The sequence below is a fragment of the Lontra canadensis genome, unplaced genomic scaffold (assembly GCF_010015895.1).
Source record: "Lontra canadensis isolate GAN:19392208 unplaced genomic scaffold, GSC_riverotter_1.0 scaffold148, whole genome shotgun sequence".
NCBI classification, from domain to species: Eukaryota; Metazoa; Chordata; class Mammalia; order Carnivora; family Mustelidae; genus Lontra; species Lontra canadensis.
In genome coordinates, this window is record NW_022631142.1 from 288,629 (window position 1) to 407,532 (window position 118,904).

The 118,904-nt window shown below is 43.3% G+C and overlaps 2 protein-coding genes across 13 annotated transcripts; one reads left to right on the forward strand and one right to left on the reverse strand.

The window, feature by feature from the left end:
• The first annotated feature begins 15,438 nt into the window (after positions 1–15,438).
• On the forward strand, positions 15,439–55,983 carry RNF11 (ring finger protein 11). The gene is made up of 3 exons (XM_032844101.1): positions 15,439–16,056; positions 52,281–52,450; positions 53,739–55,983. Exons 1-3 carry the CDS (start codon positions 15,934–15,936, stop codon positions 53,908–53,910), a joined length of 465 nt encoding a protein of 154 aa, XP_032699992.1. The 5' UTR covers positions 15,439–15,933; the 3' UTR covers positions 53,911–55,983.
• A 6,546-nt stretch (positions 55,984–62,529) lies between these two features.
• Positions 62,530–111,085, reverse strand: TTC39A (tetratricopeptide repeat domain 39A). Of its 12 annotated transcripts, none has more exons than XM_032844133.1 (18): positions 110,991–111,085; positions 92,291–92,395; positions 85,378–85,509; positions 84,394–84,470; positions 83,043–83,110; positions 81,259–81,323; positions 79,183–79,282; positions 77,840–77,905; positions 75,957–76,065; positions 75,353–75,420; positions 75,206–75,265; positions 74,184–74,345; positions 69,410–69,501; positions 67,299–67,419; positions 65,276–65,387; positions 64,776–64,890; positions 63,557–63,673; positions 62,530–62,979 (listed from the first exon to the last, which is right to left on the reverse strand). In XM_032844133.1, exons 1-18 carry the CDS (start codon positions 111,041–111,043, stop codon positions 62,856–62,858), a joined length of 1,746 nt encoding a protein of 581 aa, XP_032700024.1. In that variant the 5' UTR covers positions 111,044–111,085; the 3' UTR covers positions 62,530–62,855. The 12 variants fall into 12 exon arrangements, with proteins under 12 accessions (XP_032700024.1, XP_032700035.1, XP_032700028.1 ...); XM_032844144.1 differs by lacking the exon at positions 110,991–111,085 and adding an exon at positions 100,365–100,384 and having other exon boundaries at positions 62,856–62,979; XM_032844137.1 differs by lacking the exon at positions 110,991–111,085 and adding an exon at positions 99,592–99,719 and having other exon boundaries at positions 62,856–62,979.
• Positions 111,086–118,904: the final 7,819 nt, after the last annotated feature.

A 118,904-nucleotide genomic window follows, 5' to 3' on the forward strand; every position in this document is an offset into this window, starting at 1 on the left:
GAGGTAGAAATAATGCAAATAGCTGTAGATGGGAAGGCCAGGAAAACACCAAAGTATTCAAACTCTTTTTACATGTGTGTCTTTTAATGGCCTTAGTGTGTTTGATTTGCCTGCCCTGTGTGGACCACTGAATTATAAACAGAGTTCCTGACTTTTCAAATTAAGAAAATAAGCTTTTTATCCAAGCCTCTCCAAGCAAAACACAAGCCACATTTAATCAACTTTCAAAATTATGCCCAGTAGGAACTAGCTATTAGCTATGAAAACGAGCACTAACCTACATATTGCTCATTTCCCTGTCCCCTATCTCCACTACCACCATCCTACCTCAGGATGAGATAGGATGTGACTACTTTCCTGATTCCTTTCTCTATGCCTCCAGTCTCTTCTATTCAATCCATTTCCCCTTGTAACCAGATTGTTCTTTCTAAAATATAGACCTAATTGTAGTACTCCTTTGATTAAAAAATTAAAAAAATAAAATAAAAAAGAAAGAAAAACTTAAATGCCTCCCCATACCCTAGAGGATTAAGTCCTTTGTCTAGCATCTCAGGCTTTCCATTACGTGGCCCCAGACTACATTTCTAGCACCCTCACCTACCGTACTTCTCTCATTCTCCCTCCACTTCCTACTACACACACACAGTGTTCTTTCTCTAAATTTCAGCTTCCCTGAAATGGTATTCTTAGAACATAGGGAACTTTCATGCCAACAAACATTTGCATCAAGTATTTGCATTTGCTTCTTTCTCTTAAATGCTCTTTGGCCCACAAATCTCCTTATCTTAAAACCCAGTTTAAATGTTCCTGCTGATGATTAAAAGCGTGATTCTGGCCCACCAGGATCCAATCCAGGTTTACAGAATGTGAGATTTGAGAAAGTTACCTAAACTCTCTTTGCTTTAAAATAATAGTAGAAAGTAATAGTACGTACTTCACAGGGTTGTTGTGAGACATAAATAATACATGGAAAACACTTAGAACAATGCCAGGCATGTAGTTAGAGCTCAATGAATGTTAGCTCTGCTTTAAAATAACAATAATAAATAAATACATAAATACATAAATAAATAAATGGGGGCACCTCATGACTCAGTCCTGTAAGCAACTGACCCTTGATTTCGGCTCGGGCCAAGATCCCACCAGCACGAGATGGAGCCCCGAGTTTGGCTCTGTGCTCAGCATGGGGTCTGCTTGAGATTCTCTCTCTCTGCCCCCCCACCTCTCTCTCAAAATAAATAAATAAAATCTATTAAAAAAAGAAATAGAAATACATACATAGATACATAAATAAGATGTCATCTTTTCTGAGAGGCTTTACTCATTTCTCTAAGAATAATTAATCATTTCTTCTATTTCACCCAAGGAAAATTAATCATATACAATTCATACTGCTTATGACATTCACTTTCACATCTCTCCGATTTTATATAATTTCAAAGAATATGTTCAAAGTGATTTTTTTTCCTTTTTTCCTCTTTTTTTTTTCAAAGATTTTCTTTATTTATTTGACAGAGAGAGATCACAAGTAGACAGAGAGGCAGGCAGAGAGAGAGGGAAGCAGGCTCCCTGCTGAGCAGAGAGCCCGATGCGGGACTCGATCCCAGGACCCCGAGATCATGACCTGAGCCGAAGGCAGCGGCTTAACCCACTGAGCCACCCAGGCGCCCCTCAAAGTGATTTTTTTAAAAATTAGAGTTATATTCCTTTCTGAAGTCTTTGAAAATATAGTTTCAGAGTTATTAGACATGGATTCCAACCCTAGATCAGCCACCTACTAATTATGTAGTCTTGGACAGGTAACAAAACTTTGATTTCTATGTCAATGAAAAAAGAGATAATGCATTTATCTTACTGAGGATTCAGTGATAATTTTCCTTTCAAGGTCTCCTAGGGTCTGCAGATAAAGCCTAAAACACATAGCCAGGCATGAAAGTCTCTTTACCATCTGGCCCTATCTTTCCAGCTTTCTCTCCCCCATTCTCCCTTGTACTTGCTACTTCAACGATTCTGAAATGCTTGCAATTTCCTAAGCTGTCCAGGTTTTTGAGTTTTAGCACATGCTGTTCATCTGTCTGGTTCCTTCCTTCACTTCTACTTATTCCATTCTTTTTCATCCTTCAAAACTCATTAAAATACTTACTGAGTACCTAAATATATGTAGTCTATATTCCTCTGGTCATTTAACAAATGTCTAAACACCATCTGGAATAGTCCAACCACCTTTAGCTGCGTCGAACTGAAAATCAGAAACTTTAAGGCCTTTTGAGTTCACCAACTGAGTGCAACACTGCCCAAGCTGAAGAAATAGTTCTAGAGAGAAAAGATTGACCCAAAGTCATGGAGATCTCAGTTACCTATTGTTGTGTAACAAACTATCCCAAAGTTTGTTGGCTTAGATCAACAAACATTTCATTATTTCCTATAATTGTGAATCAAGAATCTAGTCAGTACTAGGTTGGTTGCTTCTTTGCTCCACAAGGAGTCAACTGGGGTCACTCAAAGGTATTCATTTGGCTTCACTTACATGCCTCAAGTCTTGGCAGGAATGGCTAGAAAGCTGGCTTCATTTGGGCCCCTCTTACCCTGCAGACAATCTCAGTGTGATCTCTCCAGCAGGGAACATGGTGGCTCAGGGCTCAAAGAGACCATGTTCCCTGGATACAGGAAGTGGAAGTTAACAATCTCTTAAGACCTGGACTTGGAAATCAGCACAGTGTCATTTCTACAGTATTCTATTGCTCAAAACAATCTAAAGCCCACCCAGATTTTGGAGGAGAAGACGTAAGGACAACAGTAAGAGGATCAAAGAATTTACAACCATCTTTAATCTGTCACCATCTGCCCTCTGACCACAAATTATTTACATTCTTCCCACAGGCAAAATGCATTCACCTCCTCAAAGGACCCGCCCCTCCAAACAGCCCATTACATTACAGCATCAGACTCGGGATTAAGGTCTATGAGCTCATTATCCGAGTGAGCTCCAGGTGTGGATGAAGCGCCTCAGATGTAATTCCTCAGTTGTAGCTTCTTGAGCGTTTTGCCTTTCAACCTGAAGATCTCTAAACTAAAGAGATAAGTTACCTTCCCCTTACACACACAACTACAGTAGTGACAGGCATAAAATAACTGTAATGGACACTCCAGTTCAAAAGAAGGTGGTGGTAGCAGTGGGTGGGGGAATGGAAGCACATGGCAGTCACTGGTGTATTCAGAAATCTAACCTGGCACATGTTGCCAGTTCCTTAAAGCCTAGTTCTGCTCCCTGGGAATAAGAATGTCTGTGACTTTTGGTTTTTCCCTCTGAGTCATCCCTCTTTTTTCCATAACAAATAGCCCATTTTTGTAGTTGAATAGTTTTCTCAGCCTGTTCTCTGCCCACAGCAGATTGGGAGTCCAAAGATCTCTTTTCATTTTGTGTTGTCGCTGTCAGTTTCAGGCCAAGCTAATGTAATCCTTTGAAAATTCAGGGAGTTTCCTGTGTATCAAAGTATACTCTACTCCATTATCCACAGAACACACCCACATATCTCTTTCAGAGAGCCTTTCTTGACCTTGCGTGCTCTGTGATGTTTCTGTGGAATGACACACTTAAGACTCTGAGAAAACCTATTATTTAGCATTGAGGGGCAATGAGGCACAGCATTAAGATTCTTGGAAGTAATTTTTTTACCCCAGGAATAATTTATAAAGGATCTATAAGATACAGCCTTAAATCTTTATGAGGTCTTAACAAAAGATTTTACAGGGATGCCTGGGTGGCTCAGTCAGTTAAGCATCTGCCTCGAGGTCAGGTCATGATCCGGTGATCCTGTGATGGAGGCCTGCATTGGGCTCTCTGCTCAGCAGGGAGCCTGCTTCTCCCTCTCCCCCCGCCCCCGCCCTGCTTGTCCTCTCTCTCTCTGTCAAATAAATAAATTAAAAAAAAAAAAAAAAGATTTTACAGTTGCACCCTTGGTTTGTTTTTACACTGTGACCTTATTTTGCTGGCAGCCCCTTGGATTTGACCTGTAACAAGAGGCCATTTATTCCTTGGACATCTTTTTCCTGGAAACAGGCTAGAAATACTACCCTGGGTCCTTCTTTAGTTTACCTCTCTTTTCTCATATTTTATCATAGATAGCTAGAAAAAGCTAGTCAATGCTTTATACTTTTTACTTGGCAAATTCCCAGTCAGATCCTCAAGTTCATTAGGTATCTTTCTATTTTACATGTTACTATAAATGACCATTTGCCAAAACTACTTCCCACTTCCAAACACAATTTCTTGACTATTCTGCAGTCTTCACCAACAGTCTTCTCCAGCCCATTCCAGATTTCATTAACAGATTCCTCAAGGCCTTTCAAATCTATACCCATTGCCTAGTCTCAGAGTCAATATCCAATGTCTTAGGTTTTTTGTTATAGAAATATCCCATTTCCAGGTATCAGCTTCTGTTCTGGTTATCAGTTTTGGATTTAATAGCTTTAAAAAAAATCATTATGTATCTTAATTTTGTGAGTTAATATTTGGCATAAGCTTGGATAAACAATTGATTCTTCTTCTCCACATGGAGTTAAATGGGGTCAGTGGATGGTATTCAGCTAGTGGTTTGGCTAGTCTGGAGGATCCTAGACAGCTTCACTCACATGACTAAGGCATTAGCAGGGACAACTAGAAGACTGGATTCAGCTAAGGCTCCCTCACATATAAGCTGGGCTTAGCCAGGCCCTTCTCTCTGCATGTAGTCTTAAAACCTGTCCGTGATGTCCCTCCAGAAGGATGTCAAACATCTTACCTGACACCCAAAAGCTCCAAGGGGTGATTTCCAAGGGATAGGAAATGAATACTTCCAGTTTTTTAAGTCCCAGACTTAGAAACTGACTGTCATTTCTGCCATATTTTATTAGTTTAAACAGTACCAGACAGAGTCTCTACTCAGATTCAGGAGGAAAGGACACAGACCCCATCTCTTAATAGGAGGAGCACCAAAGTATCTGTGGCCATATTTAATCTGCCACATAAAAAAAATTAACATTAAATCCAAAAATTGAACCCAGATCTTCTGCCTCAGGTGCAGGCATGTGTCCTTATCACATTCATTGATTCATTGATTCATGATTCAACAAACGTTTTTGGAATAGCCCTGTTTGCTAGCCATCATGTTAGATGCTAAGACTGGACATAAATATATATATGTGTGTATATATATTATATGTGGACATAAATATATATATGGACATATATATGGACACACACACACACATATATATATATATATAAAATCTAGGATAGCCCACAGTCTAATAAAGTCAGTAGATATGTTCACAGATCATGCTACATGCTAATAGAGAAGTATGCCAAATGCTGGGAGAACACAAAAGAAGGAAGAAATATCTCCACTGAGGAAGAAGGTGTATCAGGAGTTCTTCCTAAAAAATGACTGAAGAACTGAGTTTTAAAGCTGAAGATAATTTGCTGAGGAGACAATGAAAGACTGTCTAGGCATGGGCCAAGGAGAGACAGGGTTAGAGAGCATGGTATGTTTGGGAAATATTGAGTTCACATGGTATTGCAGAGGATGTGAAAAATATAAACCACTCAGAAATTATTTAATGTCTTTTCCTAAGGCAATCAGAGAGATATAAGGAGAAAGTGATTGAAGACTTCAACATAATGTTTTCCCAATGATGAGTCCAAGAGTTGTAACTCCAAAGCTTTTCTTTCTATATTCCCATATGCAAGCCTCCCACCCCTACTTCTTTAATCATGGCAGTAGGCTTAGCAGAAAGTAGGTCATTTAGTGTTCTATATTTACATCCAGCATATAAATTTATTTCAGCATGTGTGCAAGTCTGGGTAGCAGACTGTATGTGATGAATACTAATCACATGTCTTTTCATGTGGTTATTTGAAAACTACACATTGAGCCGACACTACTACTTGCTTAAAGTAGAGATTGATGTGGTACAACTAAGAGGTTATTTTACTTGGCATCAGACTCCAGCACACTAAGTCAGTGGCCCATTCCACTACCTATCCTCTGTGATGCCTTTGTGAAAAATCAGAAAAAAAGTACATCTTCTGGGCAGATACAGACCTACACCAAGTTTCAGTGGCTCAGAAAGTAGAGTAAGGTCTGAATTTTAGTTGTCACTTGTTTCCTGGCTTCAGCAGCTTTGTGACATGTACAAGATGTGAAACTATGTTCTGGCCTTGCCTGATTGTTAGTGTTCTATTGTTAAATTCAGAACAGAACCTGTAGACACAGACCACAAGAGCTAGTTCTTATTTCCTTCTCCCTACATCCCTTGATTCTAATGTATCATGTGACTTACTATTCAAATACTAAGCAATCATCCTCCTCTGTGCTTATTTTCCTCTCTGAAAGCTCCAAGGACTATTCCTTCCCACTCTGGAATATATAGCTCCATTTGTCTGGAATAAGTTTGGCAAGTATAATATCCTATCTATACTTTCATCTGCCTCAGGAAGAGAATTTTTGAAGGTTTTGTTGTTGTTTTTCATAGCACAAACCATTTTGAAACACTAATACCAGGAATAAAGGGAAAGAGAAAGAGGAAACATTGCCTACAACCTTGTCTCCTATCAGAATATCATTCCATTTCTTCACATTACCTTGGTGACCATTGTCTTCAAGTTCCTAAATTCCAAACTCTGTCAACACGTATGCCATTTTTTCATTGTTTTAATGAGAGAAAATATTTTATTTTCTGTCTTTTTTTACTAAATGGTATTTCCCAAGAACTTTTCATGCTTCATTTATGCATATGTTCAACAAATATTTACATATTTCCTATAATTTGCCAGGCTCTATTTTAGATGCTGAGGATTCAGTAGTGAAAATGACAAAGACTTTACTCTATGGTCTTAATTCTAGTGTTCATACAATGAACAATACATACATACTAAAATATCAGGTGCTATACAGAAAAACAAAGTAAGGCAAGGTACTAGAGAAAAATGTTGTAGAGAATGACAATTTTAGAGAATACCTCTTGAAGTGAGTATATGATTATTTAATCATTTTCCTATGGTCAAATATTTAGATTATTGTTTCTGAGATTGTCCTTCAGTAAATACATATATGTTAGCTCCTGGTTTTTAATGTAAAGATATTGTAATCACCATAATTTATTTTTTAGAGGGCAAAATGTTACCAAGAAAGAGTTCTGGAAAGATGGCAAAGTAAGAAGTACCAAGATTCTGTCTCTCCACCTAGACAACAACTGCACAGCAGAATCTGTCTCATATAACTATGTATTTGGAACTCTAGAGTCTATTGACACCTTACTTACAACTTCCAGGGGAAGACCTGGAAGATAAATTGTGGTGAATTTCAATCAGTTTTAACTCAGCGCAGTAGCAGCTATATCCACCCTCCTCTCCCAGTGGCAGGCTGCTATGCACAAGTTCCTTGAGTAGCTTGACCACAGCTGGTACAAGCCAGGGTGAGCAAAAAGGAACCTGTCCTCCAAATATTAGAGAACTGTGCTCTGATTGCTGTTTGCTGCTTCTGATCACAGAGGTACAAAGAGGTGGGCAGCCATTATTGTTGCCCCTTCCAGTTGTTGCAAGCCCTTCCCCCTCTGACTAGTGACTTCCAGGGAGTTTAAAGTGTTGGTGCCCCTTTTTTTGCTGCCCCTTCATTTTTCTCTTTTCCCTTTGAGAGAATTGAAAGGAAAAATAGACAATTTTACATGGTTGAAGACTTCATTACCTACTCATAATAAAGAATAGGACAGCCATTTCAGAAGATGATAAAGAAGGAAATAACAGAAGTTAAGTAAGAAAATAAAGGACTTACCACAATAAACCAACTCCATCTAACGAACATACACAGAACACTCTACCTAACAACAATAGCATACACATTCTTCTTAAGTGCATATGGGACATTTTTTAGGGTAGATCATATATTAGGCCACAAATTAAGTCTTGATTGATTTAAAAATATAAATATTATGCAAAGTATCTTCTATGGGATGAAATTAGAAATAAATAACAGAAGGAAAACTAGAAAGTTCACAAAATTGTGCCTATTAAAAACATACTTTTTAAACAAACAATAGTTTAAAGAAGAAATCACAAAGGAAATTAAGAAATACTTTGAGATGACTGACAAACAAAAACACAACATACCAAGACTTACGGAACTCAGCAAAAGCAATGTTAAGGGGGAAAGTTATAGCTATATACACATTAAAAAACAAGAAAGATCTCAAATCAATAATCTAACATTGCAATTTAAGGAACAAGAAAAAGAACTAAACCCAAAGCTAACAGAAAAAAAGAAATAATACAGACCACAGATAAATGAAATAGAGAATACAAAAACAATAGAAAAATAATCAATGAAACCAGATGATCAACAAAATTGACAAAAATCTCACTAGATGACTAAGGAAAAATAAAGAAGACTCAAATTATTAATATCAGAAACAAATGTGAAAACATAACTACTGATTCTACAGAAAGAACAAGGATTATGAGAGTATTATTAGTAACTGTATATCAATAAATTGAATAATCTAGATGAAATGGGCAAATTACTAGAAAAAAAACTTACCAAGATTAAATCATGAAGAAACAGAAAATCTATAGATTTTCTGAATAGAACTATAGATTTATAGAATAGAACTATAACTAGTAAGGAGATTAAACTCACAATAAATTATCTCCCTAGAAAGAAAGCCCTGGGCCTGCCTGATGGTTTCACTGGTTAATTCTACCAAACATTAAAGAACAAATGCCAATCCTTCTCAAACTTTTACAAAAAACTGAAGAGGAGGTAACAATTCTAACTCATTCTGTAAGGCCAGCATTACCCTGATACCAAAGCCAGAAAAAGACATTACAAGTAAACTATAGGCCAATATGCCTTAGGAACATTGATGCAAAAATCCGCAACAAAATACCAACAAACCAAATTCAGCAGTATAAAGGGTTATGCACCACAATCAAGTGCAGTTTATCCCTAGAATGTAGGATTTTTTCAATATGCAAAAAGCAGTCAATGTGGTATATCACATTAACTGAATGAAGGAAAAAAACCCACATGATCATCTCAACTGATACAGAAAAAAGCATTTGACAAAATTCAACAAACCTTCATGATAAAAACATTCTGAAAACTAGGAATAGTAGGAAATGACCTCAACATAATAAAAGCCACATATGAAAAACCGACAGCAAATATCATATTCAATGGTAAAAGACTGAAAGCTTTTCCTTGAAAATAAGGAAAAGGTATGGATGCCCACTTTCACCACTTCTATTCAACATAGTACTGGAAGATCTATCCAGAGCAATTAGGCAGAAAAAAGAAAGATATCCAAATTGGAAAAGATGAGGTAAAATTATTTCTTTTTATTTTTAAGATTTTATTTATTTATTTGACAGAGATCACAAGTAGGCAGAGAAGCAGGCAGAGAGAGAGGAGGATGCAGGCTCCCTGCTGAGCAGACAGCCCGATGTGGGGCTTGATCTCATGATCCTGGGATCATGACCCGAGCCAAAGGCAGAGGCTTTAACCCACTGAGCCACCCAAGTGCCCCATTAAAAGTCTTATGCTCTACCGACTGAGCTAGCCAGGCATCCCTAAAGTAAAATTATTTCTATCTGCTGATGATCTTATACATAAAAAAATCCTAAAGATCACACACACACACACACACACACACACACACACAGACACCCTATTAGAACTAATTAATAAACTCAGCTATGTAGCAAAAAACAAAGTCAATACAAAAATCAGTTGCATTTTTACATACAGTTGACCCTTGAACATGGGTTTGAACTGAATGAGTCCATTTATATACATGGATTTTTTTTACAGTACAGAACTATCAGTATTTATTTTCTTTCTTATGATTTTCTTAATAATATTTTATTTTCTCTAGCTTACTTTACTGTAAAAATATAGTACATGTTACTCTCAGTAAACTAGGAATAGAGGGGAATTTCCTCAGATTGATAAAAACTATCTATAAAGAAACCCCACAGCTAGCATCATACCAAATGGTGAGAAATTCAAAGCTTTTCACTAAAATAAGGAACAAGGTAAGGATGTCCCCTCTCACCACTGCTTTTTAATATCATACTGGGAGACTCTGATAATACAATAAAACAAGAAAAGTAATCAAAGATATGTAGACTGAGAAGGAAGAAATAAGTCTGATTTTGTTCATAGACGACATGATCATTTATATTAAAAAATCCAAAAGAATGAACCAGAGAACTCTTGGAACTAGTAAGTGATTATAGCAAGTGAAAGGTCCCCCAATGATAGGTTCATGATGAAAGGAGCAAGACTGATACAAAGTGAAAGTCAAGCAAATCTTTATTTTGCGCCAAGCATCGAGAATCAAACCGACAATTCGGGGCCACCTCTTACAGAGAGGGCGTTCCCTCCCAGCCTCATAGACTAACTTTTATAGAGCAAAGGCCATGTGGTTGAGCCTGGCCACACACAGGTGGCGAATGAGATTGTAACACACAGAGAAAGCTGCACAATCATGCTAGGTCACACACGGGTGGCCAATTGAATTACAATTCACCCCATAGTAGCTATTTGAGCGAGCCTATCACCTTGGTCAGAATTGGTGCCCCAAAGGGCCCACACTCCTTGGTAGCTAGGGACACAGTATGACCGCCCCACTGATTGGATGTCTCCACCGGGCCCGACTCATCCCTGCATTCGGGCTCTGTTATCTCCACCTGACCTGACCCGCCCTTGTATTTGGGCTCTGTTATCAGACCATATTTTACTGGCTTCCCGGACTTGCTATTAAGTAAGTTCCCCTGGGTGGGGGGTGCAGGATCAGTTTAAGTTTTACTGCATAAACAGCAAAATCACTGTTTAACGGGATGAAATCACTCTGGCTAAATAGGCCCTTAAAGCAAGATTGCAGAATACAAGACTAATATACAAAAGTCAATTGCTTTCCTATACACTAACAACAAACGGGGAATTTGGAAGTCAAACTGAAATGTGTACATTAGCAACTCCTCAAAATGAAATAATTATGTATAAAACTAACAAAATATGTAAAAGACCTATTTGAGGAAAACTACAAAATTCTGATGAATGAAATCAAATAAGAACTAAATAAATGGAGAGATAGTCCATGTACATGAATAGGAAGACTCAGTATTGTTAAGGTGTCAGTTCTTTCTAACTTGATCTATAGATTCAATGCAATCTCAAACAAAATCCTGTTATTTTATTGATATCAACATCTGATTCTCCATTTTTATGGGGAGGGAAAAGTTTCAGAATAACCAATAGATTATTGAAGAAGGACTGATGCTACCCTACTTCAAGGCTTACTACAAGGGTATAGTAGTCAAGACAGTATGGTGTTAGCAAAAGAATGGACCAATAGATCAACAGAACAGCATAGAGAGCCCAGATAGTCCCACACAAATATAGACAATTGATCTTTAACAAAGGAGCAAGGACAAGTAATACAATGGGGAGAAGATAGTCTTTTCAACAAATGTTCTAGAATGGCTACACACCCATGTCCAAAAAAATGAACCTAGACACAAACCTTACACCCTTTACAAAAATGAACTCAAAATAGATCACATTTAAATGTAAAATGTGGGTGCCTGGGTAGCTCAGTGGGTTAAGCCTCTGCCTTTGGCTCGGGTCATGATCTCAGGGTCCTGGAATCGAGTCCCGTTGGGCTCTCTGCTCAGCAGAGAGCCTGCTTCCCTCTCTCTCTCTGCCTGCCTCTATGCCTACTTGTGATCTATCTCTGTGTGTCAAATAAATAAATCTTTAAAAAAATGTAAAATGCAAATATATAAAACCCCTAGAAGACAGCATAGAAGAAAATTTACATGACATTAAGTTTTGCAATGTCTTTTTAGATACAATGCATAGCAGAATACATGAAAGAAAATAGATAAGCTGAATTTCATTAAATTTAAACATTTCTGCTCTATGAAAGACAGTGTCAAGAGAATGAAAAAGACAAGCCATAGACTTGAAGGAAATGTTGCAAAAGACACATCTGAGAAAGGACTCTTCTCTAAGATATATAAAGACCTCTTAAAACGCTATATGGTTCCAACTATATGACATTTTGAAAAAAGTAAAACTATGGAGAAAGTAAAGAATCAGTGATTTCTAGGGGCAAGAGAGGGATGAATAGGTGGAGCACAGATTTTTGAGGTTGGTGAAACTGTTCTTTATGATGCTATAATGGTGAATACACATCATTATCAATTTGTCCCAACCCATAGAATGTGCAACAGCAAAAGTGAACCTTAACATAAGCAAGGATTTTAGTGTTAGTCATGGGTCATTGTAGGCTCACCAGTTGTAACAAATGTACCATTCTGGTGTAGGGTGTTGATAATGGGGGAGACTATGCATGTGTAGGGGCAGGCTGTATATAGTAAATCTTTGTACCTTCTGCTCAATATTGATATGAATCTAAAACTTGTCTAAAAAGTAAATCTATTTTTTAAAAAATATCTAGCTCAGTGAAGATACCAGACTATCATATCTCCTCTGCATTAGAGCTCCTGCTGTCAGAGAAAAGCAGAGGCAGACAGAAAATAAAAGTAGTGAAGGCAAATTTTATTCAGGACCTGTTGCAATAGGGGAAGGGCAACCTCACTATAGAACTGGACTCTATCTGAATACAAAAAGGATGAGTGTGGATTTATGGGTATGGAACAAGATGGGATCAGTGGATAGAAAATTACTAAGACGAAACATCAAGGCTAAGGGGAATTCTGGCTAAACCTCTTTGATAGGATTTTTGCTGAAGGTGGGCTAAAGTTATCCAATACAAGTGTGGGGTTAAAAAACTGATGCAGATTTTTGCTAATACTGGAATAAGTAGGCCAAGGACAGAACTCAAGTTTAGGGCCTTGAGGACTTTAGAGGAGCCTGACTAGAGTTTGGTCAAGGAGCATCTTTGTCACTGCAATAGCCCTGGTTATTACTTTTCTTTTTTTAAAGATTTGATTTATTTATTTGACAGATGGAGATCACAAGTAGGCAGAGAGGTGGGCAGAGAGAGAGGGGGAAGCAGGCTCCCTGCTGAGCAGAGCCTGATGCAGGGCTCGATCCCAGGACCCTGAGATCATGACCTGAGCCGAAGGCAGCGGCGTAACCCACTGAGCCACCCAGGCACCCCATCCATTCCCTTGTTTTTACATATTGAGAAATACCAGGATGAAAAAGTTGTAGTCCTTTCTCATACCTAACAATGGCAACTGGTATATGATTCAAATCCCGATTTTAGCCCTGATTAACCATGTGAATCTATATTTCTACTCTTGCAAAATGGTATTACAATATACACCTTTCTGGGCTCTTACATGTCTGGCTCAGGCTAACAAATGTCACTTATGACTACATATTTGAAATTGTGTCAAAATATTCATATGTAATACATAGTGACATATAATACAATAATAGATCCCATTTATTTTTTATTGTTACATATATTCTAACTAAGTGAAATCAAGGACAGCTAAATGAAAGTGGTTTTTAAGGAGGATCTTAAAGGATGGCATAATAGAGCAGAAGGAAACAGCATGGCAGAAGGTCAGAGGTGAACAAGCATAGTGAAAACTGAGGGCATAGAAAGTAGTGTAAAGATGGCTGGAGTTGGAGTCAACTGGCTGGAGTTGGAGTCAACTCACATGGAGTTGGAATGTAGGATGCCTGATTGGAGTTGGAGTCATACGAACATAAAGATAGGACCAAATGGTGCAAGGCCTTAATGCCAAGCTAAATTTCTGAACAACAAGTCTATGAATATTCTCTGGTTACATTTTTCATGGCAGTAGTTGGAGAATGGATTGATGGTGCAGAAGCAAAGGCTTCATTAAGAAGTTATTGTGAGAGTTCAGAGGAGACCAGGAAAATGGCAAGGATGGGGGAGAGGAAGAGGCAAATGCTGAAATTTTTCTCCCAGGGAATCCAATGATTTTACTTTTCAAGCTAGAGAATTAAGTAATGATTTGGGGGGACATATGAAAGATTCTAATACAAACATGGCATTAGTGATCCCATATGTAGGTGGGAGCTATTAATGGGAAGGAAGGTTAAGTCTTGCGGAAGAGAGAATGCAGCAAAAAGTTATATTTAATATGGGATATGAGTACATTTATGTAAGTAATTTTGTAGAATAGGGACTCCAAAGTTAAAGTACTCATGCCCATACCAGTTTAATGGAGTCTTACCTCCAAAAATCATTTCTGATCCTCACCCAAATGGTCCAATCACTCTCCTTAGTGTTCTCTAAAAACCTCTGGGGGGAGGGAGGGGAGGAACTCATCTCTTACTTGTCTTCCCAGCTGGACTATGGGCTCCATCAGAGACAAGCTAGATCTGGTAAACCAGTTTCCCTAGTGCCTAGCATAGGGTCTTGTGAGGGGAGAAAAATAATCAGTAAATGGTGAATAAAAGAAAGAGAGTCCAGACCCACTTCTTGTCTTCTGGGAGCATTCTCATCTTTCTTGTTTCCTTCCTTTGCATATATTGCTTCTTGGGCTCTTTGTTCATTCAACCAAGAGATCCTAGTCTACCTTAGGCAATGTGTCAGGCCATGCACAGAGGAGGGACAGATGATTCAGCTTGATCAGGTTGTGACAGAAAAAATCTCAGGGACTAAGAGCACAGAGAAGGTGGCTTACCCAGACTGGAGGGTTTGGGGAAACGAAGATGAGTTTAGGAAGGACACGTGGGAATAATGGTTAGCCTGATGCGAGGTAGAAGGTCCAGAGTGAAGGAGAATTGAGCTAAGGTCAGAAAAACAATATGGGTAAAGGCCTCAGCCAGTGGGAACAGTCTTCTTAGATAACCAAAAGTACTTTATTTAGTTGGCCTGGAGTTCAGAATATTTGAGGGGACAATGGTGCTAATGAGTTAGGGGAAATAGTCAGAGTTGTAAACCATATAAGAATACTTAGTCATAGCAGTCATAACAGTTTTGGGAAGCCATTGAAGGTTTTAAATGGAGGATTCGATTTATATTTTAAAAAAGATTATTCACCTGTGCAAATAGTGGATTGATTCGTTAGTGAGCTTGGGTGTTTTTCTGAAAGAATAAAGGGGGAAAAGCCATTTAACATTTTACCCAAGGGAGTGACACATTCAGAAAAGGGTTTATAAATAGATCACTTGGCAGAAGGCGGTGAGAAGACTGTCAGAACGGTGCACAGGTAAGAGCAGAGACAAGCGGGGAGAGAGAGAGAAGTGGAAGTGAGGAGGCACGGGAGACTGGAGAGGGATTTCTGAGACAGGTACCGTGCCAACTGTCAGAGAGAGAAGCAGAAACTGACGCGGCCCCAGGAACAGCTGCCGGAGGCCGGGAGGGGGGCGCGGCCGCGTAGCCGGAGCCGCCCACGGCTCCCGGCGCCGGGGGCGGGACCAGAGCACGCACGGCGGCGTGACGCAGGACCGCAGCTGGCCTCGTTCTGGCCGCCGCCGCCGCTTTGAGGCGGAGTAGGATGAGGCCCGGGCCGCGGCTCCGGCGTCGGCAGGGGCAGCAGCAGCTGAGGCAGCAGCTGAGGCAGCCGCGACGGCCGCGCCCCCCCCCCTCCTGACCTGGATTAGGCCCAGCAGCTCCGTGGCCGCCGCCGCCCCGCGGGGGGGCGGGGTGGGGAAGTGCTTCGTCTCCCCGCCCCCCCCCCCCCCATTGCCGCCTCGCAAGAGGCAACCGCCGCGACCCCAGCAGAGCCCGCGGCCCAGCCTTGAGCCCCCAAGTCCGGGGGCTGGCATGAGTGGCCCTTCGGTGGCACCGGGGGGCGGGAGAAACGCCGCCGCCTGAGCCCCGGCCTGCTGTCCGACCCCACCTCGCTGACCGAGGCTGACCGAGGCTGACCGCGGAGCGTGCGAACGACCCCGCCACTGCTTTCTTCTTCCCGCAGATCACACATTCTAGCCCCGGAAGATGGGGAACTGCCTCAAATCCCCCACTTCGGATGACATCTCCCTGCTTCACGAGTCTCAGTCCGACCGGGCTAGTTTTGGCGAAGGGACGGAGCCGGATCAGGAGCCGCCGCCGCCATATCAGGTAGGGGAGGGTGTGTGTTGGGAGGAGGGGGTGCGAGGAGTAGTGGCAGCTCCCGGCCGAGGTTGAGGGGGCTTCGGGGCTGTCACTGCTCCTGGCCTCTGCAGGGCCTGGCCTGGGGGGCGTCGACCCCCTTACAGCAGGAACTGAGGGTGATTGCTCCCCATTCCTAGAACAGGGGAGATCCTTCACCTCCCTTCAGAACGATGTGGGGATGGTATTCTGTCTTTGAGTTCTGGGATTCTAGTATGTGAACATATCCCCTTGGCCAGTGACTGGTGGTTCGCTTGTGGAATTTGGGAATGACATTTTTCTGCCTTTATGTCTAAATCGTGTAGTCTGAGCTGTGAGGTTTGGGGATGATTTCCTCATCGCGCCGCCAACTGGATTATGGGTTCTGGATAGGTGGTTGTCCCCCACCCCATATATATTGTCATTTATGATCATCCTCTCCTCCCTCCCTCCCTCTCCCTGTACCCCGTGTGTTTATGTTAATTGGATCTGGTAGGTGTTCATTTCTCCTACATGAGAAAAGATCTTCAAGTGGTGATTTTAGTCCCAGCGACATCAAGAGTTGTTTATATATATATATGTATGTATTAATTTTAATCCCTCCTCCTTTTGCTCCACCCCTATGACACACCTTTTTTTAAACGCGCTGATTCAATAAAACTTGAGTATCTTGAACTTCAGAAACCTTTAAACCTGACTTAAATGCCTTCTGTTACTCGTGGTTCTCCCTTTGTATCAAAGACTTGCTCCTAAACAATTTCATTGCTTTTTGTACTGCAGTCATGGGTCCCGTACATTTTTGCACAATTAATAAAAAGCTAAGACCTCTTGAACTCAAAACAGATATGAAGATGTTATAATCCATAATATATATAAAAACCTTTCCTTTACCTTTCAATTTTCAATGATACTGGTTAAAAACTTTTTTCCAGAGGGGCTTGGATAGTTAAGTGGCTTAATTATTTTCCTGAAGGGGGTTTAATTTTCTAACTGGGCAGTCTCCTTTGTTGTTTCATGTGGTGACATCATTATCTAGTGTTATTCTTTTCTCATTTCTTTGTAAACCAGTGTCTCATCACACCAGAAAAACCTGATCACATATGTTGGTTTTCTGAATAAAACCCTCAGGGTCCTTTCATACATACCAATAAAGTTCAGTCTTAACTGTGGCCTACAGAAGCCTCCATGATTTATCTTTCATATTCTGTATTCCAGGCCTACCAAATATACAAGTGTTCTCATATCTCTTTGCCTTTGCTCCAGCTGCTCCCTCTGCTAGGATCCCTACCCCCAAGGTCGGCCAGGTGAACATCTAATCCTCTTTAAAGACTCGGCTTTCCTATCACCTCTCTCCCAAATCTCTATATTCTTCTCCCTCCTGCTGTAAATCCATCATTCAGTTGTTTGTGTACCACCCCCCCCTTCCATAAGCTGCACATAGAACACTTGGGTGTTATGTATGTTTCATCATTAAGGCATTTCCTTCTTCCTCCAGTGTAAGCTGCTTTCTGGGATGGACCTGTGTCACCTGTTATGCTGTTATGTCCCCAGTATCTGGCTCATAGTAAATACTTGGTAACTTTTAGGATAAATGAAGACTATAAGCCCTTGAGAACAAGGACTATGTCCTCAATGCTTCATGAAATTATTGGCACTGAAATGTTGAATGAATTAGTGAATTTGAATTCAGTACCATGTGTTTTAAGTTTACACACCTGTTTATTCCAAAAATTGTCACAGGGGAAGTCTTTTCATCTTTCTGAATCTTTGAAGCAAGCAAATTGTTTATATTTCACTCTTCATTTCCCTCAAATATTATATGACAATATGCTTATTTCAGTTTCATGAGCACATTTTTTTAGAGGTATGATTTTTATTTCAAAACCTCCTTCCATGCTCCCTAATCCCTTTCCAGGCAAATTGAATATTTTAACTGCTCTTTTTCTGTTACCCTTATGATAATACAGTGTAAGGATAAGTAGAATTTTTGGGAATTGTATTTGCTTTTTCTAGAAGAACTAGATGATAACGAGAATTTTTTTGGTATCATGAAGGAACATTTTTTTGAAACATGTTTATTTGTGACAGTGGGAGTTTTTGTGGTTGCTCTTTCCTGAAGTGAATGACACAGATACTGATAAGCAAATTTGGTATCAATTGAAAGAAAATTTTTAAAATGGGAGCATTAAAAGAAAAAGCTTCATCTCCTCCCAAAGGAAATAAGATTTATCAAAATGATTAATTTAAATGATCTGAGAAACACCACGGGAATAATTTATATTTTCAGTGGACAGAAGTTAGCCCTTTTTTATTCAAAAAAGTATATAATTAAAAGAGCTACAGGAATAATAGCTTATTTCTTTAAAGAATAGTCTCAGCTGCGGTAGGATTTTTAAAAATTTCATAAAGGGAATAGCTGATTATAAAGGAACACACTAAGTATTTTTCTGTAGTGGGTTGTTAAAAGATGGCCTTTGTTTTTGTGTTGCATGATGTACAAATATGCCAAAAGCTCTATATAGTAAACTTCTAAGTTCTAGTTATTTCCTGTTAGCAGGTTCTGACAGATTTATTTTAACTTATGCTTAAAAAGTAAAATGCTGAGGGGCACCTGGGTGGCTCAGTGGGTTAAGGCCTCTGCCCTCGGCTCAGGTCATGATCTCAGGGTCCTGTGATCAAGCCCCACATAGGGCTCTGCTCAGCAGGGAGCCTGCATCCTCCTCTCTCTCTGCCTGCTTCTCTGCCTACTTGTGATCTCCGTCTGTCAAATAAATAAATAAAATCTAAAAAAAAAAAAAAAGAGTAAAACGCTGAGCCATTATGGTTAAAGTTTATAGGAAGTACCTGTTTCTTTCCTGTGTTTCGTCAGTATCCTCCTAACTGGTCTCAGTGTTTTCACCCTTGCCTTCCTTATAGTCTGTTCTTAACACAGCAGTCATTCTGGTAAAAGAGATCATGTCACTTAGCTCAGCCTTCTTTGGATCCTCATTTCATGTGGATCCTTATTTCATTCACAGTAAAAGCCAAATTCCTTAGTGTCCCATAAACCCTACATAATCTGTATACCCCTACACATAACCTCTCTTGACCCATCTCTTACTACTCTTCCCCTGCTGGCAACCCTTTTAGTCTCTCTGGCCTACTTGTTCCTAGGATACTCCAGGGCCTTTGCCCTGGTTGTTTTTATGCCTGGAATAGTCTTCCCCAGGTATTACCATGGCTGACTCCCTTACTTCCTTCAAGTCTACTCAAATGACACCTTCATAAACCCTTTGTGAACACCCTATTAAAAATTACAACCTGCCCTAACACCCTGGAATTCTCCCTTACCCTGTTCTATTTTTTTCCCCATGGCATTTATCAGTTTCTAACAGTCTTTTTACTTATTATGTTTATTGCTTATTATCTGTCTTCTCTTCGCCCACCAGGGTTCAGCTCCTTGAGGAAAGTTTTTTTTAATTGTTGAACAGTAACTTGCACACATTAGACACTCAGTTATTGGTTGAATGAATGGATTTCTTTTAAATGAATTAATATATTTGAGCCCAATGCAATTTAATGTTTTGTAAGAACTATGCATATTCCTAGTGCCTTCTTTCCTTTAGTATGGATCATTTTTAAGGAATCAATCCTAGAAATCAAATTTCAGTAATATTAATATAGGAATTGGTTTAAAGTAATTATAAAATAATTTAGTTTTTTTTTAAACTCTGTATATATAGTCTATAACAAAATGTTTATTTTATGAGAAAGTATTTGAATCTTTGCCTTAAAGAAATGGGAGGGAAGAGGTTAGAGCTTTTTTTGAATTATAAGGTAAAAACAAAGAAATTGGGCACACCCTCTACTCTGTCCTTCCTGAATGTTTGAAAAGAATAGGAAGGAAACCTGCCCATCAAGGGTGGTCTTAGAGGGAAGATAAACCACGAAAGGCTGGAGGATGAATGTCCATAAGAGGAAAGGCCAGTGGGTTACCCAGTGCTGAAAGAAATGTGTGAACAGGTTGAAGGACCTGAGTGGGGTACTGACACTCTTAAGTCCCACCTCTCCCATTTGTCATAGGCTATTTCAAGAATAGCACTTTGTTAAAAAGAGCTTAATATTCATTGAACAGCAACAAAAATCCACTTTATAGTATTTCTGTGTACTGTATCTGTTTATATAAATACAAAGATTGGAATTTCAAGTTTTGTAGTAACTATGTAGTTTGAGTTTTACTGATCTCTTCCTCCTGTCCTATACTTTGTGATTAATTCATTTGGGATTTTAAAATCAAAAGAAGATAAGTTAATACAGCAGTGAGTGCAGGTGTAGCTCTGGTTTTGGAGTCAGATGGATATGAGTTCAAATCCTGGTTGTCAGTTACATGAAAAATACGAAGAGTTTATCAGATTATGTTGTGTGTTGAGGAATTTCTTTCATGAATAACAAAACATTTTGGATATTTCAAATTGTGACTGAATAAAGGTTCAAGGTTTCCTATAGAACTCATTAAAAGTAACCTTTCTTTAAGTCTAGAATGTAATAAAATGCTTATTTTTAACTATTTAAAGCTGTAATAATAATAATACCTTGTTTTTTTTAATAACTATGAAAAATTTGAGTATATGAAGATTTTTTTATGTATTATGTTTTCTCTACCTTTTTGGTGGAAATTACTTCAATCCTTATTTTGCATATCTTCATCTTATTAAATTATTTAACTTAAAATTCCTTTGTGTGAAATTTTATCCCTCCCCTCTTTATGTTCTATCTTTTCATAAAGGTGCAGATCAGGTCCAGCCTTTTTAATAAAGCCTCCCCTGGCCATTTTTGTTATATTTTTGTTTGTAGTATTTATCTGGAAATCATATTGCATGATTAATTAGCTCTTAGTGCTTTAACAGTGATTATTTTTCCAGATTACAATTTCTTTAAAAATGAGAATGATGTGGGGGCCCTTGGGTGGCTCAGTCACCTGAGCATCCAGCTCTTGATTTCTGCTCAGGTCATGATCTCAGAATTGTGAGAGTGAGCCCCACTACAGGCTATGTGCTTGGTAGGGAGTCTGCTTGAGATTCCCTCCCTTTGCCCCTCCCCCCACTCTTGGGTGTGCACTTTCTCATAAATAAATGAGTCTTTTTAAAAAATGAGAATAATGTCTTAAAAAGATATTTTAAAAATCTCTCAGTTGAATGTAATGGCATCCTACACATTGTAGATCCTAGTGCCTAACTTAGAACTGTGCCTTCTCTCTCTTACAGTTAGCACCATGATTGAGGTCCTTATTACTTCTCATGGTAACCTAATTGATGTCTCCTCTCTTCCCCATTCATTTCATTCCTCAGTGCTTGATAAATCTCTCCAGATCAGATCCCTTTCCTCTTAATCCTTAATGATTCTTCATGACTTATTACTGAAGGTCTCTATATTAGCAATCAGAATCATGATCTGGCTACTTACATACTTTTACAGCTTTTTTGTAGTCTTGTATACAACTTATACGCTAGTCAAATATATTCTATATATGCCTTCTGCTCCAGCCTCCGCCTTTGTTCTTTGTTTACATTGCCCAGAGTTCTTTTCCCATAATTGTTTCCAGTATAGGTTCAGAGTTTCAAGGTCCAGCTTCTATGCCATGACTCCATTTCTGATTTCCCCCAATTTGAATAACATAGTAATCTGAACTCCTTTAGCACTTTGTTTACCATTCTTAGGACACTTTACCCTTCCTGTTTGATTTTATTTATAACAATGTCATATCTCCTCTGCTAGGCTCCAACTCTGATGATTCAGCTTTGCATTGCTAGAATTATGCTTTTCACATAGCAGGCACTCAAATAGAATAAATGTGAAAATCAGTTAATTGCATTTTTCTGTAAGAGTGTGAAATTCTATGGTTCTTCTTGCATCTATATAAATTGTCCCAGAATCGTGGGGATTTTTGCTTCTTTTTTGTTCTATTACTTCTTATTTATAAAGTACATGAGTTTTTTCATTTGAGTTTGGTTTGTGTTCTATAGTTCAGCTTGCCTTGTTTTTGTTTTTTCTTATTTGTCACCATTGTTGCAGGGGTTTTATTTATACCTGAAACCCAGTCTGGATATCCTTTAATTAAGGCTGATTCTTTGCCATTAAGAATGTATGTACCATTAAGAGTAGGACACTTTGTGTGTCAGTGTTTAATTCTAGAGCTAATTATAGGGTAACTTAAGAAGATAGGGGTAATGAGTTACTTGGTGCATAAGATCTGAGAAACTGACTTCCTTAAAATATTTTTTAGCTAATACTTTCTAGAAATCTCCGTATTTTATTATTAAACTTTGATCTATTAAAATCTTAATATAATACTTGGGTAGAATGAAATTTTTTTTTTTAAGATCTTATTTGGCTTCTAAATAGAAAAACTGTCACAAAATGACTAGTATAGGTTCTCTCTGACATTTTTCTTTAACTTGTGCCACTTTTTCTCTTTTGTCTTCTGTCTTTACTGTGTCTTAGCCAAGTTAAATTCTGTAAATGAGGAGGGGAATGAAAGATAATTGTAAATAAACGTTACAGGTTATATTTGTCATCTTGCCAGGAGCCATTTTTGAATATAATTGTCTTCTATGTATAACCTTCCTTCAAGCGAAGAGGATGATGTATTTCTGTCCTGTATTCAAATAGATTATTAAAAAATAGGCTGTAACAAGTAATTTATAGAAGTTGATTCCTTACCAGTAATAAATATTTATGATAATAGTATGCTCAGAATTCAGGATTTTTGCAATTGTGATATAAATGAAGTGTGGAGATACTAAGGACTTAAAGTTGAAATGTGAATGAAAGATATAAGGAAAAACTGGCTAATAGACAGCCAGAGTCTATGTTTTTGATGGCAAAAGAGATTGCTGCATGTAATTGAAAAGTAAAGTGATAAGGGAGAATTAAATATATTCGACTCTTGGATAATCTGCCTGACCTTTTGATTTTGATATTCAGTTTGGCTTTATGGTATGTTGCTTTTGAAGTCTTGAGTTCCTTATTTTAATGGATCAAGAATACTTTTTTTTTAAAGATTTTATTTATTTATTTGACAGACAGAGATCACAAGTAGGCAGAGAAGCCAGCAGAGAGAGGAGGAAGCAGGCTCCCTCCTGAGCAGAGAGGAGGAAGCAGGCTCCCTGCTGAGCAGAGAGCCGGATGCAGGGCTCGATCCCAGGACCCTGGGATCATGACCTGAGCCAAAGGCAGAAGCTTTACAGGACCCTGGGATCATGACCTGAGCCAAAGGCAGAAGCTTTAACCCACTGAGCCACCCCCCCCCCGCCTTTTTTTTAAGATTTTATCAAGTAGGCAGAGAGCCAGGCAGAGAGAGAGGGAGAAGCAGGCTCCCTGCTGAGCAGAGAGCCTGATGCAGGCCTTGATCCCAGGACCCTGAGAACATGACCTGAGCCGAAGGCAGAGGCTTAACCCACTGAGCCACCCAGGTGCACAAGAATACTTTTGAGTTCAGTTGGATATGAATGCACATATACCTATCCTATAATTATATAGCCAACCTGGAGTGTGCTCCCAGAGGCCAGTTGAGTAATTAATTATGTTGTAACTTAATCCAGAGAGCATACAGTAAATTAGCTAAGGTATATGAAAGTGTGGGAATGAAGAAAGCAATTCTCCAGATATATTTGTTACTTAACTTATTGAAAATTTTCTGAATTCTTATGAAACTGAATGGCTTTAAGAAGAGTGAAACTTTTATAACTGACATAGTAAGTTAAAATGACATGTAATTTTTTATGACTTTAATTATTATTTGTGGGGGGAAAAGCAGTTTATCATAAACTGAGTAAGTAAGGCTTTAGGATAGAAACCAGGATCCTCCATAACCATTTTCTTTGATCAATCAACAAGTTTATATTAGGCATCCAGGGGAAAGGAAAACAAGCCCTTTACCCCTAAGGAGCTACCATTTTAGTTAAGGGGATGAGATTAATGTATATGCATGAACTGTTTATTAGTTTGGTATGAAACGGTATATAATTAAGTATTAAATTGCTGTAGACTTTTGAAGTTGGGATCAATTTGTGACAGGGCAGTGAATCAGAGATTTACTTTTTAGCTTCTGAAGACTAAGTGAAGTCGTACATGAACATCAGTGTAAGAAAGGAATAAAAGCAAAAGAGCAAGGCCCTGATTAAACTGTGAGTGGGGGGGCTTAGATCCAAAATAGTAATCAGTAAGTGAACATGAATTTTGAGTTTTATAATCTTGTACATTGAAGTATAGTAATATATGTGTGTTTAAATAAACCTTACTGATTATGTACAATGAAGGGTATATCTTTAACACTATAACTAGAAGTAGCTTAACTGTGTAGCCCAGTGAACTTTTCTATATTATAATTACCATCAAGATATAGCCTATTTCCAACCCCCAAAGTCTTCCTCATATGTCCTTCAATAGTCAGTACCCTGTCCCCAAAGATGACCACTGTTCTGACCTTATCACCATACTTGTTTTGCCTTGTTTTGAACTTAAATAGTTCAACATTTTGTGAAATTCATTTATATTTATGTAGCAGTAGTTTGTTTTTCATTGCTGTACAGTATTCAATTGTATAGATACACATTTAACATTTTTTTTTCTAATTTTTCTAATGCAGTCTACTATTGATGTATACAGGCTTCTTTTAGCTTTTGGTTGTATAAATCTGCTTTGACCATTGCTTTTATGTACATATCATACACACTACTTATTTTGGGTACATGGTTTTTCCCCACAATATTTAATTACAGAAATTCTCAAAAATAAAGTGAAATTGACAGAATTTTTTGAACATCCATATTTCTGTGACTTAGATTCTATACATTTTGCTGTATTTGGTTTAACACCTTATCAGTCCATCATATTTGTTGATGTATTTGAAAATAAATTTGACAGTTTTCCAAAGTGATTCCAGCAGCGTATACTCCTATCAGCTATGTAGTTCTATTTGCTCTGCATCCATACTAACACCTAGTATTTCTACATCTATACTAACACTTCGCATTACAGTCTCTTTTATGTTAGACATTTTGATAAATGTTTAGAAGTCTTTCATTGTGGCTTGTTTTTTTTTTAAGATTTTATTTATTTGAGAGAGAGCACGAGTAGGGAGGAAAGGTAAAGAGAGAGGGAGAGGCAGGCTCCCTGCTGAGCAGGGAACCTGATGGGGAACCCAGTCTCAAGACCCTGGGATCGCAGCCTGAGCCTAAGGCAGACACTTTACCGACTGAGCCACCCAGGCGCCCTCATTGTGGTTTTAACTTGCATTTCCCTCATGGGAATGCATACCAATGTGCATACTAGTATATGGTCTTTTGTGACTGGCCTCTTTCACTTAGCACAATGTTTTCAGAATTCATCTGTGTTGTAGCATGTATTAGGACTTCATTCCTTTTTATTGTGAAATAGTCCATTGTCTAGTCTACCACATTTTGTTTAGCCATTGTTCAGTTAATGAACATTTGGGTTTCTGCTTTTTGGCTGTTAGAATGCTGCTAAGAACATTTGCATACAAGTTTTTATGTGGAGGTGTTTTCATTTCTCTTTGGTGTACACCTACTAGTGGAATTGCCATGTCATGTAATTCCATGTTTAACCTTTCGAGGAACTACCAAACCATTTCCAAATCACTTTCACCATTTTACACTCCCACCCCCAGTGCATAGGAGTTGCAATTTCTGTACATTGGTTGCCAAATCTTATTATCTTTTTTATTATAGCCATCTTAGTGGCTACAAAGTGGTATCTCATTGTGGTTTTGATTGCATTTCCTTAAAGACTAATAATGTTGAGCATCTTTTTATGTGCTTGTTGGCCATTTGTGTATCTTCTCTGGAGAGGTATCTATTCAAATCCTTTACCTATTTTTAATTGAGCTGTCTTTATTATTGAGTTGTAAGAGTTCTTTATATATTCTAGTCCCATGTAAGTATGACTTGCAAAAGTTTTCTCCCCTTTTGTGTTTTTTTGTTTGTTTTTTTACTTTTTCGGTGGTGTTATTTGAAGCACAGAAGTTATCTTATGAAGTCCAATTTATTCTTCTGTTGTTTTGAGTTTTTGATGTTGTGTCTAAAAAAAAGTTTTGCCTGATCCACAGTCACAAAGATTTACTCTTGTGTTTTATTTCTGGTTCTCACATTTTAGGTACAGATCCATTTTGAGTTAATTTTTTTTAAAGATTTTATTTATTTAGCTGACAGATCACAAGTAGGCAGAGAGGCAGGCAGAGAGAGAGGGGAAAGCAGGCTCCCTGCTGAGCAGAGAGCCCGATGCGATGTGGGGCTTGATCCCAGGACCCTGGAATCATGACCTGAGCTGAAGACAGAGGCTTAACCCACTGAGCCACCCAGGCGCCCCCATTTTGAGTTAATTTTTATGTAAGGCCCAAATTTATTCTTTTGCAAGTGACTATCCTATTGTTATAGCACCATTTGTTGAAAAGAACATTCTTTCCCCATTGTCTTGGCATTCCTGCCTGAAATCAATCATCCATTAATGCAAGGGTTTATTTCTGGACTCTTCAGTTATGTTCCATTGATTTTTATGTCTATCCTTAATGCTAGTACTACACTAATTCTGTAATAAGTTTTGAAATCAGTAGTGTGAATTTTCCAACTTTGTTCTTATTCAACATTGTTTTGACTATTCTTGGTCCCTTTTAATTCCATATGAATTTTAGAATCAGCTGTCATTTTCTGTAAATAAGCTAGTTGGGATTTTGATGTGACCACTTGAACCTTTTTTTTGTTTTTGTTTTTTAAATGAACTTACATCGAAACATCATTATCTTCCAAAGTTCATAGTTTGTATTAGGGTTTGCTCTTTGTGTACACTCTGAGTTTGAATAAAGTTATAATGAGATAGATCCACCATTATAGCATCATTCAGAATAGTTTCCCTGGCCTAAAAATCCTCTGCTTTACCTGTTCATTCCTCCCTCCTCCTAACCCCTGGAAACTACTGATTGTTTTATTGTCATCATAGATTTGACTTTTCCAGAATGTCATGTAATTGGAATCCTACAGCATAGGGCCTTTATAGATTGTCACCTTTCATTTAGTAACATGCAATTAAGGTTCTTCTGTGTCTACCCATGGTGTGATAGCTCATTTCTTTTTGGCACTGAATAGTATTCTGTGGTCTTGATATACCACAGTTTATTCTTTCACCCACTAAAGGACATCTTGGTTGCTTTCAAATTTGGATACTTATGAATAAAGCTGCCCTGAATATCCACTTGTAGGTTTTTGGGTGGACAGAAGTTTTCACCTCCTTGAGGTAAATACCATGGAACACAGTTGCTAGATCAGATGTGGTAAGAGTTTGTTTAGTTTTGGAGGAAACTGCCAAATTGTCTTAGAGTGCCTGTGCCACATTATATTCCCACCAGTGGTGAGTAAGATTTCTTGTTGCTCCCCATTTGATATTGTCAGTGTTTTGGATTTTCCCATTCTAATAGGTGTAGAGGGGTATGTTTTGTTGTTTTTAATTTGCAGTTCACAGCGCCTCTTGGTGTCATCCTCCTCCACTTTAGGTGGACAGGATGGCAAGAGGGAGATGAGGTTGCATATTTCCCTTCCTCCATGTATTAGGCTAAGGCATTTGGATTTGAGTATTTCCATTTGTTCAGATAGGTTAGGCTCTGGTAAAACCTCTGCAGGTTGGCTCTGGCAAAAGTTTCTCCTGAGTGCAGGCCTCCTTTTCCCTCCCCCTGTTAGAAGCATGGGCTGATTTTTCTCCTGATATATACTGTGAGGACCTGGTAGAGCTCTTGAAGATAGAAGTGGTGCTAGATAGAGGTGAAGATAGAGGTGGTGGTAGAGGTCTTGAAGATCGAGGTAGTGGCACTCAGTCTTAACTCAGTCTTGTCCACATTGAGCCTCCAGCTATCTGTCAGTTACAGTGCAGGTTTTCCTACCCCAGCACTGGTTCTGCTCATGGGTTTCTGCTCTGGTAAGTTTTGATTTTCTGTATCCACTTGTCTGATTTGTTGTTGTTGTTGGAGTGATGTGGCATTGGCAGTTTGTAAGCTCCTTACATGCCAGACCAGAACCTAGACTTTCTTAATTTTCATAATCTATGAAAGTGAATATTATTCCATCTTCTAGATAAGAAACAGCCCCAGCAACAGAGCCAGGCACCTGTGAGATTTGAGCTTTAGACAGTAGAGGTATTTGTACAGCATGGCAAAGGAACAGTGGAAGAATGAAAATGTAATAACACCAGATTTGGCTCAAAGGCAATCATAACATGGGAGTCCATTTCTAGTAAAGTTAACCTGTCTGGAGAATGGGATATTGGAATGAAGTGGCTTTAACAGTAATAGTTGAGGTAATGAGACTCATTTATAATGAAGTGAGTCTTCTAAAGATATTTTGTAAATCCTTTAAGGGTTGGTTTCATATAACACAACAGTGTTCTGCTAAATTGACAAAAATACCCCTGTGCTTAACATCTATTTTATCATTTGAGGATAAGCATCCCTGCCAACTCAGTGCAGTATTGAAGGTAGCTAAGTGTGTTTTGGTGTTTACATGTCTTTTCTATCAATTGGTGATTCCCCTTCCTGTCTAACCTTTCTCAACCAAATCAATGTAAGAAATGGCATATTCATCATCAATCGGCATTAAGGTACTAGCTCCTGTCTATTAGTTAAGGCTAATTGCAGTATAGTGTGGATGTATTTCATTTAGTGTTACCTCCACTAGTCATTTGTATCCTGGTTTTTGTTGTATTTTTTTATAAATCTTTTTTTAAAAGATTTTATTTGTTTTTTGACAGAGAGACAGCAAGAGAGGGAACACAAACAGGGGAAGTGAGAGAGGGAGAAGCAGGCTTCCTGCTAAGCAGGGAGCCTGATACCAGGCTCGATCCCAGGATCCTGAGATCCTGAGATCATGACCTGAGCCATCCAGGTGCCCCTATTGTGGTATTTTTTAAATATGGAAGTAATAGAAGTAGATTTGGAGCAAAGTGGCCTCTGAAGCTGTAGGAATGAAATAGTCTATTCAGGGTAATGGAAGAGCAAGTAGATTCACAAAACAGGTCTCTCAAAAGGAAAATAGGAGATGGGGTAGTAAAATCACACAGGGGAATGTAATGGATCCAATTGTAGAAGTATAATTGCAGTTAGATTTGTGATATTTACTAGTTTAAACAGGGATTTATTTTGGATAAGTTGGGGGTAGAAAACCTTCTAAAATAAATACATTATACAGTTTTAGCATTTTCATCAATACTTTTTGTTCTAGTATACTTACCAAAGGTAGTAACAGTGTCTTAATGAGACTAATTCTCAACTGGGTCCTTTTTCAAACTTCACAACTCTCCCTTTTCATTGTCACTCCTTCCCCATAAATCACTGAAATACTGACTTCTGAGCAGACTTTCATCTCATTTTATTGATTCAAAATAATTAGAAAGATTGGTTTATTATACTCCGGAAATAATAGAGGAGTGTCTCCAGAGTTGAATTATGTAGAACATTTGTTACTGGGTGAAGCCTATTCTAATTTTAATTCTTGCACCTGCTTATTATCATTTTTTCCCCTCATTTTCTTTTCCCACTATCAGATTGTTCTTCATCTGCTGTTAATGCATCTGCCCTTGCTGTGCCTCTCATTCTGCTTATTGAAAAACCAGATAATCAAGCTTGTCATAATATTTCCTAGCAGCTGCCAATAGAAAGATCCTAAATGCAGTACCTATGACTAAAACAGCATTTTTATTTGTGAATAAAATATTTGGGATTTGGATACGTGGTACCTTTTTTAAAATTTATTTTTAAGATTTCCTTGGCTCAAATTTGCTTAAATAAATCAGTGTTAGCATGAATTTCACATGCATATGAGAGTAGAAAAACTGAAACAAGAAGAAACCTTAAATATTGAGGTACTCATCAGTGTTTCGTTTTTCACATGTGCCCCTCCCTCTCTCTTCTTTCCACCTGTCTTTCATTATCTAGAATTTTCTCTCCCTAGATTGTATTTCTTAAAGTGCTTTTTATTTATCCCTTAAAAACATGCTTTAATTAGCTATGCCTTTTTATAAGCTCTAAATTCTTAAGCTCATTGTAATCTTTAAACTGATGAACACTTACCCTTAGGTTCCACAGAGCCCTATAAGGTCCTAGATAGAACTGCATTTTAAGATAACTGATTTCCTTGGTAATCTTCTGTATTTATTCAAAAACACTATCTGAGAAGTGGTCCATAACTTTCACCAGATTGTCAAAGTTTTCTGTGCCACAAAGACAGTTAAGAATCCCTGAGAGGCAGTCTCTGGTTGCAGGTCATGAGCTTGTATCACTGTTGCCAGAAACCACAAAGCCTTTGGGATTTGAGCCACAGAGTTCTGATATGTGTGTGGTACAGGAATTCGGTTAAATTTTGTTATTGCAACACTGTTAGGTAAATTATCAGACCTCATTTATGAAATGAGTCCATTTTAAAATAGCTGAAATTCTGAAATCTATTGAAAATTAACTTGAAGTATAATTTTTTAAGTCATGAATGAAAAATTTTAATATCACAAGGAAAATGGCAGCATCATAATTTCAAAACAATTGCCAAGATTATGGGCTTTTAACATTTCTTGGCACCTCAATAAAAAGTACATTTTATATCATGCTTCTGTTTATAAAAACAGAAACAAAGTTCATAAAACAGTGTTGACCCTTCAATATATTCTGTATACTTTATTTCATCTTCTAAAAAGTCCTTTGATCTCTAAAACTGATTTTATAACTCACAGTAGATTATGACTGTTTAGAAAACATTCCAAGATGTAAAGCCAAAAAGATAAGATTGTGAAATACATTAAAATATTTTGTATGTCTAGCATCTCTAACAAGATCTCTTAGGAATTCAAACATGGTCTGTTCGTAAAGCAGTATTTTAGAGAAGTGGGTACACGTTTGCACCCTGGATGTAGTCATTAAGCTCCTTGGTGCTTGATCCTTTACGTTTATTATCATTGTTAAGGATTTTGGACTTTATCATAAAGCAGTGGAAAGCTAGCCACTAAAGGATTTTAAATGGGGTTATGGGTCAGATGATTATGTAAATTAGATTTGTATTTGAAAGATCTCTGAAAACAAATAGGAAGAGGCTAGTAGACAAGGAAGACTAGTTAGGAAGCTCCTGTATTAGCTGATAATTATTGGGTAGGTTGTTGGCAATAGAGATGAAGAGTTATGAATGAATAGTGTTGATAGTTAAGAAAAAGCAATTTAGTAATGGATTATATGGAAAGAATGTAGCCAGGATATTAGGATATAGGAAGAGCAAGAACAGGATGTATTGGGAGAAGACTGGTTATAAAGGGCTATAGGAATAGGGCAGTAATGGAATGTGGAATTGAAGGAGATAAGTTTGTTTTAATGAGAAGGAATTGATAATATTTATAACCTGATGGGAAGGATCTAGTGAAAAAAGGTTGAATAGGGAAAGCAGCAAAAACCTATAGTGTAAGTTTCCAGAGAATGTGGAAGCATATAGAATCCACATAAAGATAGAAGAATTGGCCTACACAAAAGAAAACAATTATGTTTTTATGATTTAAATTTATAATTATAATTAAAATTATATTTTAATAATTAAATGCTCCATTCATTTAGTCAAATTCTGTTAGAGTATAGATGAAACATCTTATTTCTGTTTTGTAGCTGCTCAGTTCCATATCCTATAGGCGGCTAATGTTTTTTGTGGATCCAAGAGATTTTATACACATGCAAGCAAATACAGGAAAGGCTCCTGCCTGACCTCCCTTTACACAGCCTACTACATACACAATTCTGCCCCTTGCTTTTTTCCATCCTTGTCAGTGTATGAAAAGCTTTATTCTTCTTTTGGGCTGAATTAATTGTATGTAATGTATTTAACCAGTTCCCTATTTGGACATTTAGGTTGTTACTGTACTTTTTGATAGTACTTCTATTTTAACAAGATGGAACACTAACTGAAGGTAGGTACACACGTGGGCAGGGGTGTAAGTTTGACTCTGGGACATCTACGGGACCTCAGTGATTTGAGTACAGAATGAGGTGGTCTATTTTGGGACCAGCAAATAGAAATGGAATATTTAGGGTTAAAGAGCTGATGTGTGGAGATTTATATTTGGTCAAATGAGCAGGAATTCATTTAGGGAAATGTGATCCAGTCATGGAGGTGAGGAGTCACTGGACTAGAGTTGGAGACAACAGCCAGGAAAATTCCTGAAAAGTACATGTTTTGTCAATTGAAAATCACTTTCAGAAGTTAGCTTTAATAGAGAATTAGGACTACTATTGGTAGCTTCAAATGGGAACTCTCCATTCACTGTTAAATCGATCTAGCCCATCTAGAGGGTAAGAACTGTTTTGGGTTCTTAAAACTAAAAGCCGTTACTGCCTAATTTGCAAAGCATTTCAGTTTTCTACTGTTTTTCAGTTCTAGACTTGTAATTTTAATCTAGAATAGAAACATTGATTAAGCCTAAGTTATTATTTGTTTGCAAAGTGACTGAAGACACCTTTAAAGTGGTTATAATTTTTTCAGCAACTTCAGGGTATCTGTGATGTCACTGATACTGGTGGATACCAAATATAAGATAAAACATGAAACGGTACAAAGTCATAGGTATGATGCTAGAGGAGGATTGAAGTAGGAGAGGGAACTTGGTTAGTTGTTTCAGAGGGCTTCCTGAGTGTTCAGTTCTCAAATCAAGACTTCCCTTACTTCATTATTTAAATTTCCCCTCATATTACTTCAAATGTTTTTTCTCTTTCTATGGCAACCATCTTAAGCCCATGTTAATCCTTGCAGTGTCTGCAATCCAAATATTTAAGAACATTTGATGTCCCCTACTTTTGGAAATTTGAATGGATACGACAAGGTCACACACAGCTCTTTTGTAACACCAGACTGAACCAAATTTTCCTCACTTAACGGTACACAGCATATGTATGTACCTATCTCCAGTTAGTCTTTCTTGTTAAAATAGAGGTGCTATCAAAAGTACAAGTCTTGGGCTGCCTGGGTGGCTCAGTGGGTTAAAGCCTCTGCCTTCAGCTTGGGTCATGATCCCAGGGTTCTGGGATCAAGCCCCGCATCGGGCTCTCTGCTCAGTAGGGAGCCTGCTTCCTCCTTTCTTTCCTCTGCCTGCCTTTCTGCCTACTTGTGATCTCTGTCTGTCAAATAAATAAATAAAATCTTTAAAAAAAAAAAAAAGTAAAAAAAAAGTACAAGTCATTGTGAAACCAGAGAGGGAGGTAAGCTGTAAGAGACTCTTAATCTCAGAAAATAAACTGAGAGTTGCTGGAGTGGAGGGGGGTGTGAGAGGGATGGGGTGCCTGGGTGATGGATGTTGGGGAGGGTATGTGCTGTGAATTGTGTAGGACTGAAGAATCACAGACCTATACCCCTGAAACAACACATTATATGTTAATTTTAAAAAAGGAAAAAAATACAAGTCATTGGATTTCATTACATTCTAAACCAAGAGTGGTTTGTGAACTGAAAATATTTTGAAGTTTGTTAAACGATGCTTTTTCTTTTGCAGTTTTATACTTTAAGTGTAAAAAACAAAGTTAACTTCCACTGATTCATATACCTTTGCATCCCAAGATGCGTTGTTGAAACAAAATATTGTTTAGGTAATATTCATACTGTACATGCAAGGAACTCTCAAATATATATTTGACTGATTCACTATTTATATCTTAATAAAATGGGATTAATACATGCTACAGTGCAGATGAACCTTGAATACATTATTCTAAGTGAAAGAAGCCAGACCGAAAAAGGTCACATATTCTGTGATTCCATTTATGCTATATATAGAACAGTCAAGTCCATAGAAGTAGATGGTGGCCCTGTGGCAGGGGAGAAGGGGGAATGGGTGGTACTACCTAATGGGTACAGAGTTTTATTTGGGGGTGATTATAGTATTTTTGAAGTAGATAAAGGTAGTGGATCCACAACAGTGTTAATGTACTAAAGGTTACAGAATTGTTCTCTTTAAATTAATGGTTAATTTTATGTTATGTGAGTTCACCTCCATTTTTAAAAAATAGAATTAGACAACACTGTATATAAGTCATATTCTTAGCAGAATTAGATATACTTTATGAACTGTCTCTGTTTTACTTTCACTTTCTTTTCAGCTTAAAAATTGGATTTTTAAAAAAAATTTTTAATTTATTTAATCCCTACACCCAATATGGGTCTTGAACTCATGACCTCAAGATGAAGAGTTGCGTGCTGCCCTGACTGAACCAGCCAGGCACCCCTGTATTTTTTTATTTACTTTTTAAAATTTATCATTTTATTTAAATTTAAATTCACTTAATTAACATGATGTATTGGTTTCAGAGGTAGAGGTCAGTGATTCATCAGTCTTATATAATACCAAGTGTTCGTTACATTGCATGCCCTCCTTAATGTCTGTCACCCAGTTACCGCATCCCCTCACCTCCCTCCCCTTCAGCAACCCTCAGTTTGTTCCCTATGATTAAGAATCTCTTATAGTTTGTATCCCTCTCTAGTTTCGGCTTGATTTATTTTTCCTTCTCTTCCCCTATGATCCTGTTTTGTTTCTTAAATTCCACATATGAGTGAGATCATATGGTAATTGTCTTTCTCTGACTTCACTTAGCATAGTACCCTCTAGTTCCATCCATGTTGTTGCAAATGGCAAGATTTCATTTTGTGTGATGGCTGAGTAGTATTCCATTGTATATACATAACGCGCCTTTTTTTTTTTTTTTTAATTTTAAGATTTTATTCATTTGAGAGAGCGCAAGATCATGAGCAGGGGAATGGGTAGAGGGAGAAGCAGACTCCTCCCCACTGAGCAGGGAGCCTGTTGCAAGACTCAGTCCCAGGACCCTGGGATCATGACCTGAGCCAAAGGCAGACACTTAACCTACTCACCCACCCAGGCACCCATATACCACATCTTCTTTATCCACTCTTCATCTGTCGATAGATATCTGGGCTCTTTCCATAAGTTTGTCTGTTGTGGACATTGCTGCTATAAACATTGGAGTGCATGTGCTCCTTCAGATCACTACATTCGTATATTCGTAAATACCCAGTAGTGCGATTGCAGGGTGATAGGGTAGCTCTGTTTTCAACTTTTTGAGGAACCTCCACACTGTTTTCCAGAGTGGCTGCACCAGCGTGTATTCCCACCAACAGTGTAGGAGGGTTCCCCTTTCTCTGCATCCTCACCAATAACTTCTTTTCCTGATTTGTTAATTTTAGCCATTTTGACTGCTGTGAGGTGGTATCTCACTGTGGTTTTGATTTGTATTTCCCTGATGCCAAGGGATGTTGAGCATTTTTTCATGTTTTTTCGTGTTGGCGATTTGGATGTCTTCTTTGGAGAAATGTCTGTTCATGTCTTCTCATTTCTTGACTGGATTTGTTTTTTTGGATGTTGAGTTTGATAAGTTCTTTATAGATCCTAGATACTAAACCTTTATCTGATAAGATAATTGCATATATCTTCTCCAATTCGTAGATTGCCTTTTGGTTTTGTTGACTGTTTCTTTCCTTTGCTGTGCAAAAGCTTTTTATCTTGATGGATTTCCAACAGCTCATTTTTGCCTTTGTTTCCCTTATCTTTGGAGATGTGTCTAGCCAGGAGTTGCTGCAGCCACTACAAGAGAGATTGTTGCCTCTGTTCTTTTCTAGGATTTTGATGGATTCCCGTCTCACATTTAGGTCTTTCATCTATTTTGAGTCTATTTTTGTGTATGTTGTAAGGAAACAGTCCAGTTTCATTCTTCTGCATGTGGCTGTTCAATTTTCCAAACATCATTTGTTGAAGAGACTGTTGTTTTTTTTTTTTTTGCCCCATTGGACATTCTTTCCTGCTCTATCGAAGATTAGTTGATCATAGAGTTGAGAGTCCATTTCTGGGTTCTCTATTCTGTTCCATTGATCTATGTGTCTGTTTTTGTGCCAGTACCATACTGTCTTGATGACTACAGCTTTGTAATAGAGCTTGAAGTCTGGAATTGTGATGGCACCAGCTTTGGTTTTCTTTTTCAACATTCCTTTGGCTATTCAGGGTATTTTCTGGTTCATACAAATTTTAGGATTATTCCAGCTTTGTGAAAAAAGTTGATGGTATTTTGATAGGGATTGCATTGAATTTGTAGATTGCTCTAGGTGGTATTGACATTTTAACAATATTTGTTCTTCTAATCCATGAGCACGGAACGTTTTTCCATTTCTTTGGGTCTTCCTCAGTTTCTTTCACGAGTATTCTGTAGTTTTCTAAGTACAAATCCTTTGCCTCTTTGGTTAGGTTTATTCCTAGGTATGTTATGGTTTTGGGTACAGTTGTAAATGGAATCGACTCCTTAATGTCTTCTGTTTCATTGTTAGTGTACAGAAATGCAGTTGATTTCTGTGCATTGATTTTGTATCCCGTCAGGCTTCCCTATAAATTGGATGTTTTAGTGATAACTTAAAATTAGCTGTTTACTTAGTGATACCAACTTTATAAAGTTTTCTTTTTATAATTGCAAGTTAAATATGATTACATAGAAATAAAAATTAACTCATATTTTCAGTACTCTAATGCAACCATAATTAACATTTCAATGTGTATATATGAGTTTTTCAAATGCAGATTTTTTTAATGTATTCATAATAGCACTCTAATATTTTTGCATCCTTTTACTTTTTAATATCACTTTATAAGCATTTTCTCACCTTGCTGCAGTCTTTAGAGCTCTGGTTTTTGTTTTTTCTGTTTTTTTGGTTTTTTTTTTTTTTAAGATTTTATTTATTTGAGAGAGAGAATAAGGATGAGAGGGAGAGCACATGAGAATGGGGAGGTCCATAGGGAGAAGTAGAGCAGGGAGCCGGGTTCGCTACTTGATCCTGGGAGATCATGACCTGGGCAAAGGCAGTCGCTTAACCAGCTGAGCCACCCAGGTTCCCTAGAGCTCTAGTTTTTTAAAGCCATTACATATTAAGTTTATATTATTTACCTGTATATTTGGGTTACTGATTTTACAAGGTAAATTTCTTGATTCCTGGTGGTGGTAAAGGTAGAGGAAGTGGTTGAATGTGTTTCTCATGTAAAAGTTATGGGAAAAGGAGTAAATTGTCAGTTTCAGTTTGAAAATATCTTATAAATAGCTGGCCATCTCTGTTTACATCGCTGGATAACCCTGCATAGAACAACTTCACATTTGGGTTCTAAGATTAATCTGTAATCTCTAGTAATTCTAACTTGTTTTATTTATATTCTACTGTTGAGGTTAGGTTAGGAATCTTTTTTTTTTTTTTTTTTTTTGAGGTGCATTATCAAGAGAACTTAAGTACCCTGTATTCCATGTTCTGCTAATCTCCATTTCTCTTACTGGTTAAAACAGTTTCTTGATGATCTGATTGTGGAATTGAACTTGAGGAAGAATCCAAAGATTAAACCTGATTTTCCACTTTCAGTCATTGAGGTGCTGATGCTGACATTTGGTATTTCATCTAGTCTCAACATTGAGATCCAGGGCATTCTCTGTATTTGTATCTAAAGAGGATCATTATAAGACAGCTTTAATTTTTCTTGTTTCCTGTGTTAGGATATATTACATGAAACACATACGAACAACTAGAAGGCAAGTGTTAGGGATATGGTATTGAATAATGCATTATAAAGTAGGAACCACCTATGTAGAAGCTGTAGCAACTGATAGGACTAGAGGAGGTAGAAAATCTTTTTGGTCAGACTAATTTTAGGCATCCTTAAGACACCCTGGTTCCTTCAGATAAGCAGTCTTGTAAGATTCTTACTCCTTTCACCTGTACCCCAAAATATTTCACTAGGCTTCTAGGAAAAAAAAATCTCACATTAAAACGTAGGCCTTTTCAGAAAAAACTTTGAAAAAATGGTGCTGGGACACCTGCATGTCCACGTAGAATGTAGATAGACCCCTTTCTCACATCATATATAAATATTAACTCAATTGTTCATGTACCTAAACATAAGAGCTAAATCTGCACAGCTTTTAGAAAATATTGGAGTAAGTCTTCATGACCTTGATTTAAGTAAAGCCTTCTTAGATGTGGTACCAAGAAGCAACAGTGACCCAAAAATAGATAAGATGAACATCCTCAGAATTTAAAACTTGTGCTTCAGAGGATACCATCAGGAAATTGAAAAGACAACCCATAGAATGCAAGAAAATATTTACAAATCTTTTATCTGATAAGGGACTAATGTCCAGGATCTATAAACATCTCAAAAACAAAACCCAATTTCAAAAAGGGTAAGGGATCTGAATAGACATTTCTCCTAAGAAGAAATAAAAATGACCTGTCAGCACATAAAAAGATGCTTACTATTATTTGCTGTCAGGGAAATACAAATCAAAACCACTAGGGTGGCTATAATAATAATTAAAAAAATAAACAAGATTTGGTAATGACATGGGAAAATTGGAACTCATACACTACTGCTGGTATTGTAAAATGGTATAAGTACTTTTTGTTGTTGTTTTTAAGTTTTTTAATTTGAATTTCAGTATACGTACAAGTACTTTGGAAAAGAATTTGGCAGTTCCTCAAAACATTGAACATAGTTGTTATGTGACCCACACTACTCCTAGGTGTATACCCAAAAAACATGAAAAAAATATCCACATAAAAAGTCACACACAAAAGCTCATAGCAGTGTATTCATAATAGCTAAAAAGTGGAAACAACCCAGATGCCAATAAATGACTAAACACATTTATACAACTGGTGGTGTGTACATGCAATGAAATAGTACTCAACAATAAAAAGGGATGAAGTTCTGATACATAGTACTACATGGGTAAATTTTGAAAACATACTATGTTTTAGGCCTCCAAAGACCACATTAATGTGATTTCATTTATATGAAATGCCCAGAGTAGGCAAATCTGTAGAGATAGAAAACACATTAGTGGTTGCCTAGGCTGGGGAATTTGGGGAAAAATGATGAATGACTGCTGATAGATATAAGGTTTCATTTGGTGATGATGAAAATGTTCTGAAACTGTGATAAAGTTCACTCTGTGAACATACTAAAACCACTGAATTGTATACTTTAAATGAGTTCATTCTCTCATGTGAATTACAGTTCAGTGAGTCTTATATTAGATGTAGACCTTTATCTTATAGTGGTACTGTATTTCCTCAGTGCTGGGATGTGTACTTTTTAAAACTTTTTGATGTTTTTTGGGGTACCTCCCAGGTTTAATTAGAGGAGTGTGTTGCTCTTGATCTTGGGATTGCAGTTTAAGCCCCACATTGGGTGTAGAGATTACTTAAACTTAAAATAATAATAAAACTTTCCAATGCTTTTTGAAATCAGAATGTGTATTTTAATTGATAAGTACATTTAATGGACTGGTCTTCCATATAGCCTCAAACTTCGAATCCAAGAAATACACCTTTTAAAGAATTTTGCAACATTCTTAAAATTGAAGTTTCACAATTTTTGGAGGAAATTAATTTTTATTGGTGATGTTAGCCTTAGTCCTTCAAAAAATAACCTTTAAAGAGAAGGGTGAGGGTATCTGTTAGAGAACTTAGTGTAGTAAATGCAATACCAGACTTCCTGAGCTCCAAAGCCAACTTTGGCTGCTACAGACTTATTCTTTTTGGAATTAATACCATTTTTTTAAGCTCTCATTTTTTAACTCCTTAAAGGCTATGCATATTCTGCCTCTGGTTGGTTTTGCAAAGAATTCTTGGGCCTATTACTCTTAGCTTTCAAATAGGCTTATATTTGCATCTGCCATTTAAGAAAGACAGTTACTGAAAACTATTATTCATTGAACTGATAAAATTCAAAGATGGAATGCTTACATGAGAAATTCTAGTATTTTTTGGTTGTAGCAAAGCAGTGCTTCCAACAATAACTCACACATTAAGTCAGAAGAATAGCTCTTGGCCCACAACTATGCTGGAGATCTGCCCCACTTGGTAAAAAATTCTTTGTCAATAATTGGGTGCCATTTCCCCTCTGGAAACCAGTTTGCTTGATGAGAAGAAAAAGGTAGCCCTAATTTAGGAACGAAAATGGTGGTGGTGCTTAGGAGACTCTTATTTTAAACAAAAGTAACTTGGAGGAAAGATGCTGTCATTTAATAATACACATGGATTAGAAGCAGAAAGCTGTCAGGGAACCAAGACAGCTACTCTCAGGGTTTATTTGTGGGCTCTACTAATGCCTGCTTCACTCAGCATTTCTGATCTATCTTTAATACATATGTCTCCTTATAACCCCAGTTTTTTACCTGCCTCTTATTTGCTGCTTGATGACCTTTCAGGTCAGTTGATTGAGTTTTCCAATTCTAAGAGAATAAAGAATCTGATTGGTTCACCCTCTTTCCAGCAGTCAGGTCTAAGTCATCAAATGTTGGGTAGTCTATGGTGCCTTCGGAATGTATGCCTGTCCCAGAAGTTGCCAAGTCATGGGCAGTGGAGAGATGGTATGGAGCTGTGGGTGAGGTAGCTATCTTCACATATTTACTATCTCTGGATTCCCCTACTTTAAGGGAGTTAGGTTTCAGAAGGATAGAGACCTTACCCAGTTACTATACTCCTTTACCTAAAACAGCATTGGAAGTATGGTTGGGTGTTCAAGAAATACTTCAATCGATGCTTGGGTTCAGTGTGACCTTGATTTCAGTTCTCTTGATCTTTAGATAAATGAATAAGCTTATCTAATGACTTGCTAATGCAGAGTGCCTGTGGCGATAATGCCTTCCAGCCCTCCCCCAGTTAAGATACTGTAAATAACCCTGTATAGTAAGTGCCCAGTGAATATTTATGTAGTGAGAAGAAGTCAAACTTTTCATTTAAAAAAAAAAAAAAAAAGTAAACATGGTGCGCCTGGGTGGCTCAGTCAGTTGAATGTCCGATTCTTGATTTTGGCTCAGGTCGTGATCTCAGGGTTGTGGGATTGAGTCCTGCTTCAGGCTCCGAGTTCATAGGGAGTCTGCTTGAGATTTTTCTCCCTCTCTCAGATAAGAGGCACCTGGGTGGCTCAGTGGGTTAAATAAGCCTCTGACTTCAGCTCTGGTCATGATCTCAGGTCCTGGCATCAAGCCTCAAGTGGGGCTCTGTGCTCAAGGGGGGACCCTGCTTCTGCCTCTCTGTTACCCTCTCAAATATATAAAATTGTTTTTAAAAAATTAAATCTTTTTAAAAAAATAAGCAAATGCCAAACCACCTCCATGGAAGCAGTGTTTTTCTTCCATGCAGATCACTCTAGTTTGTATACTTTCTCAACAAATATGACATATCATTTGTCATCTCATAGATGGAATGCTGTCTCTTTCCCCCATATATGTATAATTGTTATCTTTTTTGATTTAGGAATTGCATTAATGCTAATCTTTGAGGATTATTTTTGTTTGGCTGGTTGGTTGTTTGGTTTGGGGGTTTTGGGGTCATGATTCACTGAATATCAGAGTTAAAATATGCGTTGAGACTGTCCATTCCAAATCCTCCATTTTATGGCCTTAAATTTCAGTCTGGCAAATTCAGAGAAAACATTCCCAGTAGGAGACTGCAGCTGGGGAGGGGGTGGTGCCAGCAGCAGTTTGTGAGGCGGTAAGGAGAAAATCAGAAGAGCTGACTCTTACTTCCTACTGGAGGAAAGGATACAGCTTTTGGTGACAAGCTGCATTCTTTAGCAGTGACTTTATTTTTCCTTTACCACAAACCAGACTTGTACTATTTCCAGCCTCAGCACATTATTTAGGCACTTACCCACTGCATTGTTTTAGTTTCTGAAAATTGTATCATATTCCCTAAATTGGGTCCAACTTTTAATGCACTACCTTTCAAATAGACATGTTTACACTTTGATATGTTTGTCTTTCTTGGCTTCTACACTCCCTAAGATTAGGGCCCATTATACTTTCACAGCATTCATCATTTTATAGATGCTTTATTATATATTAGCAAAAACATTATATATTAACAAATAATTAACAGACATTATCTGTTAACAAACAACTGCTTCAGAGTTTTCACATCAGAAGGTCAGACCTTGCTTTTTATGTGACTGACCCTGTCTTTTCTCTATGCTGTCTCAGTGTATTTTGTAATCCTTTGTTCCTTTTCTGTTCTACGCCTTCCCGTGATGCTCCATTTCTTTTCCTAACACACTTTAATTTTAATTCTTTTCCTTTATTATGAATGCTTTTTTTTGGCCTTTTTTTTTTTTTTTGCATGAAGATGTGAAGAATTAAAGCATTAAGGAGAAAGATAATGTTTAAATATATTTGATTATATTTGCTTCTCTTATGAAAATTTCCCCTTTCTCAAAATTTAAATTCACAGGGCAAGTACATGTGTCTCCTGTCAACACTGAGGAAATGGTAGTTAAGATTATAAGACATTAGGGGCATCTGGGTGGTTCAGTGGGTTAAACCTCTGCCTTTGGCTCAGGTCATGATCTCAGGGTCCTGGGATCAAGCCCCACATCGGGCTCTCTGCTCATCGGGGAGCTTCCTTCCCCCTCTCTCTCTGCCTGCTGCTCTGCCTACTTGTGATTTCTCTCTCTCTGTCAAATAAATAAATAAAATATTTTTAAAAAGATTATAAGACATTAAAGTAAATGATGGAGATAAAGGGAAGGAGGGCAAGTCAGAGAAATCAGGAAGGATGGTGATGTCCTTATAGGAAGGCCCAAATAGTGAGTCCCTGTGTTAGTAGTTACTTCACGTACATTTTCTTGGTTATTCCTTACAACACTCTTAAGATAGGTATTCTGTTTTTCTGAGGTAGAATTTTAGGCCTAGAGTTACTGAGTAACTTGCCTAGGGTTGCATACCTGTTAAGTGCCAGAGCTGAGATTACATGAAATGTCCATGTTCTTTCCACTGAACTCTGTCATTAACCTTTGTAGGCATATAAATTCTGAGTTTGAGAAGGATTGTGGAAGTAAAAAAATAGTTTGATTTTGAATGTATTGAAGTTCCTATGAGATAGGTAGGTAGAAATTTAAAAGAGGCAACAAACCAGGTATTGTCACTTGGAGGAGGAGTGTGGGTTATAATTTACATTGAGTTTTCTTTTTGGTTTTGTTTAATCCAAATCATTAGCAGTTTTTTTCATAGCATGTTTACAAAATCCTGGTATGAATATATGATATGGATTATAGGAACATGAGTGCTTTGATATAAATCATTTGGTTATCCAGTAATGTTTATCAAATCCCTATGATGTACCAATACTATGAGTAAATATTATACATTGGTAAGCAAAACAGACACAGTCCCTGCCCTTATCAAGCTTATAGTCTAGTGATGAGGAAGTAGAATAATCAAATAATTATGCAGATAATCACACATCTTTTTAGCATAAGCACAAAATACCTCATGAATTATATCATAGACAGTGAGGGCAGCCAAGTGAACCACACTTGAAGGCCCCAGCATTTATGTTAATTAGCAGTTTAGTGATTTAGATGTTCATGAACTGATTCATAGTATTTTTCTAGTAAGTGTCCTTGTACATTGAAAATGATTAATTTGTAAACATTTTCAGTAAGTATTCACAATCTTATTTAGAGTTCACATTTGTGGGAGTGATGGAGGTAGGTACTATTATCAATCATGTAGAATATACTTAGCAAGAAAAAACCTGTATAATCCCAATATTATGGCATGTACACTAACTTTATTAAGTATTTAACAATTGACTAGGCGTTCCAGGAAATGTAAAGAAACAGGAATGAAAAAAAAAAAAACATTGGAGTAAATTCATGGGTGATTATTTTTAGCTATTAGTAGGTAAGATTTTTAATTGACCTTTTATTCATGTGCTGGTTCAGTGAGAAGCAAAACAAATTCTTACTGTGGATCTTACAGTCTGGTGGGGAAGACAAACATGCAAATTATAACTAAATGTAAAATTATAACAGATATGACAGATGCTGTGAAGAAAAGTTACTTGATGTATAAAATCCCATTAGAGAGGAGAATGTTAGTTAGGAAGGGTTTCTGAGATGGTAGAAGTTTAACTGAGCTCTGAAGGAAGAAAAGGCATTATTTAAGCAGAGTGGTGATGGAGGAGAGTGTTTCATGCAGAGTACAGCATGCACTGTGACTTCCTGTAGGAGAGATCCTTGCTCTCAAAAAGGAGTTGAAGGAAAACCATGAGGCTAGAAAGCAGCGAGTTGTTAGATGAGGAAGGAGGGCAGGTGGGTACCCAGACTATTCAGGGCTTTGGAAGTCTTATTAAAGACTTTGGCCTCCATCCTAAGAGCAGTGGGAAGCTATTGAATGAAGAAGGTCTTCTAGATATGTGTGATCATGGCATAGAATAGAGTCAAATCTGTTTTGAAAGGACTGCTCTAATTTCTGGACAGAGAACAAATTGAGATTTTGCTGGCTAATATTTCATACCAGGGACGAAATGGGAACTTAGACTAGAGTATTAGTAATAGATATGAAAAGAAATAAACAGATTCTGTCAGTTTTTCAGTAAAAAATTAACTCACGAGAACTTGGAAGACTAAGAGGGAGGGAGGTGTCAAGGATGTCTTCCTTACAGAACTAGAAAGATGGTCCTGTCATTCAGTGAGATAGAGAAGCCTAAATGAGGGACCATGTTCATTTTTGGACATGTTGAGTTTGAGGCACTTTGAGGACATCTGAGTTGGAACTGTCAAGTAGAGCCTATAATTTAAAAAGGATATTTAGGGGTGCCTGGGTGGTCAGTCGGTTAAGTGTCTGCCTTTTGCTCAGGTCATGATCCCTGGGTCCTGGGATTGAGCCCCATGTTGGGCTCTCTGCTAAGCAGGGAGCCTGTTCCCCCTCTCTGTCTGCCTACCTCTCTGCCTATTTGTGATCTCTGTGTCAAGTAAATAAATAAAATCTTTTTTAAAAATTTTAAAGAGATTTAGACTGGAATATCAACTTGTGAATCATTTATATTGAAGTGGTAATTTTCTTTGTCTCCGTGGACATAGTTATTAAGTGAAGGGTGTAGGACAGGAAGAGAGGCCAAGACAAAATCAGTCACATTAGTGATTCCAAATGCAGTCATATTCTGAGATACTGGGGATTAGGATTTCAACATAGGAATTTTAGGGGACACAGTTCAGCACAAAACAACATCTCTATCTTAAAAGTGTTTTTCTGTATGCTAAGTAATGTTCAAAATAATAGTTCCTTCAGGGATCTTTTAAAATTTACTTTGAGAAAAGGAATAAATCACAAGTACTGTGTAACCACCATTGTCAGAACATACCATTTTCACATAGGAGAATTTTTTTCTACAAAGAAGAATTTCTTCTTTTTTTTTAAAAAGATTTTTTTTATTTATTTATTTATTTATTTATTTATTTGACAGAGAGAGAACCAGAGATCACAAGTAGGCAGAGAGGCAGGCAGAGAGAGAGGGAGAAGCAGGTTCCCTGCTGAGCAGAGAACCTGATGTGGGGCTCGATCCCAGAACCCAGAGATCATGACCTGAGCTGAAGGCAGAGGCTTAACCAACTGAACCACCCAGGCACCCCACCAAAAAGAAGAATTTCTAATGAACGTGGCCAAATAAACTGAAAACAAAGGAGTCAATGTGGGAACTATCCATCACTCTGAACGTTATGTAGATTATTCTTCGATTTCATAGGAGGATTCACAGCACTTAGCATATAGTTGTAATCATAGCTCTGATTTACTATGGCAAAAGAATACAAATCAAAATCAGCAAAGGAAAAAGGATCATGAGTCCATAGGAAACAGGCACAAGTTTCCAAGAATCCTCTCATAGTGGAGTCACACAGGATACACTTGATTTCCCCAGCATTGAGTTGTGCCAGTATGTGTCAAGGGTTGTCTTACCAGGGGACCCAAAAATACCGAGTAGGCACCCATTGCCTAGGGCATACTAAAATTCCAGACTCCCAGAAGGGAAGCAGGTGTTCAGCATAAATCATATTATTTAGACAGTGTTTAGGTAGTGAGCCATCAATTAGGAAATGGTGAGAACTGTCCTAGAATCCAAATCTCTTAAAAATTGGCTTTTTTAATATCCATATCTTATCTTCCATTCACTGTCTTCCAGCTGACTTTAGAAGATTCCATTTTGCTACCTAGAAAATACCATTGGATCTCTAGTCTGTAAATAGTAACTCATATAACAAGCCATTTTAACAAGTATGATGGAAATTAAAGTAAGGTGGACGTGTTAAACAGAACAGTGAGGCCATATCCATCTTTAAAATATCAGCAATTCTTAAGTCATTTCATTCCCTCTATAGCTTTCTGAAAAGGTATATGAATTGAAATTAGTATGTTGAATCATTTAAAATATCTTGGTAGTGCTTAGAGGGTTCCTTTGGTTTAACAAAAAATACCAAAGAAAATACATCCATAATATATATAATTAAAAGATAGGGTTTTTTTTTATTTTTTAGGGGTTTTATTTTTAATATCTATTAATATGTTTCTTCATTAAGTAGAGCTTTCCTTTTCTATTCTTTCTTCTCTGTACACAAATGAACCATAAGACCAAGGAAATATAGCCTCTTAAAGTACATGCTTAGAGATTATTACCTCTAAAACAAATTCTTTGTTTGTAGTAGGTATGTTCAAGGATTTTGGGAGACCCTTATTACCCATAGTCTTGTACCAGTTTTTCCAGTGTGACTTCATATGTGTCATCTTGTGCCACACTAGTCAGATGGACTGGGACTGAGAAGCAGGAGGGTAGCCTCATCTGGAAGTGGTAACCCAAGGGTTGAAAAACTCCAGTCTGGCAAGAGTCATAACAGAGGTCAAAGAATTTGTATTCAGGGACAAGCCAGAGAGCCAGGGACAATAGCTGTTAGCTTAAAGTCTGCAAACCAGAGTCACTGGTGGTGGGGAGAAAACAAATGGTTAGAATAACGTGGAAATGTTGACATTTATAAGGCTCTTTGTTATCTTATGATTGTATCATCACCCTGTAAAGTGGTGCTATTATCTTTATTCAAAGATAGAGACTGCTAAAGATATTAACAGTGACCATAGTAAGTAACAGACTCCAGTCTTGTAATTTAATTTTTTACGTTAAAAGTCCCATATTCTTGGGGCACCTGGGTGGCTCAGTAGGTTAAAGCCTCTACCCTCAGTTCAGGTCATGATCCCAGGGTCCTGGGATCGAGACCCGCATCAGGCTCTCTGCTCAGCAGGGAGCCTGCTTCCTCCTCTCTCTATCTGCCTGCCTCTCTGCCTACTTGTGATCTCTGTCTGTCAAATAAATAAATAAAATCTTAAAAAAAAAAAGTCCCATATTCTTGGATAGCAGTGTTTTAAAAACTGTGTTCTGTTGATCTCTGTGATTCTGCAAACATGCCCCAGGTAAGGGGGTAGAATAGGGATCCTCCTCCCTCCTAGGTCACATTCCATTCCAACCCCATTCCACTACTATAGCTCAGTTTTAAATATTGTAATTATAAATAAGATTACTCTGAACAAGATAGTTCTGTTGTTCAAAAAACCCGTTGGATTAGTAGGCCATGTTACCTCTTTAGACCAGGTAGTTTAAGAAAGTGATACCAGAGAACAGAAATCCCAAAGTGAAAATGAGGAGAAACTGCCCTCTACTAGCAAAATTTGACCTCTGAACTTTAGTAACCTTACTGAAGTAGCCCTCAGTAGTTTGAATCAAAGGACAGATGGGAAGTTATGATTAGACTTTGGAGTTTATTTTTCTGTCAGTTATAGCATCTGTTTTATAGGGGCAGTTTAGGATGGATTTGATATTCTTTGAAATTCTTAAATTCTAGAAGTCACTGAAATTAAACCTTTATCACAGATGATAAACCTTTATAGAACCATTTATGAAATATGCCGTGTTTTGTGGTTCTTAAAATGTCATTTCTGTGTACTATTCTTCAAATATAAATGGACACAAGCCAAATCATTTAACTTGCAGAGTCTCCTTGCTATCCGGCAACCAGGAATGCTATAGTAGAAATTACTGACTTAAAAGGGAGACCAAAATTCTGATTTTGAGAATAAAAATATATATATATATTATATATATATATAATATATACATATATATAAAATGAGAAAGTTGGTCTTAGATGAATTCTAAGATTCATTTTTTAACTTTTACCTACCTCTCTCTGCATAGTCCAGTCCATTTCTTAAATATTGAGATATTATTCCATAGTCATATAATAGTAGAGCTGCAATAATAGCTAACGTTTATTTAATGAGGTGTTTTTTTTTTTTTTTTTAAGATTTTTATTTGAGAGAGAGAGTATGATAAGGGATGGGCAAGCAGAGAAAGAGGGACAGGCGGACTCCCATGACCCTGAGATCATGACCTGAGCCAAAATCAAGAGTCGGACACTTAACTGACTGAGCCATCCAGGCGCCTCTTAATGAACTTGTTCATGTGTATCTCGTACTGTACTAGGGACAACACTTGGACTTCCCAGTTTATTCTTACAGTGCTCCTAGTACTTTACACATGAAGAAACTGAGGTTCAGAGAGATTAAAAAAACATGGGGAGAGTTTTAATATTTATTTAGAGTAGGTTCAACATGGAGCTTGAATTCCTCACCCCAAGATCAAGAGCCACATGCTCTACCAACTGAGCAGCCATGTGCCGTGTGTACAGGGTCTTATAGCTAGTAAGTTGTGGAGTTTTTTGATTTAAACATAAAACTTTTCTACATTGAAAGTTTGCCTACTAGGTTTAAAAACTTTGAAGAGGTATATAAACCAAAGATACAACAGTCATATATATGATCATTAATGACCAAAGGGTCATATAAGTTTTTTGTTTTTTTTAAAGATTTTATTTATTTATTTGACAGAGATCACAAGTAGGGCAGAGAAGCAGGCAGAGAGAGAGGAGGAGGCAGGCCCCCTGCTGAGCAGAGAGCCCAATGTGGGGCTCGATCCCAGAACCCTGAGATCATGACCTGAGCTGAAGGCAGAGGCTTAACCCACTGAGCCACCCAGGTGCCCCGGGTCATATAAGTTTTATATGCACTATAAAACCTGCTCAATAGTTATTTTTCTAGTGTATAAACTAGGGTTTTAAGATTTTTTTTTTTTTAATTTATTTGACAGATCACAAGTAGGCAGAGAGGCAGGCAGAGAGAGACAGGAGGAGGAGGCAGGCTCCCTGCTGAGCAGAGAGCCCGATGCGGGACTCGATCCCAGGACCCTGAGATCATGACCTGAGCCGAAGGCAGAGGCTTTAACCTCTGAGCCACCCAGGCGCCCCTAAACTAGGGTTTTAATATACATGTTGCATGTAACAGATTCTGAATTTGAGCTACAAACTGAAAATTTTTGTAGGTACAAGGGGCGCCTGGGTGGCTCAGTGGGTTAAAGCCTCTGCCTTCGGCTCAGGTCATGATCCCAGGGTCCTGGGATCGAGCCCCGCATCGGGCTCTCTGCTCCGCGGAGGGCCTGCTTCCTCCTCTCTCTCTGCCTGCCTCCCTGCCTGCTTGTGATCTCTCTCTCTCTGTCAAATGAATAAATAAAATCTTTAAAAAAAGAGAGAGAAAAGAAAATTTTTGTAGGTACAAAACTTTTAAAAGGAAGTATGCATTTTAAAAAATGTTTATAAAGCAAAAATTGCCTGTGCTCATAGTGCTACAGATACACAGGGCTGAAAGCTTTCAAGCCATAATAGAGAAATATAGTCAGTTTGGTACTTAACTTTCCTGGAAAAGCTAGAAGAATTCAGTCTTTTTTTCATATGACTGCACAGGTTAACTGAAGTTACACTGTAGTCTGTATAATATTCCTATTTCTCGTATAGGTACGCAACACTTATGTAATTAAGCTGAGGCTAGAGACTGACAGTATTGGGTGGTAGGGAGGAGGATTGGGAAGGCTTCATTTCATTATCGACAACCTGCTGGACAAGGTATAATTTGGACCAGTGGACTTCAGAGAAAGGTAGGAGGGATAGCAAGAGCAAAGGCAGTAAGATGGAAAGGCATGGAACTTAGAGGAAACAGCTTAGTTTCCTGCAACAATAGATAATAGCTCTTTGAATGCGATATTAGTAGTTGTAATACCTATACTCATTTAACTTCCTGCCACTTCAAGGTTGACTATTCTTCATTTAAGCCTTATAGCAACCCTAATAGGTAGAATCTAGTCCAGCTGGGTTAAACAGCTTAAATGAGGTTTCTCTGTTAAGTGGAGGTAAGTGACTTGAGCTAAGGTTATCTGGATCAAAGAGCCATAATTTTAATAATATGGTATCATCTTTCTATGTAATATGCATTAAATGAATATTTAGATATAGCATATACTTCTGATAAGCATTCACATCATGACGTAGAAGTATGAAAGTACTTAAGTAACATTAATGATTTGATGTTGGAAATTCAGAACACATGAGACTTTTAACTACTGGCATTTTATTTGCACCAGAGGATATACTCTTGATTACTTGATAAAGGATTTACTGGGTTTTGAGATCTTTAATTAAACATTTGTTCTAAATCTCAGAAAAGGAATATTTAAAGTCCTTTTTGGAGGGTATTTATTTAAATTCAGTTAATTAACATATAGTGTGTTATTAGTTTCAGAGGTAGAGTTCAGTGATTCATCAGTCTTTTTTTTGATTCATCAGTCTTATATAATACCCAGTGCTCATTACATCTTATGTCCTCCTTAATGTCCGTCTAGTTACCCCACTCTCTTACCCCCCTACCCACCAGCAACCCTCAGTTGGTTTCTGATGATTGAGTCTCTTTCTGAAGATTAAGAGGATTTGTCTCCCTCTCTGATTTTGTCTTGTTTTCCCCCCCTTCCCCTATGATCCTCTGTTTTGTTTTTTTATTTCAGAATTTATTATGTTCAATTAACCAACATATAGCACATCATTAGTTTTTGATGTAGTGTTCAGCAATTCAGTAGTTGCATATAACACCCAGTGCTCATCACTCTGTTTTAATTCCACATATGAATGAGATCATATGATGATTGTCTTTCTCTGATTTTCTTATTTCACTTAGCATAGTATCCTCTAGTTCCATTCACATTGTTGCAAATGGCAAGATTTCATTTTTTTGATAGCTGAGTAGTATTCCATTGTGTATATATATAGAGAGAGAGAAATATTTGAAGTCTAATGCTGTTCTGCCTTTGATAAACTCTGCTGTCAAAAAGTAGTATTTATGAATAAGGCTAGTTTAAAGGGACAGAGTGGTATGTTAGGAGACTGTGGAAAAGTCTCATTTTTCCTTGAATTGAGTATCTGAGCCTAACTTATATGTATCTGAAACTTCCCCTAAAATTTCTCTTTGGAAAGGATATTTATATTTGAGCCCTTATAAAGTTTCTCATTATGGGTGCTCTCAATTATTTTCCATACAAAAGCCATTAATTCGAAGCAGCTTCAGTTGATGTTCTGGGTAATTAATGGAGGTTATTTACATCGCCTAAAAACTTATATTTTCCATTTGGGAGGAAGGGTGGCCTCATTTGGCTCACTTGTCATATCCATATATGTATCCAAAAGCTTAAAAGGAATTTTACAAAAAGGTTATTGTGATAATATCCAGCCTTTCCAAATAAATTTAAGGTTGTCTATGTGGGGGAAAATGTTTACAAATAGGAGTCTGTAACGACCACTTTTAACATAAATAATGATATACAGGGACTATAGAGCTCCGTTGAAAACAGAATACAGCCTACAAAGAATATTGAATACAGTCCATTTTATTTATGTGTATTATTCCTGATAGACCAATAGATAAATTACTGTATTTGTGTATCAGGAACAGTATATTGGGGATATGTGGCTTTCATGTGGAAATACTTCACACAGCATTCCATGTGAGTTTTTCAGTGAACATTGTGTTTTTATCCCTTTTTTAAAGATTTTAGTTACTTGAGAGAGAGCAAGCATGAGTGGGGGGCAGAGGGAAAGGAAGAAGCAATCTCCCCACTGAGCAGAGAACCTGATGTGGGGCTTGATCTCAGGATCCTAGGATCATGACCTGAGCTGTAGACAGATCCTTAACCGACTGAGCCACCCAGGCACCCCTGTTTTTATCCTTTATATCTTGGTTAGGTATGCTAAAGTTAAGGCAGAGTAAAACAATCTCATAGTACTGCACACTAGCCCAACCAACCTCTCCGAGGTCCCCTCTCACCCACTAAGCCAAAGAAAGAAGAAACAAGGAAAACATTACCCCCAGAAAATAGCTGTTTAAAAAATAATTATTTTCTCTGTTTTTTTAAATTTAGGAACAAGTTCCAGTTCCGGTCTATCATCCAACACCTAGCCAGACTCGCCTAGCAACTCAGCTGACTGAAGAGGAACAAATTAGGATAGCTCAAAGAATAGGCCTTATACAACATCTGCCTAAAGGAGTTTATGACCCTGGAAGGGATGGATCAGAAAAAAAGATCCGGGAGTAAGTTTTAATAAATTTATACATGTTTCAAAGGTCTATCTCCAGAGATTTGCTTTTGAAAATATTCTCCTGCATATTAGAAGTTGGATATTTAATATAATCAGTTTATGCAAAAGAATTTTGGGATACAACAATTAAGAATTTTCAATAAAAAATAGCTAAGAAATGGTGTGAATTTCTGACCATTTTATATATTGTGTCCATGTGGATGACAGTTGATGTCAGTTAAAATGATTCACCTGCGTGAGTGTGCTGGTGGCCTTGGGAAAGCAATTTGGCAATATGTCAAGGACCTTCTCAGGTCTGTACCCTTTGAGACAGAGATCTGTCCTAAAATGTGTATCTCACTCCAACTCCTGGAGCTTTATACACAAGATATTCACCATGGTTTTATTTAGAGTAGAACTAGGTTAAGTAGATTTTGGCATAGGAGTACTCTGGTAGATTATGCAGCTATTAAAATAAAGGAGTTTTAGTGATGAGGAAAATCTTATATCTATTTTTAATTTGAGGAATAATTTAACTAAGACAGGTGAGTTGAATATGATATTTTACTTTTGGGAAGTTTTTGTCCTAAGAGCTCATTGTCTGAGAATTCCTAATGAGGACATTAGGTTGAGAATGGTCTTGCCAACAAAGACATAATCTAATTTACTATGTTGATGCTTGGCTATTTGAGCCATAGCACCATTTAGTGTTAGTACATAAGATAATAACTTGTCCTGAATACTGACTTCTGAAATACTATGTCATTGGGTTACTTCTTAAACCTGTAGAATTCCGTGAACTTGAAACTAGGGTTAATAAAGAGATCTTTAGGTATAGCATCCCAGTAAGTAGACTGAAATTAGTGGTGGTTTTTACATATAGTTATTAAAATGAAAACTATCTTACTCCTGGGCTTACACCAAAAACTGAGTTCACATGAATTTAATCTGATGGCTTCCCACCTGAAGCATCACATTCTTCTTCAGGTGTCTTCTATAATATGTCGCTGTTTTGTAAGTACAGTTCTAGGAATGGACTTGATCCCCAGGTGGTCAGTCCATTTCTCTTTGCTCTGTTGATAGCTGTCAAAATTGTGCAGATTTCCAGGGGACCAAAATAAGAGATTGTTGGATTAATGCTCCTTAGAAAAAAATCAGTTTGCATGCTTTGGTAGGATGACAGGCAAGCCATTTTCATCTGTTCAGATGAACACAGTCTTTGTAATGGGATTTTAAAGAGTATTCTAGATAGATCACTTCTCTAAAAATGTTTTCTGATTTCTCTCCCTCACCCCCAACAGGTGTGTTATCTGTATGATGGACTTTGTTTATGGGGACCCGATTCGATTTCTGCCGTGCATGCACATCTATCACCTGGACTGTATAGATGACTGGTTGATGAGATCCTTCACGTGCCCCTCTTGCATGGAGCCGGTTGATGCAGCACTGCTTTCGTCCTACGAGACTAATTGAGCCAGGGTCTCTGGTCTGACTTCAAGTGAACCATCATATTTGGTGGTTTTGATCTTTTGTCACTGAGCCCAAAGAGCCAGGGATTAGGAATTAAGATCATGCACAAAAGTTTCCTAAAAATTCCCGAATGGCTGCAGATGTTGGGGGAAAAAAATACGTGATATTTTAGAAATTTAGGGGGAAAAGTAGGATGGTATTTTTATGTAAAGCCTTGACCCAGTGTTTAAAAATATAATTGTATTTAGATCTTGTTATGCTCCAGTACATAGGAATTGTGTAAAGTGTTACAGCAGCTGTATATGTTTCAATTGTGTGTGTTGAAGATTAGGAAAAAGATAGTGGTTGTTTTTCCTAAATGAAATAACTCTCTTTTTCCCCCCACCCAAATTCTTTTCTGAAGTTGCTGGCATTTGGGTCAAGGTTTTATTAAAAGCTACATTTTATAACACTGGCACAAAAAAAGTAGTTTTAAGCTTGTTTGCACAGTTCTTTTTTTCCATTGGAAATGGAATTCATTGCCTTAGGTCTTTTTAAATAGTGTATTATCGTTGGGGCTGGCTCTATGCTTGAAAACCAGTTTATTTATAACCTGTTGTAAGTGCTATATCTGTTTGCAGTTAGGAAATGCAGAATTCAAAGTGATCTCCTAGCTTGTAAGCAAACTGAGATGCACTATCCCTTTTCTAAAAAAACTGAGTTAACGTCAAGAAACCAACTCTAGTAAAGTGGGGTTTAATATTACCCTTTCCTATGTGTTTTATCTAATTATTTTGATTGTTAATATGGTAATTAAAAGTCAAGGTAAATTTTAAATATTAAGATTTCTGATTTATTGAGCTCGAATTATGCCACCATGCTTATGTAAAATGAAAGTGGCACCATGGTGAAACTGAGAAAAGTTGCTCAGTTGTAATAGTTTTGATTTATTCTTGTGACCTCCTTCCCTTACTGTCTTGAACCATAGCAAAAGGATACTGCATCTCTTATTGTAGTGCTGAGGTTATTGAAGTTACATAAAACACATCTCAGTCTCTGTTTCTTGGAAAGGAAAGTCCTGCTGGCTGACTGACAAGTAAGCAGGGAGAATTAAGATAAACATATTTCATGTTTTGCACACAAATGCAGAATTTGTATAACCACATGACTTCATAGTTGTGATCTCAAAGAGGGAATTTCTCCTTTTTCTTGCAGTTAATGTAAGAGCACTCTAAATCTCTAAGCTTCTGAAGTGTTAGAGGTAGAGATGGTCTAGTAACGATGTAGTTTGTAATGTTTTATCCATTTAGCATGTGTTTATTTTTCCTTATGTACTCAAAGGTGACTTATTTGTTCAGCTCAGTGATATTACAACTAAGAATCATTCAGTAGCAAAAGGAGAAGCAATCTCAATCTAACAAACCAGAAATGTTTCTTATTTTATATTGAGTTGAATATTTGACTCTAACACTTTTCTACATACAAAACACAAGTATCTTGAGGGTTCTTCATAATTGCATTTTAGAGGAATTAAGTATGCCATAAGTACTTCTTAAAGAGTTGACATTAGAATGTAGTATCCATATGTTGGTTAATTTTCTTATGAGCCCCATGACGGAAGGACTTAAAGATGAATTTGAGAAAATTGAAAAATTAGATTATCAGGTTCTGTTAAATTGTTACATGTATCTTGCTTAAGTTTTTGTTCATTAATTTATATCCACCCAATTACATAAAGCAAATTTGGAGGAAAACCTGAAGTTGTGCAATATTTTCGGTGATAATTTTTTTTATCCTTGTGTTTTCTACTTATACATGATGTCTGTATCATCAAGTATTATTATCAGACTTTCCTTTTTTCTAGATTGTTAAAATTGGTAAGTGAACTTTAAAAAAAAATCATCTTATGTTGCTGTTAGTCTTTATTGCAAGGCTTTTTTTGCAGGAGTTTGGCAGTAATATTGAAGGAACTAGTATTGAGCTGAAAAAAAATTTTAAGGTACTTTGTATTCTTTAATTTTGATTTCCATACACCATGTTAAGAACTATCAATTTTGGCTTTTACTAAATTAAATAAAGTTATAATACAGTTATAAAGGGCTACAGTTAGAGTTGATTACATAAGAATATTCCCCAAATTTTAAACAATGTATAAATTTAATCTCTAGTTCTGTAAACTTTTTGGGAAGATTTTTTTATGGTGTGGTATTTAATACCATCTAATCATAAATTTAGAAGCTTGATAGCTTCAAATTTTCTGAAGCTAAATTATAGGTGCAACTTTTAGATTTGGGCAAGATGTGTTCAAGGTTGGCTGTAGGATTTGAAATATATGAAAAGCCTGACCAGGAAATAGTAAAAGAATCTTTTAAGTGTAAACCCAACAAGTTGAAATACTTTGGTTCACAAAAACTTTTTCCATTCTCTGAGTGTTCTTTATAGGGAATTTCTTAAACCAGGAGAACATTCCCCCTACTACTGGTGTCCCCTGTGTAATATAAGCCAGTATGATTTTATAGAATACAGTGAGCATTGTGTTAACATTCTTTTCATACAAAGCTTCATCATAAGGAAGCATGCATTTTACAAAAGGAGTGACAGTAGTCAAAAGCAGACCTGCTTATACTCCTTGAGACTAAAATGGTAAACAATAAAGAAGGTAAGTTTCTTCGACAGGATTCCAAAATGTAGGCAGTTGGGTGGTTACCCCTGCTTAAAGGCATTGCCTAGCAGTTTCTAGAGCCAACTGATGATACTTGCAGCCACTGTAGTAACCTCAACTAATTTTGTAAGCCTTTAATTTTGAAATTAGTGGACATCAGAAAAGTTGGATTGGTTAGTATTTCAAGTACTTTTAAATTTACTTACTGAATGTAAAAATCATCTACTCTTTTCCTGGATGGGAGAAAGTCAGAGAAGATAGTTTAAAATCCCTCCTTCTGTACCCTCTTTACAGCTCCCCTGCACTAATCTTACACTCAGCTACACTTCCCCTAAGACACAGGCTGTTCAGAATGTCTCCATCATGGGAAGCATGGGCTTAAGAGCCATCAGCATCCTGAGCTGTTCTTCCTGACTGTGTTATATTAACCCTTTGGGGACTTAGTTGAATTCCTTCTAATTTCTTCCAAGTCTCAGTTCCTAAATATTTGGCCACTGAGGTTTCATTTCCATAAATTTCATGCCTTTTCTAATCATGAAGGCTGTGTTCCTGCTCCCTTCAGAAATGAATCCATAAGTACTAGGCTAGCCTGCCTGTTTAAAGACTGGATTTACCCATTCATGTATTTAAATACATTTTTTCCCTTCAAGATGTACACAAAACCTAGGTGCTTATTAATAAATGCTTGTTAAATAAAGTATAGAGTAAAAATGTCCAACTATTAAATTTTCATTGTTGCATTGAATGTAATTACTGATTGACCTACTACTATTAAATGAGAATTTCCTGAGAGCCATTAAAAATGGTCTCTGAAAAATTTTTTTTCTCAGTTCTGTAGGTGAAAACATGTATTTGCCTATGGTTAGGCAGTGATTTAATGCTCACAATTCAGATTTATGGCTTTCATGTGGTAATTCAAGTGAAATATAAGGATTTAATGGAGTAACTATAAATGTTTGATTGTATAATATAAACATTTTAAAATAGTACTTTTTCTGAGTGGTTTGAAAGATATAGCAAGTTAATTTTAGGTACTGAAGGAACGTTAAGTGGGCTATTTATTTAGCTCTGTACATTAAGAATTATTTTTACTAGAGAAAAAGAACCTCTTTTTTAAGCTCCTAGGAGTTACATTACAACACATTAAGGTTTATATTAAAATGACATACAGATGTTAATAAATTGTGTGAGGCACATGTATTTTGGCAATATTAACTTAAATATACTTTGTAATTTGTTTTCTGAGAGCCTGTGGGTCTAAAAACATCCCACAAAAAATGATTAGCCCACTTAATTCTACCCAGTCCTTCTATAAATCATATAGTGGTTGTTTAAAAAAATAACTGCATGACTGAGTGCTCACTGATTATTCAGAGGTTGATTGTCCAGATACAAATATCCAGACTTTGCTTTTCCATTTTACCTTTTGCTATTTCCTTACTCTTTAGCTTGGAAACAGAAAATCCACAAGTCCCTCTTCAACCCATTTCCTGATCCATAAAATTTTTGTTAGGGGCTTCAGCAAAACTGTACAAAAAGGATTTGGATTTATCTGCATGTTTTAATTATCCACATTGTTCTTGTTTGCTTTATCACTCTGAGCAACAGGCATTGGCTCAGGACAACAGCTGGATCCATCTGATTTATGTTGCTGACAGACTAAAACCATTTACTGTTTTCATAAAGTTTTCAAGGCAACTTTAGGAAAGATACTAACACTCCTTCACGTTTTTTTTTCCTTGAGAAGAGCTACTGTCCACTGGAAGATTTAGTCATCTTTGGATGCCTCCATAGAAAGTTTACTTTTCTCTGCCTATGAATGAAGCAGCATTATCAATAAGGTATAGACTTTAAGCATCTAAAACTGATTGGGATCAAAGGAGGAGTGGCACCTGTATGGTTTGGACCCCTTCTATAACATCAGTGTTTATAGGCTCCAGATTTCTTGTCCATGAGAAAAAGAAGTTGAAAAAGGTAACTGAGGGTTTGCCTCAAGAGTCTGGTCCTATGGGTGAACTCTGAATGCTTGTAAGATTTGTTGGCTTTGCAAAAATGAGCCCAGCTTTTCTCAGGGAGGCCTCATAATAGTTCACTTTGTCATTTAGGATCCAGAACCAAGTCTTAAACATTGTGTGAATTGGGAAGACTGGATTATGCTATCAAAGACATTGAGATTCGCCTCCAGCACTGGTCCATTCTAGAGGTATGGAAATAGGCTACACTCTGCCAATTCTAGAACCATGCCACACAGACAGAATGCTCCATGTGTTCGAAGCAAAGGATTTCTGGTGTTTGAGCCATTAGCCAGTACCTTTTCCGTCCTTAATAGTGGCCCAGAGGTCAATATAAGTCAGATCCAACATTAAACTGATAATTTTACAGTTTGAAAAGTAGTTCAGCAAAGCATGGGGTTTAGAATTCAGCTGCCTGGCTTAAAAACTTTCTGCTGCATATCTTTGTGATCTTAGGCAAGTTATTTAACCTGTGTCTCAGTTTTCTCATCTGTAATAGTCCCTACTTCATATAGTTATGAGAATCACATACATGTAAAGTGCTTAGACTAGCAAGAGGTAAATAGTGAGCACTTAATATTAGCTGTTTTTCCACCCACAGCATGTAGTATCTGGTGTTCTGAATGATTTGCTAATGATGTGAGGAAAAATAAAACCCAGTCCATTTATATGTGAGGTGTTAGCTGTGATGTAGCTGATTAAACTCTGTCAGCTTTTAGAAGTCCAGAGCAATCTTTAGTAATTGTCTTCCCAAAGGAAGGGCTCTGTTATATTTTGTCACTTTACAGTAGGCTTTATATACTAGAAGCAATTCATACATTCCTCATTTAGAAATGGATTTTTCAAGCCCCAAAATGAGGTTCCTTGTTTACGGACTTAATCTGTTGGGCCGTGATGAACTTTGCACTAGATTTCAAAAGAGCTCATGCTAACCAAAGCAAAAAAAAAAAAAAAAAAAGTCATTTTCCAACCTTAGAAAGCTGCATCTAAGATTGTATGTATGAGAAGTTCCCATTTTTCTTGGTTTTCAGAATCTAAGCACCTCTCATTTACTAGTGAATTCGTTTGATGGTGCTAAAGACGTAAGGAAACAGTTGTTGAAAGGCTCACTGTTAGGCTTTAAATTTGAAGCAAAGGAAAAGACTGTCTAGTCCACATCATCTTAGAAGAAATAAACTTGGGAGTAGCTCCAGAGAAAAGCCCCTCTGGGTTTCTTTTTCTCCATGATTCAAGCACTCAGCAGGCTGAGGCTTTCTGAAAACCTCCTGGTGCTGTTCTTCAGTTGCTGGAACTCTTCCACCTGGGCCTCAGCCAAGTCTTCTGTTGGCATTGGCCTTTGAGGGTCCTGGCTTTGGTGTCAGGTTATGACTTTTTGCTGTGAATGACGAAAGCTGTCTTGGAAACACTCCCATTCTGACTTGAGAGAGAGATAAGGATTAGGGAATCCTGCCAACACATGGGAGAGCTGATAGGGACCAGCACACTGCCGGCAGCCACCCTGTGAGTCTAAGGGCCTGTGACCAGTGAGAGGCAGAGGTAGACTTTCCTTTGTTGAGGTTCTGTTTAGATCATGTTACACAGTTGCTACTTCCTTATGGTGGAGTTCCTCTGTGTAATGGGGTTTTAGACTTTATCCAAATGAAGATGATTTGCTCTCCAAGTGTGCTAGGCTACTATAGAGGCCTTTGATTGAGAAAGCCTATAATTTCTGGTTGAGTTGCTTAGGTATATAAGGCTTTGGCAAAATGTAGGGAGGTGTCTGTTTCTTGTCTTATTTTGGATATGAAAATCCAAAAATATAATTGACCAGAGTCAGAATCAGAACCACTGACAGCAGGAAATAGCCTTAATCTAGTGCAAATTACTAATTTTTTGAGCGGGTCCATAACTTCCCCAAGGTTACTATGAAAATTAGTAATAAAGCAGGGACTACAAATTCAGGTCTCCTTACTTCTAGGCCAGAATTCTCCACCTGATAGTTGCCTCTCCAGGGCATATGTGCTGGAAAGCTCTGTACTATTAAGAGAATTAACAGCCAGAAATGGCTAAAAGAAGATAGAACAAGAAGCCCAAGACATAATTTTCACCTTCAATGCTTCCACACAAGGATATGATGTTAGACACCTGACATTTTCACCCAATTTCACAAACATGTTTTTAATAGACTATCTCAAGCTTCAGGGGGGATAAAGGAGACAAAACCCACTGATTGCTCTTACCAGCCAGACTGTAGCTGTGACAAGATAGAGGTAAGGTGACATCGGCTAATTAATGAAGCCCAGCAGGAAATCAGTAATAACATTGACAAGGAAACCATCCTGGCATAAATTTTTTAAAAAATAAAAGTGCCTATAATGAATGTTTAAAGAAAAATTTTTTGCTAACTGCAATTTTGCAAGCTGTGCTTGGTATATCCTGTGTGCTGTTTTTTTTTGTGTGTTTTTGTTTTTTTTTAATACAGCAGTAGGTATTAGCTTTCCAATATGTGAAGGAACCACAGAAGGCCACCCTTATTCAGCAGCCTGGTTCTAGTCATTCCTCTCACCCTGTCCTGCCCAACAACCTACAAAGAGGCTGGTCTCCCAGAATCCAGGCTTTAGAGAGCAAGCATATAGAGGGCTTGCTGTTGGTAGAGAGCATTCTTAGGTGTAGTCTAATAAAATGAGAAAAATTTTTAATAGCATTTATGCCCTAAGTGCAAAAGAGGATCTTGATTGAGGGTTTCCTGCTTTGTTTTCCTAATGAGAATATTGCTTTACTTAAAACCTGTGACTTCACAGAGAGCTAGTTGAAAATGTTAATAGATTAATCTACCCAGCCCATGACAAATTCAGAAGTTTGCTAAAAATCCAGCAATGCTGGAAGATTGGAAAAGTTGTTTGTGGTTCTTTCCTTACAGAAATTGCATTCATGTATTTTAGGAGTCACATTTCACAGATGCATATTTACTATGTACATGATTTTTTTCCTTCAGGGAAATAGTATGCTGTCATTAGGCTGTGAATGGTAAGCTTGGTGTCTGGCCACTGAACTTGAGTTTTCACTGTAACAGTCCCAGAGTTTGGAAATTCAGATGCTTTTAGGGACAGAAGGGTAATGTAAGTGTTTAGAGTAGCTACCCAGCTCCAACTGATTGTTGCCTTATTGTCTTAAAGGGATGAGCCCAATGTCGCCAGATTAGATTTTCTTCTTAAATAAGAGTCCAGAAACCAGATTTATTTGTGAAATCTCCCCATTTTAAATGTTAACTTACTTTAAAAACATTTAAGGCATCATGTTGTCTAAATAAAACATACCTGGGCCATATGGCTTCTGATCAGACTTTCTGCCTTGCCCAAGAATTCAAGCAACACATTTTACTGAAATAGATGTTGCATGATCTCTTAAGTATATATTTTATTACTTAAATATCTCCTTTCTCTTAAATGAAAAATCTAAAACATACACAACAGGCCAGGAATAACCATTCTAAGAAAAATGCTGTCAGTAAATAAAATGTACCTCATAGTGAAGTACAAAAGAATCTTGTTTTGTAAATTATTCCTAGTTTTAGTGTGGCATACAGTGAGGATGTGGACTGGTGTCTGAGAACCTTCCCCCACAAACTTCTTGACGTTGGCACAGAAAGGGCCACACAGCCCCCCTTCTGTGAGGCCTCAGCAACTCCCATTCCTTACCAGCAGATTGACTTTTTTCTTTTTCCTATGGAAGAACTCACATGTCTTTTTAGTGAAGTAATTTCCATTCAATTTTGTTTTAAATTGGATAGTGACTAAGGGAGTGGAAATGAAGGTTAAGAAGTAAGGTAGTGGGTGTCAGTGTGCAACCTCTACATCCAACCCTCAGAAGCCCTGATGGCCCTTCTGGCCCTGGAAGTGGAGACATTGCTGAATTTTGAAAAGTATCATAAATAGGTTTACCTCCAGACCAGTGTGGGTTAAAACAAAGATTTACAGGTGGTGGTGTTTGTTTTTTTAGCCAACTGTGATCCCATTAATATATTTCTAAGGAAAATGTAAACTGTTCATACATTCTCTTAAACATCACAGTGAAAAACAAGTACCCGTATGTGTAATAGGGCAGGCAGAGGGCTCTACCTGCTCTGTCCTTGGTAAAGGCCCTTGGCCACACTGGTGAAAATGCCAGCTTCCCTTCTGCATGGATACCTATGTCATGCCATCCCTGGAGCACCGGTGGACCCCAAAGGTAGGGCAGGGGGAGGGGATCTTTTTGAAATGTTTCCAGGAGCTCTGTCCAGCTGTCTCTGTCTTCCAGCCTGGGAGTGCTGCGTAAAACTACAAGGACACTGATGAGACCATGGATCTGTTGCCATTTTCTAGAGAAGACTTGGCTTGGAGTATGGCTGCCTGGATTCTAAAATGTGTCCTTGACTCCATGGAGTAATTCTTGTAGTTTTGCCTGGAAAAGACCAGAGAATCAGGCATATAAAGCTGCTCTAAGGAGTGCTTTTCCTTCGATCTGAACTGTAAGAAACTACCAGGCCAAGGAAGATTTTCAGATGCTTAAAACTCTGTCCAAAGAAAGAGTTGGGCCTTGTCCAGTAGAGAGAAACAGAAAGGCTGTGTAGCCCCTCACCTTGGTATTGTACCCTGTGGACCCACTCTTACTCCTGTTGAGTCACCAAGCTTTCGGGAATGATTTTAAGAAATAAATCCATGGGGCTAGAAGGCAGGAGACCCAGGTCTTCCTACCAGGCCAGTAGTTAGCTTGTGGTATGACCCTGGGTAATTCACTCCCTGTTTCTGGGATTCCAGTCCTTACTGGCAAATTGAAGAAGCCTCCCTATACCAGGGGAGAATTGGGTTCCCAGGGACACAGGTCCAGCCTCTGGACTGCCCTAATGTCTTTACCAGCATGCATGCTCCCTCTCTGCTGCCTGTGCTCCTTCCCCCCCAAGCCAAGGTGATCTGAGCTCCGGGTGGTGGGGGGGTGGGGCGGGGGGCATAAAGGACAGACCACGCTAACCACGCCTTACTTGGCAGTTTCCAAGAGTTTGACAGCCTCTTCGTTTCTGCCTTGCTCCATGAACAGTAGGGCCAGCTCCAGCAGGGCGTTTGGGATCAAGTAGTGGTCATATTTAATCTTCTTTTCACTATGGGACAGAGAAGGACATGGCTTACAGTCTCTGCCCTTGAGATATTCTTCAGAGTCTTCCCGAGCCATCCCCGAGTGGGAGGATCTAATCCATGCCTTCAGATGGGGTTTCCAGATAATGAATCCTAGTTGGGGAAGGCTCCCACTACATAGCCATAGAAAGAAAGGCTTCTGATCCACAGGAGAGCCTTCCAGTCTTCTGCACCTAGGGCCCCAGTTCCCTGACAATTTATGGTTCATCCTATGTCCTTACCCCATGCCCACCTCTGTCCCCAACCCCCTTTGTCCAGGTTAAATGTTTTACTAAATTAGAAAGTCGACTGTCCCTAGACTGGCCCTTCTGACCCACCCTCCATGCTGCCCCAGAGATACTCTTTTAAAACCTAAATCTGCCCTGCTCAATATCCTTCCTGATCTTTTCTGTCTACAAGATAAAGTTCAGCCTTGTAAGCAAAACATCCAGGCCCTTTTCAGTCTAGCCCCCCTGATTTCATCTGTAACCTTTTCTTCTATAACTTCATCCAGGGAGGAAAAGACCTAATCACTCTAACCCCAACCTTAGGTCTTTTTCCTGTGTCTGGGCATTTGTACATGTTCAACCTACTCCACTTAAAACTCCTGCTTTCCTTTCTCTGCCTGATAAACTTCCCAGTTAAAATGGCATCCCTGGAAAGCCTTTCTTGGTATCTTGCATTATGTTCAAGTCCCTCCTCAAGAGCACCTGCTGTCCTCCCTACTTTTCCTGTAACACAGCCCTGATCATACCAGATTGTGTTGCCTATAGCTGTCTGTAACAGTTGTGCTCCTCAAGGGTGGAACTGAATTACAAACTCGAGGAGGCACTATTCACCTGAAACTTCAGCGTGGATGGACTCCTGTAGTTGGCAATCTGATGGCCCCAGGGAATGAGGTCTGAATGATCTGTGCCCAGCAAGGATCCTGGCACAGAACAGACACTGGTACAAGTGTAGTGAATGTGGGCAGGCTAGGGTCAAGCTATGGAGCGCATGTGAGAAAGGAGAGAACCTGCCAATTCTGCCCAGGAGACATGGGCCCAGCAGAAGGCCACCTGGAGTGGGAGCAGCTGCAGAGGCACTTACTTGGAAGAGATGCTCCTGAAATTCTCCTCAGCTTCCTGGACACGGCCCAGGTATTTCAGACAGAGGCCTTTCAGCAGCTTCACCAAGCACTCATCATCCACTGAGTACTCATTCTCTAAGAATAAGGGAAGAAGACAGGCTTATTTCTGTAAGAGTTAGTCATGGAGTCCCTACTCTGCTGGACCCTGGGGATAGAGAGGTAACACACACATGGTCACTGTCTTCAGGAAGCTCACATCTGGGAAGGACAGATACCGAGACAGTGACAATGTAGTGAGATCAGGATTGACTTGAAGGGAGAGCCCAGAGGAGACTTTGACCCTAACTGGGGCCAAGGGACAGCTTGGAGAAGCTGCCACTGAAGCTCAGTCTTAGAAAGCCAAAGGACTGTTAACTGTGGTAGAGAAGGAAGGAAGGACATTTTTAGTAGCAGGAACCTTTAACTATAAAGACCTATGATCTGACTCAGCCTGGCAGGTTCAAGGGCCGGGATTAGTCACCTGGACCCTTTTCCAGCATCTCTTCAGCCTTGGTGATAATCCCAAGTATCCCGTCTGTGAGTTCCGGCTGCTTCCCAATCACAGCGTAGCCATTCCAAATGTACATCATTTCCTGAAGGCAGGGGAGCAAGTCAGTCCAAAGGTTTCCTCCCCAGTGGGGCCTCAGTTTCCCCAGGTGTAAAATGGGCAGCTCAGATCAGAGGATCACTAAAGGCCCTTCTATCTCTAATCTTTTATGACAAATTTCAGCCCAGCCTATGAAGTTATGGGCTCGAAGGGGTCATGGCAGGGAGCTGTACATAGTTTTTAACTACTCCTCTGCTCATGGCCTCCTTGGGTGGTTATCATGCTCTCTCCCAACCTCTCTGTGTCCAAACTCTTTCCCCAAACTTTGAGGACCAGGCTGTGATCCACAGGACTTTCTCCAGAAAGTCCTCCTCCCTGCCAGTCTGACAGGACCTCCCATACTGGAAGAGCTATATTTATTTAAGCACTTCAGGATTTCCAGTAGCTCTTAAGACTGTCACCCTGTTTCTCTTACCCCAAGGCACTGGGCTTGAGTTACCATCATGAAAACTATGCAACACAAACTGATTCCTTTCTTTGCTTCAACTGCCAGGAATCTCAGAATACTAAATTAAATGTTCATTTATAGTCATTCCATTAGCATTTCCTAAACTATGAATCTAGGCAATAGATATGAAGATGATTTGCATACAAAAAGTTTTAAAAAGATGTTATTGTTTTGGTTCTTGTTACTTTGTTATAGGGAGGGAATTTAAGATTAGAACCAGTATTCCTCAAATGGTGTATATGGTCCCAAGTTAGCAAATGTTCCTTCAAAAAAAAGAGGTCTGTGGCCAAATAAGTTAGGGGGAAAATCATCTTCAAGCTTATTCTTGGAAACTTACCTATATGTATTATTATATAAAGGCTCCAAAATGTCCACGGTGTATAAACCTTGTTTAGGCCAGTCTTTCCCAAATATATTTAATCACAGAAACTATTTTAGGTATAAATAGCATTTTATAGATTATTATAGTTTGGGAAATATGATTTTGATTCATAAAATATTTAACACAGTTAATCAGCTAGTTCCCATTACTGCTATATGAAATGGACAATTATCATTCCTAATTTTCCATTAAGGGAAGGGGAACCCTATTCAACGGCAAGCACATTGTTAGTGAATAGTGGAGCCAGGACCAGAAAAAAGCAGTTCCCTTTCCACTTTTCTGGCCACCTTAGTATCTGAATAACAAAGACTCTTAACAAGCTGGAAACTTCTCAAGTTGATGCCTGTCAAAATCATGCGTGGAATTAGCATAACAGTGGTTCAGAATCTGGGCTCTAGAACCATTCTAGGTTTAAATTCTAACTCTTCAACTCACTAGCTGTGTGACCTAGATAAGTTATTTTATCTTTCTACTTATATCTTACCTATGTATTAGAAATTTTATCTTTCTACTTATCTAGTAGGCCTTTCCCCTTCTGTAAAATGGGGATACCACCAGCATCTGATACTCAGGGTTGTTGTAAGGATCAAATGAGGCAATGGGTGTAAGGAACAGTCAGCACTCAGTAACATTGTCAGCTATTGTTTACTACAGAGTTGACTATAACATGGTCCCAGGCCTGAGACTTGGTCCAGTGAGGGGGACAGTGTAAACCATTACAATCCTGTGATAAAACTGAAATGGATGGGTGGGAACACAAACAGCTGAGTGATGCCCTAGCCTGCTCACAGGGGTGTGGGCCTACTCCTTCACCTTAAGGCAGCTGAAGCCTGCTTACCTGTCTCCCTGCCCCCACCATTCCAGTACTGCCTCAGGCAGGGTCTGGTCAGGCCTATTTGTATGCTTCCCTCACAGTCCCAGGGAAACTGTGAAATCCTTTCCAGGCCCTGAGGCATGAAGGTTTTTCTCCCCTAACCACTTCCCCTGGCTTTAGCAGTATCTCTGGCTTTCAGCTAATCCCCACAATCCCAAACAAGTAGTGGGACAGTCTAGACCCTCCTACCCACCAGAGCAGGGATTGGCAACGAGATCGGTTTGGGAGAGAGGTAGCGTCTGGACTTCCGGATAGCAAACTTCTCTGTAGGTAGAGATTTCCCAGCAATCTTGAGCTTTAGGCCAGGCACTGCTCTGTGAAAGAGATGAGGGGAAGAAAAAGCTAGAGAGGACTGAAATTTCCAGTCCGCCCAGCCTCTGCTTGGCTTCTCTCTGGGCCTCAGTTTCCCCAGTTTATATGAGGGACTGTGTTGGACTCACAACCCGTGGCTGTGGCCTTCTATCACAGGGCCTGCCCACAAACCTGACCACTTCCTGAGGCTAGGTAAGAGGGCTCCACACCAGGAGGCAGAGGTGAGAATGTCAGCAAACGCTCCAGGCCTGCTTTGCTAAGTTGTCTTGCTTCCACTCTCAGGCCTCATTTCCAGAAGGCCCAGAAGTAGTCTGACCCCAGTTTCACAGGGAAGATTAACACCCAGAGAAAGGGAAAGACCTGCCCACAACCACACAGCTCAAACCTTTAATGAACTTGCCACGTGAGTTGTGGCCTCCTTAGCTGTTTCCAAGGGCAGAGTAACATGTGTGTATCTAGGCAAGCCTCCACATCTGGGGCCTCACCCACCCAGCTCCATTCCCACCCTCCCAATTTCTGCCACAGTTGCTGGGCGTGGCTGTGACCCTCAGCCTGCGCCATCCAGCTGGGTCAAGTTGTGCACTTCCCTGAACACCTCCCCTGCTCATTCACTGTGGAACCTCTCTGGGCCCCCGTTTTCTCATCTCTGAATTTGAGATAGTGATATGAAGGGGAGCAGAATTTGTCACCCCAAAATATGGCTCTTTGGCACAAGGATTATTTTAGGCTGACTAAGAAACAGCAGATACAGGAAAAGCTCTGAAAACCTAGTACCAGCTGCCCTTTCATAAGAGACAATTATATTTATAAGCGAGATTTTCCATTTATAAGGGCTTCTCTTCTACCTGGAAGAGGATAATGACAAGCCCTAGAAACTCTTAAAGGAGAAAGCGGACTTATCTGCAGGACTACCTTATCCTCCTTGACTTTGCTTTGCCGGAAAACCTCCCAGAACTGGCTCCCCACTCTCCCAACATCTTCTGTTATCTTTAGCTGGGGATGATGTTTAAGGTGACGGCTTGGGCCATTTCAGTAACTCTTTTGCTGAGTCTCTCCCATGTAAACAGGATATACATGTTATTAAACTCTGGTTTATTTTTCTCCTGTTAATCTTTTATTCTTAGGAGTAGGGGGAGTATCTCAGCCAGTTTCTAACCAAGATCCTAAAAATATGGAGGGAAAATGATCCTTCCTCCCCCACAGATACTTACCTTCCCAGACTTTCTGGAAGAGCTATGAGATGGAGAAGTGGAGGCACTTGGTAAATATAAACACCCTACCATTGTGACAGCAGTTAGCCGGAAGCTCAGGTTACCACCACTCCCAGGTCTCCAAGTTGGGGTCAGCCCTCACCCCTGACTGGAAGAAGGCCTGAGGCTCCTTCCTCAGCCTGCTGAGGCTGAGCCCTGCACTAGACCCTTTGCGGAAGGCAAACAGCAGCAGAGATAACAAGAAAAACAGCTGCAATTTAGTGATTCCAGGCCCTCACCATCTTCAACATAGTTTCTATTTGATTCACAAAACAACCCTGCAAAGCAAAAGTGGTTATTCCCATTTTATAGCTGCTGAAATTGTTCACAGTGCTATAGCTAAGAAACAGCAGAGGCTGGATTTGATCCTGTTTGATTCCCACATTTTGGTCCTCTATTGAGCTTGAGAATAGCAGGTTAACTCAGCAAAAGGGGCCTCTCTGAACCTCAGTGTCCACATCTATCCTACTGACCAGAAGAAGAAGGCTCACTGGAAAGGATGTTGACAAAACCACTTTCTTGGGGGTGGGGGATGGAGCCCTCTGAAAAGATTCAAAGGGCTGGAACAAGCAGCAGCAGGAAGTGGTGGTGGTGCAAGGGAAGGAGGCACATGGGGTGATCCTGGGGGAGCGTCAGGGAGCTCAGAGCCAGGGGAGGGGAGTTAAGAAGCCCACCACCTCCCTCCCTGGTGCCCACAGCTCAGGGTGGCTGTGGGCAGATGTGGCTGAGACCTAGGACCCACCTAAACAGCTCCACTTCATCATCCCCAAACGGCTTGTAATCCTCCTTTCCAAACATGCTGAGGTAGGCGGCCTTCATGTAGATGTAGGTGGCCTGTGCAAGGCAGAGCAAGAGTGAGAGGTAATCAGCCCCCCTCCATATACCTCCATTGCCAAGCCCCAGGGGAGAAACTGAGGGTGAGGAAGCTGAAGCGCCTTGGGGACTTGAGCTGGGAGCAAAGTTCAGGAGATGCCCACATCAAAGCCACTTCCCTCCCTTCTCTGATGCAGTGGAGGGAAGGACTCCAGCAACAAGTGGGTGTGCGGGACAGTGGGTGTGATGGACACACAAAGGGCAGTAAGGGCTTCTGAGAAGCAATTCCTTCAGACTGGACCCTTGAGAGCCAATGGGAAGATTCACAGAGACCTGAGAAAGAACTTTCCAGACAAGGCAAACAGCCTGAGCAAAGCCAGGTAGGGACCAAGATGTGTGGTAAGAAGGTGACAAATAGGTAGCATAAAGTATGGAATGTATAAACAGGTGGGAGGCCAGAAGAGTGAGTCAGAGTCCCTGTGTATAACTGCCTTCCTGTGTGTCAGGCACTGTACATACCTCACCTCAATTGATCCCAAAGACAATGCCAGAAAGGAATCTGTACCTGGCCTCTACTTCCTGGGACTGCAGAGCTTCTGGGACAGAGCTGGAAGCGTCCCCAGTTTTGTGCGCTTCCAGGGCCTTGCCCAGTGGATCCACAGCCAGCCCTGACAGGGAAGGTGCAGCTGTGCAGAGACCCCCATCGCCACCCCAAAGGTACATCCCTGAAATCTACTCCAGTTCCCCAGGAGTCCAACACTCGAGAAACCTGACTCTATCCTGCCCCCCAGTGGCCAATCCTTGAACCTCAGCTCCTGCCACCGGGGGCTGTGGAGAAGTACCTGCCAGTGGCTCCCAAAAAAGTACAGGGAGTGGAGAAGGAAAGAGAGCAAAACGTCGTGGATTCTCAGGAAAAGTCAGAAAGCAGCCTCCACCTGGGGCCCCTCTCAGGCTGAAGCTCAGGGTTACTCCCAGTTCCACTCTGCCCTCCACACTTCCATCTGCCCTTCACAAAATGAGGAAGCAGGGGTGGTGAGGAGAATATCCCCACTCTTTAACCTCCTGGTGTCACCCTTACCTTCTCCCTCTCTACCTGGCACTGAGTCAGCAAGTCAGCATGATCTTACCTCCTCTATAGCTCTGGAATCCCAGTGGCCTTGCCCTCGTTCTCTGCACCAGCATCCACCCCACATTGCCCTCACTCCAGGACATCAGGGATGTCTTTCTCCTGCCCTTGTCCATATGGTCTCCTAAGCCATCTCCTTGCTCTTATCCCTGTCCCGGCAAGCCATTTCCACACCACTGCCAGTCTGTTTTTGATTTAATTATTTTATTTAACAGAGAGAGAGCATGAGTGGGGAAGGGGCAGAGGGAGGACAAGCAGACTCCATACTGAGAGTGGAGCCTGACCTGTGGCTCAATCCCATGACCCTGAGATAGTTACCTGAGCTAAAATCAAGAGTCAGATGTTTGACCAAATGAGCCACCCAGGCACCCCACTCTGATCTTTTTAAAGTCAGGTCCTATCAATTCCTCTTTGAAATCTTGATATCCCATCATGCTTAGGATAAAATCCAGACTCCCTGTAATGGACTGTAAGCCCCTACACCATTTCCTCCCCCAGTTTCCTCTCCAACTTCATGTTATTCCCCCTCACTCACATCACTCTAGCTACACTGGTCTCTGGGCTGTTCCCCGAATACAGGAGATGCACTCAGATTCCCTCTCCCCAATGCTTGTATCTCCAGTGTCCTTTGCCTGGAACGCTCTTCATTAAGAAATCCTTATGGCTTGCTCCCAGACTTCATTCCGGTGTCTTCTCGGACAGGCCTTGCCTGACTTTTCCTTACTGCATATACCAGCCTGACATTATATTATACTGTACACATATTTGTGTTTCTTATCCCTCTTCCCACTAAAATATGGAAGGGTCTTTGTTCACTGCTGGATGTCCTCAGGACCGGGCACATGGGGTGCCCAACAACTGCAAGAGGGACTTCTTAGAGCACAGATCTAAGCCACAAACATGAGGCGCTCTCCCACTGTCAGGCTGAAGCCCAAACACCCCCTCAAGGCACTCTGTGCCTGCTTTTCTGATCCCTCTTCTGCCATTTCTCCCCCATCAGTCCTTAAACTCCCAGGCCTTCACCTGTGCCATCCTTTTGCCTGGGATGTCATTGTCCCTCCTCATCAGGCTCATCTATGGGCCTCCTGTAAGAGCCTTCTGGTATCCCTCAGCCACCCCCAAACAACTTACCCTTATTGAGTCACCAGAAGTTAGGATGGATGCAGTGACCTAGAGTTCTGAGACCCACAGACATCCAAGTTGCAAGGGATGCTATGGGGCCACATGGACAGAAAACAGCCACCTCTCTAGGTGGGAGTCCTGTCTCCCCAGGCTTGTCTGATTGCCCAATGATTTCACACATTTATTTTGCTGGATAACTCTACCAGGCTCTGTGTAGACGGACAGTCCTTTGTCCTCAAGAAGCTTACAGAGCGCCTTAGGGGGAAGGACCCTCCACAGTACCCCTGCACTCCCACCTACAAAGCCCTTCACCAATGACACAGAACACAGCACCCTGAGCCTCTGTCCTTGCTGCTCTCCTCACTTGGAGTATCCTTCCACTTCCTCCACTCTGCCACCCTAAATCCTCCTCTGTCTTCCTGGCTGGGCTGCTCAGGGCTGCATCTGAGCTCCCCTTAGATCCCCCCACTACGATGCTCAGCACAGCACTGTCCCCACTATGTGTGTTGCCATCTCAAGCAGCAAGCACTGGGAGAAATGCAAAGGCTTCACATGGATGACTTGGCACAGTTCAGGCAAAGAGGGATTCTGAGCAGAGGGGATGATGCATATGGCAGTGGCCACACCCTAAGTCCCTAGAGCTGGAAGTTGGTAGATTCTGGTGGCCAAGTGCTACAATTAGGAATGAATGAGGCCCCAGAATTCAAGGTGCTACAACCCCCACTTTCACAGGAAACACTTCTGAGGAAAGCACTACAGAGAGAGGGGGCTAACCACCTCAAAGTCAGTGAGCTGGCAATGGAGCTGACTCACAGCCAGACTTCCTGACACCTGGGAGGCCTGGCGTTCCTCAGCTCCTCCCAGCAGCTGCAAAGCCACCCCAGGCCTCTTCTTCCCTGTGTATGTGAACCCAGCTGCCTGCCTCCCTCCACAGGAACACTTCTAGGTCACTTTAGTTCAACAAGGTTCCCTGAGGTTGTGTTCCTGTTAGTGGTGTGAGGTGATGCAGAATGAATGCCAGGCCCACAGGGACCGGGTCTGAGGGAGCACCTTCAACAGCAAGGTGGTCTCAGGGCAAGAGGGGCCTCCTAGGTGGGACTTAAGGAACAAGGGAAAAGCAAAGGCCTTTGAGTCACACAGAACTGTCTTCAAATCCAGTGTCTGTCACCAGCAGCTATGTGGGCCAGGGAAGTCACATACCTTCTCTTGGCCTCCATGTCCCTGTGCACCCAGTAGAGGTAACTCCTACCTCATCGGGTGTGCTATAGAGAATCAGCAAGTGCTGGGCACACAGCAAGAGCTCAGTGAAAGCCTGCCCCCTCCTCCAGCCCCACCTGCCCCAGATGCAAAGAATTCCCTTTCAGCTTTGTCTTGGCAGAGGTACTGAAAAGGTAGGGGAGGGATGAGAAATCAGGATTTCAGGTCATTGAGACACATGGTCTGTGTATTTGCCAATACCAAATTGGATGCTCTCTGATGATCTCTGTGATTCTAAGAGTCTTAGTTCAGCATTCTCTGCTATCGTTACTGTGATGATAATGGCTAATACTTGTTTCACCACTTACCATAATGTCATAAGTTTTCACTCACTGTGGGCACCTGCTGTGCCTTATTTTGCCTTTATAGCATCTCTTTAATGCCTCCTCCCACCAACCAACACTTTTTCTGGGGACCTTATTTTTTTCTGGAGAACCAGCCCTCTCCTATTCTTGATCCATGAGGAGTCTTCCCACTCCTGTTTCCAAGCACTGACATGTGATCTATGCCAGACCAGTGAGCCTCGACTGTGGGACTATGGTTGAAACCAAAGGGAAGATGTGAGTTAGGGTCAGGCAGTCCATAGCCACCCTGTCACAAGGAGAAAACCCTCCTGCACAGCAAAGATGTCAAAGGGCAGAGTACAGCCACAGATGGAAAAATGTCAAGCCTGACATAATTTGAATTCCAGGATCCAGCCCTACCTGAAATCACTTGTGCCTAGAATTTTCAGTTCTATCAACCAAAGAGCCTTTTGTGTTTTCAACCTGCATAGTCCATATTTAGTGGCCACTAACCCCAAGTGACTTTTTAAGTTTAAATTTGAATTAAAATTAAATAAAATTGAAAGCACCCAGTTTGCACTAACACACTGCAGGTGCTCAATGTGCCCATGTAGCTGGGGGCTACCTCTACCATAACAGAATGTTCTCTCAGACAGCGCTCACCTAGACAGTTGAGCCATGCTTCTGTCCCTTGTGACTAAAAAATCTTGACTGACACTGTAGTTCTAAACTTTATCTGCTCCTCACGGTCTTTAGTTCCTACCAACCCTGAGTCCTCTTAGAACTTATGGTTCTGTTTAAATTCCAGCTGGGACAGGCTTTCAGTCAAGGGTTTGGCCCTGGGTCTGGGGGCCTCATGGCCAGACAGGGTTGGCCTGGTCCCCCAAGGTCCCCAGCACCTGGTATCAGCCCACCTTGGACCAGGAGTTCTCCTTGCTGAGCAGGTCGGCATAGAAGTAGGCCATCTTCCACTGGCCCTTGTAGGTGAAGCACCACATCAGCTCCCAGTAGCACATGTGGTGGAACTGCTTCCAGTGCTGCTGGGCCTCACAGCACTCCTCGAACCGCTGGATGGCCTGCGGGCACCTGCTGGTCAGCCTCGTGGTCCCACTGCCCTGCCCCATTCCATAGCAAGCCCAGCCTCCTCCAGCGCATAGTGGTCCAGCCCTATGCCAGGCTCAGGGAGGGAGGGTAGGCAGCAGTGCTGGGGAGACAGGAGTTCTGGGCTCCAGGCCTGGTTCTATTGACTAAGTCTTATAGGACGAGCTTGGGCCCAGTTAGTGCCCCTCCCTGGGACTCTAGTCTTTCTGCACAGAATGAAAGGATGGGATGGAGCTGTAATGGAAGGACAGGAGGCAGGGGAAAGTATTAATATGAAAGCTATACAATGTCTGTGCCTCACAGGAAACTCCAAAGTTTCCAATAGCTCCCACAAAAGGACCTGGACCTGGGGCATCGATCTTGCTGCTTGAGGAATCACAGCCAAGGCCAGATGGAGACCCCAGAACTCTACATTGTACAGTCCCTCCTGGGGACTCAGCCAGACCTGTGTCCCTCCCCTCTCGAACCCCTTCGATGGCTCCCATCTACGGAGACCCCCCAGCCAGGTCATCAAGGTGTCCACCTCACACCCTGGCACTGCTGCTCCACTCACAGTGCCTGTCACCATGCCCTGAGTAAGCGGGGCTTCCCACCCCAGCTCACCAAAGGACCTCCGGGTGCAGGAATGCTACAGTCCTGCATCTCCCTGTCGGGTCTTCCTCACCACAAATGCCACCTCCTCCCTCATCTTCCCAGGCTGTCCCATTCCAAATTGCTTCTCCCACCCCTGCTCTCTTGTTGGTTCTCTCTTAGATCCCTCCTCCCAGAGTCCTCCCACTGGTCTGGGAGACCACAAGGGGTCACCAGCACTGGCTCAGTCCCCTCCCTTACTCACTGTATCAACATTGCCTTTTATGGCTTCAATCCGCCCGGCGAAGAACAGGAAGATGGCGCCCTGCAATGACATGCACACAGATCTGTGTGGGCATGCAGGGCACACATGCGCAGGGGCTGGTGCCAGCAGGCGGGCGGGGGGGCCCACCTTAGGGTATCGCTTCAGGTAGGGCTTCAAGAGCTTCTCTGCTTCCTCAATGTTGACATTCCCGGTACCTGAAGGAGGCGAGGGGACAGCACATATCACCATCACCAGCTCTTGGAATCCCCCTGGCAATCTACCAGAGGCTTCCTGGGGCCTCCTCTTCCCTCTCTATGAAATGGGGGTAATTCTTCTACCTCCAGGGTGATGTGAGGATTATGTAAGATGGTGCTGACATCATCCCGGCACACCAGCCAGGCTCAATAACCAAGAGCCCATGCCCACCTCAGTGGTACCCACAACCCCCAGGGCCCCCTACAAGGTCCTCACACCCTCTACAAGGTGGGCATGGCCACCCCATTTCACAGATGAGAAAACTGAGGCTGGAACCTGGTCACATTGTGAGGAAGTGAACGGTTGGCAGGCCAGGCCACAACACTGCTGATGCAGCTCCGTTGGTTCTGGCTTCAGAGCCCCACCTGGCCCAGTCCTGGGGGCCCAAGCAGGGTCTGCAGCTCCTTGACCTCTAGTCCCCTCCCCTGAGAGCCAACCACACCCTAGATGCCCCGTTCTGGCTGTCTCCCCACCACCCCCACGAGGGCACTCTTACCGAGCACAAAGGTGAGGAAGGTGTGGTAGCAGAGCAGCAGCATGACACAGAGCACAGCGCGGAAGCTGTGTCCCGACGCGCCCTCCTCCAGCTGCAGCAGCCCGTAGTCCTGGGGGAGAGAGCGCGGTGGGCTGAGGCCGGACCCAGGCTGGGGGCAGGGCCGCCCTCAGCCAGGCTCCCCTCTCAGTACCCTGGCCACCTTTCTGGGGGCAGGGGACATTGCTGCCAAGGCCAGGGCAGAGGCTTGGGTCCAGGTGTCCCCCACTTCCTCAAAAGCTCCTTCCCCATTCCTGCCCTTATTTACCTGCTGGCCCCCAGGGTGAGCAATGAGGCCCTGAGCAGCCCCGGGTCTGGTCAGGGAGGAAGAGAAGCCAGACTGCACTTGAAGCAGATAATCCTAACCATAGACTCAGAGCACAGATGGGACCATGAGGACTGCGGCCTGGGAAGGCTTTCTGGAGAAAAAGGCTCTAGAGCTTGGCTGGGGAGGAGAGGCCAGACTCCCCTAGTGTCCCTGTCTGCAGTCCGCCCCCATCTATTCTTCAGGGTATTCTCGTTCTTTCTAATATACAAATCTGACCTACCTCACCCCTGGCCTCAAACCCGCCACAGCTTCCTTGCCTTCAGGATAAAGATGAAGCCAGAGCTGGTGTCTGAGGGCTCTCCCACTTTGGCCTCGCCACCCTCTCCTCCTACCCAGGCAAGCCACACTGTCACACATCTTGGCCTTTCTCATGCTCCTCCCTCCTGTCATCATCCTGAAATCCTTCTCAGGACTCAAGGGCCCTCTTAAGAAAACAAAACTAAAAGGGACCTTTGGATCCTCTAACCGGTGTTCCCCCGGACCCAGTCCATGGACCATGGGACAGGTCTCCAGACAGACATGAGGCTCAGAATCCCAAGATCCCAAGTGATCTCAGTTCTCAGTTCTCTGTCTGTCCTGATGGTGTCCAGGAGAAAGCCCCAGTCCTGTGCTGGTGTGTGTTCAACACCACTTTTGCTCTAAACACCTCTTCCCACAGGAAAACAGCCTTGGTAGATCGTACACCCTGCTTTCACAAGACTGCTTGGTGCTCGTAGGATTTATGGTTATGATTATGTTCTTATCATGCCAAATAACATGCATTTTCTATGTAGTAGTGTTTCCTTTAGATAAACCTAAGTTAAAAATATGAGCCATTTGGGAGGAAAATAATACATAAATAATAATATAGAGGTCTGCGGACCTGGCAAAAATCAGGAGAGGCCAAAGGAAGTTCAAGTTTGAGAAACACTGATCAGTCTAAAACAAAAAAGCCCCTTATTTTACCCAAAAAAGGCACAGAGGAGGAGATGAGGCTGGACTGATCCAGGACTCCTGACTCTCAGGCCACTGTTTCTTCTACCACAATGGGCCTCCTCGACCAGGGAGTTTCCCTGATTTGCTAACTAGTACTCAGATTCCTGCCTTTAGGAAAGTCTCTGGGCACTTCAGTCCTCTGGTTTCTGTCCTCAAGGCCTAATGCACAGTAGTGCTTCTCTTAGGTGACTCCCAGACAAAAAAAAAATGGTTCCAAGGGAAATAATTTTCTCAAGGTCTTTCAAAGGAAGGAGAACCAGGTTGCTGACACCTGGAAGACTCAGAGAACATGATTCCAGGCCACTGCACGAAGCTGCCCTTCACACCATCCTTACCCTACAGCCTCTTTACCCTGTGTGGGACTAGGCAGGGATCACTGGCCCCATTTGATTGGAGGGCAGACTGAGGCTCAGAGAGGCCTGGACCTTGTCCAGGGCCACACACTGAGGGGGGCTGTGCTAGGACCGGCACACAGGGCCTGAGGCCCTGCAGCCCCACCCTGTCCAGCTGAGGCAGTCAAGAGTCCCAGAAGGCAGGTGGTTACCTTGTTTCCTGAAAATCCCACAAACTCCAGAAGCCGCAGGATCCTGGTAGGAAGCATGGACAGCGTCTGCAGGAACAGGGGTAGGTGGTCATGAGGAGGGGTAGAAGCTGTCTCTCCTCCCGAGACCCCCAGAGTCCTGCAGGAAATCCTGAAGGAGCAGGACCTCTCTCCAGAACATCCACAAGGAGGCCTGAGGTTTCTCAGAAAGCCAACTTCCCCGGAGAGAAAAGCACCTCAGTGCGACAACTAAGAGCAAGCTGTCTAACTCCCAATCTCACTGTGCCCACTGGGTCACCCCGGACCAGCTACATAGCCTTTCTATGCCGCGGTTTCCTCATCTGGAAACCATAATAGCCCCTTCCTCCCAGGGGTACTGTGAAGGATCAGACGGCAGCTGGTGATGTCACACTGAACCCCTACTCTGCACCAGGGGCTCTGGCTTTGCATCTGATCCTCAACAGTCCTGCCAAGAAAGATCACTGCCCCGTCCGACAGATGGAAAAACCGAGGCAGGGATAAGTGACAGGACAGGTCTAAGGCCCCACAGCTCATCAGAAGGCGAGCCAGTTCTCAAACCCAGGACAGCTTGGCTATAACCTGCTAAAGCATCTGATGAACTCTGCAGTCTGAACTTCTCAGCACTAAGGCCAGGATCCCTGTTCCCACTTTACATACAAGGAAACTGGGACTCAGAGCGGGGCAGGGACTCCTGCCCCAAGGCCTGCTCTTGGAACAGCCTTGCCTAGAGGGGAGAGAGCCATACCCTGCCACACACGCACTTCTGGACAGGTCTCTGGACATCTGGGGACAAGAGTCTAAATTGTTGATGAGCAGCTCCTCCTCCCAAGAAGAGGCTTAGCTCACCTAGCTTAGCTCACACTGTTCCTTCTGCCTTGAATGCCCTTCCTGCCTACAGATCCTTCAGGACCCAACCCAAATATTCCCCACTCCATGAAAACTTCCTTAACCTCTCCCCAGGAAGGGGTCTCGGCTTTCTGTTCCTGTGGGTTGCCCACTGCTTCCAGGCCTTTCTCCCTCCCTGCTACTGGTCAATATTTAACCACCAGGTCTCCAGAGTAGAAAAAGGCCCTCATTTATTGTGTTTGTCTTTTCCTGGTCCTATAAACACCGCCACCCTGGTGCATTTCAAGCTTTCAACTTGACCTGGGAAGAAATGCACGGAGGGACTTCTGAAGCCAGTGCCAGCACCCACTCCCACCCCATGCTAGCTCTGAGCATCCGAGGCTGGCAACAGGTCTGCTTTACTGCTAGGTCCCTGGGCCAGCATGTGACCCAGCGCCGTAAGCCAGCAGAGAGCAGGTGTACGGGCACTCCCAACTCACCAGGTTGAAGGCTCCCACACCGAGCTTCACACCTCCTTCAAAGTGTCTGTGGTTTTCTCCCTTGCAGTATTGTGAGGACTGTACAAGGCTGTCCAGCTCCCTGTGGAGAGAGGCAAAGTCTTGTTCAGCCACATAGTGGGGGCAAGGTCCCCATTCCAGCTGGCACTAAGGTTGCCCCCCACTCCCAGCTGTTCCCAGAACTCGCTGGTGGTAGATTGGTAAGGGTTCTGGCAATGCAGAGAGCTGACATTCGAGGAATGTCTAACCCCATCTCCATAACAAGATACTCCTTGCCCCTGAATGTCAGCCTTATCAGCCCTAGGGCACCTGCCTTGTCCAAAGTTTGCACATGCTCTGCATTCTCTCTAGAACAGTTTCTCTACTCTGGCACTACTGACATTTTAGGCTGGATAAATTCTTCGTTCGGGGGGGGGGGGGGGGCAGGGGGCTGTCTGTATTATCCCAGGATGTTTAGTGGTATCCCTGGCCGCCACCCACTAAATGCCAGAAGCAACCTCCCCCAAGGCTGTCACAACCAAAATGTCTCCAAATATTGCCAAATGTCCCAGTGAGGAGCCACTGAGCTAACTCCAACTCCCCCTCCTTCAAGAAGTCTACCTGGAGCCTCTTGGTTGAAATCCAGCCCTCTTCGTCCTGGTCATCAGTCACATAGAATCCAGATCCCAGCCCACCCTGGGCAGGTCAAAGGGTTTAAAGATGCGCTGGCCTCCTTCCCGGGCCATGAGCATCTTGAGGGCTTTCAGTCAGCAAACACTGACTGTGGCCTCTCTGTGCCAGGCACTGGAGGACAGCTAGAAGCAAAGCCACCAAGCTCCTGCCCTCGCAACTCTCCTGCTCTGGGGGACAGACCCCCATCAAGTCACTGTGAGGACGAGGAAGGCCTCGAAGAAGAAGGCTCCTGGGGCCTGATCTAGTCTGGGGTTCAGGGAAGGTCTCCCTGAGAAGCTGACATTTGAGCTGAAACCTAGGGATGAGGAGGGTTAGCTTGGCACAGAAAGAGTGATCCCAGCAGAGAGACAGCATGTCCAAAAGCCCCCGGAGTAGGAATGAGCTTGGCATGTTTGAAGAACTGAGGAAGGCCCAAATGTCTGAGGCACAGTGAGATGGAAGATATTGCTCAGAGGGCAGGAGGAGCTCCCAGGAATGACTCAGCAATGACCTGGGACTTTATTTCAAGAGCAAGAGGGAATTCATATGGGGTGACTTGACAGGATCTGTGCTTTGGAAACATCACTCTGGCAGCTAGGGAGGAATCTGGAGGGGCCAGAGCCCACTTCCAGCACAGACCCACAAGGTAATGCAGTGCCCAGATACTACATGGGGTCTTACATCCCAGCAGTACCTTGAAATCAAACTCACAGTATCTCTGCAGGGAAACAGTCACGTTAGATGGGGGAAATAAGATGATGCATAGTCTCAAGTCAATTCAAGTCAACTTTTAATGGAAAATGAGTTTTAATGCCAAAATTGAGGGGAGAAATTGGGCTTTTGAAGCTTTTTTGATTTTAGAATTGTAGGTAAGGACTGTGGTGCCATATCAAGTAGAAGTGTTTGGACTGAGTCTTATTTCTTTTATCCATTAAACTAGGCCCATGGCTGGCCCACAGCTGAGAAGGCATGGAAATGATCTGGCCCTCGGGAGGGTGAGAGTGTATACTGGAGGGTCAAAGGCAGGCTTCATGCGAAAGCGGCATTTGGATTGAGTCTTAACAGATAGGTAAGGGTTCTGTTGCTGTTCTCAAAGACACAGTCCTTGTGCCTGCCTCCGAGCCTCTACCACACCAAGCAGTTTATCCAGAATCTGTCTGATTTTCCCGTGCTCAGGGTCAGGCATAGACTCAGGGGAACCAAATGAACAGATATAACAAAAAACCAGGGGAATAATATTCTGGAAAACTGAGGTCCTGAGGGTGCAGAAATCTGCCTGAGGTCACATGGCATTCTAGGCTTCCTGCCACCACCGCCTTCCTGCTCTCTACCTCCCACAAAGAGGCCAGAGGAGCACAGAGTCGCAGATGCCGTGGACCCAGTCACCCCCAGACCAGCCCCACTTACTTGTAGGTCTGGTAGCTGTTTCGAACTTTGATGCCGCCCTTGATGAAGCTCACCATGTTCTCATCCTGCAGGAGGGAGAGATGCTAAGAGCCAGGCCTGGGTGGGGAGCCACAGGCTTGAGAAGAATCATACAGGGCTTTGGGCCCAGCCTGCCCCACCTCGGGCCCAGCCATAAAAGGAGCCCTGGAGGGATGGGGTCAGGCATTGAGGTCAGGCCTCCCGAACCCCTGGGACCTGAGATAAGGATTTCCTTGCCAAACAAGCCCTCCAGAATGTCCAGGGCTCACCCACAGCCTCCCAGTTACATATGCTAAGTGCCTGGAGAAGGGCCTGGAGGAGGGACTCCCAGTGGTTAACAGTGCCTACTCTAGGTGGACGAACCATGGCAAAGCGAGAGGGAAGCTCATTTTGGGGGGGGGGGGGCATTTTTCTGTTTTTTTACAACAAGCAGCTACTTACCACATCTGTAATTTAAAGCACCACTACCTACAGCCCAGATGTAGTTCCATTCCTGGGGGTATGCCCAAGAGAAATGGAAGAACATGGGCTGCAGAAGTCACCTTCCAGAACATTCACGGCACCAGTGTTTACAGCCGCCAGTAACTACAAACAACCCAAATGGCCTTCAGCAGGAGGATGGATAAACAGACTGCTATATCCATAGAAGGAATATTATACAACCACATATGGCTGAGTGAGTAAAGAAAGCAAGTCCCACACAGCCTGAGGGCTTAAGAAGCTTGAAGCCAACTAAAACACAACAATATGCTGCTAAGACATGAATAGAAAGCTGAGAAAACTATTTTTAAAAAAATAAGGTGGGGGATGATCAACAAAACTCTAGGCAGTGGTTTCCCCATGAAGGGAGGCAGGGGACAGTGTGGGGAGGAGCCCAGGGGGCCAGGGGACTCGCTAGCTGTGTTCTGTCCTCTGGTTGGGTGGGGGAAACCATGGGCATTTATTTATTATGTGTAATAAAATACACAAATAAATAGAAGGCCACTCACAATGCAATTATTAACAGTAATCCTAAGGTGAATTTAGGATTAATCTAATTCTAATTACCTGAGGTACAAAAAGAACAAAAGCTAACAAAAATAAATAGTATCCTAATAATAAAATCCATATATGCCTCTCTACCCCAATACCCACATTCACATGATGATTACATGTTCTAACCCAGGTTTTCTGGTGAGATCACCACTGTGTGGTGAGGACCACAGGCTCTGAGTCCAGCCCTGCATTCAAATCCCAGCTCTGGCTGTTTCTAATCAGGTGACCCTGTGAAAGTGGCTCCTCCCCTCTATACCTCCCCTTCGCAGGCCGGTGAGGTGAAGATTTCTTAATATAAGTACATTTACGTAACCACCACCATGCATCCGGTGAAAGGTATATAAAACCACATAGTAAAATGGACACACAAAGCCTGGTATATCGTAGAATCAAGTTTGATCCATTCAAACTTACTTGTTGAATGAGTCAACTGTAAAGCAGGCTTTGTGGGAATGCCTGTCACCCCACAGGGCCCTTAGGAAGAAAACAGCAGTCCTGAGGTGGGAGCACAACCTAGTAGTGAGTGGGAACACGTGTGCCCAGTGTGGAGGGGTAAAGCCCATCACCGCTGCCCATGAGCCTGGCCAGGGCTGGCAGGGCTGAGGTGACCAAGCCTCGGTCCTCTCCTAAACCACAAGGAGGCTGGCTGTGGCTGCTATAGCCACTTCCGGCTTGGAGATGGTGACTGATCTGAAATCCCCAGGCCGTTTGTACAAGGAGAAGGTTCCTACCTGCAGGAAGGTCAGAGCTGCTCTCTGCAGCAGGCACTCTGCATAGCAGACCTCAGCATGGATTTCCTCTGCAAGGAGAAAACCAAAGCCCTGAGGCCTCTGGGACTGTGGGCAGGCAGCATGGGCTAAATCCTCCCCACCCTACTTCCCAGAAGGCAAAAGGAGCCTGAGTCAGGCCCTCCCCCTCCACCGGGGGGGTGGGGGGAGTCCGGCTCCTCCAGAGCTTTTACCACTGTCCAGAATTAGCTCACACTCCCCCCACCTTCCAGCTGGTTCCCCAGCCCACCACCCAGGGTGTCAGTGCAAGGCCCTTAGCTTCCTTCTCTTGTTCTCCAAGCACCACTGCAGGTGCTGTGCGCCAGCCCCCTGTGGGGTCAGGCAGGACAAAGTGCTGGGATGAATGGCTAAATGAAGAAGATCCTGATCCATGGAAGCCCACAGGCTGTCGGAGGAGGCAAAGAGCAGCCCAGGGAGACAGGGGAGACTTCCAGAAGAAAGGGCATTCCAGTCAGGCCCTCTGAGTTGAAAAGGAATGGAAGCATGAGGCAGGAAGAGCTTTCAAGGCAGAGGCCTGGGAGAAGCAAAACTCTAATGTTTGGGGACAGCCAAGAACAGAAGGTTGAAATGGGGTGAGTACGGAGAGATTTAGGAGACAGGTAAAGATGAGAGGCAGCAGTCTGGTTGCAAAGGGCATGAACGCTGGTGGACCACTACAGATTTGGCCCATGGGCATGATGGAGCTCTGGAAGGCATGAGGGAGGGCGTGGCATTGTCATATTGTTTTGGGCTGGAAACTTCAAGGACTCTTGAGGGTGGTGAAGGCCATCTCCTCCTGCAAGGAAGAGCCCCCCACTGCTCACCACTGGCCGCTACTACTGCCACGTCTGCCACAGGGGTCACGGCACACAGGCCCTGGCGGCCCAGACCATCCCTTCCACTGCTTTCAGCTGTCTCATCCCAGTGGGCCAGGCTCCAAAACCACATTCCCCTCTGGGGCATCACTGTGATCACTAGGCCAGTAAACCTAAGTGCACACACAAATTCTAAGCCCATCCTGGCCTGAAGGGCAAAAGCGCGTGGACCCTGTGACAGTGTTTTCTTTCCCCAACTTCTGGATCCTCAGCAGGTAATGCCATCAGGTAAGTGAGTCCCCCACCCCACCACCACCCTGACCTCCCCTCCTCACCTGAGAGCAACTTCTCCAAAGGCCCCAGGTCTGACCCATGGGTGTCCCAGCACCAAAGCCAGGGCCTTGCCCCTTCATGAAACGGGGAGGTTAAGTGCCCCTTCCCACCCCTCCCTGGACCTGGAACAGGGTGAGCGTGGGTGAGAGGACACTCAGATGCCACACCTTCTGTGAACTGGTCCATCGTGGGGCGATGCACCAGGTTGCTAAAGGAGTCTGTTACAGAGGACTTCTTCCGGTGCCTGAAGAGGAAAGAGGGGCTTCAAGTCATTCAGTGAGGGTGAGCAAGGGGCCAGGGTGGGCTCAGATGCATCCACCATTCCCAGGGGACTACACACACACACACACACACACACACACACACACACACACACACTGAACTGAGTCCAGGCTTTCTCACACACTTTCTTCTGCTGTTACCCCTACTTGGAGCCTCTCCCCTCCTTCCTCAGCCCCAGCCAGGTCCTCATCACCCCTTAGGACCGAGCTCCAGCATCACCTCTTCCAGGAAACCTTTCCTACTCCTCTGGCAAGACCCCCACAGCCCCTGGAGCTTCCCTGCATCAGGCTGGGAGGTTACTGTTGGCATCTTCTCCCAGACCAGCCAGCTCCCCCAGGGGGCCAGGTCTGATGCTTCCCGGGGTGTCCTGTGCCCACACAGCAGCTGGCCAAGGGCAAGTATGAGTGTGTGTCCAGTGAAAGACAATACTACCTGTACATGAACACTGAGGGTCCATTCAATCATTCACTCGTTCAAGCAGTTTCTGTGTACTGAACACCCATCATGCACCAGGTCCTGTGACCAGTGACCTCATTCGGTCCCCACAAAGGCCCTATCTTTATACCTATTTTACATATGAAGAAAGTTGAATCCAGATAGACTTGCCCAAGATCAAAGAGCTATTACCTGACAGAGCCAGAATTTGTCTCCATGAAATCAGGCCTGGACCCCAGAAGCTGCTTAGAGACTGGCTCAGACAACAGGGATCCTGAGGCAGAACTGAGGGGACAGCTCCTAGCACTTGGGGACACATCTTCTTAGCCAGAAGGAGCATCATTAATAGCGGCATTTGAGGCACTGGGATAGGCCAAGGTAACAGAAGGATGGCCCTCACAACACCTCATCCCTGCCCGCCCCACAGCCCTGACCTCTGACATAGCGTCTGTGCCTCCTTCATCATGTTGCCAGCCAGCACGATGTCCTGAGGGTCAAAAGTCATCATGGCCTGCATCTCCAGGATGGTGGCATATGTCAGCGAGTGGTACATGCTCTCCTTGGTTCTGCCAGAGAGAAGGGACATGAAAGCACCCACTCCCAGAACTCCAGAGGTAGCCGGCCTGTGTTGGTCACCACCACTACCTCCCGACTGGGTATGGTGGGGAAACAGGGATCCGAGGACAAAAGAGACTCTCCCAAGGTCTGACCCTTCCACTGCTGCTCAAAAGGCCTCAGATCCCACTTCCTCTCCTTCTGAATGGCACCAAGTGACTTTCCAACTCTGAGCCTTAGTTTCTCATCTGTTCTACAGGGACAGCAGCAGCAAGGCTGTGGTGAGGACTCAAGAAGGGCTTTAGCAGCAGGTTGGCCTGAGGGCGTGCCCCTACCCCCCCCCTCACCGCCCAGGGCCTGCCTCTCGCCTTCTGCCCCACCTCCCAGAGCACAGCCCAAATCCCTTCTCTCCTCAAGCTCTCCTTTCCTGCCCTGCCCTCGTTCCTTGTTCCCTGGGCCCCACAGGCCGCACCCCCTCCTGCCTCTCCCTATCCCATCATCTGACCACACCACTGACTGCCTAACTCATCCCATGGCTTTCAAGTCCCATGGGGTAATGCTCTGGCCTAAGGCTCCATACAGCACAGATCCTGCCCACCTTTCCAACCCATCCCTCTAGTCACTTCTGCCCTAAAGCCTGGTCAACATTCCAGACTGTTTCCCTTGCCACACTGAGACACACGTGCTCTCAAGAAATTCCTACCCTTTCCCTCCTCTTGGCCTCATGTGCATGCTGTTCCTGCAACCTGAAATGCTCTTTCCTCGCCCCCACACCCCGACTCATCTGTCAAGGCCCTCAAATGCCTCCAGGGCCCCTGGGCATTGGGTCTCCCTCCTCAGGGAGCACGTATCTATAATGAGGCATAGGTCATACTGAGTTTATATCAGCAGAGGCTCAGCTCTCCTCTCAGACTGAACGGCGGGTGCCTCAAGGACAGAGCTTGTACGGAAGGCATCTCTGTCCTCAGCACCAGTGCGACAGGGCCTAGTGAATCAGCCTTGGGAAGCCTTTTGCTCCTGCCATCCTGCTTCTCCAGAGCCCAGACCTCTCAACCGAAAAGTATATGGTAGAAGATGGGAGGCAGGGAGTGGCATTTAGTCTAACAAATGGAAAGAGAACCAGGCAAGGAGGGACAAGAAAAATGCAGGCCCCTGTCTGCACTTGGGAAAGTCACAATATGTCTGGGTCTTGATTTATACTTCTGGAAAATGGGGCAAGAACACTGGCCTGCCCAGGTTCCTATGGGACTGACTGGGGATTACTCCTGCTTGTTGGCACAGTAGGTGCCACAGCAATTTTCTCTCCCTTCACTACACTACCCTCGTTAATTATTTATAAAACTCCTCAGTGCAGGGCCTGTGCTGGGAACTTCAGGGAAAAGAGATGACTAAGGTTTATAAACTGTTCTATTGTAAAATCATGTGACTTTATCTATTTTCATGTCTTTCTCATTCATAAAGCTCTGTAAAATTAAAAACCCTCTGTAAATTAAGTATTTTTTAACTTCTGGGTGACCGAACCACTCCCAGATGATATTATCCTGGGGAGTCAAAGGTTTTTAAAGGAAACCAAAGGCTGGTCCACTCCTTACCAGTCCTGGCAGCTGTCAGGATACCTCCCAGATCTTTGCTAGAAATGCTAACCTGAAGGCAGTGGCTTGTGGAGAGGCGGCCACAGCCTGAAGTGGGGACAGAACTCAGGCTACAGAGTCCCCGAAATACAGGTTGAATCTTGGCTTTGCCAGTGACCAGCTGTGTGATCCTGGTGAATCTTAAACCTCTCTGAGCCTCAAGTTTCTCCTCTGTAAAATGGATATAATGAGGGCCACATCACTGATGCTCAATAAATGTGAGTTTTTCTGTATCTGCTGGGGTCAAGGGTCACTGCCCTGGACAGAAACTCTCCTTCCCTGGCCTTACTCAGAACCACTCCACCCCCCAGATAATCCCTTCCTACTCCAGGCCTCCCCAGTTCTCAAGCCTCTTCCCATCTTCTCCCCACCCCGGTGAGGCTACCTCAGTCTGGTGCTGGGTCCAGGAGGGACAGCCCCACCTGGGGAGCTGGCGGGCAAAGTGGAATTTCTCGTTTGAGGCCCAATGTCAAAACATGCACCTGCGGCTGGTAATCCTGGCTCCTCCCCAGCCCACCCCTGGAAGCCCCTCAGCTGTGCCCTGGACTGAGATTTGTGGTAGAGGCATACATGCGGGATTCTGCAGGTTTCGTTCCAGACCACTGCAATAAAGCCAATACTGCAGTGAAGCAAGTGAAATGAATTTTTGGTTTCCCTGTGCACACAGAAGTTTAATTAAGCCTGCAATAGCATTATGTCGAGAGTGTGTAACAGCATGATGTCTAAAAAAATACATACCTTAATCAAAAAATACTTTATTGCTATAAAACGCCAACCAGCATCTGACATTTCAGCGAGCTGTAATATTTTTGCTGGTGAAGGATCTTGCCTTCTGACTGATGAGGGTGGTGGTTGTAGAAGGATGGGTTAGCTGTGGCAATATCTTTCTTTTTTTTCAAAGATTATTTATTGATTTGTCCGAGAAAGAGAGAGAGAGAGAGCACAAGCAAGGAGAGCAGAAGGCAGAGGGAGAAGCAGGCTCCCCGCTGAGCAAGGAGCCCAACGCAGGACTCAATCCCAGGACCCCGGGATCATGACCTGAGCTGAAGGTAGTGGCTTAACTGACTGAGCCACACAGGCATCCCGGTTTACTGAATTTTTTAAGCCCACTGTTGAGACCCACTGATCAGAAAAAAAGATTCCTTTCAATTACTACTGGTCACTGACAGTGCCCCTGGTCACCCACGAGCTCTCCTGGAGATGGGCAATGATGTGAATGTTGTTTTCATGCCCACCAACACCGTGTTCATTCTGTGCCCCATGATTTAACAAGTAATTTCGACTTTGAAGTCATATCACTTAAGAAATCTAATTCATAAGGCCATAGCTGCCACAGAGAGTGATTCCTCTGATGGAAAGTAAATTGAAAAACCCTAGAAAGTATTCACCAAACTAGATGCCAGTAAGAACTTTGTGATTCATGGGAAGAGGTCAAAGTATCAACATGAGCAGGAGTTCGGAAGAAACTGATTCCAGCCCTCATGGATGACTTGGAGGGATTCAAGACTTCAGGAGAGGAAGGACTTGCAGATGGGGTGGAAGGAGCAAGAGAACTGGAAGTGGAGCCATGACTGCATGGCTGTCCTCTCAGGATAAAACTTGAGAGGGTGAGGAGTTGCATCTAATGGATGAGAAAAGAAGGTGGTTCTTTTTCTTTTTTTAAAGATTTCATTTATTTATTAGAGAGAGAGAGCACACGAGAGGGAGAGCATGAGAGCGAGCGAGCGAGAGAGCGAGTGCACAAGCAGGGAGAGCAGCAGGCAGAGGGAGAGGGAAAAGCAGACTTCCGGCTGAGCAGGGAGCCCGATGCAGGATTCGATCCCAGGACCCTGGAGATCATGACCTGAGCCAAAGGCAGACACTTAACCCACTGAGCCACCCAGCGCCCCAAAGAAGGTGGTTTCTTGAGATGGAATCCACTCCTGGTGAAGATGTTGAAATGACAACAAAGGATTAGCAATATTACATAAACTTAGTTGATAAAGCAGCAACAGCATGTGAGAAGATTGACTCCAGGGGCTCATGGATGGCTCAGTCGGTTAAGCTGCTGCCTTCGGCTCAGGTCATGATCCTGGGGTCCTGGGATCGAGTCCCACATTGGGTTCCTTGCTCAGTGGGGAGCCTGCTTCTCCCTCTGCCTTCTGCTCTCCCTGCTTGTGCTCTCTCTGACAAATAAACAAAACCTTAAAAAAAAATTCAGTAAACCACGTTATAAACCGACATGCTTTGTTGTTCAACTTAAAGAGCACAGGAAGAATAGATTTAGCTTAATTCTTAAGAGCCCCAGAATTTTCAGGATGCTAAAGCAGCACAGGCTTCACCTTGAAGTCAACAGCTGCATTAGCTCCTAACATGAGTCAGCCCGGCCTTTGAGGCTTTGAGGCCAGGCGCTGACTTCTCTGCAGCTGTGGACGTCTCACAGGGCATCTTCCCCGACAGAAGGCTGCTCCGTCTACACTGAACATCTGTTGTTCAGTGCATCCACCTTCACGAATGATCCGAGCCGGAACTTCCAGATCACCTCCCGAGGCGTCTACACAGGCGCTGGCTGCTTCACCCTGCACTTCTACGTTATGGAGGCGGCTTCTTTCCCTAAACCTCACGAACCCACCTCTGCTGCTTCCAACTTTCCTTCTGCAGCTTCCTCACCTCCCTCAGCCTTCACAGAATGGAGGAGGGCTCGGGCCTTGCTTGGGGTCAGGCTTGCCTTAAGGGAATGTGGTGGCTGGTTTGCTCTTCTATCCAGACGGCTCACACACTCTCCACATCGGCACTAAGGCTGTTCTACTTTCTTATCATCCGTGTGTCCCCTGGAGCAGCGCTCTCAGTTTCCTGCAGGAACTCGTCCTTCGCTTTTACAACTTGGCTGTTTGGTGCAAGAGGCCTCGCTTTCAGTCTGTCTTGGCTTTCAACATCCTTCCTCACTAAGCTTGGTCGTCTCTAGCTTTTGATTTAAAGGGAGAGATGAGCAGTTCTTCTTCTCACCACAACGCTCAGGGGCCACAGTAGGGTTATTAATTGGCCTAATTTCAATATTGTTGTCTCTCAGGGAATAGGGAGGCCCAAGGAGAAGGGGGGGGGGACGGCTGGTCAGTGGACCAGTCAGAACGCACACAACATTTATCGATTAAGTTCATTGTCTTATATGGTGGTGGCCCAAAACAATTACGATAGTCACACCAAAGGTCAGTGATCACAGATCACCATAATAAATATAATAATAATGGGAAAGTTTGAAATATTGCAAGATATTACCAGAATGTGACACAGACACAAAGTGAGTAAATGCTGTTGGAAAAATGGTGCCAAGACTTGCTTGATGCAGAGTTGCCACAAACCTTCCATTTGTAACAAATGCAGTATCTGTGAAGTGCAATGTGGTATTCCCAAACCTCAGACACTCCAAGTTTAGTTTACAGTCCATAAGTTCTTGTTGGCATATAGAATCCTGACCCCTGAGAGTAAGAACCCCCTCACCTCTGAGGGAAATCCAGCTCCAGGAGATGATGTCCACTGGGGTCCCACCTTCTAGGCCCAGGCCAGCTGTCAAATTGGGGAACCAGCAGAAGAGCAGGATGTTGGGACCTGGGATTCCTTGGCCATGAGGAGGTCAGCTAACCCTAGTGGCCTCTAGTCCTTCCCTCCTCTACCCATAGCAAAGTAAAATGAACTGGAAGCTACTCAAAGAAGTGACAAAACACAGAAAACAAATGCCCAGGCATTTGGGGTGATGAGGGGTGGAACTTGATGAGCCCATTACTTCCTGAGGACAAAGTATGGGGAACAATTAAATGAGACACTGCATGCACAATGCAGAATAATGAATGAAACTGGACCCCAACATCTTTTGAAGCTTCAGTGGCTATAAATGGGGAGGGGAAGCCTTTTTTTTTTTTTTTTTAGCAAGAATTATTTTCTCCTAGACCAGTGGTTCTTAATAAAGATGAGGAGATATTTTTCCTCCCCCCACCCCAACCCCCAGTATCTGGCAATTTATTGAAACATTTTTTGCTTGTCAAAATGGGGATGTGGGTGGGGAATGTGTTAACATCTACTGTTTGAAGAGAACTCTCTTAAACTGAAAAAGAAAGGAAAATTTCTTTTCTGGAATGGAGCAGGGGCTTAGATGAGGGGCAGCTTCACTGCCTTAAGTATGACATTAAAAGGTAGCCTCATGGAAAGACTGGTCTCTCCCTAGTGCCTCTTTTCATTCAGAGCAAGCATTTCCTCTTTGGGGCCTGAATTGTCTGGCCTGAGTTATGGAACTTCTGGTAGAGTGTCCTCTTGAGATGAGGGAGGGTAAGGCAGCCCTTCAATACAAGAGGGCTGTGGGGAGAGGGTGAGGAAGGTGTGAGGGGAAGTGGCAGGGGGGAACCTGCATAGGGACAGGTAACGACCAGAAGGGAAGTGGAGCTGGGGAGTCTTTGAAAAATACTGGGAGGGAGGAGTGCCTGGGTGGCTCAGGTCATGATCCCAGGGTCCTGGGATCGAGTCCTGTGGGGGAGCCTGCTTCTCCCTCTGCCTGTTGCTCCCCCTGCTTGTGCACTCACGTGCACTCACTCTCTCTCTGACAAATAAATAAAATCTTAAAAAAAAAAAAACTGAAAAAAGTGATAAAGGAAGAGTAGTATAACCATATTGTTTAGAAAGAAGGCAGTAAACACTGGAAGAAATGGATAAATGATTAACCAACATTATTACCCTGAAGGGCTTGAGTAAAGGCAACTCAAATCTTTAGTGCTCTGGGGAAAAATGAGGAAAAGCAGCTATTGTTAGAGCTGACAGGGGAGAAACCCCGAGTGGATTCAGTGGGAACAAGAAACCAAAGTGGAAGAGGCCACAAGAACCTAAAAGGAAGGAAGTCACAATGACCTTGGGGAAGGCCTGGCTGCTCAGGGTTATAGAATGGGGAGGCTGAGCCCCTACTTTTATGGGTCTCTTGGAAGGTCATAGTGACCCAGAAGGCTGAAGGCAGTCAGTTACATGGGGTTCCTCTTATATAAGACCTCTGGTCCTCCATGACCATACACCACCCCACCCCCCTCCCTCCACTACATGTGGGCTCTAGAGTATGCTCATGCACATGCACAGATACAAACACCCACACACACATACACCCACACCCCAGACCGCCCACCCACAACCTAGGTATAAGCCTCACCTGGGCTTGAGGTAGCTGAGTGCTTCTGAGAACTGGTTGGTAAGGAAGAGGTCCAGGGCGATCATGCACTGGTCCAGGGCCTCATGGAGGCTGCTCACAGAAGTCCTGCTGGGAGAGAGAGCAAGTGACCAGAAGACCTCAAACCCCCTCCAGGCTGGAACCGAGCCCCACAGGGCCCATGCGACCTCCCTGTGGGCCTTGGGTGCCTTCCAGGCTGCCCACTCTGTACTGGGACACAAAGACAATTTGGACCCACTTCTAAGTGTTCCCAAAGGTGGGAGGACAGCAGAATGAGGGCGTCATCTGAGATCTGGTTGAGGGGGTTGGGGGGAGCAGAGGATGGAGGGCAAGGAAGCCTGAGGAACAAATTTATCTTACCCCTCACAAGAGTAAAGGGAGTCTTTATGGCCCTTCTGACCCATCGGGATTTTCTGCTCCCACAGGGGGGCACAGCCCACCCACTAAATCCAGCTTCAGTCCTTTTTCTCCTCCTTCTTCTTCAGGACTTCTCCTGCCCACCTTGGGCCTGCACTCTAGAACCCCAGAAACACTGTCACAATGGGCTGTAGTGTACAACAGACTGTACGGCCTGTCCAGGGCCCTTTATCCTCAAGGATCACTTTCCCAATGGCATTTCAGTGGACCCTACCATCTTCTAGTCCTTACACTTCTCTATAGCTTTTATCACTCATATACACACAAACACACTCTTTTATTTGTATGTATGTATATATGTATGTATGTATTTATTTTTACTTATGTTGTGCTTATTATCTGTCTTCCTCCACTAAAAGTAAGCTTCCCAAGGGCAGGGATCCTTGTTTTGTTCACTGCTGTATCCCTAGCATCTAGTATCTGGTACAAAGTGGGATTTTGATAAGTATCTGTTAAGTGAATGAAAAAAAAAAAAAGAACAAGGAGTCTCAGATTAGGAAAACAAATCCTTGGCCTTTCTGGGTCTCAGCTTCCCCATCCGAAAAATGAGAAATTAAAGTAGGATATCCCAAAAATCCTCTTTTGAGGATGGTCTTGAGGATGTCTTTTCTCAAGGTGCTTCTTTTGAGAGAAGGTTCCAAAAGATGCCTTGATGACCTGACTGAAGGGAGATCCTTTCCCCCAAAAGCTAGTTGAGAGAGAGTCCCTTTCCACCAGGTAAATGTCTACACACACCTTGGGGCCCAGCTTTAATGTCTCTTCTTCCATGCAGATGCAGAAGCAGATCATCCCGGCAAATCAAAACACGAGTCTTGTCCAAAACTGAACTCTTGTTCACTTTCCCAAAGCTGTTCTCCCCCAGTATTTTTGCCATCTTAATAAATGACACTCCTCTACCCAGTTTCGCAAGCCAGAAATCTGATAGTCAGCCCTGATACATCCCTTTCCCGGGCTGCTCTGCTACCCCCTCCCTGAGCTTTGTCAGTTCTGCCTCCCAAACATCACTTAACCCACCCGCTTCTGAGCCCGGTTTGCTCCAGTGCGCCGACCTCCACCCAGGTCTGATGGAAGACCAGCCTTTCCACTCTCAGCCCTCCTACCCCTTCTCTCTTCTTCACTGTTGGACCATTTGCTCAGTATTTCAAGTCTCTTAACGCTCTTCTTTGCCATCTCTTTGACTCTGTGAAATTCTGAGCAATTTTTTAAGAACTTCCATTTCACTAATTCTCTTGAGGTGTGTCTGATCCGCTACTTTTCCTGAGTTTTTAATTTCAATGATTATCTTTCACATTTCCAAAAATTCCACTTGCTTCCTCTTCAGATACATTTGGTCGTTTGGGGCAGTATTTAGTTCCCTGCTTATTGTTTCAAGTCCATCTTTGATTTCTTTACATGTTTATAAAATAGTTCTTTTCTAGATCTCATAATTCCAGCATCTTAGATGCTCAGGGAAACAAATTCTGTTGTTTCTTGATTTGGGTGTCTATTGCTCACAGTGACTTGTTTCCTTGTGTGTTCTGTAATTTTACCAGGAGCTCCTATTTGGCTGATCCCAAAGGGATCTTAGGAAAAGGATCTATTCCTCCAGAGAGGATTTTCACATACTTTGGCCAAATTCCCTGGGGTGCTACCATCTGATGATACTTAAGTTACTTTTTTGGGTTGGTACTTCCAGGACCACAAAAGGAGTTATGTCCTCAAACCCACAATTTGTGTGAGGGCAGATTCGTATTTATAATTTTCTCCACCAGACCTGTCATCCCCCTTTTTGGGAAGGGTGGCTATTTCTTTCCAGCCAGCGACTCTATTTGCTGAGGGGGTAGCCCTTTGAAGGTCCCAGATGGTGGTGGTGGTGGTAGGGGGACTAGGTTTCAACTCCTCACATAGTCACTGGGTAGGCCTAAGTCCTTACTTATCATCCCTTGAGTGGTCGTTAAAACTCAAGGTTCTGGATTTCTGGAATTTGTCAATATCTTCATCTCATTTATCGGCTTGATTTCAGCTTCCTTTCTACTCTTGGCTTGAGAGAATTTCTCTTACTTCTGTGGGAGTTCAGGAATGTATTTTAAAGGATGCTTGGAGTAACCCATACAGCCTCTTGGTAGTTTTTATAAGGGAGAATGCTGGAAGCATTATTCCCTCTAACCCATCCTTCTCACAACAGCCAAAGCTATCTGTTTAAAACCCAAATCTGACCATGTCACTTCTGAACTTGAAATCTTCACTGGCTTCCTATTACTCTTAGGATAAAGACCAAGTTTCTTTCTATGGCTGAAAAGGCCCCAACAGAAACAGTCCCTGTCCCTCTCTTCATGAGATAGGCAGAGTGTCTTCCTTTGTGCCCACAGCTTAGCCTAGTGACTGGCGTTCAGTCTGCCCATTCTGTTGGATAAATGGGTAAGGAGGCAGTGAGCACCTACCTCTCTGGGCCTTCTCACCTTGAACCCTCACGAAGCCCATGAGGTAGGATTATTATCCCCACTACAGATGAGGCACAGAGGAGAGGTGACCAGGCCAAGATCACATGGCCAAGCATGGGTTCTAACCAAGTTTCTGCCTGAGCCAGTGCCCATCCACCAGCTCAGCCCTCAGAAGTCAAGTTCATCGTCCTGGCTTATGACCATCTCCAAACAACTCCAGAGCCAAGAGCCTACCTCCCATTTCTGCATATACCCTACCACCACCACCACCTCTGCCTCCCATCAAGAAAGAAGTTCTGCCTGCTTGCTCTATGTGGAGAGAAAGACAGATGGACAAACAGCACAGAGGTGCATTCCCTCTCTTGACTGCCCCAGTACCTCTTCTGCTCAAGTGCTGTGACGTGGGCCTGAGGTGACGTCTCCAGACTGGCGCTGCTTTGGGGTGGCTCTGGGGCTGATTTCCTCCATCATTTCCTCCTACAAACACCCACTAATCTCTGGTTCTCACCCAAACCTGGCCTTGTCCTTGAAGAGTTCACAGTCTACAGAAGTGACAGATGCAGGCAGAGGCAATGACAACCAGAACCATCAGGGCTGCAATCATGAGGATCAATGAAGGCTAAGGAGGCCCAGAAATGGAGATGGGGCACTTTCTGGAAAGCTTTCTGGAAAAGATGGCACTGAACTGAGGACAAGATGGAGAAAGAAGTCCAAGAAGAGGAAAAAGGCTGAGCGAGCTAGAGTCATGATACCATAGTGACAAAGAGGCACAAGCCGTAGGGGAAGGTGGCAAGATAGGCTCTGGACGGCCTGCTAAGTGCAGGGGTGAGGTGCGGGTGTCCTGGCTGGCTGGGGACATTGGGCCCATTTGACTTAATGAAGGCATGAATAACCACCCCTTCATCACATGAGACTATCACTTCAAGTTCTAAACCGATCACTTCATTCAATCCTCTCACCAGCCCAGAGGCAGGCAATGCTTATCTGCAACTAACAGATAAGGAGATAAAGATAATACAAAGAGGAACCTAGGGAGAAGGCAGAAAAGTTTCCACAAAAAAGCCAGTTTGCCAAACCTTTTCCCTCCCCTGGCTGTGACTGCAGTCTCCACTTCCCTGCAAGCTGTCCCGTGCCTTCAAGGCCCTTCTGCTCCAAGCCACCTTGACAGCCCAGGTTAATACATTATTGAGCTCCTGAGGGGTTGATGGTGGCCTTTCCACTGTTCCTTGAAGAACCCGAGGCCCAGAGGTGCGGCTGAGCTGGATGGAGCGTGGGGCAGGGCTGGTGACCAATGCCAGGAGCTTTGGCATCGTAGGGGAGGGAGGCTTGAAGCTGGAGTGAGAAGGGAGCTGGAGGGGGTGAGGGGGTGTCAGGCAGCCTGGAGTCATTCCACTCTCCCCTTCCCCGCTTCAGTCTTTCTGGAAGACATCTGATGCAGAGAGCTGGATAAAGCAGGGGGACCTCTCCCTTCCCACTGGGGCAGTCAAGGAAGCAGTGCAAAGAGGTCACTCAGGGAGCAGACTAGAGCCAGAGCTGGCTTTTCCCCCCTGCTTCACCATTCAGGAAGAGCTCTGTCTGGGGTGTGGGGAGGGGATCTGTCCATGGGGACCTATCCCAAAGTGACCTCTCTAAATTGCACATAGGACTGTGACTCTCCTTCCAGAGAAACCCCCCTTAGCTGTGAATAAAGTGAGTATGATGTGGCTTGGACTGATGTGACATGCCTCGGGCAAGGTGACCTTAAGAATCTTGAAAGCGGATAACCCTGGTCCCAAACTGCAGCTCAGCAACCACTTGTTAGAGACACTTGGGAAGGTTCTTTAGCCTCTATGAGCCTCAGTGTCCTCGTCAATAAGATGAGAATGGCAGTTTCTACCTCCTTGGTTGTTGAGAAGAATGACTGAGACGATGCAAAGCACAGTAAGAAGTCCTCAGGAAATGTTAGCCAGTGTTACTCTTTTTCCTACAAGAATGTGTTTCCATCATGTCTGGAGCAAAACTGCTTTCATAAGAAAATTAAATAACTTTAAAACATTGAGCGTACATACTCTATGACCCAGCAATTCCACTCCTATGGGAGTATCTAAGAAGAAAACTCACATATGCACAAAGGACAGCCTTATGAGAATATCTACTATTCAAATAGCAAGACTCTGGGAACCACCTCAATGTCCATCAAGAAGGCCGATAAATAAATGGGGGATCCTACATCAGGTGGTACATCACACATCAGCGAAAACGGGGACCAAAGCTGCAAGGATTAAGAAGGCTACATCTCAAAAACCTGAAGCTCAGTGAGAAAAAGCAAGTTGTGGAATGACTCATTCTGGGTGACTCCATTTATGTAAAAATTTTTAAGTCAGAACAAGCTACATTTTCTTAGACTTATACACACTCAGCGAAAGAATAAAAACATAGAATGGCAAAACCAATGATACTGTAATAGTGTTGTAGGATGACAGATGGTAGCTACATGTGGGGAGCACAGCATAATATAGAGAAGTTGAATCACTATGCTATACACCTGAAACTAATGTAACACTGTGTGTCAACTATACTCAAATAAAATTTAAAAACTAAAAATGCAAATGCCAAAATCAAAATTCAGGATGGCAATTATCTCTGGAGAGGGAAGTGGGGAGGGTCCACAGAGGCTTCAAAAGTCTCTGCTATAATTTATTTCTTAACAAGAAGAATATGAAATAAGTGGGCACAATGTTAACATCTGAAAAAGCTGGGTGGCAAGGACATGGGGTTCATTTTATTACCTGCTATATTTTTCTGAAGGCTTAAAATATTTCATAATTTTTTAAGTGGTGGAGATTTAAAGTTTGGTTTGTTTACCACTGATCCACAAATACTGGGTTGGGCCCAGAGCAGGCCTTGGGAGTGTTTGCTGAGTGACTGAGTACCTATTGTGAAGGCAGAACTGCTTTGCCTCTGCTCTGCTCAGACCCCACCAGGGTGGCACTGACCAGGGACAGGAGCAGATGGACCCGTGTGGCCTCAAAGAAGAGGGGGACCTGGAGGGCATGCAGTGGGGCAGGTATGGTTCAGTATGAGGACGTGTGAGGGAGATCCACCAGTGCTGGAAGACTGAGCTTGCTACCCTACAGGTCCATGGAGGGGCCAGAGGAGCCTGGACTCAGGCAGATATATGAGTGTGCAAGGAAGAGGGATGGATGTGGCTTCTAGCTTGGGAGTCCAGGATTCTCTGATAGGTGCCCTGTTCCATGCCTGCTTTCTTTCCTGGAAGCTTCTTTCCTAGGCACACTAGGGTGGTGCTTAGTCAGGGCTGGACAGAAGGGACCTAACAGGCTAGAGATTTACAGACTTCAGCTCAGAGCAGGAAGGGAGCAGCCATGCCTGGCCTCCCTGTATTTTCCAAAGGAGGGACCAGAATTCCAGGGAGGATAAAGGATATGGCCCAAATCATATAACAAACGTGGTCAGGGAAAAACTCACCAGGCAACCATCCCCCAGGCCAGAGTGTCCCTCAGTGACCCAACTTCTAAGCTTTCACCCAGGATGCACACACAGGTGCTGTGGAGGCCTCCAGCTAAGGCTGGCACCCGCCCCCGTCACCTCCCTGTTCACATGTTAGCCCTGAGGCCCTTGGCAAATATTGTCCCTGGTGGTGAGGCTCCAGGTAGGGCAGGCACACCTCCAGGCTCACCTGAGCCAGATCTCCACCCAGCAGCCTCCCAGCATGGCCCTCAGGAGTTGGCCCCTACTCACCTGCGCCCAGGAAAGGGCCAGCTGCTCCAGGTCTCCCAGCTGCTAGCAGCTATCACTGCTACAGGGGCAGTATAGGGATTCTACAGGGTTCCTCAGTGAGGTGGGGAAGAGCAGGAGAGCCATATTGGAAGTGACAACACCCACCTTTACTACCCCAGTTCCTGCTGCGCCCAATGGGCACAGCTGATTCATATCTTAGCCTTTAACTCCTTCAGACATCCCCGAAGATGGGGCAGTATGGAATGCGGGTGAGGGCTCCAGCATCAGCGAGAGCTGAGTTCAAATTCCAGGCCCACCACTCACCTCCTGGGTAACGGAAGGCAAGTCACTTAAGAGCTATGCCTCAGTTTCCTCAACTGTAACGGAGGTGAAAACAACAGAGCCCACCACAGGTGTAAACGCCACGAGGAGAGGAAGGCGGCTCTGACGTGGCCGTTACTACAGCTCCATGAGAAAGTTGGGACCCAGAAGGGAGCGACAGCCCCAGGATCCCCGGCGCCTCTACTTCCCTCGCGCGAGCGTCCACAACCCCCTCCCTGCTCACCCGCGGCGGCGGCTCCCGGAGGCCGGGCGGAGCGCCGGGCGGGGCGTGGGGGGCGGCTGGGAGCCGCAGTGCGGGCCGCCAGCCGGAGGCGCGGGGGAGACCGGGCCCCGCGCCCGCCCCCACCCCCCAACCCGGGCCCGGGGCCGCTCCAGACGCGCACTTACCCCGCGGCCAGGGAGTCCGCGGCGCCCGCCGAGCTCATCGCGGAGAGGGGCGGGCAGCGTGCCCCCGCAGGACGCCAGCCGCGGCCCAGGTGCTGCCGCCGAAACCCCGAACCGGGTGCTGTGCCGCCGAGCCGCAGACGCGGCGGCCGGGGAGGGGCGCGCCGGGGGCGGGGAAGGCGGCGGGGCCGGGCCGGGGCTCGGTCGCTTGCCGGCGCAGTGGGGCCGCGGCCGCCGCCTGTGTGCGGCCGACTGGAGGAGGCTGGGGCTGGGCGGGGGGCGGCCGCGGGATGCGCCCCCACCCTCAGCTCTCAGACGTGAGAGGCCCTGGCACCCACGGTCCGCCTGGCCCATGCCGAGTGTCCTCGCTGCGCAGCCCCCAGGGGCCGAAGCTCCCTCCTTCCTCACACAGCCCCACGTATCTGTGGCCAGAAAGTTCTCTTAGACCTGAGGTCCATCTCCCAGTCATCTCTCCCCTCCCCCACCCCAGATCCCGCCTCGCAGCGGCCCCCACCTGAGCCCTTCGTCATCCTACTGCATTGGCGGGGGGCATTCATGCTGAGAAAGACACAGCCTCCAGAGTCAGGCTTGGGTTTTAATACTCCCCTTTGCCCACTGCCGCACTGTGCGTGCAGCACACGAGAAAGCGGAACAGAACGTGGTTTAGCACCCACTGCTAGCCCGGGGTTCACAACGGTCTTCTCAAATCATCCCCAGAGCTGCCATTTTACAGAGATGGGGCACAGAGTCTACGTGACTTGCTCAAGTTAACTCACCTAATAAATGGCAAGTCCTGATTGGAACTGGCCCTCCTGACTCCAGGGTGGACACTCTTGTCTCTCTTCCCCCCTCGGTCCCATTCTCTCTGAGTCCCCAACCCTTATACGGAGTCATCCAGAACACTCCTCAAATGCTCACTGTGTGCATAGCCCTAAGGTACATGTCTAGGGCCAGGACTGACGCCCACTTGGCGTTCTGGCACAAAGAGTCACTGGTCCGTGAGGAGTTAACCAGCCACCACTTCCAGGCCCCAGATGCTCTTAATCATGACTCATCAGAGCACGTGGCTGCCATTAGAACTGTCCCTTTACAAAAGCAGAGGATAGGAGGAGGGACTCCAGCACCCCTGGAGCAACCCTTAGCTCCAGGATGTCAGAAGAGGAAGCAAGAGGAGCCTGGTAGAGGCAGGCCTCTTAGGAAGAGGGCTGCAGACTGGCTCCTGGGAGAGCCAGGTAGACTGAGCCTGGTGGCAGAGGGGAGAGGTTTAGAAGATTCCTGTTTAAATCCAGACAGGCTGTCTGGAAAGGTAGTGAGTTCTTATCCTGCCCATATGTGAACAGAGGCTAGATGTTCACTGGCAAGGATCATCGCATGTCTGGGATTCTCAGACATGAGCACAGAAAAGGTAATTAACTACAAGGAGTGGGCTATGATGAGATCTACTGTCATCTAGAGGACTCCAGATAAGAAAGAATGCAACATAGACTGGAGGGGTGGGGAGAGGGCTTCCTGGAGAAGGTGGGCACAGAGTTGAGCCTCGAAGTTTATATTGTTTATACACAATAAAGTCGTGGAAAGGGTGTACCAGATGGGAGAACAGCATGGGTGAAAGCAGCATGGGGTGGGCAGAGGCACACCCATGTCCGCTGGCATTTGTGAGGCTGGTGAGAAGACCAGCAATGTGTATGAAGAGGAGCCTCAGTAATGAGGCTGGGACACCCTATTGCAACCCATGCCCATCTCTGGGCATTTGTACTAGCTCGTCCCTCTGCCTGCAACACACCTTCCTCCCTTATCACTTATTATTCATTCATTTAATCAGGGTTCAATTCAGAAGCTTAAAATTGGAAACTTTTTTTTTTTTTTCCCCGAAAAAAGAATCCAAATCTACCAATAGAAAACTGCCAGAGTCCTCCCAGAGCCATGGAAAGGGCCGGGTGAGTGAGCACTTCTGAAGCTTTATGCTACGTTAGATACAGGTAAATCTCCATTGGATTTAACCAACATTTATTAAGAGCCTGATATAGGCCCAAACTCCTACTCGCCCCGCAGGTTTCAGTTCAGGCAGCACCTCTTCCAGAAAGCCCTCCCTCCCTGGCGGGGTTAGGGGCTTCCTGGGCACACACTGCCCTAACCCCCTCTGACCTCCCCTCATCACCGTGGCTGACACCATCTGGGGGTGATGGGAGTGGAGTGAGGTGTGTATGTGATTGTCTCTGCTGTCAGACTGGGAGCTTTTGGAGGATCGGGTCTGGTCAGACATCTCTGTTTCTGATGAATCACCGAATACCAACACTTGGCCTAGCACTTTACCATTTCCCTCTGAGGTAATGATTATGATGACTGATGTCCACCAAAGGCTTACTCCATGCGACACAGGTTAAGTGTAGAACACAGACTATCTCATTTCATGCTCACTTTTAACCACCTCTCTGAGCCTCAGTTTCCTCATCAGTAAAATGGAAATACTGCCTGTTTCAAAGGGTGGTTGTGAGGATTAAGAATTCCTGTATCTATAATGCCCCCGTAGTTCCTGGCAGGTGACAGAGTGCTGAGCGGCGCTCCGGCGGTGATGGCAGCAAGGCAGAGGCTGGCATTCTCCCACTGTAGATGAAACTGAATCTCAACACCATAAGCAGCCAAGCTGCCTTCGGAGCTGGAGCGGTCCCCACACAGCAGTGGCAATGATGCTAGAGTCACTCACCTGATGAGTCAGAGCCCCAGAGTGGTCCACCCTTCAGGAGGGCTCCACCCAGGCAGCTCCCAGCCCCCAGGAGCTCCGGCTCAGCCCCAACCCTGGGGAGCCTGGGAGTCACAATTATTTCTGCCTCCCATCCCAGGTGACTCTGCTCATGTCACCTGCCCATTTCCACCTCAGGCTGATAGCCAAGCTGCGGGGACCCGGATAGTATGCTGAGTCCTGGGTTCCTTCCTCCCCTGCTGAGGGAGTTTCCTGGTGCTTTGTGCCTGAAGTTGCCAAGCCTGTTTCCTCTCTCATTTTCTCCCCTACCTGCAAGAACAAACCACCGGGCTCACCACACCTGATGGCCCTGAGAACCTCCATGGACTGCTTTTACCTGTACCATCTGTCAGCTTAAGAAGGCTCTCAGTAAGCATCTGTTCAGTGAAACCTCCTCAGGATGCTCCAAAAAGTTCCACAGAGGCTTTATCTCTCATCCCACAGTGGCTTTGACCAAGTGTGACTTGGACTCAGGTCTTGACTCCTTATCCTATGGGAAAAGTGTGTGGAAAAGGGGGTGGGTCACGGAAATGGGAGTGTGAGCATGTGAAAAGTGATACCATTGCTGTAGAAACAGCTTAAGTTGTGAAGCCTCCTCTGCCTCTACCTCTCTGACCCTATCTACCCATTTTTAAGTCTGGGATAACGGTGCCTGCCTCTCAGGGATGCTGTGAGGCTTTACTGGGCATTACTGAGGTGATGCGTCAGCCGCTTTCTTCTTCTCCCTCTTCCTTCTTCTCAGTCCCTTCCTCTAGGCCTTTCCCTGACATGAAGCAGCCCCCAACTAGCTCTACCAGCCCAGAACTAGCTGGTTGGACTCCAGAGGCCCTCCCCCCCCACACCCGCCCCTAACCCACCCAGGTGACTATACAGCAGGTTTTCTTAATTCAAGTCAGCCCCACCCAGCAGATTGCTGGCTTGAGCGGGTTAATAATTCACAGTCAACAGGCCCATCAACAGAGGGCCCTTAAACAGGGCTGTGACAATCACAGTTCTAAAATATTCCTTGGCAGGGGCTCCTAAGGAAGACCTAGGCTTACGTGTTGGGCCAGCCTCCTCCCTCCTCATGAACTCTGACCCCCCACTAGCTGTGTAACATTGGGCAAGTTACTGCCTCACTCTGGCCCTTAGGTTCCTCTTCTCCCCATAGAGAGGGGAGAGAAGGGTGGGCCAGGAGCCCAAGGCCCTTCCTTGCTCTGATGTTCTTGGTTCTGGGGTCTGAGCTCTTCTACCAAAGTCTGGCCTCCCAGAGCAGCTGAAAGTGGATCTGAGGAAGGAGCCCCCATCAGGCACAAAGGACCAGGAACATTTTCTTTCTTTCCCTTTTTTTTTTTTTTTTTTTTAATTGAAAAAAAGAGGCAGAGCTCTAATGAGGTGTTTCAGGCACTGAGTGGCAACTTGTCAGGGGTTAGAACTTGGGCTGCAGAGCCGGGAAGATCTGGCTGGACTCCTGGCCCCACCACATCCTAGCTGTGCAGCCCCAAGCAAATCACTCTATGAGCTTGAGGCAGGGCAGGGAGTGGTTTTGAGAGCAGGTTGGCGCCCCAGCTCTGACACCCTGGATGGGTGACTTCAACTCTGAGATGGGGATGATGATGGCACTGAGCTCATCAAGCTGTTGAAAGGATTAAATGAGGTTTATTTTAACATACATAAAGCACTTGGAACAGGGCCTTACCATTAATTTTTAAGCTTTAGTTTCCTCATCTATAATGCAGGGATAACAGGATTGATGTGAACGTTAAACGTGAACATTAAATGAGCAAATGGACCCCAAAGAGCTCTGGAACTGTGCAAGGCCGTCCAGAGAGGAGGGGTGACCAGAGAAGATGTGGATGCAGACCTGGCCAGGGCCGCAAAGACATCCCCTGGACACCTACCACGTACATTTATGGCAAATGTGTTACTTCCCACACTGCCACAGGGAGCAGAAAGCAGTGCCTTCTTTCAGAAGGGTAACTGGAATTTTGGACTGAAAACCTTAGAAAAGTGACCCAGTAACACCCAGGCAACAAATGTATCTGAAGAAACAGTCACAGACATAAAGATTTCTTATTCAAAGATGTTCAACACAGTGTTTTCTATAATAAGGACACAGCTGGTAATAACCTAAATGCCCATGAATGAAGAATTATTTCAATGAGTTATAGTGAATTTATAGGGTCAAATATTCTGCAGATATTTAAATTATATTTATAGAGAATTTCTTTGCCCAGACTACTACATTATTTCCCAAGTAGTTTCTCTGCTCCAGGCCCTGTCTCCTTATTGTCTTCACACAGAACCAGACCCATTTGATCTGATCATGTCACTTGTCTGTTCAAAATCCCACATTGGCTCCACATATTGTTCAGTACAAAACTAAAGTCTCCACATGGCCTTGAGGCCCTGAATGACATGCACCCCCATCTCTCTCTCTCTGACATCATCTCCCTTTCTCTCTCTCTCACATATTCAGCTACTCTGGCCTCCTTGCTTTTTTCCAAATATGTCAGGCACACTCCCACCTCAGGGCCTTTGCACTTGCTCTTCCTTCTGCCTGGAATGCTCTTCCTGCAGATAATCACATGATTACCCCTCCACCAAAAGGCTTCAACTCAAATGACACCTTCTCCGTGAGGACTTCCCTGATCATTCTGTTTAAAATGGAGCTTTTGCCTTCATCCTCCCTATTCTTTCATCCTGCAATATTTTTTACACAGCATGTGTTATTTTACCTCCTGAATATTTTGCTTATTCACTTATTTTCTGTCTCTACCTATTAAATTCTACACTCCACAGGGGAGGGATTTTTTTTTTTTTTTCAGTTTTGTTCTCCAATATATTTGCAGTACCCAGAGCAGTGCCTGGCACCCAGTAGGCACTCAGTACTTGTTACATGAATGAGTTTTCTGGAAGGTGGGAAAATATTTAAAAAGCAGAATACAAAAGTAGTACTAGAGAGAAAACCCCAGTGTGTATGCATTTGAAAAAGCACAGGGAGGCTTCATCTCCTCATCTATCAGAATCGGAGACAACAAGACCTCCCAGTCAGAGTTGAGGTGGATGGAAGGTGATGATGCGTGTCACATGAGGGCTTGGCCAAGGGCAGATCTCGCTGTTATGGGGTCACTGAGGCAGCAGGGTGGCAGGGGGTAGGAATGTTGAAGAGGCTGGGGCCTAGTTCAGAAGGTCCAGGGGAGAGAAGCCAGGGCTGAAGGGAGCTGTAGCAAGCGAAGGAGAGGGGGGACCAGTTGAATGCAGTGCTCTGCACTGAGCCTGTGGAGAGGTCATCCCTCTCTGACTGGCCTGTCCTGTGCTCAGGGATGGCACTTGGGTATGCCCTTCAGTCACACAAGTGTAGACGAAGTACCCACCCACTTTCTTGGAAGGACAGCAAAGTTACTTTCATTCTGAGACTTAGATGCTCTGTCTGGGGGAGGGTGTTTCTTAGCTGGAGATGAATTCTTGCAGGGGGAAGGTCTTCCCAGGGCCAACTCTGTGAGGGAGGGTGAGGGACACCTGAGGCTGTGGTGGGAACAAGCAGGAACAAACTTCATTCCGAAGGGAAAAAAGGGACTCAAAAAGTATGGAGCATCTGGCTCAGGGTTACTGGATAGGGCATCTGATGTCACACTCACTGTCACAAGTCCTAATATAATTGTCCTCCTGGGGTACACGGGATGAATCCAGCCACTAAGTAGGAAGAATTTTACCTAAATACAATAGATTTCTGAACTGCAGTTTCCATCTGAAGCAGGAAGGAAAGAAAATATGGGAAAACACCCACGGGGCCCTCCCAGATGTGGAAGTTTTGCAGTCAGGCTCCTTTCAGGATGGCTGAGGGGCTCGGCAAGGGGCCATAGAATCCTACAAATCTTCTGTTACTCATTCCCTGCTTCCTAAGGTATTTTAAAATATTACAGACTGGTTTTAGGTCAAGCTAGCGAATGAATTAGGAGAATTAGGAGAAAGGTCTATTCCAGCCTTGGGATGGGGTGATAAAGTGACAAGCTTCAGGGACATTGTCCTACAAGCCCCCAACCCCCAGGCCGGTGGGGCAGTGGTAGTGAGGCTGAGAATGGGACTGGGGCCAATAGTCACAATTGCAGGAGAGTGCACAAGGGACCGGTTCCCAGCTCCCACGGTGTCAACAACTGTTGGACTCTCAGAGGGAGGCACAGGGATACTCCAAGCAAATCCTATTTTGCGGTCTTCATGAAGCTATGATTTTACTTTAAGGTCTGCTCATTGGCCACAGTTACCTTACAATATCACGCCCCACCTCCGCAACTTGATTTTAGGGGTACTGCTTCTTCCCTCCTCTCCAGCCCCACTGGCTGAATGGTAGGTGCCTCTCATTTGACTCCACCTCTCAGGGCACAGTGACTTGTTGAAGGAAGGGTCAGCTGGAAATTTTTCCCTGAGCTTTTTCAAATGAGACTGATGGAGAAACCCCTTCCTCTTCTGGCCTGGGGGCACTAATGACAATAATCAGTAACACTCCTTGGTTACACTGACTGTGTGTTAGGCACTGCTCTCAGCACTTGCCACAAACTGATTCACATAATCCTCACAACAACCCTGTGAGGCAAGTCCTAACATTAGCCTCATTTTACAGATGAGAGTGAAATTTGGAAAAGTTAAATAACCTGTCCAAAGTCATACTGCCAGAAAGTCCCAGAGTCAGGATCCCCAAATCAGCCTGTGTGGCTCCAGGATACTTTTCACTGCTTTGTCTTACTGTCCCAGGACTTGAGCTTGGAAGCTGCTGGCAGCCCTGCCTGGCACAGGATGGAGAAGTAGGTGAGCATTAGGAGAGAATGGAGCCGACCGCAGAGAGAAACTGAATTGAGCAGCAGAAATATTCAGGGGAAGGACAAGCAACTCAAATCGCAGATTTGAAGATAAATCAGGAACTTGCACGCTGGCAGAGCTAACACAGCAGCCTACATCATCTATTTCCAACTGACCTCAAGACAGGACCAAAAACGTCCCAAGTCAGAATCCCTCTGTAACTAAAAAAAAGGGACGAAGGTAACCTGAGGGTTTCCCATGGCATCCTCCCGAGAGATCGAGGATTTGGGGGCTGCAGTGTGCCTCCCACACCAGAACCCTCTCATACCCCATGCAGCTGCTCTGGACAGCAGAAGGGAGATCAGAACCCTGGGATCATAAACCTCAATATCGTAGAACATGGTAATTTAAATCCCGATTCTCATAATTCACCAATGCCTTAATTCACAGAATCTGAGAATCACAGAGGTGAACACTCAGCACTGGCCTCCCGTCCAGATCCTGTCCCAAGGAAGGAACCCCAAAGCCACTCCAGGATTCCAGCCATCAAATTTGAAACCACCTACCTAGAGGCATCTGAGAGTTCCTGGAGCTCAGGCTCAAACCGAGGGCAGGAAACTGGGCAACTGACAGCAGCCCCAGGACCTGAGCCTCTTTGGCTGGGCCCCTCTGTTCTCAGAGAGCTCCCTGCCTCCACCCCCCGCCCTGCCCCCGCAGCTCTGCCACTTACTCTCTCAAAAGCCATCTGCCCATCTACACTTCCCTCTTTGCTCCTGGTGCTGCCTTCTACAGGAGGAACAGCCATGAGTGGGGGCTACTGGTATGGCTTGGAAGGGGCCTTGTTTATAGCACCAGTAGGTGGCATTCCCCACTGTAAGATGTGTGGGCACCATTTCTATCTCATAACCTTGTTGGCTATCCATGCTGGTGCCAGGAATCCCACCCTTGATTCCCAAACCTTTCAGAATTCCTTCTGTTCAATGGGAATACCTTAGTTACCTCACACCACTGCCAAGAAGAAAGTGAACTCACATTTACTGAACACCAAATATGCCCCAGTGGCTCTCTGTGAGGTCCTTTCCAGTGGGACTTCACTAGGGCTTCCCACCACTCAGTGAGTAGCTTATTTTATAGCTGAGTAAACTTGAGTTCACACAGACCAAGTAATTAAATTTAGGCCACAGAGCCAGTACGTAAGCGGCAGAACAGGGGCCGGACAAGCTCTTCACCTTTGGGCCAGGCTGTGGGAGATCAGACAGTGTGGTGGGTGAGGGGGGAAGGTAAAGTCACAGGTCCTGAGCTGGGAGAAAGGAGATCTGGGTTTGTGCCTCAGATATGAGACTTTGTGGGCACAACTGGGGGTATTTGTGTCCAGCAAGTTCCACCTGAAGTATAAAGGCAATGTGTTCAGGCCCTCCCATATTCTCCCTCAAACAGGCCCACGGAGGATACAGAGGCCTCTACTTGGCTAGAGTCTCCTTTCTCCCCCTCCTCTTCACTGTCTCTCACTTCTCTTCCCTCACTGGTGATTCTGGGTCTCATCTCTCAGCCTCTCTATTCACCATTTAGCTGTTCTTCTTCCTTAACTTCTCTAATCCGTACCCCCCGCCCCCTTCATTCTCCTCATCCACACCCCAGCATCCCTCCTGGATCATCATGCCAGCCTCCCCTCTTGTCTCCCTACCTCCCTCCACACTGTGACATCAGCAACATACACACATTTGAAACTCAGAAGAAGGTTCCTGGTGCCTAAGGACAGAACACAACCAAGTTCTCATAGGCTGGGAAGACCTCAGGCAAGAAATTCTTCTGGACATAGCCATTCTTCTCTATCCCAACCGGGGGATCTCTCCTTCCTCGGAAATTATTCTTTCATGTCTTCATCAAAACTGAAGCCCTGCCCCCTCTGCACATGTAGTGAGGAGACAGAAAAAGGTAACCCTGAATCAGTGTTGAAATGGTTTGTCCCTCCGCAAAATCCTTTTTTCCTGAGGTAGCAGGATCATCTTTAAATATGTAAATCCGCTCCCTGACGCCCTCTAGTGGCTTCCCAACACCAGTGAAATCCAAACTCCATGCCCTGTTCTGGGCAGCCTGCTTCCTGGATCCCATCAGACACTGGATTCACCTCAGGACCTCCTTTCTGCTCCTCAGACACAAACCACACTGTGACTTCTGAGAATGCTCTAGGAATGGTCTATTTTATTGTCCATCCCATGGCCCTCTTTAAGGCTTTACACAGCATTGTTTATTTGCCTATTTGTGTGGCCTTTTTTTTCCTCTCGAACACGGTCTCCTGAGAGCAGGGAGTTGTGCCTCTGAAGTAATACTATATCCGCAGCACCTAGTACAGTGCTTGGAGCATGTTATATGCTCAACAGTGTTTGTTAAAAGACTGAATGAGAATCACGAGAAAGAAGCAAAGATGTTGAAAGCCTCTGAGTCTGACTCAAAGGTGGGGTCAGAAAGGCTCTCGAAAAGAGGTTACCTCAAGTTGAGTCTTAACTGATGTGAATGTCAGAAGCAGAAGTGGAGCAGACCCGGGGTCCCAGATAGTATTCCAGGCAGAGGCAACCCTGAGCAGCCTGGCACAGCTGTGAGAGCACTATAAAGCAGTCGGTGTTGCTGGACCAGAGTGAGCGCTGGGGAGTTACAGGAAATGGGCCAAGGCAGGTCACAACCTCTCTCCTCAAGAACTTTGAACTTTAACCTTTACGTGATGGAGAACTGTGGAAGTTTTAAAACAGAAGAATGACATGGTTTGGCTTGTGCTTTAGAAAAGATCCGTCTGAAGGATGCATGGAAAGGAGAAGACTGGAGGAACTGGGAAAGTTAGGCGCTATTGCAATAGTCCAAAGGAGAATGAACAGCTTTGAGAGACACCAGAGAGAAAATCAGCAGGACTCAGAGACTGGGGTGGAGGTAAGGGAGGGAGGTGAAAGGGATGACTCCCGGATTCTGGGCTTGAGCAACAGGGTGGATGACAATGCCATTCACTGAGATGGGAACACAGGGAGAGGAACAGGTTTAGGGGTGAAGATGTGAAGTGTGATTTGGGGCTTGCAGAATTTGAGGTGCTCACAGGAAAGTCAGATGGAAGTGCCGGGAGGGCAGTTGGATTGCTCTTCTCTAGGGAGTAAGGAGGGTAAACTTTAAGTTATGTAAAGGAAAGGAATTGGTGTCTAAGCTCAGAAGAGAGGTCAGGATTGTCCCCTCTCCTCTTTCTCAAGAGAACACATCTGGAGACACCAACTCATCCAGGAGGTGGGGACCGCTGGGGAGGTGGAGGCAACACACGGGAGACAATGATATCCCTGATGGGTTGAGCTTGGAGGAGCTGTGGGGCACATAATCCTACCCTGGACCAGCACTGACACCCAAGATTTCCCCCCCACACACACACAATGCTGCCCCCAGATGTGGACAACCGTGTTGGGGCGCGGATGGTCTGCTTGCTCTCATCTGTCCCGGCACAGAGGGCGCGGAAGACCAGGTGCGTGTGAGCAGCACCCCAGAGGGCTGACACCGCAGCTCAAACCTGACTCCCACCCGGCCCGAGGGCTCACCTGCGTACCCTCGCAGAGAGCGCGCAGATGACGGCACCGGAAGCGGGGCTCCGGTGCGACCGCAGAGGGGTGGGGTCCGCATCCCTTGTCCCTAGGCCCAGCCCCGGCGGGGGCCGGAACACGTGAGCCACGGGGCACGTGAGGGTGCGAGAAGCGCCGGGCTGACCCCGCCCCGGCCCTCCGGCCGTTACCCCGCGCCCAGCAGCCCGCGCACTGCGGTCGCCCGCTGTACCCCTACAGCTGTCCCTCCGGTCGGCCGCCGGCAGCCGCCCCTCCGTCCCGTGCGCGCCTCCAGCCGAGGCCCCGTTCCCGCCCCGTACCTGCGGTCGCTCTTCCCGGAGGCCGCCCCCTTCCAGGCGGTCAGAAACGCCATGGACGCGGGCCGGACTCAGACGGGGGCGCGGGCGGCCCCTCGTGGCGGCGTGGGCTGTAGCGGCGGCTCCCGCGGCAGCACCTGGACCGGCGGGCGGATGGGCGGGACGGGACCGGCGGCTCCTCCCCGCCGCGGCCGGGCACCTCCCTGCCTGCCCGGGACGTCGGTGCCCCCGGAGCGGACCCAGGGTCCCAGAGCAAGCCCATTCCCCTCCAGAGCCGTCGAGACCCATCATTAGTCACAAGGAGAAGCTGAGGCCCAGGACGTCCAGGGATTTGTCCCAAGACCACACAGAAGGCCGGTGGCAGCACCGGGACCTATTCCAGGCTCTCCGGTCCCAGTCTAAAGCAGGTCCTCTGAATCGAGGGGCGACGGTGTCACAAACGCCTTTCTCTCCTGCTTAAGTACAGAACACTGCCTTACCAGGGCCGCACATGGATGGAGTCAAGTGCTTGGGACTGCAGAAGAGGTTGGGGGGCAGACAGAGGAACAGGGAGGTAAGGAAAGACCTGTCTAGCCTGAGAGTAGAGGTTGCTGACAGGCAAGGCACTGGAACAGGAGGCGTCCATGGCAGGCTCAACTAAGGACTAGGAGCAGGGAGAAGGATCAATCCAGGTCCAGTGTGAAGGATGGATTCAGGGGTCCCTAGAGACTTTTCTCAGTGAGAGGAGCAGGGTGAAAACGGGCGGGGCAGGATGGCTAAGGGACCATTTCTGTCTCCTTTTGGGCTGGGTCTGTATTGTAGGCACTTGAGCAACACAAATCCTTTGTCGACTAAGTGTGACTGATTCTGACAAGTCTGAGCCATTCTCTAATGTGCCAAACCCTAACCCAGGTGTTTGACACAAATTCTCATTTAATGCCATTCCATTAAGTATTCACTCCCATTTTAGTTGATGAAACTGGGGCTCCAAGAGGAAAACTGACTTCTCTGATACTAAGCTGTGAAGCTAAGTCTTAGACCCAAGTCTGTCTCTCCCATCTGGTGCTTCCCCCCCTAATCCCACCTGAGGTCTGCAGGTGGGCTGGGCATGGAGTGGCAGGCCTGGGAAAGCAGGGGACAGAAGCCTTGAGGATTACCTGGGTATTTTCTCTCAATTTTCCTTGGTAGGGAGCAGAGAAAATACGACCTTTCCCCCTTTCTCTGAGAGCTCATGTCATGGTCTTGGCAGATCAACAAGACCCGAGAATGTTGCCTATCTGACCACACTGCTAGAGCCTCCAGATCTGGAAATTCCAGTTACATGCACCTGGGGGCCCAAATCCCTCAGCCCACAGAGCCTTATCCAGCTTGGCAGCATTGTGCACTACAGATAGCCAACTTCCTCCTGGGCTCACAGGCATGAATACCACAGGGCCTCAGAAACTTGGTCTGCTGTAGGTCCAGAGCCCAGTCAAATCCCATTTGGAATTAAAGCCCCACCCAGCCTCTGAGCCTACAGCTAATACTATTTCCTCCAGGAAGCCCTCCTGTATCTCCCCAGCGGTGGAATCTCTCCTTTTTGTGTCTTTTTCACAGCATTTAACACTCCATACTTTCTAAACTTAATTAACAATGACCAGTTTCATCTTCAGATTTCTATCTGAAAATACAGAGAATGTCTCACATTTTTGTCTTCCATGGAGTCTGGCACCCCTGCTACACTAGTAGGTGCTCAGAGCAGAGTAAATGAATAAGGAATGCATATTTATATAATTTCCACTTTGTGAAAGGCACTTTACTTACTTACCTTTACATACACTATTTCTAACTGGGACAACAACTCTTGTGAGATTATTTGAGTCTGAAGTTAAGAAATGTTCCTAAGATCAAGTCAGGAGCTGGGATTAAATCCCAGGTTTCTTAAACTTCAAGGCTTGTTTCCTGTTCTTCATCTTCGCCTTTTCCTTTGTCATCTTCATTGTCATCACCATGTTTGTCTAGAGCTGTTAGGCATTATTCTAAACTTTTCAGATATACCAGCTCATTTCATACTCAGAACAATCTTATTAGGTATTTCCTTTTAAAATTCCAATTTTTATAGTTGAGAAAATAAGGCAGAGGATTAAGTAATTTGCTCAAGATCACAGAGGCCAATTAAGTGGCACAGTGAAGACTTAACCCAAGCAGTCATCCTCAAATTTCTATCTTAACCCCAGCCCCAGTCCGCCTGCCAGACAAGCTCTTAGAATTTCTCAAAGCTTATCTTATTTTGAATCTCCTAACAACCCCAAGCTAGAGCGGGTTTTATTCCTTCCCTTGCTCTGGAGCCAGACCGCCTGAGTTAAGAGTCTGGGCTTCACCCTTTGATAGCTGCACGTGACTTCAGGCAAGTTATTTAACCTCTTTCTGCTTCAGTGTTCTTATCTGAAATGGGAATTATGTAAAATGCAGAAAAGACAAGCACCCAGCACAAGGGTTGTTGTGAGGGCTACATGAGTGAATTCAAGCTGAACGTGTGTGTGTGTGTGTGTGTGTGTGTGTGTGTGTGAAGTGCACCTCATACTATGTGAGTTTTACTCAGAATCAGTGAGGAATGAAGTGTTCCGTAGCAATAAACTTTTAAGATGACTGACATTTATTCTCTTTAACCATGCTTACACACTTTCCTAGAATGTAGTATTACCTTTTCTCTCTTCTTAAACACAGACACGACAGCCCTGACATAGTGTGTATCTGCCATGTCACAGAAATGAAGACTTTGTATCTGTCACCATTAATCCTTACAACAACCCTATGAAGTTACTGGTATCTGAGAGATTAAGAGACGTACCCACAGTCACAGAGCAGGGGGGAAGGCCAGAATTTAGACGCATCTTCATAAGACTCTGAGATCTAGGTTCTTTCTACAAGGCTAGGAACCTTCTCAAGAAGCTGAGATGAATCAGGGTTTTCTTTGAGAACATCAGTTCTTGCTTAGGGTCTAGGTTTACAGTGTTTGATCTCTGTTACCATTTAGGCCCAAAGGGCTGCCTTTAAGACCAGGCATACAAGAGGTACCTGGGCGGCTCAGTCATTAAGTTCTGCCTTCGGCTCAGGTCATGATCCCAGGGTCTTGGGATCGAGCCCTGCATCAGGCTCCCTGCTCAGGGGGAAGACTGCTTCTCCCTCTCCCACTCCCCTTGCTCCTGTTCCCTCTCTTGCTATCAAATAAGTAAATAAAAATCTTTTAAAAAACAAAACAAAACAAAAAACCAGGCATGCAAGAGGCAGGCTAGTAGTGGAAGAGCAGATCTCAGAGCCGAGGCACCTGGGCTGGAAACTGGCTTGGTCTCTACTAGGTGCAGGTTGGGGGGGGTGAGGGTGTCTCTCTCTCTCTATAAACTTAAGTTTTCTTTCTGTTAAAAGTGTTGTGAGGATTAAATAGGAGAATGTATATTAAAAGCCTTAGTGCCAGGCTCAGAGAAGCTCCTCAGTAAGTATCAGCTACTTTTCCTTATCCCTTTTCCTTTCCACAGAATAATTCAGTCCTCTCAATTTGGGATTCCAGAGAAAACAGGAGAGGCTGAACCTAAGCCCTTAGGTCTTGGGCAGCTGAACATATTCTATATATGCTTAGGGGTGGGGAAGAAAAATAGGTGGGGTCTTTCTGCAAAGACACTCCTTTCCCTCCATAAGATAATCTATATATTAACCTGGATACATAATGTTAGGACCTACCTACATTTCTTATTTCAAGAGATGTTGAAAAAATCAGTTGCTTTCAAACATTTTATCTCATGACCCAGTACATACATATTCAATAACAAATTCTATTTCATGATTTTTTAAATGCTGACCTTTAACATGCTGAAATATTTACAAATGAAGTATAAGGTAAGATTTGAGAGGAAAGTGGGCAAGAATATGGATAAACTCAGATTGGATATGAAATGGCAATTACTGAAGGTGATTATCGGGATATGGGAGTTCATCCTGCTACTACTATGTTCATTCTACATTCTACTACTCTGCATTTTTTCTATGCTGCTTGATTCACTAAACTTGATTTCCCAACCCCACTAATGTAATGTATTACCTGTTTGAAAAACACCAAGTTAGAAAGAATAAAATTACGCATATTTCAAAAGGCTTCCCTTACTCTATAATCAAATTGGAGGTACCTTTATTTCCTTCAAGTAGCATTTTCTCAAGACTTAAGGCGGGGTGGGGGGGAACCCAGGTTACACGTTCAAGCCATTACTGATTAAGTACCAATCAGAAATTAAGGTTATGAAGGAAAAGCCTTTTAAGGGTTTAGGATTTTAGCCTGAGTGTGACGGCAATCAGTGTCTGTTTTATGTAGGAGTGATGGGGCAGATTTTGATTCTGGATGAATCTGACTGTGACATGGAGGATGGTTTGGAAGCAGAGAAAAAAACAGAGACTGGTGACAAGATTAGGAGGCTTTGGCAAAGTCTATAAGACAGATGATGAAGACCTGAACTGGGGCAGTGGCACTGGAGATGGAGAGGATAGATTTGAGAGAGATTTAAAAGGCAGAATTGTTAGGGCAAGTCAGGGAGTAGGCTTGGCATATATACACTCAATAAATAGTATGACCAATGAAAGGGTGGAATCGAAGTGGGGAGGATGTGGGGGCTGAGATATTTCACTAAGAACTCAAACTGGGCAAGTCCGCCTCAGGAGGAGTTAAACTATAGAGTTCACAATGGATGAAACCAAAGATATGCAAAATCACCCCAGAGAGACACTAGCTACAGCTACCCAACCAGCCAAACCAGACTGCAACCAGATTAAACATATCTGAAAACGTGTCATCAGAGGGCCAGGCAGCCCTGGCTGCAGAGGGAGAGGAGCATCAGAGGCAGGAAGCAATCAGACATCACTGGCAAGGGAGGAGTCTTGTTCAACCAATTGTAGGTGCTCTAAGTCCTGTGGCAACTTTTGCTGGATACTGATGTTCTGGTCTCTACATCAGTCCATTGTAATGGAAGCCCTCTCTCTGTTTTACTGATGAAAGTCAGGTTTCTAAACTTGAAGGGCAGACCTGGGCCAGGCTGAATTCACCAAGTAATAAATGCTGCTCACATGAGGCCTCCTGGGAGACTTTTGCCAGCCTTTCCCAGTGAACAGAGCCCTGACATTAAACGCTGTGACCTTGTAAGAGCTATGTTTTTTAAAAAAAATTTTGAGTCACTGGGGTGCCTGAGTGACTCAATCATTAAGCATCTGCCTTCAGCTCAGGTCATGATCCCAGGGTCCTGGGATGGAGTTCTGCATCAGGCTCCCTGCTCTGAGGGAAGCCTGCTTCTCCCTCACCCACTCCCCCTGCTGTGTTCCCTGTCTCACTCTGTCAAATAAATAAAATCTTAAATAATTTTAAAAAGTCACCATCTATGTTTTTTACTAATGCTAGAAGTAGCATACTGTGTTCTGGGGGCACCTCTTCTGGGAAGCCTTCCCCAATCCTCTGGGCTAGAAATATTCTCTCCTTCCTCTGGGTATCCCAGCATTCCTATCTTAATCCTCAGTATGCAATGTGTGGAATTAGTTGAGAGTAGATGTATATCCCTCCTACTGTATGACCACTGATGGCAAGGCCTTCGTAAGAATCTTCTCCGTCCCTAGCCTGGCACAGTACTTAGAACATAATACTCCTTAGCAAAGGGTGAATGGAATGACAATGATTTTCTCACTAAACATTTCCAACACGCAGACTTATGGGGAGGCACCCTATAGATCTATGCATCAAGTATCTTTTTTAAAAAAATTTTTCATAAACATATATTTTTATCCCCAGGGGTACAGGTCTGTGAATCACCATGTTTTACACACTTCACAGCACTCACCATATCACATACCCTCCCCAATGTCCATAACCCCACCCCCTCTCCCAACCCCCCTCCCCCCAGCAACCCTCAGTTTGTTTTGTGAGATTAAGAGGCACTTAACGGTTTGTCTCCCTCCCAATCCCATCTTGTTTCATTCATTCTTCTCCTACCCCCTTAACCCCCCATGTTGCATCTCCACTTCCTCATATCAGGGAGATCATATGATAGTTGTCTTTCTCTGATTGACTTATTTCGCTAAGCATGATACCCTCTAGTTCCATCCACGTCATCGCAAATGGCAAGATTTCATTTCTTTTGATGGCTTATGCATCAAGTATCTTAAAGTAAGTTTTTTCAGTACAGAAGAGTGACTGAGCATGGATTCTGGAGTCTGACTCCTGAGTACTGAATCCTACCTTTGGTACTTTTTAGTTCTGGGTCTTGGGCAAGTTATTTAACCTTTTCGCCTCTCATCTTTAAACCGGAAATAACAACAAAATGGTTCAGTCCTAAGACTGAACCCCGAGCTGGGCTCCCTGCTCCATGGGGAGCCTGTTTCTCCCCCTCCCTGCTTCTCTGCCTACTTGTGTTCTGTCAAATAAATAAAATCTTAAAAAAAAAAAAAAGGCTGTTATGGAGAATAAAATGAATCATTTTATGTATTTCACATATTACTGGCACAGTGTCATTAGCTTCCAATTATTATTTTTAAAAAACTCTATCCACAAGAAAGATTGGAAGTGCTTTACATTGTGAGACAGAATCCAGAGGTCAAGCATAGAATGACAAGGTGCAACAGCATGGCAAACTAAGGGAGTAGATTTAATATAACTTGCAAAACGGAGACTTGAAGTTAGCCTCCACTCCAGTGGTTCTCCAGTTAGGTTCCCCTGGAACTTTAGCATCATCTGGGAACTTGTTAGAATTTCAAATTCTTGGGTCCCACTCTAGACCTACTTAAATGAGAAACTCCGGGGATGGGGTCACAATCTTTATTTTAACAAGCCCTCCAGGTGATCCTGATGCTCTCTGAAGTTTGTGAACCATGCCTTTCTGCTGAACATCTACTCCCTAATCAGATTAGACTTGAAGACCCGCTAATTCTTCTAAATTGGTCCCCATCTCTCAGGCCTCAGCCACAGCCACATTTTTAGCTCCTTACCATCTCACCTGAATGACTCTAGTACCCTTCATCTGCTCTTCTTCCTTGCCTAGTTTCCCCTAAAGCAATTCTCCGTATCACCATTAAGATCTTTCTTATAACACAAATACTTCACTCTTTTTGCCCGCAGACCTAAACTCCAGTCACAGTGAATTACTTCAATACTTGCTGACTATACTGTGTCCTATCCCTTCATCTTTTAGACATAGCCATGGCCTCTGCCCAGAAGGCCCTGTCCCTTCATCCATGCAGCAACCTCTTCAAAAACTACTCTTTGCCTACTTTTTTATGTATTTTCCAGAGCTTTGCTAGCACTGATATATTATTTTTCATTTTTGCGAACTTTGTGATCTATAAATTTGTATTTCTTTAATAAATGTGATATTGGCCATCTCCCCATGTACTTATCACTTATGGTAACACAAATAACAATGGTTGAATGCTTTCATGTGTTAGAAACGATTCTAAATCCTTTTAAGGATTACATAGGAGAATGAATTAGAAAATGTTTTTTAAGATGCCATCTGCTACACAGTAGGCCTATTTCATTAATCAAGAGCAGAGATCACATGGATTATTCTATTTATATTTCTCCTATGGCTTCACACCTTTAACAGAAATAGCAAGAAGTGGTTAAAACTCTGGAGTCAGCTCCCTAAGTTCGAAAGTGGCTGGCTCTGCCACTTACTACTTGCATAATTATGGCTTAGGGTACCTCTTCTGTAAAATGGAGACAATGATGATTATCGTTATTACACACACACACACACACGAGTTACTGCTGTTGTGAGGATTAAATGAACTAATATATGTAAAGAAGTAAGGATCCTGCTTGGTTCTTAACACGTTATTTGTTGTTATTATTTACCATATCCTATTCCTAGCATTTCCTAGGAGCAAACTTTTTCACACAAAATGAGACAATGCATGGTAAACTGAAAGAGT

Coding starts and splice junctions, on each gene's coding strand:
- RNF11 (XM_032844101.1), top strand. CDS start 15,934: ATGGGGAACTGCCTCAAATCCCCCACTTCGGATGACATCTCCCTGCTT. Junction 16,057..52,280: donor AGCCGCCGCCGCCATATCAG/GTAGGGGAGGGT, acceptor TTTTAAATTTAG/GAACAAGTTCCAGTTCCGGT. Junction 52,451..53,738: donor TCAGAAAAAAAGATCCGGGA/GTAAGTTTTAAT, acceptor CACCCCCAACAG/GTGTGTTATCTGTATGATGG.
- TTC39A (XM_032844133.1), bottom strand. CDS start 111,043: ATGGCGTTTCTGACCGCCTGGAAGGGGGCGGCCTCCGGGAAGAGCGAC. Junction 92,396..110,990: donor TCCGGGAAGAGCGACCGCAG/GTACGGGGCGGG, acceptor CTCTCCCAGCAG/GACTTCTGTGAGCAGCCTCC. Junction 75,266..75,352: donor ACCTGAAGCGATACCCTAAG/GTGGGCCCCCCC, acceptor ATGTCATTGCAG/GGCGCCATCTTCCTGTTCTT.